A 144179-nucleotide genomic window follows, 5' to 3' on the forward strand; every position below is an offset into this window, starting at 1 on the left:
GATCACAAGGATGCATGTTGAAATCCCCCAACAGTATGATCTCAAAAGTATTTGACGTCAAGCTACATACAGACAAAAAAAATTCTAATGAGACTAAATATTATGTTCATCAATAGAATTATAAAAATTAATAAATAGTGTTTTATAAGCATCAGGTGATGTCATTTCCACTAATAGACAATTATGACAGCCTGAATCAAGTTGAGTCAGTGAGCCCTTAAGCTCCAGGGTAAACAGACTACCCACCTTACTGCGTTTTGCTGTTATACAGAAGTGACTGTAGCCATCCAGGGAAAAATTATTTAGGGGGCCCCAAGTCTCTTGAAGCACTATTATATTGTATGTTTTTAGGAACCTCTCCCAGTTTTCATTGCCCACCTTTGCTCTTATTCCTGCTACGTTCCAACTCATAATTCTGCACTTAGGGACTTGGATCTCACCCGGTGGACCCTGACTTGTCCTCTAGTCAGTCGCCCTCCCCCATTACAGATAGCAGGGAGAAACGATTGGCCAGTGGCAAGCCCATGTCCATTGGGGTTTCAGATGTCCGGGGCGAGATCCAAACTGCTGGAGCTGTCTGTGGGCAAAGCACTGCGTTCTGATCTGGGTCAGGGGATTTACTCTGTCCTATGACTAGATGCCATAACCTTTTAGGCAGCGGGGGATAGAAAAAAACCCAGTGGGACTGGCCTAATGCCAGAGTTTAACGATTCTGAGCCATCCCAAAATCGACGTTCAGCAATGTTTTGTGTGTTAAAATTTACGACAATACAGTCCCCTTCTATAGACTTCTGACATGGGCCAACCCATCCCACTCTTCTAACCATGCTTATACTAGTGGATATGTCTGTGTCCCCGGTAGAGTAATGGCTACACCAACTTCTGGTTTTTCTCATAAGGTCCTGAGTACTTTCATCGACATTTCGCTCCAAAGGGGGGACCCCTGTTAATACTGACACTAGTGGGACCGCTTCAGGTGGGAGGTGTAACTTTGTTTGACAGTAGGCAGGTGTTAACCTGTTTTCTGGCTGGTTTAGTTCAAGTGATTTTTGTTTATTTACTTTTTCTGGAGCTTTTCCCAAGGGAGGGAAGATCCTCATGGATGCGTCTGGGACTACTTTAGCATCAGATGCATCTGTACTGGGTTGGATATTACTAGGACTAACATTAGTCATAGACGCATTTAACCCTACTCTAGTTAAAGACGGTTGCTGTGATGAAGTCGCTGCGCCAAGCAATCCCGGATATTCTTTTACAAAAGCTTCTAAAGCTTCACATCTCTTAAGTAGCCCCACAACGCAAGTGTTTAATGTGGCCACAATGTCCTTGCCGATACTTATCAGGACCGGCTCTAGATGTGAACTTATGATTCCTTCGATTTTTGCGCTAAGTCTGCCTACTATGTCAACCTTCCAGTCAGTCGGTTGGTTGTTCCCATGTTTAGTCTTTCTCTGGCACTTCTTTGTTGGTCTACCTCTATTTGCCTGTTGTGCAGATGTACTAGGCACAACCTTGTGGAGGGGCAACAAAGCCTGATTATCCAAATTTAGCTCAGGTGTCTGTGGGCTCTCAGCCTGTTTGTTTGCTTGTGACGCCATCTTGGGTGTAGATGTGCCGTTCTAGAGGAGCCCGACCGAGCGCTCTAGTTGTGCGGCTGTCCTCCGCCCGCCCTTCTTAAACCTTTCCTCTAGCGCGCAGCAGTGACGCGCAGCGGTCGCGCCTTCACTACGCCTGAGTCGTGCCAGAGTCCTGCCCGTCTGCGCCCGTCAGCGCTTAGGAAGTGCTAGGGCTGGGCTCCATAGTTTTGTCTCATCTGTGTCGTTTTCCTCTCCTGTAAGTATGTACTCTAGAGCCGAGCGGCTTCGTTTACGTCCTATTATGCTTCCCTGTTCCGATATTTCTCTACATCCTCTCTGCGGCCCTTTTCAGTGCCCTGGGTGTGCTTTTCTTCTTACATCCCCGGTTCCTACTCTTGCACATAGTTTAGTCTCTTTAGGAGCTTCCAACAATATTGGCTTTCCTCAGGTGAAGCCTCAAGATTCATATGTCTTTAAGGTATGCCATCTCAATGTGAGATCATTGGTTAAGCATCATCTGGATATCTATAACCTACTAATGGAGGAGACTCCTGACATTCTCTTCATGTCAGAAACATGGTTACACGATGAAGCTTTGGCGGAAGTTAATTTGGCACTCCCTCCTGAGTATTCAATATTCACCCTTAATCGTAACTCCGGAAGTGGTGGCATTGCGGCTGCGGTTAAATCTTGTTATCCATGTGCTTGGAAGGCTATGGACATAGTCGGTTGCGAAAGCGCCCATTTCTCTGTCTCTGTTAGCCACAACTTTACCTTTTCTGGCCTGCTTTTTTACCGGCCCCCGAGTCTGGATGCTGCCTTTAGGGCAGCTCTTCCAGATGCAGTTAATTCACTGGCTCTAAGAGCTGCTAACTTTAGCATTGTCGGTGATTTAAATCTCCACTTTGATTCTCCATGCTCCCCTGCGGCTAGTAGTACTCTTGCCGACCTGGAGGCTCTCCAGTTATTCCAGTTAGTTGATCACCACACCCATGTTGGCGGTCATATTCTGGACCCCATTTTTACTAACCTAACTATGGTTAAGGTGCTGGTCAAGGTCATTTAATTGAATTGCACTTTACGCTTAATGACTCAACGCTTAAAGCCTCTATTCGTATTACTCTCAGACGTCCTTGGAAAAAACTGAAACTGGCCAACTTCCATAAGCTTCTTGGCTCTTACCCCTTTGGCCCTTTTACTGATGTGGAGTCTGGCTATGATCTCTACTGCAATTGGCTGACTAAAGCCTTAGACAGGTTGATTCCAATCGCTGAGAGTAAACAGCGACGTACTGAATCCAGTCCCTGGTACAATGACTCGCTTCGGCTCCTAAAAAAATCTTGCAAACAAGCTGAAAGAGCCTGGCGTAAATCATATCAGCCTGAAAGAAAAACTCAGTACCGTGCTAGTATTAAGAAGTACCATAGAGTGATCTGTAAGGCTCGTGCTGCCTACTTTTCTCTTGAATTTAGTACTAGCACTAACCCGACCAAACTAATATTCAAGGCACTTAAGGATCTTACAACCAGCAGAGCCCCAGTTGCTGAGATCTGCTCCTCCTCCCATTGTGTGGATTTGGCTGCTTTATTTATTGGAAAGGTGGAGGCCATCTACCGCTCCTTTCCCGGCTCTATAGGGTCTCCGGAGAAACAGATACCTGCTTCGAAAACAACTTTATCTTTATCTCACCTCCCAGAGCTTTCAATGGAGGAATTTAACAAACTTGTAGTGAAAGTTAAATCAGGTTCTCCTATGGATCCTTTACGACCTGCTCAATTCAGGGAATCTGCTTCTTTTTGCCTCCCTCCTTTATGTGATCTTATCAATCTGTCTTTATCCTCAGGCTCCGTCCCGGGCACCTGGAAACAGGCCCAGGTGATTCCCATCTTTAAAAAACCTGCCCTGGACCCACTGAAATTGGAGAATTATCGCCCCATCTCCCTTCTCCCCTGGGTAGCTAAATTGACCGAGGCCCATGTTAATACCATCTTATCTAATCATCTCCATTCTGCCAATATATTAGACCCTTCGCAGAACGGGTTTCGGCCCGGCCACAGTACCGAGACTGCGTTACTCTCAATGGCTGAACATCTACGAATGTTGGTAGATTCTGGTTATACTGCGGCACTGGTTCTTCTTGATCTCAGTGCCGCGTTCGACACGGTTTCCCACAATATTTTATTACAGCGATTGGTTGAGGCAGGTGTCGACAACATGGCACTTGAATGGTTTCGATCTTTTCTATCTGGTCGTACCTTCAAGGTTGCCACTCCACCTTTTGAATCTAAAGCTTATTCGATTGCCCAGGGAGTTCCGCAGGGATCGGCTCTTAGCCCTACTTTATTCAACCTCTATGTGCAGCCGATGGCTGCTGTCGCCAAGCGTGGGAGCCTGACTATGGTGTCCTACGCTGACGACACGCAGCTGGCGGTTGCAATAAGTGGGGCTTCCGATCTTGAGGCAGCTAAGTTCCGTGAGGGGCTTATCTCAGTGGCCCGTTGGATGACTGATAATTACCTTCAATTGAACGCCAAGAAAACCGAGGTGCTCATTGTTGGAAAACAGAGTCATCTATGGGGCGACAATTGGTGGCCTTCAGGGCTCGGTCCTATTCCGATCCCTGCTACTGAGGTTAAAAATCTAGGGGTTTGGTTCGATTCTAATCTCAGCTTTACCACCCATACTAAAAAAAGTTGCTGCTATGTGTTTCGGGACCTAGCGCAAGCTCAGATCCATTTTTAAATTCTTTGATGCTCCTACTAGACAGCTTATTGTACAAGCTATGATTCTGTCTAAGTTGGATTACGCCAGTTCTCTTTTGCTTGGAGCTAATCAGGCTGAACTCTCTAGACTTCAACGCGTTCAGAACGCTGCCGCCAGGGCTCTGGTAGGCTTGCCAAGATTCTGCTCAGCCAAAAAAATTATTCACAAGCTCCACTGGCTTCCTGTTGCTCAGAGAATTAAGTTTAAGTCTCTCTGCCTTTCGTTCAAAATCCTGAAACACTCTTCCCCACAGATTCTGGAGCATCTCATCTCTCCATATGTTCCATCACGGTCTTTGAGGTCCTCTGGACTACACCTGGCTATAGTACCGCGTTTCAAGAGGTCAAGGATCGGCGGCCGCTCCTTCAGAGTGCTTGCTGCCAAGCTATGGAACTCCCTTCCAGTTCATATCCGTGCGATCGACAGACTCTTGGCGTTCAGGAAGGCTGTTAAAACCTTCCTTTTCCTTTAGATCCTTAGTGTTGTTGTGTTCTGGTTCCTGCTATTACTTTTGTCCGGTTTTCTGTTCTGTCAGCGCCAGGACGCCCCTTTGCTGGGGCATCTGTGCGCTCTACAAATCCGGCTAACATACTGATTGTAGGGGTGCAAGATCTAAATTATCACTTTCCAAGTTCAGTTCAACCCCCTCAACCCCCGAGGGAGGCATGCCCAGTTCTTTTTCCGCATTTGCTATTTCTTTTCTCATAACCCCCACAGCCGATATCAGGTATGAGATTATGGTTTCAGCCTTTCTCGGGACCTTGGCTTTCTGGCCACCTTGACCCCCATTGCACAGTTGTTTCCTCTTACCCATTGTCGGTTTGTCAGGGGGGTGGCCCAGCCTGGTCTCGTACGTCCCCGAATGGCCACAGACGGCCCGCCCTTTGCCCGGGCTTAGCCCGGCGCCCACCCGCACGCATCTCGCGGGGCGGGAGGTGTTCCACGGTCTTGAAGCGCCTCCAGGCACGGCGGGAGCGTCACGAGCACGCCAGGCCCCCGGGGCTGCTGGCTGATGTAGTTCTCACAGCAGTGTGAGCCCCTGGATCAGCGTCGCGTTCTCCTGCCCCTCTCTGCTGGTGGCGGCGTGGTGATTAAGTGCTTGGGCTGCGTGTCCGTACCTCTCGCGGCTGCCTCGCTGCTCAATGTGAGATGTCTTGTGACCTCCAACATGTGCCGGCCCATGTGCCATTTGAACTATAGGTTGTAAATAAGCATTATTCATCTCTTTATTGCGCCAACAGCCCTCATCATCCAACATTCCTCTTTAGACCATTGCTCAAGTTCTTCCACAGAGGCTGATCTCTGTATATCTAGTACTTCTTGTTTAGCATCATGCCAATGCTTAGCTTGTGACTTCACTACGTACATGGATGTAGTACTTCGTTGCATCACAGTCTCACAAGCTATGCAATCTGCAAAGGTATTTCCTTGTACTGTCTTATCAATCACTTTCTTATGCGCACTGCACTTAACAATAGCTATTTTCTTTGGATATGTCAGGGTAGTCAAAAGATTATGCACTAATTCTCCGTGCACTATCTGCATCACGTGGGATGTAAGAAAGCCTCTTTCCTTCCAAAGTAGGCCAAAATCATGAGCCACTCCAATAGCATAGCGGCTATCTGTATAGATGTTCACACAGAAACCAGTGCTAAGTTCACACGCTCGTGTCAAAGCTATTAGTTCAGCTGCTTGAGCTGACTTCTGTGGTATACGAGCTGTCTCCACTATTGTCTCAAGTGTCGTAATTGCATATGCAGCTTAAATCGTGCTATCTGGTAACTTCAAACAGGACCAATCAATCCACAGTTCCCCATCTATATCTGAAAGGGCATATCTTGCAAATCGACACTACCCTTTGTCTGTTCCTCAGTAAGGAATATACAATTGTGAGACTCCTGTGACTGATTGGAGTCGCTGCATATGGCAACAAGGTAGCTAGGTTTAGGGTTGCACATCTCTTCAGTGTAATGTGAGGGGCCAACAGTGTCAATTTGTATCTTGTCAAGCGAGCACTAGTTAAATGATTCATCTTGGTCTGCTTCAAAAGAGCATCCACCACATGGGGTACTAGTACCAACAGTTTATGTGACAAAACTATTCCTTCACTCTGATGTATGGACACAGCTGTTGCTGCAATTGAACGTAAACACCCAGGCAATGCACGAGCAACAGGATCAAGAACAGATGAAAAATATGCACAGGGACGCTGCTTGTCACCGTGTGTCTGTCCTAAAACTGACAATGCACACCCACCTTTCTCGTGTACATAGAGTGAAAAAGCCTTCGCGTAATCTGGAGTGCCTAACACTGGTACAGAACAAAGACCTTGTCGTAACTGATGAAAAGTATCCTGGAATTCATCTGTCCATAGAGGGGGCATTGGAGTATCTTTAGTCAAAAGCGCTAACAAGGGTATAACAATGTGTGAAAAACCTAATATCCATTTCTGCAAAACGAGGTCAAACCAATGAATAGCCATAGCGGCGACCAGGCTGCTGGGAGCTCACATAGCGCTCAGTCTCTTAGCGCTCTTGTACTTTCATTTATTTTCGTCTCCGTGTGATTTTAAGACACCTGATGATTATGTTCTTTTAAAACTGTATTGCTCTGTGTGATTTAAGACACTTGATTTAGACTTGCCTAAATAACGCTACTTACCTGTTTGCTCCTCCTGCTCCTGACCCCGTTCCGCCGCGGCTGTGTGCCGATCGAGCGGAGGATCTTCTCGTGAGCAACACGCTCACACCACTTCCTGCCTGCCACACTCTCCACGCAGGTTAACGTGCTAGTTGTTCCCTCCCCTCGACCTATATCAGATGGGGGCCTGGCGGAAGCACAGCGGACGAGCGCAGCGGGTGCGCCGTATTCGCGACGAAGTTGCGCCTAAGTTAAGCCCGTCTGCGCCCATCCGCGACCGGTCGCGCCCAGCGGCCATGCATTCTGCCCAGTTGATTACCTATTCCTCTGCGGATCTCTTCGCCCCTTAACACTCCGGGCCCCTTCATCCTCGTGCAATTGGTGCCGCCCAAAACTGTGGTATCCTTATCTCCCAGGGCTCCCCGCAAGACACTCCTAACTTGAGAGCCCTGACACTTCAATGTGATTCTGTCTCTACCCTACCTAGCGCAGGGTCCGTTGGATCACAATCTTTGGCGATAGTTTATCTCAACACTCGCTCGTTGGTGAAACACCAGCTAGAGATATTTCAGTTGCTGGACGATGATAAGGTGGATATCCTTCTTCTCTCTGAGACCTGGCTGACCAAGGATTGTGCCCCAGATATCCTTGCCGCTATCCCCGCTACTATATTTTACAATCCAATAGGGCTGGTGGGAGAGCAGGAGGGGGGGGTTGCAGCTATCTTTCGTTTCCCAGCATAAATTCAGTACCCTTGAAACCCTTACTCCGGCCAAAATTGATTGTCTTACCCTCAAATTCTCCTCTCCTAGGTTTTCTTTTATTTGTGTCCTTGTCTACCGTCCTCCTGACCGCATGCCCCTTTTCTCCCAACAGTTTGGTGAACTTGTATCCCGGCTAGTTATCAACTCCGCCAAAAATCTTATTATCTGCGATTTTAACTATTGGCCGGCTGACCCTCGTGAGAGCAACCTCTCTGAGGATTTCACCGACCTCTTACTTGGTCTAAACTGCAGTCAGTATATTACAGTGGCTACCCATAATAAGGGTCATATTCTTGACCAAGTCTGGATGGCCAACCTTGATATTTCCCCCCTCAGTGTATCCCTGTTCTTGGTCTGATGATTTTTTCATTTCGTTCTCTATCAACCTCTCTCTGCCTGTTCACTCTAGTCCCATCACTAACTTCACTGCTCGTAATTGGAAGCATGCCAATCTTGAGGAATTCCATGCCACCTTAGCCTCCACTGCCCTAGGAAGCTGGCCTCGCAGTCTGATCAGGCCTGCCAACTCGAGCAGTGGCTGGTATCTGCCAGTGATAAAGTGGCCCGCTAAAAACTATAAAATCTAAACGTCCTCATGACGCTCAGCGGTGGTTTACTGATCAATTGAAACTGGATAAACTGTTCCTCCGTCAAGCCGAGCACCGTTGGAGGCGTAACTACGACCCAACATCTAAAGCTGAGTATGTTAACCTACTGAAACAGTATAAAAAATCTATCTTATTGGCTAAAACCTCTTACTTTTCCCAGAAGATCATGGGTTCAGCCTTCAAGTCTAAGGACATCTTCTCTATTGTTGAGGAGCTCACCCAGCCAGACCATGTCACCGTTCAACCTCTACCTACTCAAGCCCTTTGTGATTCTATGAATTCATATTTTACTGAAAAAATTATCACTATCAAGAGCAACATTCCTCCTCCTTCCTCCCCATCACTCCTTCTTTACCTCCCATGAATCCCTGTCGTTTGGATGTTTTCCGCCCATTTACCCGACCGAGTTAATTTCTTTGCTAAACTCAGTGAGCTCTAGTTCCCCTAATGATTGTTGCCCCCCTCAAATCCTCAAAGAAGCTTTTTTGGCCTGTCCTGATCCTCCGTTGTCATTGCTTAACAACTCGCTTGCCACTGGCACCGTCCCAGATTCTTTCAAACAGGCGGTTGTATTTCCCATTCTAAAGAAACCCGGCGCTGATCCCTCGGTTATGAGTAATTTCCGACCTATCTCCCTTCTCCCCTATCTGGGGAAAGTCTTGGAGACTTATGTCACTCATTGTCTCAGTTCATTCATTGAGGGCTCTTCCTTTTTGGATAACCAGCAAGCCGGCTTTCGGCCAGCTCACTCTACCGAAGCTGTCATTGTGGCCGTGATGGATGTGCTGCGACAAGGTGCCGACAAGAACATCGCCCAGGCTCTTGTATTACTGGACCTGTCGGCTGCTTTTGACATGGTCGATCATACCATCTTGGTCGACCGTGTCAATAACACGGGTATCCAAGGCACGGCCGTTGCTTGGATCAGATCCTTTTTGCACCAGCGTTCCCAGGCAGTCCACCTGTCTACTTTCTCCGCCTCTTATTCCCCCCTCTCCTGTGGAGTCCCTCAGGGCTCTGCTCTGTCGCCACTTTTGTTCAACCTTTATATGCATCCCCTCATTGCTTCCCTCCGTCATACCCCAGTTACTATTTTTAATTATGCTGACGACTTACAATTGATTTTCCCTGTTGATCCCCCCCTCTTCCTGCACCAACTTTCAATCCACCATGCTTGCGATCTCTGAGTGGATCCACTATAGTCAGCTGAAGCTTAACCCTAACAAGACGGAGCTGGTGTTGACGGGTGGGCCAGCCAACCCTTGGAACTCTAGTTTCTGGCCTCCCGCTCTCGGGACCTCGACCTGCCCTGTCAATTCGGTAAAGAGCCTAGGCGTCATCATATGTAGTAACCTATCTATGAGGCCTCAAATTAATGCCGTTACATCATCCTGCTTTTTCCATCTGCGCAGGATATGCAAAATCCGTATGTTTCTCACTACTGAGGCGCTCACCCTTGTCATCATGGCTCTTGTCACCTCCCGGATTGACTACGCCAACTCCCTCTATGTTGGAATACCGGCTTACCATCTACATCAGCTGCAGTTGGTGCAAAACCAGGCGGCCGGACTGGTCTTTCATCAGCCCAAACATCAACATGTGTCGCCCCTGCTGAGGAGACTGCATTGGCTTCCCGTGGCCTACCGCTGCATGTTCAAACTTGGCTGTACTGTTTTTAAGGCTCTTGCTGATCAGGCTCCTGCCTTCATCCCATCCAGCCTTCAGCGGTACACCCCCTCGAGAGATCTTCGGTCCATCTCCCACAACCTTTTGATGGTCCCAAGGTACAAACGTAAAAATCATGGCGGCTAGTGCTTTTCCTTTCTGGCCCCCACTTTGTGGAATTCCCTCCCTATTTCTCTCAGACTATGCCCCAGTTATGCCCATTTTCGTAAACTTCTTAAAACCCACTTCTTCCAGCTAGCCTATTGAGTTATTCTGTTGCACTGTTTACCCGCAATTGTCTTGAGTGCCATGAAACCATTTTGGTGACCGTGCGAGGTATAAATGTTTTTAACATAACATAACATAACATAACAATGCACGGACATCTTTCTGAGTAGGAGGCACTGGTGTGTCTAAAATTGCTTGAATGCGATCTGATGTGAGTGCACAACCCTCCTTAGACAGAAGGTGACCTAATTAGGTAACGTAACCTTCGGTCTACAATATTGCAATTTCTTCCGTGACACTTTATGGTGGTGTGTAGCAAGAAAGGAAAGCAAAGACAAAGTAAATTTTTCACACTGTTCAGGCGTATCGGCTGCCAACAAGATTTCATCAACATATTGTATGAGAGTCACTCCTTCATGCAAAGTGAAACAATTTGATTGTCGTTTCAGTGCTTGGCTGTAAATGCTAGAACTCTGTGTACCCTTGAGGAATTCTACAAAATCTGTACGATCGATTATTCAAAGTGAAACCGAATAAATATCGGCTATCAGGATGAATAGGAATCGAAAAGAAAGCATCCTTCAGGTCTAGCAGTGTTGTTATGTCAGAAAAGACAGGGTATTGCGGTACCCCAATCTTGTTGACTTCTCGTAAATCAATATTGAATCTGTAAATCCTAGTGTCAGTTTCTTTTTTCAAAATAGGAAGATTTGGACTGTTGCAAACATTGAAAGGAACTTCTTCCACAACCCCCACTTTAATCAAATCATGGACAATGCGTATAAGTGCTTCTTCGCATACTTGAGAAATCTTATATTGAGGCAATCGTGGCAATAAAGCACCCTCCTTGACATTAATATGTACTAGCGGAAAAACTATGTGCACTATATCGGTGTCTGAAGTAGCCCACAAAGTACTAGGGAGTGAAGCTAATGCAATGTCCTCTTTAACAAGAGGACATTGCATTAGTAATGGGATAGTTATCATTCAAAATAACACGTACTCCTTCCGGAGAACATCGTATCGTAGCCCTGAAGTATTTGAGCATATCAAGACCAACAATATTGTCTGGTATGTTTGGATAAAGCAAAAAATGGACATGGAGCAGTAAACTTGTCAACATGGAATGCAAGTGTTTGTGACAGTGGGCTAAGGGAAGGTGTTCCATCGAAACCTATCAATGTAATGGTTAAGCCAGATAGGGGAGCCCTTGGAACTAAGTGTTTGGATAAGGCGCTATGAGTAGCTCCTGTACCAACCAAAAACTGATCAGTAGATCCCAAAACATGTGCTATAACATAGGGACCCTTCTGATCTACTGGCACTTCAACTGATTCCTTACCCCATCCTAGGCGATCCTATGCATAAGTAGAATCTGTCAAATCAGACGGGACATACTCGGACATTTAATACTGATTTCGTCTGTCAAACCTGTTAAAACCATCCTGAATTCGCATATTAGAATCAAACCTAGCACGATCATCCGTGCTCCCTCTAGGCCCTGGTTATCCTGAGCGATTTCTCATCCACGTGGATACTGCTGAGCACGTAGTTCCGGACAATCAGAAGCCCAATGTCCAAATTTCCTGCAGTATGCACACTGATCAACAGACAAATTCAAACAGGTATAAGAAGGAAAAGCCGAACCATAAGATCCACGTCCACCTCTATCATTACCTATAGAAGGAGGACCATAAGCCTGAGCCAACATAACCTTCGTTTTTAACTCTTTAGTCTTTTTATCCTCATTGCCCTTCGCATCTAACCCCTGTCGTTCATAATGCAGAGCAATAGTCAAAAGAGAAACCGGAGAAGAAGTAGTCCATGAACTCTCACTGGCCTTTAGGCGACTAACTATTCCTGGCAAATGGTTGGCGACATATTTATCGACAAACAGATGCCTGCCTGTGCCATCCTTCAAATGCCACTAAAATAGTGGAATGCCACTAAAATAGTGGAATGCCTCCTCAAAGTGTGTAAAGTCAGAGACCGATGTGTCCGCTTTTTTTTGGCAAGATGCTAATCCAGTCCATTCTATCTTTTTAGGAGGAATAATCATCTTTAACTTTACTATTATAGCTGCGGGAAGATCTAGAATTAGCTGACATGGTTTCTGTGCGGGTTCCCACGTAGGTTTCGCATGAACTATCATAGTCTTATCTGTTCTGGGAGTAGAAGCTCGTGCCATGCTGATCTGAGATGTTTGTGGAGCTGCCTCTGCTGCCTTTTTCTCCTCTTGCAAATGGACTGCTTCAGCACGTAGTTTAACCAAACGGCCTGAGAGAAGACAAAAAGACCATCACGCATTTGCTTACAGTCCTTTGCTACATCATCGGGCTCCAATTCCTCAGAATGTTTCCTAAACCACTCAATAACTTCTGCAGCAAATGTCTCGGTAAAATGTATTTGCTCCCTTTCCTGCCATACTTTCATGTATAATCTAAATGTTCAGAAGCAGGGGCTACACTACGAACGGCTTTACGAGCAGTAGATCTAAGCTCAGACGGACACTCAGCAGACAACATAGAACGAGTCTCCCGTGCTTTCTCCTGCTCTGTGGAAGAGAATTCATCTGACTCATGAGGAGCAGAAGGAAGAGTATACAGCGGTGGAGAATGATCTAACCAAAGAGAATCATCGTGTGGTTTATTAAGAATTGGATAGAGAGGTTGTCGAACAGCATATTGGCAAGTATATTGGCAATTTACCTGTAAATGACGCTCCCTATTTCCTCCCTCATTAATTTCTTTATTTTTCATTTGTAATGCTTTTGCATGAATGCTCTTACGCTGTTCCTTTTCAATCAAGGCTTGCTCACGCTTCATTCGCTCATGCACTTCTTTCTCCCACATTCGTACACAGTCAAACATGTCTTGCCTAGCCTTTTGCTTAACATACGTTCTACATACTGAATCTTTCGCAAATCAAATGACCCATGCATAGGCCAATGCAATTCAGGATCCTTATTAGAATATTTATTCCATAACATGCTGTACATTATAGAAGAAATACCATAATTAATATACATCTCCCTATTTGGCGTCCCCTCCAGGGGAGCCGGTTGTGCTTCATCAAGTCTCAAACTGGTACCACTACAAAAGCAACACATTCTACGAAGTTTGCTTGAAAAAAGCATGCCAAAAATAGTGCAAGATATGCAGTATTATACCCAAAGTAGCACTTAAAGTACGCTTGTACTCTGTGCCGTTCAAATCAATTCAAAACAGAGAAAATTCTTCTCATTACCTGCCTATATAAATTCCAATTCATATATCAACTACTCAAAAATCCCAAATTGGCCAATACAAATTCCAAAAGCCACAGCAAACATTGCAAAACGACCTTACCAATCCCTGGCGTCCAGATTCCAACTGCCAAGTTCTTGAATTGACCAAATGGCCTTTGCGAATGCGAATTTGCTACATGGTATGTATTAAGCAAAATCTGGTGCAAAATAGGGAATCGCAAAATGTGCGATTCCTTTTTTTGCAATTGCATTTAAGGAATCGCAAATTTTGCAATTCCTTAAATGCAATGTATGAAGCAAAAAAAATGTGCAAAATGTCCTTAAGGAATCACAAATTACCACCAACTTCTAGTTAGTGGTAAGTTGCGAATTCCTTGAAAAATGCAAATGTTTGCATTTTTCAAAGTGCCATGTGACGCACATACATGCCCTTGGGGCATGTATGTGCGCCACATTTGCACCCATGCATATTTCAGGGGTGCAACAGGGTGTCATTTGGACACTCCTGCACCCTTGAAATGATTCTCAATTTGCGATTAGCAAATTACGAATCGCAAATTGAGAATAATATCCCATTGATTTCTTTGGGCCTCCTGGCCCATAGAAATGAATGGGAACGTTTTCCTTAATTGCGATTCACAATTTGCTAATCGCAATTATGGAATTTTAAGAAATCGCTAAAAAATGTGATTTTGTACATACATACCCATTTGCGATTCTCAAATAGCGATTTCTTAAAAATTACTGTTTGAGAATCGCAAATGGGTATCTTGATACATATGGCCCTAAGTCCTTAGACCAATAGGAAGAAGTTGGCACAGAAACTGCAATACTAAACAGAACTCTTTAGTAACCTCAAGAGGTGGAACTACACTCACACAACACCCTTCAGTAGTGTATGAAGTAGCAACCTGAACAGAAGGAACATGCTCCTTTTATACCCACACAGGGGCTTAAAAGAAGGCGGTACAAGTACAGAAAGAAGGTTTTATGTACATATGAGGTCATACAGAAAATGCACAGTCAACAAGAGGGAGGAGCTAGCAGTTGCTAATTCTAACAAACATATGCTCACAGTTACAGACTAAGAACAGCTGCATGGATAGCTGCAAGCTCAACTGAGCATCTGCAGAGTAGAAGAGGCTAAATATAACCTGTCTCTTGGCAGAGTACAAGAGCAGACAACAGAAAGGTAGGACAGAGCACATGGTGAGCAAATGGTAGCACATGGCAGACAAAATGGCTGCTGAATCCAAGATGTCTTCAGCTAGATGCTAACCCCGATCACTGCCAAATTACATGCGCTGTGAAATGTTGCTATGGGCACCGATCTTTTAGGGGAAAAGCCAGGTCTTAGGTGTAGCCGGAGGTCATTCCAGAGTTTGGCGGCATTTAGCGAGAAAAGCCTTCCACCACTTCTTGCCTTCTTAATCCTAGGAACCATCGCAAGGTGGATTTCATTAGAGCGGAGTTTCCTATTAGCCCTATAGGGGCAGATCATGGCATTTGTAATTATAGGCTTTCCTTCATTCAGTGCCTTATGGGATATACAGAGAGCCTTAAAGTGTATTCTCTCCTGTACTTGGAGCCAGTGGAGAGCATGTAGTGAATGTCTAGCTGAACATCGGTTAGGGGTCAGTAAGCATCCTCACCGGGGTGTCAGTAAGCACCCTCACTGTACAATTCTGCACTAACTGCAGATTTAAGATCACCTCCTCTTAGGGCAGCTAAATATAGAGCATTTCGGTAATCCAGTCTGGACAAAATCAGAGCCTGAATCACTAATCTTTTTGCAGTCGGAATAAGATGAGGTTACATAAAACAAGAAGGCATGCAGATGACTGACAAAAATACCCACCACAATAGGAAGAAGGGCTAAAACTCATGACACCAAGATGCACCTCTTCTAACGACTGAATGAGACGTGTCCACCTTGCAGTTACCAAAGGTGTAACCCCTTGGACAAGAAACGTGCAGCTACAGTCCCCTGCGCCCGCTCACTTATACCAATCTAGAATATAATCAGGATGATTAGCCAACATTTAATCTCCACATAATCCTGCATCATTAAAATGTCATCCATCAAGCAGTGTATTTGAGTTTACCATCTGACTCACAACCCAAGTGACCTCAGCCTAGCCGACATGAGCATATCAATAATATATGTCATTGGCCACCAGACACCTGATCCACTAGAAACTTAATCCAGCACCCATTGAACACCATGAGGGTAGAACAATCAGAACCTCCCACCTTTGATGAGCACAAGACCATGAGACCCAAAGACAAGGCCTGCATAAATATTATTGCCAAAGCCTTTATTCTCACTGATTAGTACTCTTTAGTAATGATGGCAGGATCTCCAGCCAGACCGAGAACAAAAGAGTAAATTTCAGACTCAGGCAATAATCAGGGTTCCTAATAAACTGGTGAAGCACAAAGAACACTTAACACCTAAAATGAAGCATCTCTCTCAAGTCCCTGGACTGAAATGTATTACTAATGCATGGATGGAAAACATATAAGGATGTTTGAAAGTAGAGCACGACAAGGAAGGAGACATGTGCATTGTGCTCTTAACTTCCAATCATTTCTTTTATCACTGAAGGCAACCTGGACCCAAACTATACCCTGCCACGATGCCCTCAATTGGTAAAAGTAGCATGGAGAAGACTGATGTGAAAGAGGAGAGCTCCTCCTGCATGCCATCTCTAAATGCTCTGCGTACTCCCTTAATAAGCATCTTGCCCGGCCATAGCTTCCAGCACCAGCTCACCAATACTTCTGCCAGAGTCACTCTACAGACAGACAATGCAGGCAAATTACAGACTGCAAGGTCACACAACAATGGGGCTCATTCTGAACTGAGGCATTCCCCCTCCCTACAATCAGACTTTACTGCTGGTTGTCCGGAATGTCCTTGCCTACACACCATCTGTCTGGCATCACAGCTTCTCTCTGAGACTCAATCTATTCAATTACATCTACCTCCGGTAAATCTGCAATGAACAGGGACCCTGTAGGCTGTACACGTACTATCTTTACACTGAAACTTCCATCCCTCCATGGGCTCCAAACAGTAACTTCATGAACCTTCAGTCATAGCACCCCCACAGCAGAAAAGGAAGGGTGGGACACACTGTCCTACACCGTTTGGAGCCCTAGCTAAGCAAATGCTCTATGTAACCCTGGTAAAGATAGCAACAGGAATATACTCTAGCGATTGTCTGGCTCCAGCCCGTTCCTGACCAGATCTCCAATGACCTCCAATCTTCTGTGCCACTGGGGAGAAGTATGCTCTTGCCTCTTCTCTCCACTTTAATCTTCTGCACTTCCTATATGGTGGGAACAGGGAGCCTGTGCGCCTCTTGAATTTCACCATCCTGTAGCACCTCGCCACCCAATTTGGCAGGGGAAGGAAAGGAGCCCTGTACTATCATGGATGTTCAAGACCAGTAAGGGTCTTAGTCGCAGTACAGATGAGACAGGAAGTAGCCCCTGTAGATCACACTGTCCACTGAACCTTAAATACCCACCCTGAAAATTGCCCTGGAGAGTGCCACAAATATTATTTGTCTTTGTAGACGGTTGGCCACCTCCCCTACCCCTCCTTCCTCCTCCTGGACTGCACCAGGTATCCTAGAAAAGACTTCTGCAAGCCCAACTTCTGAGTGCACTTCCATGCAAGGCTTAAATACCTATTTCTTTAAGGTATATTTTAGAGTTGCGTGTGTTATCATGGGTGCCTGATGTAATACTAATGTTATTTTCTTTAGATTCACTAGCTATACGGCTAGACGCCTGTAGGGCTGATGTTCCAGTGTCAAACTGACAAAAGGGAATTAAATATAGTCAACCTTTTATGTACTACAATAATTACTCATGTTAGAAAGAGCTGGATTGTGAGCTAAAGGCAGTCCTGGAATTCTTTTAACACCATACTAGATATAACTGAGTGAGCAGAGCAGGTGTCGACAAGTCCAATTGAATGTGTCTTTAAGTAAAGTGGCTTCCGCGCCTGCTTCATAGCTGCTTTCAAGAATAACTGGGAGGGGCTAATGGTGTAGCACCCTGTCCCAGTTAGCTGAGGATCCCTTCTACGTCCATTCAGATCTGAAAGTGTCTCACTTTCCTGCATCCCAGGGTGGTGTTTCTGTGTGTCCTCCTGACCAGCCGACCCACCGTCATTGCCATGCATTTGTTTCTGTGCACTATCAGAGCCTCCAGATGCATTCTTTGTAATCAGGGACATCTTAAGGATTTTAGGGGCCCTGGACCAAGCCTAATTTGTGGGCCCCTGATCAGACCAGGTTTGAATTTATGATTCAATTTCACCTCTTTCATGCCCTCTTTAACCAGGTCAGTGGCAGTGCACAGTCCAAATTCTAATGTGCTTACATCTCATGTTCAGAGATAGTGATGTGTGTTTTCAATATTGTAACACAGCAGCAGTTCATTAATATTACTGCAAATAAGGCTGTTGCTTGAAAAATAAACAAGGTCATCAGGACAAGACTCTTTTTTGGGGGTGGCCAAATGCACTTCGGTGGCCCCTGTTCAGAACGGCTTTGAATTTAATATCCAATTTCAGCTCTTTAATTCCTTTTGTCAGGTCACTGACAGTGCACAGACAAACTCATCCAAATTCTAAATGTGTTTACATCTAATATTCTGGGATAGTGATGTGTGTTTTCAATATTGTGACACAGCAGCAGCTCACCAATATTACTGCAAATAATCTTGTTGGCCCTTTCCCTTTTCTAACATGTGATGTCCTGTTTCGATCTAAAAGAAACTTTTTTATGGATGTTGCTTGAACAATAATCACAACGTTTCTATGCAAAATGTTTGTAATACTCTCACACATAACCCACATTAAAATAAATGAAAGGAAAACAGTATCCAAAACATCTGTTGTCGAATTATTAAAGGTCTTCAAGGCAAGATTATCAGCCTGATTCATGAAGTGAAATTGCGCCCGCAATCGCTGCGAAAATGCAAATGCGGGCGCAATTTCCGTAATCGGCATTCAACAACAAAATAGCAAATTCGCAAACACATATTTGCGAAATCGCTAATAAATTCGCAGAATCCCGGCAGGTGAGCATTAGCGAATCGGAAATAGCGACACACCACGGATTCTGCGAAAATAATTGCGAGATCGCAATACAATCGCAATCGGTATTCAAGAAAAATCGCTATTAGCGAAAAACCCAAAAATCGCTATTTGCACCGCGCAAAATAAGGACAACTCAAAGCAGGTGGTAACCATGAAAGCCATGGGAAAAAAACTTTCAAAAAACCGTTGTCCTATCACCAACAGGTACTGGCCTGACCAATCACACATAAGGACCATCATCAGCAGCACCATTAGGACTCCCACAATGCCAGGAATGTACATGGTGGTGAGGCGTCGCAGGCTAGAGCGATTAGCACGGAGGAGACGCAGGATCCAGGACAGGATATTCCGCCAGCGGGTCACCTTGCTGGGCCAAACCAGAGAGCAGATATATGCTAAATACAGGCTGAATGGGGAAATGATAATGCAGCTAATACAGGACCTTGACCCCCTGATGCAGCACCCAACAAGCCGTACCAATGCCGTGCCTACACATGTGCAGGTATTGTGTAGCCTGCACCTCCTGGCCTCCGGAAGTTTCCAGGGGATAGTAGCGGCTGCTGGGGGGATATCCCAGCCCACCATGTCACGCTGCCTCCACACTTTTGTTGACGCCATGCTCACCCAGCTACACCGTCACATCAAATTCCCCGTCAGCCAACAGGAATTGGACATGACCAAGCTACAATTCTACAATGTAGCCCATTTTCCACATGTGCTCGGATGTATAGACTGTACCCACGTCGCCATCTGCCCACCAGCTGGCATGGAGTATATGTTCTGCAATAGAAAGTCCTACCACTCCCTCAACATCCAGATGGTCTGCAATGCCAAGACATACATCACTGACATTGTCGCACAGTACCCAGGGAGTACCCATGACTCCTTCATTTTCCGGCACAACGGACTCCACACACGACTGGTCAGGGGAGAGTTTGGGGAAATACACCTACTTGGTAAGTACACTTTGATTGAAATGTCACATTGCAAACATGTAACAGCGCAGCACAGGCAATCACCATCTGCTCCTCTCATTCAGGTGACAGTGGCTACGCCCTCCGTGAATACCTCCTGACCCCATACCTCAACCCTGCTACACCCCAGCAACGGCGCTACAACATTGCACACATACGGACAAGGAATTGTATAGAAAGGACATTTGGCCTGCTCAAGAGCAGGTTCCGCATACTGCACAAGACAGGTGGGGCCATGTATTACAGTCCAGAAAAGTGCTGCCGCATTGTGGCTGTCTGCGCAATACTACATAACATTGCAACCAAGCGCCGGATACCTGTTGACATCTCTGGCAGTGAATCTGAGGGGGACAACCGGCCACCTGCACATGCGCGCCATGCACATGGGGAGAACCCAGCAGAAGGGCACAGACGTCGCAACCACATCACAGTGAACAGTTTCTAGTACAACCACTTCCATCACCCCACAAATCAACAATGCATGCAAAATGTAATGATGACACAACGCTAATGTGTGTACCAAAATAAATGTATTTGTTAAATTCACAAAAATAAATATCAGGTTTCTGTCCAAATAAGTCCAACAAACAGTATTACGCAATACTGCTGTGCATCACTGCATGGCAGGCTTAACCTCAGCCTGTGCCCTTGAATAACTGCAGTTCTCTAGGGGCGCGTAGTGCGCGTTCCGCCATAGCACCTCTGAGGGGCATCCTCCTCCGGGGCTTCAGGCAATGGGGGGGTCCTGGTGCTGCGGGTGGGTGGTGGGCCCTGTGAGGCAGATTGTGAGCTGACGCTGGACGCCTCCTCACTCGCATCATCACCCCCCACAACAGATGGAATAGCTGGAGGGAGAAGAGCGATGACGGCCGTGGTGAGGGTCTCCAGCACCCTTGTCATGTCCTCGCTGCACTGTATGATGGCGTGCTGCTGGGTCAGAGAGCGCCGCGCCAACAGAGATGTCGCATTCGCTGACACGTAACTTGCCCTGCTGTAAGTGGCAAGCCGGGTCAATAGTTGGCGGTGGCGCCGGCGTTGCCCACTGCGCACTCTAAACATGGCACGGGTGTTGGCCTCCACGGCTGCAGCAATGCGGGCCATTCCAACTCCCACACCTGCCAGGTCTGCCCTCATGCCTTCCATGTGGCCTGCAACAGAGGCCACATTGCGCCCGATCATGTGCAGTTGGAGCTGTATAGCTCCCTGCTGCTGAGCCTGGCGCTGGTGAATGCGGAGCATGCGTCTCTCGACGCTGAGCCGCGCCAGTCCATGAGCATTGGCCCGCCTGCTAGCTGCTGTGGAGCGCTGGCGTGACCTGCCACGCCTGCCCTGCTGGCCTGAGTGTGAGGCTGGCCGCTGTGTGGACAGTGGCGCAGCCCCGGATGTAGAGGCGACAGCTGCTGGGGGTATGACCGCCGGTGTTGCAGGTGCGCCAGACGCAGGGGGTGTGCCTGCTGGTGTGGCTGTTGTCGTAGATGCAGGGGGCACAGGAGTGACTGCCCTGGCTGCGGCTCTGGGAGGAGCAGCGGTGGCAGGAGGCACAATGGGGGCTGACATGCCAGCGGATGTGGGTTCTGCACCAGTTGCAGGGGGGACGCTGCAGGTGGTACTTGCTGCTGGTGTAGATGCAGCAGCAGGGGCTGGTGCCTGGGTTGGTGTTGGCACCTCCACCTCCAGGACGCCCTCACGATCTCCAGCCTATCGCTGTCGCTGGTATCGCCACCTGTGGGGGTAAGTGGTGGATCATTAGTTGCATGTATCTGGCAGACGTGCAGTTGCTACATGCATGCTGGGTGACATTCCCTGAATGGCAGTGGCGTTGTGTGCTTTGGGACCTGTCTGGCTGCATTGTGGTACTACAACATTGTGGGCAGACTACATCTCCCACAATGCTTCAGGACATTCCTTGATGTGCAACTATGGCATGCCTATGGGACATTGGGGGAGCCTATTTGGTCATGGACATCCATAGGGGGCAGGGTCACAGTCGCATGCCACTTACCTTGGGTGTCTTGGGTGGTGCGGGATGAGTCCAGTGTCGTAAAACCCACAGAGGCCTCCTTCTCCAAGGTGTTCTCGACCTGGTCCTCCAGGGAGGTGTTGGGTGGTACAGTTGGTCCTCCTCCTCCTGTGCCCGAGGACTCCCCAAGGCGCGCCGCCACCTTCTCCTTGGCACGGCCTCGGAGGTCGTACCACCGCTTTTTTAATTCCTCCAGGGACCTGGCCGCCACTCCCACGGAGTTCACTGCTGAGGCGATCCCCTGCCATATGCGCCGCTTCTCCTGTTCTGGGACCCTCCGTGAATTAGCGCCAAACAGTCGGTCATGGTTGGCCACAACCCCCTCAATTAGGTGTTCCAGCTCCTGCTCAGAGAATTTCAGTTTTCTCTTGCGCCCAGACGAGCTGCTGGTCCCAGGTGCAGGTTCCTCAGCCATGGTATAGGGTTGTGGATCACTGTAATTTCCAAGATTTGCTGCAGCTCTCTAATGTGCTCCCTCTCTCTCTGCCTCAATGTGCAAAATGGTGGTGGGAACCGGCAGCTTCCTGGTTGTGATGTCATCACTGGGCTCAAAATGCGACTTCCCGTTTTCCCGATCTCGCGAGTTTGCGATCTCGCAAATAGCGATATCGCAAATAGCGATATCGCTATTTCCGAGATCGCAGTCCAGGCGCGGGTAGCCGGAAATTGTGATTATTCTGCGATTATCGGTCATCGCTAACGGATTTTGCGATCGCGTGCGAATCGCTTTTTTTATCGCAATTATTCATGAATTCGGATTTGCGATTTCTGAATAGCGATTCGCTTTTTTTCGCTATTTCAGAATCGCAAATGCCGATTTTTATGAATATGGCGGTATTTGCAGAATTTAGCTGGCTCTATCAGGGGGCACCTTGACAGACTAGGAGATAAGGTGGCATATCGTTTTCAACGAGGTATGTTAGCAATTGGAGAGTGATGGCCTCCAATTGTCTTAAACTTAACTCTGAAGAAACGGAGGTCGTCATCTTTGGTTCACTCTCACCAGGCTGGTCCTCAGTCTGGTGGCCTTCATCCTTCGGAGCTCCCCCTAAACCGGTCTCAAAGAAGAGGAACCTGGGAGTGATTTTTGATGAAGGCCTCAATTTTATGGCCCATGCTAATAAAACTGCAGCCATAGCCTGTCATAGACTTAAACTCTAGTAAACTCCCTAGTTCTATTCTCCCTGGATTATTGTAACGGTTTATTGGTAAATGCCCAGATTTGTGTGACTAATAAAATGCAAACCATACAGAACGCAGCTTCTAGACTTCTGTCTAGAACACCTAAATTTAAATCTATCTCAGAAACGATAAGGAACTATCATTGGCTGACTATCCGCAATCGGATTACGTTCAAGACTCTATGTATAGTCTATAAAGCACTCCACAATCTGGGACCGCAGTTCCTTAAGGATCAATTGATTCCCTACATTCCCTCCAGACAACTCCGTTCTGCCACCTTGAATCAATTAGTGGTGCCCCGCACAAAAACAGTTTTGTGGGGCGACCGTCACTTTTTGGCTTCTGCTCCCAAGTTATGGAATACATTGCCACAGTCAATCAGGACAAGTCCTACACTTTTGCTTTTTCGTAAATAGTTAAAGACTTGGCTCTTTAACCAATAAAATCAGAGCGGCATTTACTGAGACTTATGTAGTTGGTTTTTTAGCGCCGAGACGCCTACGGGTATTCGTTTGCGCTTAATAAATATTAATAATAAATAAATAATAAATAAATATTCACTAATGATGATAACCTATACATCACGGGGATCCTCCCCTTAGAATGGAAAGATCACCATGCAGTAAATTTTACCATTCCATCAAACTCACCATCACACATGGAACACAACACCTGCATGGTAAAGACCTTTTGATCATGGAAAAACATTGATTATCAACAACTTCGAGAGCTATTGTCTACTTCAATGACTAACCTTTCTCAAAACCCTAACAACGCAGCCGAAGAATATTCAAAATGGCTCACTTTGGCCTTAAATAAACTAGTTCTCATTAAGACCACCTCAAAAAACCGCAGTACCCCTTCGGCACCTTGGTTTACCGAGGCTCTGAGACAGCAGAGTTCGCTATGCCAAAATAAAGAAAGGCGCTGGAGAAAGACCTATTCTAGAGAAGAGAAAGAAAATTATAAGAGAGAACTGACCCAATATAAGTCTCTAATCCTACATGCTAAAAGCAGCTTCTATTCCGTTCAAATCGAGCAAGCCAAGAATTCTAATAAGGAACTCTATCAAGTGGTTGCCAAACTGTCACACTTGCCCCCTCAATCTATTCCCAAACCAACCCAATCGTTCTGGAAACAACCTGGCTAAATTTCTTTGGGACGAAGTTAATAACATATACACCAATTTCTCAGAAAAAACCTACATAGACTCTCACCTCACTGCAGCCCCGATTGATCACCCCATTTTTCTACAATCCCATAATACCAACTCTACCCTAGTTGCTAAAACCATGAACACCATTAAATCAGGATCAGCCAAAGATCCTTGTCCCGCATCTATTCTCTGCCCTATCTCAGATATCATTGCACCCCAACTTGCCAACATCATTAACAATATGTTTAACACTGGAATATACCCGGCAATTTGGAAGGACACTCTCTTTAAACCCCTGCTGAAAAAACCTCACCTGGATGCAGATGATACCAACAACTATCGACCGATAACTAGCCTGCCATTTCCTGCCAAAATTGCCAAAAAAATGTTGAACCTCCAAATCTCACAATATATTGAAGAACATTCCCTCCTAGACAACAGCCAATTCGGTTTTCGCAAACATCATAGCACCGAGACCGCACTCATCAAATCCACCGATGAGATAAGAGTGGCACTTTTTGTTCATGGCTCATCAGGGCACTTGATACCCTTATACCTGCTAGGTGGGTCAGAGGACGTATGCAAGATACTAATCCTTGGTAAAATGAAACCTTGGCAAGCCTGAAGAAAAAATGTAAAAGACACGAGCGTGTATGGAGGAAGGACTACTCCTCAGAGAGTAAGATCACCTATGTAAAGGAGCTTAAGATATACCATTTAGCCATCCGTAGGGTGCGAGCAGAATTTTATGCATCCGAAATAGAATCTAGCACTAACCCTACGAAAGTTATCTTTAAGATCCTTAAGGAACTTAGCTCTAAAAAATCTGTCAGTACTTTCCCTACCTCAGCTGTCCAATGTGAAGAGTTGGCTTCTTTTTTGTTGATAAAATAAGGAGTATCTGTCAAGCCTTCAACTCAGGACTACAACTTAGCCATATCCCGGTCACTCGACCTTATCCTTCGTCTAAGATGTCGGTTATCCCCGAAATTTCTCGGGAAGAATTTGACAAGCTAATAAAGCAGATCAAATCGGGCTCTCCGGCAGACCCTTTAAAGCCTGCCCAATTTAGAGAGTCTTCTTTACACTGCCTGACCCAGCTACATAGTCTTGTCAATGTCTCATTCTCTACCGCTATTGTCCCAGCCAGATGGAAGCAGGCATGGGTGCCGCCCATACTTAAAAAACCTACTATAGACCCATCAAAGCCAGAAAATGTCAGGCCTATTACCCTGCTGCCCTGGGCAGCTAAAATTGCAGAGTCCCATGTGAACCGAGTGCTTACTGGTATTTTGAATACCAATGACAGTATGGACGAAATCCAGCATGGGTTCTGTGCCGGCCACAGCACTGAGACGGCACTTCTGGCTATGACTGAGCATCTTCGCTCCACACTGGACCATGGTCAAACGGCGGCACTGATCCTTCTGGATCTCAGTGCCGCCTTTGACACTGTCTCCCACCAGATCCTTTTTACATCGAGGCAGGGATCACTGATATGGCTCTCTCTTGGTTTCAATCCTTCCTAACCGACAGAACGTTTCGTGTTTCCACTCCTCCCTCCCTCTCGAATTTGAATTTGAATTTGAATTTAAAATACTTGTAGAGCGCAACGTTCACCAGACGGTTTCTTGGCGCTTTGAAGGCACAGTAAGCAGGAGCGAAGCAATAGATGGATTACTGCGGGAAAGTCTGATTGAACAGAAAAGTTTTCAAGCCCTTACGGAAGAGGGAGTAGTGTTTGGTCGAACGCAGATCGTCGGGGAGGGAGTTCCAGAAGGTGGGTGCCAAAAATGAGAAATTGGCCCCTCCCCACTTTTTTCGCTTGTAGCGGGGTACCTGTAGAAGGGATTGAGAAGATGAGCGAAGCTCTCTGGTGGGGACATATTCCTTTATCAGGGAGATGATAAAGGCAGGGGCTGATCCCTGGCGTGCCTGAAAAACCATGCAGCCAGTTTTAAAGAGGGAACGTTCCCTGACAGGCAACCAGTGGAGCACCTTCAGTAACGGAGTTGAGTGGTGGGAGCGGGGGAGGCCGTACACTAGCAGGGCCGCCTGGTTTTGCACCAGCTGGAGCTTTCGTAAACTGTAGGCTGGAATGCCGTTGTACAGGGCATTGGCGTAATCCAGTCGGGAGATCACTAAGGCAGACATGATCAACTTAAGTGCCAAGGGGGAAAAAAAACGGGAGACAGTGCGAATAGTACGAAGAGGAGGAGACGACAGAGCTAATTTGTGAGTGAAGGGTGAGGTGAATATTCATTTTGATGCCTAAGGTCTTAACTGTAGGAGAGGGAGTGGGAGGGGAACCCAAGGAAGAGGGCCAAAATAAAGAGTTCCAGGGACTGGAAGAGCTGCCAGTGAGAACCGACTCGGTTTCAACTTCAGGTGGTTGTGGCTCATCCAGTCCCTGATGAAAATCATAATAGTCTGAAAGTTAGAGATAGAATGGGAAGAAGGAGAAAGGTTAAAGACGAGCTGGAGGTCATCCGCATAATTGTATACGGTGACCTCCAGCTGCTGGAGTGCGAAAATTAGAGGATAGATGTAAAGATTGAACAAAAGAGGGGAAAGAGAGGAGCCCTGGGGAACACCACAAGTGATCTTGAGTGGAGTTGCCGTGAAATCCCCCAACCGGACAGCCTGGGTGCGATCCCTCAGGAAGGACGATAGCCAGACCAGGGCTGAGCCCCCGATTCCCGCCGCTCTGATACGTGAAAGCAATATGGAGTGGTCCACCGTATCAAAAGCGGCGGAGAGATCGAGGAGCACCAGGGCCTGGTGTTTATTTTGGTCCATGCCCTCCCTGAGGTTGTCCAGGACCGACACCACGACGGACTCAGTAGAGTGCCTAGGCCGGAAGCCCGCTTGACAAGGCGCCAGGCCCCCTGCTGCTTCCACGTGGGCACTGAGTATCGAAGTAACATGGCGCTCGAGCACCTTGCCCAAGTAGGGCAGCAGGGAGATGGGGCGGTAATTGACTGGGGCGGATGGATCTGCACCAGGCTTCTTTAAAATAGGCACTATTGTGGCAGATTTGAGAGCTGGAATCATAACCCCTTGCGCAAGGGAGCTATTAAGAAAAGTGATCGGGGGCTGAGTGCAGACAGAGTAAATCTGTTGAAGGATGCGGGCCGGACAGATATCGGCCGGGGAACCTGACTTTACCTTAGGAAGAGTTTCCAAAAATACTTCTTCAGTGAGAGGGGGGATCGAAGACAGGTGACACTGGACTATGGGAGGGAGGGGATCAACAAAAGTAGAAGAGGGGGGTGGGATGTTAGTCTTGATATTGGTGATTTTATCCAGAAAATAATAATTCAGTAAATCACATAGGGACTGGGTAGGAGGGGGCTTAGGGGTAGTCCTCTCAGAAAAGGCTAAATCATGTACGATGGTAAAGATCTCCCTAGATTTATTCTCTGCCGCCAGGATTTTTGATGAAAAATAGGCAGTTTTGGCTCCTAGAATAGCTTTTTTATAATCATGTAGTAGTGTGAGGTAATGGGTTTTCAGTAGGGGACAGTAGTCCCTTCTCCATTGCCTCTCAGCTCGCCAGAGGGTCAGCTTTTTATCCTTTAAGTCTTCGCTGAACCACCGGTTAGACTCCTTAGGTCTTTTGGTTGAGATCCGATGTAAGGGAGCTACTAAATCGCAGCCTCCAGCGAGCCAGTTATCGATAGCAGTGGCTTGCAATGAGGAAGATAGGCCCACCATGTTGGGTGAGGAGTTCAAGAGAGAAGAGGATAGTGAGTGGAGGTCAACATGGTTCCAGTTCTGTGCCCAGGTGTTTTTTGCAAGCGGAACCTTAGTTACAGGGTTGAGTTGGAGGGAAAAAGAGATAAGAGCATGGTCAGACCATGGGCATGGGGACACAGATATAGATGAAATGGAATAGTTGAGAGACCAAACTTGGTCTAGCACATGTCCGTGTGTGTGTGTCGTAACTTGAATGTGGGGGATAAAATTCAAAGATTGGAGTGATTCTGTGAATTGCTTGGAGGATGTGCATTCATGGGGGTCTGTGGGCCAATAGTTAAAATCGCCTAACATTAGGACTGAGGCATAATTAACCGCCAGCGTGGCCAATAAGTCCTGAAAGGCTGGCATAAACAGAGGAGTAGACTGGGGCGGGCGATACATTAGCAGACAAGTGAGCGGGGGTGAAAAGGTAGATGATTGAACCACAAGATGCTCAGTGGGGACAATAGGGGGGAGGGGAGAAGTTGGAAGTTATACTCAGACCGGGCAATAAGCGCCACGCCACCCCCTATCTTACCCGCTGGGCGGTCAGCACAAAGGGCCACATAAGCATGGGGAAGGGCAGCCAGAAGGGAAGGCAGGGAAGACTCACAAAACCAGGTTTCGGTCAAGAACAGTATGTCGGGCTTGTGGGAATCAAGTAGAACAAACAGTTCTTGATGGTGTTTCACCGCTGACCTGGTGTTGAGCAAAATAATAGACAGGGGAGGGGGAGAGGAGGAAGAGCCGGCGCCAAAGGGAGGCTGCATCAAGGGTGCCTGTAGAGAAGGAGGGGACGGAGGTAATGAGAGTGCAAGCCCAAGAGAGGAAATAATACAGATAGTAGAGTCCGGTAGCGACCAATTACCCTGTATAGATTTGAGGCCCTCAGAGGAGTAGGAGATGGAAGGGGCATAAGGACGTGCCCCTGGCCCCGTCCGGCCGCGGACGGGTGCAGACGGGCTTGACTTAGGCGCGACTTCGGCGCGCATTTGTCGCGCCCGCTGCCCGCACGGGGACACATCGCGCTTTATGGCGTTCACCCCCGAGCAGCTGGTCCGCTAACTGCGGTCTAGGCAGCCTTCAGGCTACACCCAAAATGGCGCCCGCCCTCCACACAATCGGCACGAGCAGCCGTGGTGGACCGGGGCTGGGGAGGCCACACAAGAGGTAGGAAGTGCACAATACAATATTTTTTAAAAAAAAGTTTTACATAAACAAATTGGCAATGATTAAAAGAAAAGTTGGGTGCCTGCATCTAAATCATGCAGGAGCACCGCTTATCGTCCGGTTAAAACTACAGTTGTAGTCAATGCAGCCTCTCGCTATTACAATGCCCCCAATGAGGAACAGGAGCTGCCACCACCTGCTGACCCACAGCGAGCCCTGAGAATCTTGCCGATTTATGGCGTTCACCCCCGAGCAGCTGGACCGCTAACTGCGGTCTAGGCAGCCTTCAGGCTACACCCAAAATGGTGCCCGCCCTCCACACAATCGGAGGGCGCGTTCTATTGAGCAGGGTGTTCCGCAGGGATCAGCTCAGAGCCCCACCCTTTTCAATCTCTACGTTCAACCACTGGCTGTGGTCACTAAGGCATGGGGCCTTCACATCGTCTCGTATGCTGACGATACACAGCTAAGTGGTCGCCCTTATGGAAAGTTCTGCCATGGACCATATTAGATTCAAAGCCGGTCTGGCCGCTGTAGCAAACTGGATGACAGCTAACTGTCTCCAATTAAATGCTGCCATGACGGAAGTACTTCTGATGGGAAGAAACGCAGGTCTATGGGGAGACCACTGGTGGCCATCTACTTTGGGGGCAGCCCCTACACCTAAGACTGAAGTGAAGAATCTGGGAGTCTGGTTAGACTCAGAGCTTAGCTTCTGTGTCCATACGAAAAAGGTTTCCGCCACATGTTTTGGCATCTTACGAAGCCTAAAACCAGTCCTGAACTTTTTCAATCCAGCTACCAGAAAGCTAATTGTTCAGTCCACGGTGTTGTCCAGATTGGATTATGCCAGCTCCTTACTTCTAGGCGCTAATATGGTGGAAATTGCACGTCTCCAACGTATACAAAACTCGGCCGCTAGGGCCTTAATAGGCCGGCCACGTTTCAGTCCCACTTCTGCCTCCATCCGGAAACTTCATTGGCTTCCTGTAGCTCAGAAGATACAGTTTAAAACCTTGTGTATCTCTTTCAAAATCCTCAGACTGTCTACTCCCAAAATGTTAGGATCACTTTTGAACCTGTATGCTCCTTCACGTTCTCTGTGATCGGCAGGGCAGAATTTGGTGGTAGTTCCCCGGTTCAACCGTAGCAGAGCAGGTGGTCGCTCCTTCAGTTTCCTTGCAGAGAAGTTATGGAACTCCCTTCCTGCCCAGAAACGGGAGCTGAAGGACATGCTACAATTCAGGAAAGCTGTCAAAACTCATCTATTTCCTGGAAATTAATTTCCCCTATTCAGCTTTTTCTCCACCTCAGTTCTGTTGTTTCACTTAGAATTAGCGCTGGGACGTCTCTTTGCTGGGGGAGCTGTGCGCTCTATAAACCTTTTAACATAACATTAACATTAACTTGATCAAGGAGGAGCAGCAGTACTCATCCTACTGGATCTCACCGCGGCCTTTGACACGGTCGATCATAACATCCTGATTGGCCGTGTCAATGCCATTGGCATCCAAGCCAAGGCCAAAGATCTCTTGACATCTTTCTTGGCCCACCGCACTCAGACGGTCCAGCTAGGAACTTTTTAATCTGAACAACTGGTTTTACCTTGTGGCGTCCCTCAAGGCTCATCCCTCAGTCCAACCCTATTTAATATCTATGTCACCGATTTGGCAAGGGTCATTAAAGACTGGGGATGAGCCTAACATCCTACGCGGACGACACCCAATTGGGCCTCACTATCAAAGAGAACGGAGACAAAATAGCGGCCACTTTTCAGCAGGGCATGCTGGCCATCAGCAAATGGATGTCAGCAAATTGCCTCAAACTAAACTCCAACAAAACTGAGGTCATGACATTTGGTAAACTCACCCCTACCTGGCCAGATGCATGGTGGCCCACCCACCTAGGTCCTCCCCCTCCCCAGCTACCAAGGTCAAAAACTTTGGAATACTCATTGATGACAAACTCTCTTACACTGCACATGCCAATTCTATTGTTTCATCATCCTTCTTCAAACTCAAAGCCATAAAATAGATTCTCCCTTTCCTTCCACCTAACTCTGGTAAAACCTTGGTCACATCATTTGTCATGTCCTCAGTGGATTATTGCAATGGACTCCTGGTTAATGCCCAAAGCAAAGTCATTAAAAGGTTACAGTCCATACAAAATGCTGCGCCCAGATTGCTTTCAGGTACCCCTCAATTCCAACCAATTGCCCACACCATCAAACACTATCACTGGTTAGCAGTCAAAAATAGAATAAAGTTTAAAGCTCTCTGTATCAAGGCCCGCGATTTCTTCTGAACCCTTTCACATTCCATGTCCCCAAACAACCACTCCGCTCTATGAATACGTCTATCATGACAGTCCCACGCACAAGAACTGTCGCCTGGGGCGACCGCAGCTTCCATGTATCAACGACCAAACTTTGGAACTCTCTTGAACCCGATGTCAGGTCTGCCCCTACTCGAAATGAGGGAGGCGGTTGATGTTAAACAAGCTATTGATAAAGATGTGTACAAAGTAGTAGGGAAATAAGAAAAAAACAAATCTGTTACTACGTAATTAAATTTAATTTTAAGAACAGATCTGCAAAATGCAAATGTTTCAGGTGTGGGAATCCCAAGCCAATAACATCAGGAGCCCTGCCAGAGGAGTAGTATGCAGAAAGTGCAATAAAAGAGAGCATTTTTCCAAAGTTTACAAAGACATAAAAAGCAACGTCACTCACTTGGTTAATTGTGAAGAAAGTCAAAGTGAAGATATAATTATTCACATTGCAGATAATCCAGGGGTCTACAACAATATTTATCCCACTTGCAATATATCCTTAGACGTAGTTCCTTTTACTGTCTTTGCAGATTCATGCTCCCCCTTTACCTTGATAAATTAATAGTATTTTGTGGAGAATTTTAAGAACAAAAGTTATACTTTTCTACCATCTGATGTAAATACTGGGGGTTACAAAAATGACCCCATACCATTTGTGGGAATGCTAGTTGTGCAGATTGTTTTTAAGAATAGAACAACCATTGGAAAGGTGTTTATAAAAAAATGGTTCAAACCTACTAGGGTGGAAACGCCAAAAAGATTAAGGGATCAAGCTAGATCCCAATGCCCCAGAACCAGTCTATCTTGTAGATGAATCCATCACTGGTAATAACATATGCGAGACATTTCCTGACGTTTTTTCCAACAATATAAGCTTACTCAAGGGTCACCTCCATAGGATTAAATTGAAGGATCAGTACAAAACTATTGTACATAAAGCCAGGTCTGTTCCATTGCTAGTGTGTGATCCTTTAATAAAGGAATTGGATAAGTTAGAAATGAATTGAATTATTGAAAAATAGAGAGTTCTGAATGGCTTTCCCCCATTATTATAGTTTCTAAGGAAGGGGGTAATAGTATTAGGTTGTGTGTCGACTTGTGATACCTAAACGCAAACATTTGGGTGGATAGACATCCTCTCTCCAACATCAATGAAATGCTAAGCGTCAGGGAGCTAAATACTTCAGCGTTCTAGAACTTTCGACGGCATACCACCAGGTAGCTCTCCATACCGATTCAAGAGCTATCACGTCCTTTATAACCCCATTCGGTGCATACCAATTTTGCACAATGCCCTTCGGATTAGCATCCGGTGCTGCAGTATTTCAGCACATCATGCAACACATTTTGCAAGCTACTGGTAAAGTTTTATGTTTCCAAGACGACATCCTCATGTACGTCGAGTCCAAAGAAGAACATAATAGAGTTCTTAAAGAAGTTTTGCAGAAATTAACCGAAGCAGGATTTGCCACACAAATTGACAAATGCAAAATTGGGGTGGAATCTGTGGTGTACCTGGGTCATACCATTACCAGGGAAGATATAAGTCCCAAGTCCAGTCTTGTAGATGCAGTTAAATTAGCACCAGCACCCCCAACAAGGAGGAACCTAAATCATTCTTAGGCCTAATATAATACATATCCAAATATGTAAAAAATAAACTTTGTAGATTGTGAACATTCTCTCAGGTCTTTGATGAAGAAGGGCATCCATTTTAAATGGAATATTGATTGTCATAAAGAATTCTCACATATCAAACAAGCCATCACATATGCACGCCTCTTGAGCATGTTTAATCCCAATGCCAAAACTACCTTAACCACAGATGTCAGCATGTAGGGATTAGGTGCGTCTTTCACACAAGTTGTTGATGGGGAAGAGAAAGTGATAGCCTTCGTATTCAGGACACTCAATGTCCCTGAGCCTAACTACTCCACCATGAGAAAGAAGCCCTTGCCTGTTTTTGGGCGGTAAATCATTTTAAATTGTTTCTATGGTATGGGGTATTCAATTCACCATAAGAGCAGATCACGAACCTCTGCTACCTTTATTCTCTACCAAATGCATTAAAGGAGCAAGGTTCTCAGGGACTTCTTTTAGGTTCTTGGGCCACCCTTTACTAATTAGTTCTTTGAGGGGCAATAGTGTGTCATCATCATGTGCACAATTGTCCCATTCCTCCTTACTGATGGCAGGAATGTCAATATAAAGAATAGTATAGTCAGAGGGTATAGTATAAGAACCTTACACATCAATTGAAAATCTTGAGGAACAATCTGCAACCTGGTTCTTTTCACCTGGTACGAATGGCATACTGTAATTAAAACCTTGTAGACCTAACACCCACTTAGAGATGTAGGGGTGGCCTTAGGGAATTTAATGGCCCATTTCCCATTTTGAGAATTATAAGCATGAGCGTAATATGTAATATCGACAAAATCCATCACGAGCTGAGGTGTATATATCTAAATTAGTAACAATATAATACTCATAATATGTATACTATTTATTCAGACGCTGCTGACTGCCTCAATTAAAAAAGAGGAGGGATCTATTCTTGAATCAGTGAAGAATCTAGGACCACGCTTGGCCAGACTAAGATACGGAAGAAACAGAATTAGAAGTCTATAAGAGTACAGCAATTGTCACGGACTGCTTCAGCCCAAACTAGAAGTAAGCGGCAATGTTAAAATGTCCGATCAATGAAAGAGTTAACCCTATTTTTGTTTATTAAACTCTAAAACAATGTCACTTTATATACAGAGTCTCTGACGATAAAGCAGGGAGGAGGAGTCATTAATCTTACCACAACTCCTGGATTGATTCTGGTACTGCAAAATAAAATTGCCTTACACGTAAGATACTGTTAAAATCTTTCTCTCCAACAGCTTAATAGTAAAAACCACCCCATACATTGCAAAACTAACACATGTTATGTCTACTTCTAGAAAGAAGATGTTTTAAAATAGTCCTGAGGAAGGTGTTCCAAACAATGAAGCACCGAAACGCGTCAACAAGTTTTTAATTGTATTATTTTGTTTTTTATTATGTATTATGTTATGATAAATTGAGTGGACACATGTAAAATGATTTTTTGAAAAAGTCTATATGATTTGTTTTTAATAAACTGTGCATACTGTGTATATGAAAGATACTTTGCATTTCTTCATAGAACTATGTATGGTTTTCTTTAATGTTGGAACAATTGTTCCTTAATGCTCTTGAAACTGGGAGTGTTCCAGAGGACATGAACAGTGACTTTACTCCAGGGGGATGATAGCAAGACAAATAAGGATGGTTTTGCACCCCTCTAACTTGGCACAGACTCGGAACTCGGATATATCCACTGGGATGGACTTTTTCTTGAACTGAGACTAAAATCACACATTCAATAAAATTGCAATAACAGCAAAGCAGATTTGCCCCACAGTAATGACAGTTAAAAGTTAAAGTTTGCAAACATTAAAGTTTTATTCACAGGTTAGTAAAGTTACAACCTCCATTGGAACCAATTAGTCATATAAAAGTCACATAGATATAGCATACATGAATATAATCCAAGTATTTAAATTTAGTTAGTTTGGGTATTACATTATTAAAGACAACATAAGCAAATCAAAGTTACAACTTGATTCTATAAAAGAAACTCTCTAATCCTAAACTATGTTTGGGGGCAGTTCAGGGCAATTCAGAAGCAGCATGTGTTGTGGGACACCCCCGCGCCGCACGGCCACCAGCTGCTGCGTGTGTTCCCCTCTGCCTGCCTTCTGCCTCGCCGCCGGCCTCGCTGACGCCGTGGTCGCTCCCCTCTGGTTTCCCAGTTGTTTTGCCCTAAATTTGTGCTTGTCTGTTTCTGCCGTCTGCTCGCGTATTTTGCTGTTTTTCCTTGTTTTGCCCGTAATTTGTGCTTGTCTGTTTCTGCCGTCTGCTCGCGTATTTTGCTGTTTTTCCTTGTTTTGCCCTAAATTTGTGCTTGTCTGTTTCTGCCGTCTGCTCGCGTATTTTGCTGTTTTTCCTTGTTTTGCCCGTAATTTGTGCTTGTCTGTTTCTGCCGTCTGCTCGCGTATTTTGCTGTTTTTCCTTGTTTTGCCCGTAATTTGTGCTTGTCTGTTTCTGCCGTCTGCTCGCGTATTTTGCTGTTTTTCCTTGTTTTGCCCGTAATTTGTGCTTGTCTGTTTCTGCCGTCTGCTCGCGTATTTTGCCGTTTTTATTTGTTTTGCCCTAAATTTGTGCCTGTTAATTTCTTTGTTTCCCCTGTGCCGTGTCCAGTTTCCTTCCTGATTGGCCGCCTACCTCGCCGCCCTCCGCTCTCGCTTCCCGCCACCGACATTGGCCCCGCCCCTTTTTCTCTTCTGTTCCCTCCCCGCTCCCGCCTCCCAGCTGCTCCGCCCACCCGCGCACTTCGCCTTAAATGGCGACCGTGCGGACGCGCAGCGGTCACGCGCAGCGGGCGCGCCGATTGTGCGCCGAAGGCGCGCCAAAGGTAAGCCCGTCTACGCCCGTCCGCGACCAGATCGCGACCAGCGCCTAGAACCCCTGGCCCCCGAAGAGCCCGACCAACCCGCCTGACGTACTCCGCCGCCACCCTCACCGCACTCAACACCGGCCGACTCCCAGAATGCCATCAAGCCTCTCCACGACGTACCCACGGACCCTTCAGCTGCCACGCCTGCAAGTTCACCTGCATCCGGACCTGCCTCGCACCAGCACCCACCAAGCCGAACACCAGCAGTACCCACCTCAAGTGCATCCTGCTCAACACCCGCTCCATCCACAGACATGCCATCGAACTCTGGAACCTCCTCGACACCACAGCTCCAGACGTTGCCTTCCTCACGGAGACCTGGATGAACGCCTCTTCAGCTCCCGACATCGCCATCGCCATCCCAGAGGGCTACAAGATCGTCCGGAGGGACCGAAACGCCAACCAGATGGGAGGAGGCATCGCCATCATCCACAGGAGCACCATCCGTCTCACGACCAGCACCGACAACTCCCTGACCACCGCCGAACACCTGCATTTCCAGATCCACACCAACCCGAACACCACCCTCAGAGGCACCCTGATCTACCGACCCCCTGGACCACGCACACAATTCAGCGAGGACATCGCCGACTTCGTCAGCCCACATGCCCTCCCCTCCGCTGACTACATCCTCCTGGGAGACCTCAACTTCCATCTGGAGAACAACAACGACCGCAACACCAGCACCCTGCTCGACAACCTCGCCAACCTGGGACTCAAGCAACTGGTGTCCACCCCCACCCACCTCGCCGGACACACACTCGACGCTGTCTTCTCATCCAGCAAGGACATCAACTTCAGCCACACCACAGAGCTTCAATGGACGGACCACAGCTGCGTCCACTTCACCTTCAAGAAAACAACGACCCACCACCACCAGCAACAGACCGCCCGCAGAAGCTGGAACAAGATCACAGCAGACCAGCTCGCCACCTCCCTGAGCCAGCACCCTCCTGCCAGCTCAGCGAACCCCAGCCAGGCCGCCTACAACCTCACGAAGTGGATCAGCAACTGCGCGGACGAACTCGCCCCACTGAGGACCCCGCCCAGCAGACCCGGCAGCAAGAAAGCCCCATGGTTCACCGACGAACTCAAGAGCTCCAAGAAGAACTGCCGAGCCCTCGAGAAAGTCTGGAGAAGGGAACCGACACCGGACAACAGGACCTCCTTCAAACTTGCCACCCGGAAACACCACCAGCTGATCCGCGCCGCCAAGAAAACAGCATTCAAGGACCGGTTGGACAACAACGCACACAACTGCAAGGAACTCTTCAACATCGTCAAAGAGCTTTCCAACCCCAGCGCAGGAAACAACGACATCACCCCATCGCAAGACCTCTGCAACTCCCTGGCTTCATACTTCCACAACAAGATCGCGGACATACACAACAGCTTCAACAACCAACCAACGCACACCATGACCGAACAACCACCCCCCACCACCACCCTCCACGCCTGGACCCCGATCAGCACCGAAGACACCATCCGCACGATGAACTCCATCCACTCCGGATCACCGACCGACCCCTGCCCTCACCACGTCTTCAACAAAGCCGACGCTGTCATCGCACCCCACCTGCGAGACATCATCAACACATCCCTCGACACCACCATCTTCCCCGAGAGCTGGAAACACGCCGAACTCAGCGCCCTACTCAAGAAACCAACAGCGGACCCCACCGACCTCAAGAATTACCGCCCCATCTCGCTCCTCCCGTTTCCAGCCAAAGTCATCGAGAAGACCGTCAACAAGCAGATGGCCGCTTTCCTCGAGACGAACGGATCCCTCGACCCCTCACAGTCCGGCTTCCGAGCCAACCACAGCACCGAGACCGCCCTCATCGCCGCCACCGACGACATCCGAGCCCTGATGGACAATGGAGAAACAGCGGCCCTCATCCTCCTAGACCTCTCCGCGGCATTTGACACGGTCTGCCACCGCACCCTAGTACGGCGCCTCAGCAACGTCGGAATCCAGGACAAGGCGCTGGAGTGGATCACCTCCTTCCTCGACGGGAGAACACAGAGAGTCCGCCTACCACCGTACAAGTCAGAGGCCACCGAAGTCATCTGCGGCGTCCCCCAAGGATCATCTCTGAGCCCCACCCTCTTCAACGTCTACATGAGCCCCCTCGCGGCCATCGTACGCAAACACAACCTCAGCATAATCTCCTACGCCGACGACACCCAGCTGATCCTCTCCCTGACCAACGACCCCGCCGCCGCCAGAGCCAACCTGCACGAAGGGATGAAAGAGGTAGCCGAGTGGATGACGACCAGCCGCCTGAAACTGAACTCGGACAAGACGGAGGTCCTCATCCTGGGCTCCTCTCCCTCCGCCTGGGACGACTCCTGGTGGCCTCCCGCCCTGGGCACCGCACCCAAACCGACAGACCATGCACGCAACCTGGGCTTCATCCTGGACTCCTCCCTCTCCATGACCAGGCAAGTCAACAACGTCTCCTCGGCATGCTTCAACATCCTACGCATGCTACGGAAGATCTTCTGGTGGATCCCCACCGAGACCAGGAAGACCGTCACCCAGGCCCTCGTCACCAGCCGACTGGACTACGGCAACGCCCTCTACGCCGGGACCACCGCCAAGCTCCAGAAGAGACTCCAGCGGATCCAGAACGCCTCAGCCAGACTCATCCTCGACATCCCACGAACCAGCCACATCTCCGGACATCTGCGAGACCTTCACTGGCTCCCCGTCAACAAAAGAATCACCTTCCGCCTCCTCACCCACGCACACAAAGCCCTACACGACCAAGGCCCGAGCTACCTCAACAGCCGAGTCAACTTCTACGCTCCCAAACGCCACCTCCGATCAGCCAACCACGCCCTCGCCGCCGTCCCCCGCATCCGAAGAGCGACTACAGGAGGAAGGTCCTTCTCCCACCTGGCCGCCAAGACCTGGAACTCCCTCCCGACCGACCTGCGCCTGACCCAAGACCACCTCTCCTTCAGGAAGAAGCTGAAGACCTGGCTGTTCGAGCAGTAGCGGCTCCCCCCCCCCCCCAGCGCCTTGAGACCCCACGGGTATGTAGCGCGCTTTATAAGTGTCACTGATTGATTGATTGATTGATTGGCAAACATAGCCTCAATAAAAGAACCAAATAAAGGTTTGAATTACAATGATGAGGAATTCACTTGCTCTTGAAAGTAGTAACTCTAAGAGCAGAAGAATAAGAAGACTTGGTCTAAAGAGATGGACGAGGATGTCCACCTGCTAATGTGGACAGTGGAAAGATCAAGCTAACTATCAAGTATGACACAGTTAAAACATGAATTGACACATTTTTCAGGTTCCCACTAACCAGGAATCAATGAAAACCCAGTGTTCTCTCCACACTTGTTGTTGTCCTCCTTCTCAAGAATAATACAATGGTTCTCAAGAATAATACAATGCCATCTTCTTTGCTCATCATGACCTTCAAGATATCTCACAACGAGTATTCACCTCCTCTCCTCCGGTCCTATGGATGCTGGGAATAATCATCCAAACTAACGTATTGCTTCTCTATGGCCTACAAACTGTAAGCTAAAAAGAAATAGCATTTCTAAATGCGAACATGACAACTCTGATGCCTGGAGCAGAAACAATGTTACTCACAGCAAGCAGAAATATGATGTTTTTTCAGAATAGGGTACACCACCTAGGCCTGCTCAGAGTAATTTTAAGATGCACAAATGCTAACTAAAGTGAATCAAAACATGTGGTTCATTCAGTTTAATAAGCATAAATATAAAACACCACATACAATAATGTATGAAATAATATGTGATCATGAGTAAGTCATATGCAAATCTTGTGTAAATTGGTTACTCCACATTTGGACTTTGCCTTACTACCCAAATTTAGCACTGATGGTTTTTTATTTGCCTACTGATAGTTGTCGAGGGAAATAAACACTTCAAGATTGCACTTACAATATAGTCATGCTTTCACAGACTCCAAATTCTAGGTTATGTATTCTATTAAAAGGCCAGAAATAGCTGAATGTACAAACAACGGAGTATCAATGAACATAGATACAGAAAAATTAATACAGAGCCTAATCTACGCATATAAATGATTCCGCATAGAAGACACAGCATAATAAACTCCAAGATTAGTACACAACCCAAGATGGAGGCAGAATCCAAATCCTTTTTCATTAGGAAGGAAAGCATAAAATCTATTTCCCTGCACTACTCTCATAAATGATGGTTCTGGCTGATTCCCCTGTCTCATTTCTCAAAGGTGTCAGTGCGTATAGACTTCCTTAGAACTACTCACGTCAAATGGGTCCAATAGCTTGAAGGTATGGAGCTCGCTCTTAAGATGCTCCTTCTCCGAAAAAAATCTAGAAGTCTGATTTTCTGTCCCTGCGCACGAAACAAAAAGAATAACATCAGCCCCCTCCTAAATGTATCATGTGACAATTATTTAACTTTTTTTCGCACTAGAGTGATTTTCCATGACTTCTTAAATTAAATCTTCCTCGCTTCTTTGTGACTATGGAGTGTAGATAGGCAACGTTCAGAAGATATCTCAGACTGTTCAAAGGCATTCCAGTTATCTCCTTAAACTAAAAATAATGATGGTAAATTCTTTATACCTACAATCGGATGAGAGCATTCGGTTCTGGCACATACAAAGAAAAATTGAATCCTTTCTTCAGTAGCTGAGAAACCGAAACTGTAAACAGTTTCTAACTTTGGGCCTAGACTGCAGGCAACTTTAACACACACGATCACATTAACATGATTATAATGTCTTTCTGCACTTGTATATACAAAAATAATGGTATCTTCTAATATATGAAAATTCTATGTAAAGTGCACATTACATTACTTGTTTAATGTGTAAAATAAATGCCTTAATAAACATAAAACATATACAGGTGTGTGTAACCCGTGAGTACAATGAACCCCTGTTCTTTAGAGTGTGGTATGCGTTCTATCAAAATCATGTGTCAATCATGTGAGCAATCGTTAGCAGGTTACAAATTTGCATATCATTAAGCATGAATAAATGATGGTAACACTATGTCAACTGGGGCATGGTAGCCTCTCAATGATTAAAGGGTGTTTGGAACTGGTAAATGGGTTCGGTTTCACCTCAGTGAAGGGAAGCCTCTGCTTTATTGCTTTGAATCGTGGTCTTAGCCAGTTGATCTGCAGTTATTCTTAAACTTTCTTGAATTACATCATCCCCTTTAGTATCACTTTGTTTGTCGTAAGTTGACAGGGTATGCCCAGACGTGGGTCCCTTGCTCACTTTGCCACTGGATTCAAGCTAGCCTAGCTGATGATGGCTGATTAGCCAGAAACCGGTCCCAGGACGCTTGTTTCCGGTCCAGGGAAGACACAGCTTGGCAGTTTGGGCTGGACTGTTCCCATGAGGCATAGGGTCAGATTGATTTGCATATGGCCATGTCTGAACTGGGGAGGGTGGAGTGAGCTAAAGAATGATGATGGATTAAACCCAGATCAGTTGACTGGAGGAGAGTGTTTGATTTGCTCCAACGCTCCGTCCATCATCCCCTTTGGTTTCGCTTTGTTCGCCCTAAGTTGACAGGGTATGCCCAGACGTGGGTCCCTTGCTCACTTTGCCACTGGATTCAAGCTACCCTGGCTGATGACGGCTGATTAGCCAGAAACCGGTCCCAGGATGCTTGTTTCCGTTCCAGGGAAGACATGGCATGGTAGTTCGAGCTGGACTGTTCCCATGAGGCACAGGGTCAGACTGATTTGCATAGGGCCAAGTCTGAACTGGGGCGGTGGAGTGAGCTGAAGAATGATGATGGATTAAATCCAGATCAGTTGACTGAGGGTGAGGGTTTGATTTGCTCTAAAGCTCCGTGCATCATCCCCTTTGCTATCGCTCAGCCAAATCAATGGGCCCAGCACTAGGCCATGCTGCACCCCAGTCCCCCCTGGATAAAGCTGTCCTTTAGCTCTCTGGTTTTGGATTGTCATGCTGGGACCGGTCAAGCACTTGCCCTTGGAGTAGCATCATTTTGTGTCTTGAGGAACCGGAATCGACCTCCGGTCCCCCGAACTATATAACTGTTTTATTTTGTTTATTAGCGTGATGCATCTAGAATACTAAAGGCACGCAAATACTAACATACACACGAAAACCAGTAATTTAGGAATTAACATACACCACGTTACACATTTTTGCACTTGCTTGACACGACCGATGCCATTTTGTGGCCTCGCTCGATCCCTGCATTAGCAAGCCCTATCCTTGCATTTCACTGAAGCTGTTCTCTTGAGATACAGCCCAACTGTTGCAAACTGCCGTCTCTGCTCGTTAGGCCTGTCAAGGTTATAGGTAGAAGGAGAAGGCCGGATAAGCACATTCCTGTAGGTACAGTGCAGACTCTCCCGGAGTTAGCAGAAGGGAGTCACCCGTGTGACCTTGCTAATATAAGATGAGCTAAGCCAAGAGGGCTTTGTCTCCCATATATGGTCTTTCCCTCTGCACCAACCTGTACCAACTTGTATTTTTCCATCTTGGGTAACGATTTCGAAATGTAACGGTATATATGTGATGTTCTGACAATGTGCCAGCAGTCTTCTTGGCGAACCTCGTGGGGTTCGGTCGCAAGGAGCTCCTCTGGCAGAGTTTGTTTGTTGTAATAAACGATTGGACCTTCTACACTGCTAACCGACTGATTATTGGTAATGGGAATGGGACTAGTTGTAAGTATGACTCCAATTGCGTTGTGATAAATAATTTTCGGTACTTCAGTTGGCGACTCCGCCGGGACTCCGCGTTGGGGTCGTCCCTCTGTAATCAGAGAAGAGATGGAACATTGAAAGGGGAAAATTTTGATCGGGGGGTTGAAGAATAGACCAAAGAATTCGGGGTCTGCTCCGCACTCCAGATCGCGAAAACCCCAGCTGCTAGTGACCCCACGCCGGAGTCCTTCGGGTGAAACCCGGGAACCAGCCACGTTGGCATTAACAGGAGTTGGCAGTGAAGAACGTACAATCAAACCTGCGTGCACCAGGTGAGTGTATTGTCTTGTTTTGTGTTGGATGATTTTCTGAATTCTTGATTTGAGTTTTGGCATGTGGTGACCCTCGGTCACGGAGAAATTTTGTAAAAAGGGGTCCGATGGGGCAGCATTGAACCTGCACAGGTGGACGCCCCTGTTTTTGTTGGTAAAAGTAACTAGAGATAGAGACCAGATGCCTTGGTGTGAACCACGGTTTTCTACCAGGCCGGACTGCTCTCGGGAACGCCGGCAGTTGAGATTGGGTAGCACTCGGACAGATCTGGAGCGGTGCTTGAATAATCGGGTGTAGTAATGAGGCACTACATGTAAATTAGATAATGACGTTTATTCAGTTCATAACAACAAGTGCTCCCAGCTGGACAGCAATTCTGTCACCAACATTCCAACGCTGCCTTCAGGTGACAGCTCGGGTTGAACAATAGTGGGCAGAAAGGAGGGGGGGAAATGGTAGAGTGGGGGAAACCATTGATTAAGTTACAACACATCATCCTACCTAGGGAGACAACGGTGGCGGGGAAGTAGGGGGAAAGGAAAGGGAGGAGGAGAGCAAGGAATAAACAGAACAGGGGGAACAATGCAGACAATGCCCTAGAGTTATGCACCACAAACTCTGTCCTAGAACAGAGTTAAGCACAAGTAGTGGTTTGGTATAGGTTATTTGGTGCCACTAAGAAAATCTCACAATTGATTTGACTTAGAGGTTATATCTGACGGTGCTAAAAGGTAGAAGGAACCACTTTAATCCTTCCCAACACAGCACAAGCCTTACACAAGCTATAACACTCCTTAGCACACGTAAGTTACAATGATGTTATATAAACAAGTGTTTCCACATTCTGATACAATCACGAAGAGTAGTTATTATTGGTACATCAGTTTGTGTTTATTCTTGTTCACTGGAAACTTTCCACACAGCCAGTGTATCAGAATGTGGAAACACTTGTATGTATAACATCACTGTAACTTACGTGTGCTAAGGAGTGTTATAGTCTGTCCTAGAACAGGACCTAGGTAACAGATACGTAGTTCACCTATAAACCCTCGGGTGTGATCACCTGAGCATTACCTCATGCTATAGTGCCTGTGCCAGGACAGGGTGGTTCTTTTCCTGTGACTTTCCCTTCTCTGCCCCTTTTCCTGCCCTCTGTCTCCTGACTTAGCAATCCCCACACCTAACAGATCTCTATTTGTGGAAACAGGGACAACAAGGTCTTGACTCCACATTTTCCCGTCCTGCATGACTACAACATTGCTCTTGACCTCCCTTATTTTCTCTGGGGCGTAGAATCTGTCCTCTTTTTTCCCCATTCTGTCCGGCTTCCTGATGTACACCATCTGTCCTCTTTTGAGGTTCTTTTCTTTTGCACCCCACTTCCTGTTGTACCACTCTTTGTATTTGTTTTGCTTGTTTTCAATTCTCTTTCTCATATCCTCCTGGTCTATCTCTAGATGCCCTTCTTTCCCCATCCACTGCGGGGACAGCTTTGATCCCGCCTTTCTCCCTCTCAGCAGCTCAAACGGTGTGTGTCCAGTGGTGGAGTTGGGGGTGGTATTGTAGGCCCACAGAGTTTCCATTACGGCGTCTTCCATATTTTTCCCCGACTTGCTGGCAAGATTGATACTCTCCTTCAGCAAGCGGTTCGCCCTTTCCACTTTTCCATTAGCCTTGGGACAATACAACGGAGTACAGATATGGGATATCGAACAGTCTTTTAAAAATTCTTTCATTTCCTCCGAGATCAGTTGGACCCCATTGTCCGTTATCAACATTGAGGGAATCCCTTCTCTCGAGAACACTTCTCTAAGAAAACGTATCAATGACTTTGTGTTGATATTCACTACAATTTTGTGAGTTATCCAGTTGGAATAATAGTCTATCAATACCAACAGGTACCAATCTTGTGAGCCTCTTCCATGGCTGGGTCCCGTTATGTCAAAGCCCAGTTTTTTCCATGGTGCCATAGGTACGTCCACTGGAATCAAAGGAGAATGCTTAGTTACCTTGGATTTGTCGCTGATGCTGCATGCGTAACAAACCCGTACCTTCTCCTCCATTTCTCGATCCATCTCCGGAAACCAATAGTCTGCTCTTAATCTTGACTTGAAAAGGCTTCTGCCCAAATGACCTTCATGGGCCAAGGTGATAACTTGCTGCCTCATTCCCTCGGGTGGGACAAGTTTCCCCGACTTCATGACGAAATTCGCTTCCACTGAAAGATCATCTTTTACATTCCAAAACGGTTGAATTTCTCTAACCAGCTCTTTGCACTTCTGGGGCCACCCAGACACAATGTACCTCTTCACCTTCCTCAATGTCTCATCCATTTCCATATGCTTTTCCCTTTCTTCTTTGGCCACAGCTGCTACACTTATTTCCAAAATGGTGTCCTCCACCTTTTCTTCTTCTGAATCACTGCAAACAGGAGACCTTGAAATAAAATCTGCCACTCTGTTCTGTTGGCCCGGTATGCATACAGCTCTAAAATTATATCCTTGCAGGCCCAAGACCCACTTAGCGATACGCGGGGTCATTTCCTCCATGTTCTTCCTGGTGAACAGAGGCACCAACGGCTTGTGGTCCGTATGCACCTCGAATGGTAATCCCCACACGTACAACTTGAAGTGTTTGATGGCCCAATTAACAGCCAGGGCCTCCTTTTCCACCGTAGAATAGTTGGCTTCCGCAGAGGTGAGGGTTCTTGATGCGAAAGCCACCACCTTTACTTGCTTCTCTACTTTTTTTCACAACCAATTTTATTGAGCAAATGAGCATCAAGAACGTGGCATCCCCACACTCGAAGATCACCACGACAATATCAATATAGCAATGACATAGGCAGCAAACGATAGAGCTGACGCAAAATAGGCTCAGTATAAAACTCCCCAGCAACCCACCCCAACCCACAACTCTCCGAACACCCCCCCACCCCCCTTACCACACGTGTATAGAAAGTAAGAGAGAAAAAGTAAGCAGGTGTAGCGCCACCAGGGCGTTGCCGCTTCGGGCCAAAAGTGTCACTGTGATCAAATGTCCTCCTCTTGCTCCGCCGGGGGGTCCAGAGACAGACCACGGTAGTCGGCCCAACGCTTCCAGATTTTGTAGTGTTTGCGCGGGCAGCCCCTCGCTTCAAAGATCGGCCTCTCCAGGCCCATGAAGTAATCCAGCCCAGCCTTCCATGCAGACAGGGGGGGAGCCCTCACTGACTTCCACGCCCGGGCCAGGTCCCGCTTAGCCACGACCAGCCCCAAGAGCAACAGGTGACGTTTATATACATTGCCCCCAATCCCTTCCATAATGTGCAATAGGCCCAGTCGGTGGGTACGAGGAAGGTCCCAGCCCAGGACCTCAGCCAAGCAACTCCACACACCCCTCCAGAACCCAGTTAGCCGGCCACACGACCATACAGTGTGCATCAAGGAGCCAGGCACCGCCCCACAGAGCAAGCATTCCGAGGACGCAATCAAACCAGCCTTCCACAGTCGTTCACGCGTATAATAAGCGCGGTGCAAGTACTTAAATTGGATCAGCCGGAGCCGGACTGCAATGGCGGTTCCACGTGGGGATTCCAGCGCCTCCCTCCAATTGTCCTCATCAAGGGGGTCCACGTCCCATGCCTCCCGAAGAGAGTGCAGGATGGAGGAGCAGTGGATAACAAGTGTTTGATAAATCCTAGAGACCTTCCTGCCCCCAGGTCCCCCATAAACACTTTAGCCTCGACCGGGCTAAACTCCGGCAAGGAGTCGAGGCCGGCGATGCTCGGGGTGAGGGCGTGCCGCAGTTGGAGGTAGCGGAAGAACTGGGACTGAGGCCTTTGGAACTCCGTGCGGAGCTCCCCGAAGGATTTGAGGGTGGTGCCGGACATGACCTGGCCCAGCTGTGTAATCCCAATGGCTTCCCAGCCCTCAGCCCAGCTCCGGGAGCAGACCATTGTGCCAGAGCGGTGTCTCAGCCGTCAGTCTGCCCCACCATCCCATGCGGCGTAGCGACTGTCGCCACACAGCAAAGACCACCCTGGTGACCGACGGCAACCCACGGCGTAGGCGAGCCGAATAGAGGATGGTGTGGAGCGTGCGATCACCCATGAGCGATCGTTCCAGGGCATATGCCGGATCCCCTCTATCGCCATACCACCATTCATTAAGGACGAGCAGCTGGGAAGCTTGGTAGTAGGAGAGGAGGTCTGAGGTGGCCAGGCCACCACAGTACGTGGACAGAAAGCACGTCTTCAAGGCCACCCTGGCTGCACCGCCATCCCACAGGAAGCGGCCCAACACTGAGTTAACCTGACGGAACCACTCCAGGCCAATGGGGTGCGGGAAGTTCTGGATTTGGTATAGAAGCCGCGGAAGCGCCACCATCTTGAAGATGGCCGACCTCCCGAAGATCGTGAGCGGCATTCTGGACCAGGTCTTGACATCAGCCTGGACCCGTTCCCACACCGGCAAGACTCCACGCGCCCAGGCCACAACCCGCGACTCTGAGAGAAAAACGCCCAGATACTTCAGGCCATTCGTCGCCACTCGTAACTCAGCAGCCCAAGGGTCGGCAATCACACCGCCCCCCAGTACCCACAGGGTCGATTTATTCAGGTTAAGATTAAGACCCGAGACCTCGCCAAACGCCCGCATGATCTCTAGAACCCGGGGACCCGAGCGCCGTAGTTCAGTAAGGAAGAGGAGGACGTCATCCGCATACAGTGCAATCCTATCCACCAAGTCCTCGTTCCAGACAAAGCCACGCAACTGGGCATCTGCTCGTACCCGCGACGCCAGGGGCTCCATGGCAAGGGCAAACAGGTACGGGGACAGGGGGCAACCCTGCCGGGTACCGCGACCTATACTGAAGCGCCCAGAGGGAGCACCCGACACACGGACCGAGGCCGTTACGTTAGTGTAGAGGAGACGAACATACGACAGGAAGACCGGCCCTAGATTGAGGCGGGCCAACAGCGTGAACAGGTATGCCCAGCTCACCGAATCAAAGGCTCGGTCCATATCCGCCAGGAGGAGTGCCGCCTGCTCATCTTTAGCACCCATAGCATCTACCGCCGCCTGCGCCCGTCGGATATTATGTCGGGTGGCCCTGCGAGGCATGAATCCAGCCTGGTCGGGGTGGACCAGGTCAGCAATGTGGGGCAGGAGGCGATTCGCTAAGGCCTTAGCCAGAATCTTGGCCTCGATGTTAAGAAGGGAAATTGGCCTGTAAGAGTCATGCCTTTCCGGCGCCCTGCCCGGCTTCAAGAAGACCACGATTTCGGCATGACGCAGGTCCGGGGGCAGCTCCCCTTGAGCCCGCGCCGCTTCCAGGGCGCGTCGATAATGGGGTCCCAGCTGGACGTGAAACTTTTTATAGAATTCGCTTGGGTACCCACTCGGGCCGGGCGCCTTTCCAGCATTTAGTTGGCCAAGGGCTTCCCCGAGTTCCTCAGCCGTAAGCGGGGCTTCCAGAGCCGTTCTGGTCTCATCGGGGATGGCCTGCGGAAACAGGTCGTCGAGATACGTGGATATTTCGCTCGTCTCCAAGTGATCACGAGGAGCGTATTGCGTCTCGTAATAACGGGCGAAGCTGGCCGCTAGCAAATCCGGGTCGGTCATAACTGATCCGTCCTCCGCCGTAAGACCCGGCAACACCAGGGGCTGGAAGGTCGCCTGACATAACCTATGTAGCATAGTACAGGACTTGTCACCCCACTGATACACCCTGCTGCGCGTGGCGAGCCACGCCTGCCGGTCCTCCTCGTAAAGGACGGAGGCGTACGACTGTTGGGCTTGCAGGAGCTGCCGCACAATGCCTTCGTCGCCCCCAAGACGACCGCGTTGCTCCAGGTCCTCCACACGGGCCGCGGCGGCCACAATGGCCTCCCGGTGTTTTCGCCGAGCAGCCACGCACCAAGTTATGTCAATGCCCCGAAGCGTGGGCTTCAGCGCCTCCCACACCACCATTGCATCCACATCTCCTACCAGATTCTCGCGCCAGTAATGATCAATCGCCCCACGTAGGTGATGCACATACTCGGGCCGCTGCAGTTGCCAAGATGACATCCGCCAGCGAAACGGCTGTCTCTTGGAGGGGAGGGTCATGGTAGCTAGGACCGGGGAATGATCAGACAAGCCTCTGGGGAGTATCACAGCATCTCTGACTCGACTCAGACAGGCACCCGGCACAAACAGATAATCCAGTCTCGAAAAGGACCCATGCACCGCCGACACATATGTGATTTCGCGCGCAGCTGGATGAAAGTGACGCCACACATCAACCCAACCCAGGCCACTCACGGTCCACACAGTCTGGTGGGAGCAGCAGCGGGGGGGGGGGGTCCAATACAACAGGCACCCGCCTCAGGCGATCCAAGCCCAGATCCATAACCTCATTCCAATCGCCTCCCACCATGGTCAGCACCTCCGGGATCTCATTCCACAGCGCGAACAGCCGCTCAGACAGGGCCCACTGCAGAGGGGGGGGGCGTATACGCTACCAAATACCACTGGTTCGGTACCCAACAGGCCCTTGATGAAAATATACCTGCCCTGAGGATCAATCCATTGCTTTTCATGCACATACGCAACTCTGCGGTGTACCAAGATAGCCACCCCCGCGAGCCCCTCGTGAAGCCTGCATGCTACACTTGCTGAAATCCGAACCTTTGAAGGCTAAGGGCCTTAGAGCCCAGCATGTGGGTCTCTTGAAGCAGCAGCACATCCACCATCTCTCTCTTCCCCCAACGCAGCACAGCCCCCCGCTTGATTTTGTCCAGAATGCCCCTCACATTCCATGTCACAACACGCAGGGTCTTTTGAGGAGACATAGTCATATTATCAGCCATCATCAACACACTGTCCAGTATCCAGCCCTCCGCCCCACCCTGGCGCACCCCACAAAGTAACAAAATCAAAAGGCATACACACATGTGGTCCCCCCCTCCCGACCCCAAAACTCAGCAACCCCCCCCAGACCCAGCCCCCCCCAAACTTCAGCAACAGAAGAACCTTCCCCTTCACCCCGCTCCCCCCACCCCAATACCTCAGAAAACATTGAAGTATCTGTCGCGGCATGGAGAGACCCGGGCTCAGAACAGAGAACCCAGGGCCCGCCATACCAATGGATCCCAACACCCCAACCAAGACACACTCACCACCCCCCCAACAACACTCACAACCGTGAGGGTCTGAGGCCCACAAAAGGTGCCTCCCGAGCCCCACTGCGTTCCCGTCACAAGTAATAGGAGTCTTTAGATGGGAACCGACTGGCATAAGAAAGTCATAATAGAACAGTCTCACCGGCCAATGTAGAGCAACTCAGTACTCGGCAATCAGGGTCCAGTCCCAGCAATGTTCAGCTGCCGGTGTCAGAGTGCTCCGAGTCCCTTGCACCACCCGTCTGCGATGCACTGGCGGAGGCCGACCTCTTCCTAGAGCGGGACCTCCGGTGGCGACCCTTGTGGTTCGGGCGATCCGCCCGCTCCGGCGACGATCCCTGGGACCTGCCTGGGTCCAGCCCCGGCTGGGCATGCGGCCTGAGTCGCACCGCCTCATCAGTCCAGCGGAATACCTCTTCAGGTGAATCAAAAAAATGTGTCCGGGACTGGTACACCACTCGCAGGCGGGCTGGATACAGGAGAGAGTATTGGAGCTTCAGGCCCCTCAGTTTGGCCTTGGCGGCCACAAAGGATTGTCTCTGCTGCTGCACCATCTTCGTGTAGTCAGGAAAGATCATGATAGTATGATTCTCGAAGGTGAGCGAGCCTTTGTTCCTCGCCTCCCGCAGGATAACATCGCGGTCATGGTAGTTCAGCAGCCGGGCCATGACCGGCCTGGGACGCTCACCCTCCGGTGGCCGCTGGGTCAAGGCCCTGTGCGCCCTCTCGATGACAAAGCACGTGGATAGTGCCCCTTCGGGGAGCCAGCTCTCCAGCCACTGGGACAAGAACCGCTCCATGTCGTCCTTCTCGCACCGCTCAGGAAAGCCAATGAAGCGGAGGTTGTTCCCACGTGCGCGCCCTTCGGCGTCCTCCACTCGGGCCGCCAGCGTCTTCTGGACTCCCTCCACCTCCGCCAACCTCTTCTTCAGGGCGCCAATATCCGTTTCGGTCACCGTGATTCGGGATTCAGCTTCGGTGATCCGCGCCACCGCATTGCGGAGGTCCTGGCGCAGCAATGTAACATCCGCTCCTACCGCCCCAATTTTAGCATCAAGCATGTACCGGGATTGGGTGATGGCCGCCAGGAGCTCTGCATTGTCCGGCCCAGGGCCACCGCCGCCACCAGCCGCCCCCAGAGCCACCACTAGGCCATGTGAATTTATCAATAGGGCCACGCTTAGGCGGGCCGTTTCCTCCAGCTCTGGTCATGGCCGATCGCGGGCTCGCCGGGACCGCACACCGGGTAGGGCGGGCACCACTCCCGACAAGGCTCAGGAACCCCTGGGTGATGCCACTAGTGCTGGAGGCCCCAGGCCCCGGGATGAAACGCTGATACAGGAGTCCCCAAGACGAAGGTGGGCAGGCCGGCACAGGCCCGAGGTCGCGAAACTCGAGGTCCCGGCTTCACCAAGGCGGGACAGGCCTCCACCACGCCCCGTCACCACGAGTGTCCGCCCAGGGCGCAGGAATGAGTGGGGTCGCTGTGATCCGTGGGCAACCGTAGCAGTAGAGCCGAGCCCAGTGCGGCGCAGCGGATGCCACCACCGCCCGCGAGCCCGCAACCGCCACCGGGAGTCTCGAAACTCGAGGACCCCGGTCTCCAGCCGGTCACAAGGCCACACGTCGCCGTCGCCTCTTCTTGATCTTAGGATAGAGAGGTGTCCGCCCCATGCACAGGAATGAGTGGCGTTGCCGTGATCCGTGGGCGTCCGTAGCAGTAGAGCTGAGCCAAGAGCGGCGCGGTGGATGCCACCACCACCCGCGAGCCCGCAACCGCCGCCGGGCGTCTCGAAACTCGAGGGCCCCGGTCTCCAGCCGGTCACCAGGCCGCACGTCGCCGTCACCTCCTCTTGAGCACAGGAGAGAGAAAAACACAGGATCGATACACCGGAGCAGGCAGGGGACTTCACCAAAGCAGTGCCAGTCACTGGGTATCAACAGCGGGCTTGGGGGACAGGATAAATGAACGGATTAAGTCCGGGCCGACGGGAGCTCTACAAGGCTGCGACCGCCATCTTCGCCCGCCAAGCCACGCCCCCCTTGCTTCTCTACTTTTTGCGATAAAGTTGCACCAATTCCCCGGTTACTTGCATCTGTGGTAATAATTATTATTTCTCTTTCTTGGTCAAATTTTCCGATAAAGGGTGCCTGTATGATCGCATTTTTTATGTCTCTGAACGCCATCTCTTGTTTCACTCCCCAGTTGAAAATGCTGTCTTTCTTCACCAATTCTCTCAACGAATACGTTCTGACAGCAAAGTCTTTAATGAATTTTGCCATGTACTCCGCAAGGCCAAGAAATTATACCACTTCCTCTTTGCTTGTTGGTGTTAGAACATCTCTGATGGCGTTGACCAAGTCACATTTAGGTTTGATCCCCTCTTCAGAAATTGTGTGGCCCAAGTAATCCACCGAGCTCACCGCAAATTTGCATTTGCTCAACCTGGTGGTGAACCCTACCTCCTTCAACCTCCTAAGCACACCTTTCAAGTTTTCACTATGTTCCTCTTCATTTGAGCCACAGATCAGGATGTCATCCTGGAAGCACATTGTTTTTCTGCATTCTCTGAGGATGTGCTGCATCACTCGCTGGAAGGCCGCTGCCGCTGACGCCAACCCAAAGGGCATTCGTAGAAATTTGAAGTTGCCAAAAGGAGTTGTGAACGCCGTTAGAGACTGTGACTCCGGATGCAGCTCTATCTGATAGTAGGCCGAGGACAAATCCAACACGCTAAAGAATATGGCCCCTTGTATAGTGCTCAACATCTCTCCAATTCTCGGGAGGGGGTATCGGTCTGTCTGTATGTTGGCGTTCAAGTCTCTCAGGTCTACACACAGCCTTATGTTCTTTCCTCCATCCTTGGTCATGATAACAACCGGAGCCAACCAAGCTGAAGTCTCTATTTCCTCGATTACTCCTTGGCTGACCAATGTGTCTAACTCGTTTTTTAATGGCTCCTTCATTCGTAGAGGTATGGAGCACGTTGTATGTATTACTGGTTCTGCCCCTTCCTTGAGCGTTATTCTGTGCATATAGTTCTTTAATACCCTCAGCTTTTCACTAAATACCTCCTTAAATTCCTGAGTAAGATCTTCGGCAATACTAGGGGGCTCTACTAAAAGCACTTGCTCACTGTTGTTGGGATCTAGCTTAATCCCTAGTTCCTTCTGATGCTTCCACCCCAGGAGATTGGACCCTCTTGTGGTGACATACACTTTTCCCACTGTGTGCCTATCTTTAAAGGTTATTCTCATTTTTGTCATACCCTCTAGTGGTATTCGTTCTTTGAAATAGCCTACAGGATTTATGTCTGCTTTCTCTAGCTCCACCCCACGTCTGGCAAACTTCTCTTCGAATACCTTTTTGTCTATAAGTGTGTAAGGTGAGCACAAATCTGCATAAACATCAATTCTCTCTCCATTCAAAGTAATTTCACATTTGGGATATTCATTACATTTGTTTTCATCATCATCTCCCACCTGGAATATAAAAGTTTTCTCTCCCCCATCCTCAATTTCAACATTTTCCACCATGTGTACTTTAGGAATGAAATTCTTACACGCCTTTGAAAAATGTCCCCTTTTGTTGCATTTCCTACACAATACATATCTTGCAGGACACTTCCAATTGTTTGCTAGGTGATTGGGGCTACCACATTTGTAACATAAAAATCCCTGGGGATTGCTGCGCTGACTGACCTTAACCTTCTCTCCCACTTTACAAACAGTCTTCCCCTCATGTGCCCCTTTGATCTAATTTTTTTCCCTTGTTGCTCCCTCATGTATTTTCATCTCTTTCATGCACAAAGCAGTGTGCTCTAACCCTTTAACAATACTCAGCGCCTCTTCCAAATCAGGATTCCCAGTAAGGAGTTCCTCTTGTATTCTTGGGTCATTTGTGCACCTAACAATCTGGTCTCTTATCATAGAGTTAGTCAAGGCCCCGAATTCACAAGTAGCAGATAGGCCTCGCAGGACCGCAACGTAATTTGTGAGCTTTTCATCTTTCTTCTGTGCCCTTTTGTAAAATTTGTGCCTTTCCAACACTACATTAGGTTTAACTTTCAAATGTTCTTCCAATTTCATTAAAGTATACTCATAAACATTGATCCCTTCTACCTCTTCTTGTTCATCATCCACCTGCCTACCTGTTATGTCTTCAAACACTTTCCTTCCATGTATGCCCAAATTATGCAATAAAATATGTTGCTTCCTCACGTTGTTGTAATTTTCTCCCCCAATTGCTATGAGGTAGGACTTGAATATACCTTCCCATCTTTTCCAGGGAATATCCGGCTCACCCAGCTCATTTAGGAAGGGTGGGGGCCGGCTCATTCTGCCCCTGCCATGGCCATCAACCAGAAAACCCACTATGCTGCTAAGCTGCTATTGTGGCTAAATCCAGGAATCTTAAGAACAATAGGAGGGGTGCTCTACTACTTTAATTCTCCTGAAATATTTCCCCTTCAGCAATAAGTGAAACTTTAGAAATTTAGTCCGCCCCCTCTCAGAAAACGAAAAACAAAGCGGAATGGTTTGTTTATAGGGAAATTTCTATGGATGGAACTACACACTGTGGAAACCTCACAAGTTCTCTTTCTTTATCCTTGATTCCCCACAGTCAATCGCTCTGGGCGGGAACTTCCTGTGGAGAGCGTCAACGCTTCTTCTGTGACTCTGTGAACACCATGCCATACAGTCTGCTGTCGGATGCCTCTTTCGCCGTGCTCCCAAACCGTCTGACAGAAGACTGAAAAAAAACAGACTCCAACCACTGTCCACTCAAACGAAGCGGAGTCTCGATGATTCACTTGCGCACCCCAGGCACTTCCCTCAAGAACTTCCCTTACTTCCTTGTCCACAATAACGCCAGCTCCCTTTCTTCACTCAGCTCGCAGCGCCTACGTTATTTTCAAAAGTGGACGCCTCAGGACTTCCATGCGATTTTTGCCCAGGACCTCTCACCACACTCCGCAGTTCGTCTGTCAAGCGGTTAAGCTCCCTCTCTCTGCACCGGCTCACAGTTCAACAAGCAGCCCTCACCAAAGACGCTGCTTCGCCAGAGGTCACCGCGCCGGCCGCTACCACACCAAATGCTCGCAGGTACCGCAGAGAGTTGACCAGCATGGGTAAGTCGATTTTTGATTATTTCTTCTTCCGTCTCAGCATCAAACTCTCCAGGGGGGATGCACCACGCTGACCCTGGCTTAGCTCCTTGACCCTCGTCGCCAAAAAAGTGTAGTAATGAGGAGCTACACGTAAATGAGATAATGACGTTTATTCAGTTCCTAACAACAAGTGCTCCCAGCTGGACGGCAATTCTGTCACCAACATTCCAACGCTGCCTTCAGGTGACAGCTCGGGTTTTACCATAGTGGGCAGAAAGGAGGGGGGGAAATGGTAGAGTGGGGGAAAACATTGATTAAGTTACAACAGCGGGCTTAGCCAGAATAGTTCTGGAGGTGAACCATGAATGCTGTTGGATAGCCCGTAGATCGGTCTGTGGTTTAGAAACCTGTGTGTCTATCTCTAGGCAGTCTAAGGACAAGACTGTTGTGCGGAGGCATTTAGAGTTTTGAAGGTTTGAAAAAGGTTCTCCATAGGTGAGAGTCGACGGGTCCCACCTTTTGGTTTGCAAAATATCTGTATTTTTATTTTTGTCTTCTATGTCAATGTGAATTGAAGGTTTGTTTTCGCGCTGCGGTTACTTGATTTGTGTAAAAGTGAAGTTGAATGAAGACATGGCCATGTGTATGAGAGTGTAATGATTAAGAATTCTTGATTCCCTTTCAGCTTGATTTAAGTAGACAGGGGCAATGCCGTACTTTAGTAAACTATGCTTTGGCTGCGTTCAACGAGGGTGCACGAGGTTGGATTAAAGCCGCCGGCCCCTCCGGAGGGGACTCCCAGCCATGATATGTATTGTAAGCACGGGCTAGGACCCCTCCTCTTTAATACCTTATGGCACAAGTATACTAAGGACAATGTGGAGCTGCAATGGCCAAAAACAGGATCTCTTGACGAGAAAAGATCCAGTACCTGCAAGAACACCTATTTGCTAAGCGAAGTAGGCAGGCTATGTTTGATACCCTTAATAAATGGCAGAAAGAGGCAAAGTGAAGACGCATGCGGTCTGAAAAACTTCTGAAAATACAGCAAAGGCAGACTGTAACCCAGAAAGCCATTGCCCATGATAAAAATAAGACAGAGAAGAATATTGAATATGCAGATAGACAGTTCAGGTTGCAAGTAGATAAGAGTTATGCGACACGGGACGATGCAGAAGATGAAATAGAAGATTTGTTAGATAAAAGACCTCCCCACCCGTACGCACCGCAACGTATATACCCCGTGATGCCTCTTCAGATGGTGGTACAAAAGGGGGTGGTGATGGACGGAGCATCTGAATCAATCAAACACTCACACCCAGTCAAAAGATATGGAATTCATCCATCACCTTTCTTTAGCCCACTCTGCCACCCCAGTTCAGACATGGCTATATGCAAATCAGCCTGACCCTGTGCCTCATGGGAACAGTCCAGCCCGAACTGCCAAGCCATGTCTTCCCTGGACCGGAAACAAGCTTCAGAGGACCGGTTTATGGCATCCCAGCCGTCTTCAGCCTGGCTTGCTTGAATCCAGTGGCAAAGTGAGCAAGGGACTCACGTCTGAGATACCCTGCCACACTTATGGTGGCCAAAAGCGGTACAAAAGGGGGTGGTGATGGACGGAGCATCTGAATCAATCAAACACTAACACCCAGTCAAAAGATCTGGGTTTAATCCATCACCGTTCTTTAGCCCACTCTGCCACCCCAGTTCAGACATGGCTATATGCAAATCAGTCTGACCCTGTGCCTCATGGGAAAAGTCCAGCCCGAACTGCCAAGCCATGTCTTCCCTGGACCGGAAACAAGCTTCCAAGGACCGGTTTCTGGCATTCCAGCCGTCTTCAGCCCGGCTTGCTTGAATCCAGTGGCAAAGTGAGCAAGGGACTCACGTCTGAGTATACCCTGCCACACTTATGGTGGCCAAAAGCGGTACAAAAGGGGGTGGTGATGGACAGAGCATCTGAATCAATCAAACGCTCACACCCAGTCAAAAGATCTGGGTTTAATCTATCACCGTTCTTTAGCCCACTCTGCCACCCCAGTTCAGACATGGCTATATGCAAATCAGTCTGACCCTGTGCCTCATGGGGACAGTCCAGCCCGAACTGCCAAGCCATGTCTTCCCTGGACCGGAAACAAGCTTCCGAGGACCGGTTTCTGGCCTTCCAGCCGTCTTCAACCCAGCTTGCTTGAATCCAGTGGCAAAGTGAGCAAGGGACTCACGTCTGAGTATACCCTGCCACACTTATGGTGGCCAAAAGTGGTACAAAAGGGGGTGGTGATGGACGGAGCATCTGAATCAATCAAACACTCACACCCAGTCAAAAGATCTGGGTTTAATCCATCACCGTTCTTTAGCCCACTCTGCCACCCCAGTTCAGACATGGCTATATGCGAATCAGTCTGACCCTGTGCCTCATGGGAACAGTCCAGCCTGAACTGCCAAGCCATGTTTTCCCTGGACCGGAAACAAGCTTCCGAGGACCGGTTTCTGGCATTCCAGCCGTCTTCAGCCCGGCTTGCTTGAAACCAGTGGCAAAGTGAGCAAGGGACTCACGTCTGAGTATACCCTGCCACACTTATGGTGGCCAGAAGCGGTACAAAAGGGGGTGGTGATGGACGGAGCATCTGAATCAATCAAACATTCACACCCAGTCAAAAGATCTGGGTTTAATCCATCACCGTTCTTTAGCCCACTCTGCCACCCCAGTACAGACATTGCTATATGCAAATCAGTCTGACCCTGTGCCTCATGGGAACAGTCCAGCCCCAAGTGCCAAGCCATGTCTTCCCTGGACCGGAAACAAGCTTCCAAGGACCGGTTTCTGGCATTCCAGCCGTCTTCAGCCCGGCTTGCTTGAATCCAGTGGCAAAGTGAGCAAGGGACTCACGTCTGAGTATACCCTGCCACACTTATGGTGGCCAAAAGCGGTACAAAAGGGGGTGGTGATGGACGGAGCATCTGAATCAATCTAACACTCACACCCAGTCAAAAGATCTGGGTTTAATCCATCACCGTTCTTTAGCCCACTCTGCCACCCCAGTTCAGACATGGCAATATGCAAATCAGTCTGACCCTGTGCCTCATGGGAACAGTCCAGCCCGAACTGCCAAGCCATGTCTTCTCTGGACCGGAAACAAGCTTCCGAGGACCGGTTTCTGGCATTCCAGCCGTCTTCAGCCCGGCTTGCTTGAATCCAGTGGCAAAGTGAGCAAGGGACTCATGTCTGAGTATACCCTGCCACACTTATGGTGGCCAAAAGCGGTACAAAAGGTGGTGGTGATGGACGGATCATCTGAATCAATCAAACACTCACACCCAGTCAAAAGATCTGGGTTTAATCCATCACCGTTCTTTAGCCCACTCTGCCACCCCAGTTCAGACATGGCTATATGCAAATCAGTCTGACCCTGTGCCTCATGGGAACAGTCCAGCCCGAACTGCCAAGCCATGTCTTCCCTGGACCGGAAACAAGCTTCCGAGGACCGGTTTATGGCATTCCAGCCGTCTTCAGCCCGGCTTGCTTGAATCCAGTGGCAAAGTGAGCAGGGGACTCACGTCTGAGTAAACCCTGCCACACTTATGGTGGCCAAAAGCGTACAAAAGGGGGTGGTGATGGACGGAGCATCTGAATCAATCAAACACTCACACCCAGTCAAAAGATCTGGGTTTAATCCATCACCGTTCTTTAGCCCACTCTGCCACCCCAGTTCAGACATGGCTATATGCAAATCAGTCTGACCCTGTGCCTCATGGGAACAGTCTAGCCCGAACTGCCAAGCCATGTCTTCCCTGGACCGGAAACAAGCTTCCGAGGACCGGTTTCTGGCATTCCAGCCGTCTTCAGCCCGGCTTGCTTGAATCCAGTGGCAAAGTGAGCAAGGGACTCACGTCTGAGTATACCCTGCCACACTTATGGTGGCCAAAAGCGGTACAAAAAGGGGTGGTGATGGACGGAGCATCTGAATCAATCAAACACTCACACCCAGTCAAAAGATCTGGGTTTAATCCATCACCGTTCTTTAGCACACTCTGCCACCCCAGTTCAGACATGGCTATATGCAAATCAGTCTGACCCTGTGCCTCATGGGAATAGTCCAGCCCGAACTGCCAAGCCATGTCTTCTCTGGACCGGAAACAAGGTTCCGAGGACCGGTTTCTGGCATTCCAGCCGTCTTCAGCCCGGCTTGCTTGAATCCAGTGGCAAAGTGAGCAAGGGACTCATGTCTGAGTATACCCTGCCACACTTATGGTGGCCAAAAGCGGTAAAAAAGGTGGTGGTGATGGACGGAGCATCTGAATCAATCAGACACTCACACCCAGTCAAAAGATCTGGGTTTAATCCATCACCGTTCTTTAGCCCACTCTGCCACCCCAGTTCAGACATGGCTATATGCAAATCAGTCTGACCCTGTGCCTCATGGGAACAGTCCAGCCTGAACTGCCAAGCCATGTCTTCCCTGGACCGGAAACAAGCTTCCGAGGACCGGTTTATGGCATTCCAGCCGCCTTCAGCCCGGCTTGCTTGAATCCAGTGGCAAAGTGAGCACGGGACTCACGTCTGAGTAAACCCTGCCACACTTATGGTGGCCAAAAGCGGTACAAAAGGGGGTGGTGATGGACGGAGCATCTGAATCAATCAAACACTCACACCCAGTCAAAAGATCTGGGTTTAATCCATCCCCGTTCTTTAGCCCACTCTGCCACCCAAGTTCAGAAATGGCTATATGCAAATCAGTCTGACCCTGTGCCTCATGGGAACAGTCTAGCCCGAACTGCCAAGCCATGTCTTCCCTGGACCGGAAACAAGCTTCCGAGGACCGGTTTCTGGCATTCCAGCCGTCTTCAGCCCGGCTTGCTTGAATCCAGTCGCAAAGTGAGCAAGGGTCTCACGTCTGAGTATACCCTGCCACACTTATAGTGGCCAAAAGCGGTACAAAAGGGGGTGGTGATGGACGGAGCATCTGAATCAATCAAACACTCACACCCAGTCAAAAGATCTGGGTTTAATCCATCACCGTTCTTTAGCCCACTCTGCCACCCCAGTTCAGACATGGCTATATGCAAATCAGTCTGACCCTGTGCCTCATGGGAACAGTCCAGCCCGAACTGCCAAGCCATGTCTTCCCTGGACCGGAAACAAGCTTCCGAGGACCGGTTTCTGGCATTCCAGCCGTCTTCAGTCCGGCTTGCTTGAATCCAGTGGCACAGTGAGCAAGGGACTCATGTCTGAGTATACCCTGCCACACTTAGGGTGGCCAAAAGCGGTACAAAAGGGGGTGGTGATGGACGGAGCATCTGAATCAATCAAACACTCACACCCAGTCAAAAGATCTGGGTTTAATCCATCACCGTCCTTTAGCCCACTCTGCCACCCCAGTTCAGACATGGCTATATGCAAATCAGTCTGACCCTGTGCCTCATGGGAACAGTCCAGCCCGAACTGCCAAGCCATGTTTTCCCTGGACCGGAAACAAGCTTCCGAGGACCGGTTTCTGGCATTCCAGCCGTCTTCAGCCCGGCTTGCTTGAATCCAGTGGCAAAGTGAGCAAGGGACTCATGTCTGAGTATACCCTGCCACACTTATGGTGGCCAAAAGCGGTAAAAAAGGTGGTGGTGATGGATGGAGCATCTGAATCAATCAGACACTCACACCCAGTCAAAAGATCTGGGTTTAATCCATCACCGTTCTTTAGCCCACTCTGCCACCCCAGTTCAGACATGGCTATATGCAAATCAGTCTGACCCTGTGCCTCATGGGAACAGTCCAGCCTGAACTGCCAAGCCATGTCTTCCCTGGACCGGAAACAAGCTTCCGAGGACCGGTTTATGGCATTCCAGCCGCCTTCAGCCCGGCTTGCTTGAATCCAGTGGCAAAGTGAGCACGGGACTCACGTCTGAGTAAACCCTGCCACACTTATGGTGGCCAAAAGTGGTACAAAAGGGGGTGGTGATGGACGGAGCATCTGAATCAATCAAACACTCACACCCAGTCAAAAGATCTGGGTTTAATCCATCCCCGTTCTTTAGCCCACTCTGCCACCCAAGTTCAGACATGGCTATATGCAAATCAGTCTGACCCTGTGCCTCATGGGAACAGTCTAGCCCGAACTGCCAAGCCATGTCTTCCCTGGACCGGAAACAAGCTTCCGAGGACCGGTTTCTGACATTCCAGCCGTCTTCAGCCCGGCTTGCTTGAATCCAGTGGCAAAGTGAGCAAGGGTCTCACGTCTGAGTATACCCTGCCACACTTATAGTGGCCAAAAGCGGTACAAAAGGGGGTGGTGATGGACGGAGCATCTGAATCAATCAAACACTCACACCCAGTCAAAAGATCTGGGTTTAATCCATCACCGTTCTTTAGCCCACTCTGCCACCCCAGTTCAGACATGGCTATATGCAAATCAGTCTGACCCTGTGCCTCATGGGAAAGGTCCAGCCCGAACTGCCAAGCCATGTCTTCCCTGGACCGGAAACAAGCTTTCGAGGACCGGTTTCTGGCATTCCAGCCGTCTTCAGTCCGGCTTGCTTGAATCCAGTGGCACAGTGAGCAAGGGACTCATGTCTGAGTATACCCTGCCACACTTAGGGTGGCCAAAAGCGGTACAAAAGGGGGTGGTGATGGACGGAGCATCTGAATCAATCAAACACTCACACCCAGTCAAAAGATCTGGGTTTAATCCATCACCGTCCTTTAGCCCACTCTGCCACCCCAGTTCAGACATGGCTATATGCAAATCAGTCTGACCCTGTGCCTCATGGGAACAGTCCAGCCCGAACTGCCAAGCCATGTTTTCCCTGGACCGGAAACAAGCTTCCGAGGACCGGTTTCTGGCATTCCAGCCGTCTTCAGCCCGGCTTGCTTGAATCCAGTGGCAAAGTGAGCAAGGGACTCACGTCTGAGTATACCCTGCCACAATTATGGTGGCCAAAAGCGGTACAAAATGGTGGCTGCACCGCAAGCCTCCGCACCAGAGGAACGAGTGCCTCTCACCTCTCCGGGGACTACCCGTGCCCCTCCTACCTCATTGGGAGACTTGGCTACCCTCATTCCTGATCCCAGACAACCCCTGGGATCACCCCATCTGACATTAGCAAATTCAAGCTCCATATGGACCTCCCAGTCCGCTAGTACAACGCCCGGAGATCCGGGGCAAACACCAAAAGGGGAAGCGAGGGGTCTGGATGGTATGCGACTATTCACCAGAGCGTCTGTAGGGTACGACGAAAAAGAAGCAGTTGCAGATAAGGCCGCCTGATGGATGTGGAATTATATATATACAGTGGCTGATATATGGAGCACTATTAAAGATTTAGAACCAGTGATGCAGCAACATGCCCTATTTCAAGTGTCTTGCTACCTCATCGAGGCTTGGGAATTATATTTCCGGGATGGGAAAGCCCCTCAAATACTGTATACCATCCCAGACTGGACCCATAAGTTTAATATGGACCCCCGGGAGGTATTCAAGAATGTCGACACCTTAGTGAAATACCGAGGCAGAATGTTCATAAAAAGACCCAATTGGACTTCTCAGCATCCTATGTGAGAAGTGCACTCCATTTTTCATCCCGAAATTCCAGAAGCACGTGACAATGCTAACCAGGTGATACGGGCTCGAGTGGATGCCCGGTTCCAGATACAATGGGTGTACACTCCGTGGAAACGAATGAGGTTCTTGCTTTAAAATCGCAACTTCCCGATCCCCGCAAAAACCCTACCGCCTATTACAAAGAACTGACCAAAGCTGCGGCCTCGGCCGTGATGACTCTGGCAGATGTCGAACTATTCTTTGGGTTACTGGTTCCCGTCCATATATGGCGGCAGGTGCATGACGCCGCGGCAGGTGCATGACGCCGAACATGCTGAACTAGGGGGAACTTGGGACGAATTGAGAAGTTGGGACCAAGATCGTAAACCTGGAGATAAGCCCAGAAATGAAATTACCTCCTTGCCAGAAAGGTTGACTGGGATAAACTGACAGCCTGTAGGCAGAAAAAGGATGAAAGTGTGTCTGACTTCTTTACTAGATTTGAAGGGGTCTTTATTGATTTCAGCGGACAGGATTTGGCCACGGAAGGTGGAATTAGGTTGTTTGTGAATAGATTTGTTACCAACTTGGCACTGGAAATTTCTGCACGATTGCAGGCCGCAGAAAGCACCTGGACTACCTCCACTCCCTCCGTGATTCTGAGCATGGCCCAATACTATGAGCATAGGGAAAACGAAAGTAAGCATAAAATAGAGAAAAAGGCCAAGGATCTTAAAACACGGGTGCTGCTTCAGAAAGTTGTCCGAGGACAAGGAGGAGGGAGGGGAGCGAGATGGCCTGCATCCAGGGGGGCGGGAACAGGCAGAGGCACAGGCAGGGCCCCTACCGTAGGGATAAACCAATGCTCCTATTGTAAACAGGAGGGGCATTGGATAGCGCAGTGTCCGTTATTACTTGCTCAGAACGGCGCAGTCCGAGGGCGAGGACGAGGACGTGGTGGCCCAGATCGGAGTTATATGCACAGAGAGGAAGCATCAGGCAAGTCTGAACGGAATCATTTTGATGGTCACCAAGGCGTACAGTATTATCATGAAGATTACGCATTCGAGGACCAGGATGGGTATGTCCACCCATAGGACAGCCAGGGACAGAGTAGGGGCCAAGTGTCGATCCCGGTCAATCAACAAGGACCCTATGTGAAGGGGGAATTGATGGGGACTTCTGAGAAATTCCTAATTGACACAGGGGCAATGAATATTTCAGTTGCTCAATCATTGGTTCCAGGGGCGACTCTGTCCGGGCAAAATAATGTATCCGTGGGATTTTCAGGAGTCCCAGTAGTCAGTCCCATCTCTAAACCACTCCCCTTCACGATAGGTCCTGTTACTATTGAATCACCTTTCCTGCTAACTTCGCATTGTGGGGAGAATCTGTTGGGCTTAGATATGCTAAAGAAATTGAATGCAAAAATATACTGCTCCCCTGATGGGGTTTATTTAATGATACAACCCCACTCTGATTCCATGAAACAATGTTTTGCTAAAAACGAAACTCTTCCCCCTGAATTTAACGGCATTCCCGCTGCCCTGTGGGCAACTGGAGATGCGGACGTGGGTAAGTTAGACATTTCCCCAGTCCATATTACTTTGAAAACTGGCGCAGAATTACCACGTATACCGCAGTATAAGTTATCACCAGCCGGTGAACAGGCTCTACTTTCAATCATTCAAGACCTCATCGACAAAGGGGTGGTGGAAGAAACAGCAGCTAATATTTATAACAGCCCAATTTTCCCGATTTTAAAGAAAAGTTCTGATCCTGCGACACAGGGACACAGTGATGCTTATCGTTTTGTGATTGACCTGAGAGCTGTTAATAAAATTGTTGTGCCACAGTATCCTGTGGTAACGGACATCACCACCATCCTTACAATGATCCCGCCCACTGCACAGTATTTTTCGGTCATTGACCTGAAGAATGCTTTCTTCAGTATTCCTATCCATCCCGATAGCAGACAGATCTTCGGATTCTCGTAATCTGGCCGAAGCTTCAGATTCTGTCGTGCACCTCAAGGCTATACTGAAAGTCCGAGCATCTATAGTCAGGCCCCTAAGGCTCTGCTGGATGACCTAGTCTTACCAGAGGGCAATGTGCTTTTGCAATACGTGGATGACCTGTTGATCGCCTCTGACACAGAGGAAGGATGCAAGGCCACCACTGTTAAATTATTGCACCATTTGGCAGCGAAGGGGAATAAGGTATCCTTGTCTAAGTTCAAATACTGTCAGCAGGAGGTAACCTACCTAGGTCATCTACTGTCGAAGGAGGGTAGGCGAATGACTCCAGAGCGCATTACTCCCATCTCTAACATGTCTGTTCCTTGCACGCAGCGTGAAGGTCGTGCCTTTCTTGGCATCACCTCTTACTGTCGCCAATGGATACCTAATTCTTCTCGTCTTGCTAAACCTTTGTTGCATCTAACCACTAAAGACGTGCATGAACCTCTCCCCTGGACGGATGAATGTTAGCACTCTTTTGACTCTTTAAAAACCGCTCTCTGTTCTGCTCCTGTCTTGGGCACTCCTGACTACCGTAAACCCTTTGTACTATACGTGCGTGAGATCGACGGTTGCTCGCTTTCAGTGTTAACGCAGGGCTTTGGTGGTAAGCAAAGATCTTGCTCTTATTTGTCAGCCACACTGGATAATGTCGCACGGGCACTTCAGCTGCCTGAGGGCCACTGCAGCTGTCGCGGTGGCCATCCGGCATCGGAAGGACTCGTTCTAAATTCCAATAACAGTGATGGTACGGCATGCTATGGACACATTATTAAACAAAACTAAGACACAGCACCTTATGAGTGCACGCCTCACTGGATATGAATGGACACAATTTGCTCCGCATATCACGATTACACGATGTGCTACGCTAAATTCAGCCACACTGTTATCACTCCCTTCGAGTGAGACTACCAATGATATAGATGATTGCATATTTCGAACTGAAGGAGAGACGAAGGGAAGGGTTGACCTTACCGACATTCCTCTATCTGACCCCCAGGGGGAGTTATATGTGGATGGGTCCTGTTTTAAATTAGCAGATGGAACAACTACAGCTGCATATGCAATTACGACTTTGAAGACAGTAGTTGAAACATCACGAGTACCACACCGGTCAGCCCAAGCTGCTGAACTAGTGGCATTATTACGAGCCTGTGAATTAAGTGAAGGACTCAAAGTTAATATCTACACAGACAGCCAATATGCCTTCGGCATGGCCCATAGTTTTGGGCGGCTGTGGAAGGAACGGGGCTTCCGTACTACTCATGGTCAGAAAATACAGAATGGTCTCCTAGTATTACGATTGTTGGATGCTCTAACTCTGCCCATGAAATTAGCCATAATAAAATGCAGTGCACATAAGGCAGGGGTGGATGAAGTAGCTGAAGGGAATGCTTTCGCAGATCAGGTGGCCAAACAGATAGCCCAATCCCCAATGTCGGCTATGTTTGTAATGTCATCCGTGAGATGGGTGGAGGAATCTGAATTGTTTGATAATACTATGGAAAGTGTGAGAGAATTACAGAAGGAGGCCACTCCTGCTGAATTAGAGAGTTGGGAAAAGGAAGTGGGAAGATTGGACGAAAATAATTATTGGGTCGATCTGACTGAAAAACAGAGATGGTTGCTGCCCAATGCATTGTAACTATGGCCCACCGTCCTGGCCATGTAGGAGCTAAAGGTATTTGTGTCCTGTTACACCTACTATGGAATAACCCTAACATACAAAGGATGGCTGTCCGTTTGGTGCAGTACTGCATGGTCTGTTTTCAACACAATCCAGGGAAGGCAGAAAATGTTCTGAGGGGGAACTTTGCACCTCCAACGTTACCCTTTGAAGTGCTCCAGATAGATTATATCCACATGGAACGCGTCAACAATTTGAAATATGTGTTGGTGGTGGTCTGTGCTTTTAGAAAATGGGTTGAGGCCTATCCCACAAAAGAAAACACTGCCCTGGCCACAGCAAAGGCTCTTCTCAAGGAATTTATACCATGCTATGGTTTGCCCCGTTTCATCTGGTCAGACAATGGGGGGCACTTCCATGGGGCCCTTGTTAAGCATATGTGTGATAGATTGCAGATAAAACAGAAATTCCACGCAGCCCGACACCCCCAGTCAGCGGGGCTCATGGAAAAAATACAATGGGATTCTGAAACTTAAAATGGCTAAGATTCAGGAAAGCACGGGGTTGAAATGGCCTGACACCTTGCCCTTAGCCCTCATGAATGAATGAATGAATGAGTGCGGATTTATAGAGCGCATAGTTACCCGGAAGTATCCCAGCACTAAACCAGAACAGAGAGACCAGAGCGAGTACCAGGGAAAGAGGAAAGGGTCAAGGGAAGAGGTGGGTTTTTAGGAGTTTCCCAAATCGCAGATGGCAGGGTTCAACCCTTAGTTTCAGGGGAAGGGAATTCCACAGTTTTGCTGTGTTAACCGAGAATCGCTGTCCTCCTGTACGTGCCTTTTTTACTCTGGGCACAGTGACTAGGCGTTCATGATCTGAACGGAGTGGTCTGTTGGCTTTGTAGGGCCCAATAAGTTCTTTAGGATGGGGGGCCCTTATCCTGCAACAATTTGTGTGCAATACATAGGGATTTGAACTTTACCCTTTCGCGTATTGGAAGCCAGTGCAGCAGCTTAAGTGCTTGTTTAGCTGATATTCTAACTGAGGTGCCCGTGAGAAGCCGTGATGCAGCGTTCTGGATCTGTTGGAGCTTGTTAAAAGTGGTTTCCGGTGCACCAAGGAAGATAGCGTTGCTGTAATCCAATCTGGACAGGATCAGTCCTTGGATAAGCAGCTTCCGAGAGGGCTGTGGAAGGAGTGGCAGAACTTTCCGAGCCGATCGGAGGAGGCCGAAACAGGCTCCCCCCATTTTTTTAGCTTGGGTCTTAAATTAGAGGTCCTGTTCTATCCAGATCCCCAGACTTTTTATCTCATTTTTTGGGGAGGGGGGCTCCCCCAGACAGGTGGGCCAGATGTTCGGAGGGAGGGTGGATCCTTTATGCCCTAGTAGCATAATCTCGGTCTTAGACCCGTTCAGTTTGAGGGAGGATTCACACATCCAGGCAAAAAATTTTGATAGGCAGGAGTGGAGGGTACCCGGGCACTGGGCGAGTTGGGATAAGGAGACGACCAGTTGGGTGTCGTCAGCGTAGCTCACGATTTTGACACCAAACGGGGCGACCACCTCCTCCAGTGGGGCCATGTACACATTAAATAATGTGGGGCTTAAGGATGAGCCTTGTGGTACCTCGCACTGGAGGGGAGTTGCCGCTCATGTCATTACGGGTTACCCCTCATTCTCGCTCTGGCCTTTCTCCTTATGAGATAACCTTTGGGCGGCCTGCTAATATATGGTGGGTACCCAGACCACGATCCTTTTCTGATATAGAATATCCTATGTTGATCGATTATCTGTATGCCTTGACTAAAGATCTCTTTTCTATTCATCAGTAGGTAGCATCCGTTTTCCATCCTCTGCCAGAGGGCTCCGGATATCGACTACAACCCGGCCAGTGGGTGCTGGTCAAGAAATTCGAACGAGACTCCAGCCTGGCTCCAAGGTGGTCCGAGCCGCGCCAAATCTTGCTCGCAACCCGGACGGCTATCAAAGTGGATGGGAGAAAGCATTGGATCCATGTCTCCCATCTGAAGAAGCTCCCGCTTCCACTTCCACATGATCAGCGACGCCCAGGGGGAATTCTGACCCAGTACACCGAGAGAGCTACTGCATTCGTACCCTTTTCTGACGCCTGCGAGACAGAATAAAGGCAAGAGGAGGGATTGACGAGATTGGGTGAACCGGTCTCTGCTGAATCTGCAATTGCTCTGAATCCTGTTTTGAATACCCCGGCAAGCGAAGGTTCTAATGAAAGAGAGATACCTGCTGGGCTGTTTTCTGATCAGGAAGTTACGGGTCATGTGCGATACAACCTGCGGCCGAGAAAGCATCACGGTGCCTCAGACCCCACCGCTAGGAGATAAGGAAAGACTCGATTGAATAGACAGGGTTTGCTAGATTACAGGTCTGAGGTACTGAGCGAGACACTGGACTGAACCTGTTGAGAGCTGGAACTTTGATCACTGTGCTCTGTTCAGAAAGAAAGACTAACTCCTGTGATCGGCCAGGTTGTACAGCAGGACCACTTTGACAACAACGCTTTGGTTTTCTTGAGATGAACGATAGGAGTCTGCCTGTAAGACTCTGACGGACACAGGGAGAAGAACCCTCTGGCAGGACGGACTGCTAGGCCCGAGTTTAGTTTTGGACTTTTAGCTAGGAATGTACCCTTTTGGTCGTATTGTACTGGAAGAAAAACTTTCCATTGCACCCCGATACTTGCCATTCTATGAACCAATGTTTTCCACTTGGACCACGAGGGTCAAGGTAGCCTTTGTGTTGGTTATAACTGTCATATTAGCTATTTTCATGGGCTTATTCATATATCTAGAACACAAATAGCCCTTGCAAACATTTCTACCTTCTACTGTACCGCCACCTGAACACTTTATGTTCACCTTGGCTCCCCACAAAGAACGGCATCGCCGACTTATAATAATAATAATAATACAGAGACTTGTTGAGCGCGAACAGCTACCTCTAGGGAGGTGTCCCGGCGCTAGCGAGTCCTACAACAAGAGTGAGTAGTCAGGAAGGAGAGCAGGATTATTGCATAAAAAGCCAGGTTTTTAGGAGTTTCCTAAAGATAGCTTCTGACGTGGCGGATTGGATGGCGGGGGGCAGGGTATTCCAAAGTTTCGCCGTGCCGACCGAAAAGGACCTGCCTCCAAGTCTAGCTTTCCTCACGCGTGGTACAGTTAGCTTGAGTAGGGAGCCTATGCGAAAAATGTATTTGTAGAAATGCTTCATCAAACACACAGTGCCACTAACATCACCGACTGTTGGGTTTGCGGGCTCCTGCCTTCTGTTATGCATAAACATGACCTGTTCCTCTCATTGCCGTTGTCCTATTTAGGGAGTTGTGAGGCATGGTTTAAACTGTTTTCTGCTATGTACAATCATTATATAGAAAATCCCAAGCAATACACTGAGAAGGACTATAATATGATTCTGGCGTACATTGAGAAACATCAGGGATTTGACCCAGAAGGAAATGGGGGACAGGGATCGTTAGATCCAGAAGCCTGTATAAATATGTATATGGAGGTTGAAAATAGAACTTGGTTAAAGGATGAACTGTATGATTTTTCTAATTTTAATGATTCACAGTATTTCCAGCATTTTGTAGTCAGAAATGTTACCAGTGAATGCACTGTACCCATTCCCATTCTGAATACCTCTTCTGATTTCTGCGTACAGGGAATGGGGCATGTACAGGTTGGTGACAGTGTCTGTAACTACACTTACCGTATGAAGATATTTAGTAGCTTGCCATTATTAACGCCACCCAATGTGTATTTCGTATGTGGGGAAAATTGCTTACACTTGGTTACCCTGAGGTTGGGCTGGACAGTGCTATCTGTCCTTCTTATATCCGCCTGTATATATAGCACCATCAGACTATCATAGAACACACTAGCTACACTCAGCGAGAGCAGCACCCAATAGGCAACGTAGACAGCTCATAGCAACGGAAGTAGATCAGACCGACACCTTCTTACAGCAGTTTACTGATTTTAGCAAAGGATTGATCCCATTCTGGGGACCCATATTCAATAGCAGAGAGATAAGACGGTTGTCTAGAATAGTGGAGAATGTCATTAATATCACTACTGATATCATGACAAATATCACCGTAGAGCTTCAGGCGACAAGGCTCGTTTCGTTCCAAAACCGAATGGTTTTGGACGTTATCTTGGCTGATCGAGGAGGAGCATGCCGAGTGATTGGCAGCTCCTGTTGCATGTATATTCCAGACTCCGCCCCCCACTGTCCGTTTAGCTATCCAAAAGCTACATCGCATAACAGCTGAAATGCATACTGAAAATGGGTCCTGGTCATTGTCTGGGTGGTTCTGGAGGCTTCTGACGACATGGGGTTGGAAAATATTAATGATACTGGCTGGGGCAGCCGGAGTCATTTTCACCTGTTGCATCCTTGTACAATGTGGCCCGGCTTGCTGCTCCTATTGTGCTACCAGGGTTACAGCCCTGTGCGTCCCTGATCCTGTCCCCACCAAAACTCAGATGCTCCAGCAGGTATTCATGAACTAATGGCCATTAATGGGAGGTTTTCCAGGACTAGGATTTCCTTTTTATTAGCTACATCATGCTAAAAGGAGGGTTTGAGGAACCGGAATCGACTTCCGGTCCCCCGAACTATATAACTGTTTTATTTTGTTTATTAGCGTGATGCATCTAGAATACTAAAGGCACACAAATACTAACATACACACGAAAAGCAGTAATTTAGAAATTAACATACACCACCTTACACATTTTTGCACTTGCTTGACACGACCAATGCCATTTTGTGGCCTCGCTCGATCCCTGCATTAGCAAGCCCTATCCTTGCATTTCACTTAAGCCGTTCTCTTGAGATACATCCCAACTTTTGCAAACTGCTGTCTCTGCTCGTTAGGCCTGTCAAGGTTATAGGTAGAAGGAGGTGCAGACTCTCCTGGAGTTACCAGAAGGGAGTCACCCGTGTGACCTTGCTAATATAAGATGAGCTAAACCGAGAGGGCTTTGTCTCCCATATATGGTCTTTCCCTCTCCACCAACCTGTACCAACTTGTATTTTTCCATCTTGGGTAACGATTTCGAAATGTAACGGTATATATGTGATGTTCTGACAATGTGCCAGCAGTCTTCTTGGCGAACCTCGTGTTGTTAGGTCGCAAGGAGCTCCTCTGGCAGAGTTTGTTTGTTGTATTAAACAATTGGACCTTCTACACTGCCAACCAACTGATTATTGATAATAGGAATGGGACTAGTTGTAAGTATGACTCCATGGTGTGTGCTAAAATGCATTGCATTTGCCAGGGATTAGTGAAAGTGAATCATACATGTGCATGCTTACTTTATAAATTTTGACTTGGAAACTGAAGGGCATATTACCAATGGTGGCGATAGGCAATTATCGCCGGTTTAGCGTCCCTTTTTTGGCCTCTTAGCGCCGATAATTCTATCGCTTTATTAGCAAGCTGTCGCTAACTGAAGTTAGCGACAGCTTTTAAGCGATAGCGAGCGGTTTGGGGCCTGTTTTGCATGTCAGCGATATTTATCACTAATGACATGAAAAGTGAGCGCACCCAACCTGTTAGCGACTGAAAGCAGTCGCTAACGTCGCTATCGCCTATTAGCAAGGTAGGCGTAGCGATGGAAATATTCCCGCTATCGCCAAAAACCAACGCCTGCTCAGACCAGTTCATAGCCATGTTATCCAATGGGAGGTGGATAACATGGCTAAGAGCATTTAGTCGCTAATGCGTGAATATCGCTATATTCTCAGTGATATTCACGCATTTCGCAGCTATCGCTGGATATTTTAGCACAATGGAGAAAAACGTTGCTAATAACATGTTTTCTCCGCTAACATATCCTGCGATAGGCAGCGATAAAAAAATCGTTGCTAAGCATATTTAGCAAAAATTTGCGCTAGTTGTTGGTAATATGCCCTAGTTGTTGGTAATATGCCCCTTAAACTGTTGTTAATCCCTTTTCCTCTTAAGCTGCTAAACGGTCTATTGAGCAGAGCTGTATTTGAAGAAACAGCCTGGTAGGCAATACACCAGGTTCTGTGAAAGGAATCAGACACTCTGGAATACTGATAACAATTTTAATGCAAAAATAGCTATCTATCAGTGATATCCTTTTCCTCAGGCTTGCATGAAGATCTTAGGCATCCACGTTCCGACACCACCAGATCTGCTTGCTATAATAGCCAGGTGAGTGCGATGGTGTAGGGGAAATTGAACCTGAAATGAAGGATTTAAATTGGAACACTTCATCTTCAGACAGGGTGTTTTTAAGAAGTCACAAGATTGTTGTTGCTATCCGATGGAGACAAACATTAGTTGTGCTGTGCATCAAATGATACTTACTGATAAGACATAAATCTATAGTAATACTCCTCACATTGAAGAACAATGTTACAAACTACATCAGGGTGTTCGGAATTCCTCACATCTCTTCCCCTCACTTCTCTTACAACAGCAGAGGTTATCCCAAACTATTTATGGGAGACAATATTCCATTGTACTACAACGTGGTACTTTGTACAGGTTTTCTTTTCTTTGCAAGCATTTGTGAATGCAGGGTTGTAGTATTGAATAAATAAATGTCTCCCTGCAAAGATATTGTTATGCCCTGCATAGTGCTTTCATATCTTGCAGTTTACCAGTCCACCTACTGCTCAGCCACTGTGTGTGTTTGGAGTAGAATGTTGGTAATGCTGTGATGCGTGGAATGTTGGTTGTCTGACTGAGTGAGGTATGACAGTTACAGATGGGCTGAGCAGCAGGCAGGCTGCTCCTGGTGGGGTTTGCTGTGGCATAGGACCAAGAGCTGACTACTGGGCTAACCTTCTTCATTACTACCTGTTCTTCTGGTCTACCTGTCTGATGTACCTGCTTATCATCCTTCTGTACAACTGGAATAAAGGTACTTGAGACTTTATATGGCTACCAGCGTCTACTTTCTACCACAGAGTACAACAGATATATACTGCCTATCTTGAATCGATCACAATTGTATGTCTTTTTTTTAAAGTCACTTGTAATGTGGTTACAGTTGGGGTTCAATGTTTGAAGATTGGTTCTTAGTCTTTGTTCTCTTCACTCTCTCACTTTTATGTTAGTAATTGTTCTATAGCTTGTTCAAAGCAAATATTAATTCTTTGACAAAGCTGGCCTCTAGGCCTTTACCTGAAGAGATCTGCCCTGTCTCTTTCCAAGCAGTCAAAGTTGAAGGCAGGTCTTCATGGGAGTCCTGTCTCTGTGCTGATTCTCACTAGGAACCAAGAACCCTGATCAAACTGTGTCCCCAACAGGAAAGGATCCTCTTCTCATGGTTGTCAGCAGAATAGTGTCCATGAGGCTCCTTTTTTATACTCATGCCCTGCCCAATATGGAAGCTGTGCTAGGCCTCTCCGGATTTGTAGTCACATTTTTAAAACAGGTTCACAGCATTTCCAGAGTCAGCATTTCTCAATTACACACAATATGTATTATAGACATGTTTGAGGGCTAGACATTTTGCGCAAACAGGTCAGCCAACATTTACCAACTAGTGGCCCTAAATGGATCTAAATGGATCTTGCCGCATAACCTGCTATTCTTTCCAGACACATTACTATGCAAGAAAGGCTCAGGATGCGGCATATGGCAGAGCCCTGGAGTGCGAGAGATTTAGACAGCCTCACAGTATCAAGCACCAAATATCGTCTATGTGCAATCTGGTATTTCAAGGGAGCAGTGCTCTGCTGTTTGATCTGTTGGAGCATGTAATGTTGTTTTTTTTATATATAGATAGATCGCTCTTTCCTGATGCGGAAGCCATGAAAAGTTAGTTGCCACATTTTTTAACTTTGTTTTTTAATTGGACTGCTTTGCACCAGCCTGCCTACCTCACTACTGCACTTTCACCGCTCGCAGCCGATTAGGCGCTGCCGCGGGGAACATCAAGGGTAAGCAGACGTCTTGGGGGAAGTTTCGGGTTGCCGGTCTAGATGCTTGGCCCCTCCTGCCCTCACCAGTACATAAGCCTTGCCAAGACTCACGCACGCACAGACTATATCGATCGCTCTTTCCTGAGGCGGAAGCCGGGAAAAGTTAGTTGCCGCATTTTTTTACTTTGTTTTTAAATTGGATTGCTTTGCACCAGCCTGCCTACCTCACTACTGCACTTTCACCACTCGCAGCCGACTAGGCGCTGCCGCGGGGAACATCAAGGGTAAGCCGCCATCTTGGGGGAATTTCTGGGTTGCCGGTCCAGTAGCTTGGCCCCTCTCCCCCCTTGCCAGCATATAATGACTACCCCTACCCGCCATGCAGCGGACGCACGCAGCGGGCGCGCCGCCGGTGGAAGGCACACCAAAGGCAAGCCCGTCTGCGCCTGTCCGTGCCAGGCCAGGCCCAGGGGCCATCCCCCCTGCCCATTTCACCTCATATTCCTCAGATACCTTGAGGGATCTTCGCCAGGCAGCCCATCTACCCTGTTCAACCACAGTCGACATTTTGATACATTTAGGTATCCTCCAAACCCCCACCAGCCCATTGGACCCCCTTCCTTCCTACCGCTCCTTGTCTGAACCAGCAGTCCATCACAGCACGTGCTGGAGATCAATAACTTCACATTTTCTACCTCAACACCCGGTACCTAGTCAAGCACCAACTAGATATTTTTCTTCTCCTCTCCTTTCACAAAGCAGAATTTTTTTTTGTTACTGAAACATGGCTCAACACTGATTCCTCCCGGACATCCGGGCAGCCCTCCCAGATAATTACTACATACTGCACGTTGACCGAGCCCCAGGGAAAGTAGGAGGGGGGGTGGCCGCCATCATTGACAAAAATCATGTCTTTACCAGGATGTTGTCTCTCGACCTTCCCGCAGTTAATAATCTTGTCATTAAACTCGAATCGAAAACGGAACCTCTAATATGCATACTGATATATTGACCTCCCCAAAATATGCCCCTCTTCCCTCTCTCATTGTGCGACCAATTGGCCGCTATGCTTACCGATTATACTAAAATCTTATTATTAGGTGACTTCAACTATTGGTTTGGTTAGACTCCTGAGCTTTTCCTTTATTATTAATTGGAATAGTAACATTTGTAATTGTCCCTGTGACAACTAGTGTACACAATCAGATATCCATATTTTATTTTTCTGCAAATTTTACTCTAAACCAAGGAAAAGGTGGATTTTTCCAATATTAAGGTACTTAGAGCTTAGACAATGCCGACCTGCCTTTTTAGCAATATTGAAATTAGATGATATTTTTACTATGGCATCAGTCTCTGCTTTTCTTAAAAGAGTTTTTTATTTTCGGAAATCAATTATTATATGACTTTACCTGTAATTGAACTGTGGCATTTTACTGTGAACATTGTACGTTGTATGAAATATGAATTATGTGATTTAATTGTTGTAATATAAATTGTGATTATGTGTAAACTTTTATGGTTATTATGTAATATAACCGAATAAAGTCTCTTGAACTGAACTGACTCCGGTGGCCCTCAGGCCAGCGAACTAACAGAGCTTCTCATGGGCCTCAATTTCAGCCATCACATTACCTCTGCTACCCACACCAAGGGACACATATTAGACCAGATGTGGAGCACTAACCTCACTATCTCCTTGCCCATCATCTCTCCTTGCATATGGCCTGATCACTTCCTGATAAAATTTAGTATTTCCATCTCTATGCATAGCAAACACATAACTACTAAGGGGGGTCTCATTAGAAAATGGGGCACCCTCGACAAACAAGCCTTTTTGGAAAATCTAGAGAATTGTATGCCAGCCTACAATGCAGACCTCGATCAGTCCGAGGCAGATATCGCTAACTGGCTCTTAGCAGCAAGTAATGCACATACCCCTTTAAAAAAGCTAAAAACCGTTCGCCCGTCGGACGCCCATAAATGGTTTTCTCATGACCTCAGGGCCAAAAAACTAGTTGTCTGCCAAAAGGAACGGATATTGGGGAGAGCCTACGACCCACTTAAAAAAACCTGTTACTTGACTGCTCCCTAGATCACTTCCCACCCCTCGATGCACTCTCCTTACAAGCCCTCCTGACCAGGGTAAAATCTGGCTCTCCTCGAGAATGTTGTCCCCCCCTACATTTAAAAAAATATATTCTCGGCACTTTCGCCTCCGATCTTGAGACTTCTTAATGCATCACTATCTCAAGGCGTGGTCCCCAAAACCTTTAAGGAGGCATTCATTGTACCCCTCTTAAAAAAAACGGGAGCCGACCCCTCCACTCTATCCAATTATAGGCCAATCTCCCTCCTCCCCTACCTGGCCATGGTATTGGAGGCCCATGTCACGTCACACCTTTCAAACTTCCTTGAGCAATCTAACTTTCTGAAACCCTTCCAAGCTGCATTTCGACCTGCTCACTCCACTGAGACAGTTATCGCTGCTGTCTTGGATTCCCTACGTCATAATGTTGATAGAGGAATTCCCCAGGCCCTGGTCCTATTAGACCTCTCGGCAGCATTTGACACGCTCGACCATAACATCCTTCTCGACTGTGTCAAACAAGCCGGCATCTGTGGCTCAGCTGTTAATTGGATCAGGTCCTTCCTTAGCGACCGTACCCAAGCCGTCTGCTTGGCCCCTTTCTCAGCCCCCAAACTCTGCACTTCCTGCGGGGTTCCCCAAGGCTCCTCGCTGTCCCCTATTTTGTTCAACATCTACATATCCCCTCTGATTCAGTCTCTTAAAACATTCAAAGTCATCACCTTCAACTACGCTGACGATCTCCAACTCATCTTCACCATTGACAATTCCTTTGAATCGATTCAGGATTTTCTAAGCACTATGCTCCATATCTGCCACTGGATGGTCTCTAACCAGCTGAAATTAAACCCGGGAAAGACCGAACTGGTTCTTAATGGTAAAAGCCAACTATTCTGGGGCCCACACTATTGGCCACCAGAGCTTGGCTCCCCTCCCACTCCCTCCAGCTCGGTTAAAAGCCTGGGGGTGTTCATTGACAAAGACCTGTCATTAAAAACCCAAGTGAGCTCAGTTGTGTCCACCTGCTTTTTCCAGCTCCGCAGGATCAAGAAGATAAGGCGGATGCTCACCCAGCCAGCCCTGATCCAGGTGGTGATAGCTCTCGTACTATCACACTTGGACTATGCAAACGCTATCTATCTGGGCCTTCCTATCGCCCTTAGCAGGCGCCTCCAGATGGCCCAGAATCAGGCAGCCAGACTGATCCATCGACTGTCACGCTGTCAATCAGCAAGGCCCTTACTAAAACAACTTCATTGGCTTCCCATCTCTCAACATGTTACATTTAAAACGGCCTGCATCACCTTCAAATCCCTCCATGCCTGCAGCCCCCAATTCATCCATGGCCTTTTGCCTAGATACACTTCCTCCCGCAGCCTCCGGTCCGCCAACCAAAATCTCCTGACCATTCCCCCTTATAAACTCCAACAGCAGGTTTGCAACCCTTGCTTCCAAATTATGGAATTCCCTTCCCTCAGAAATCCGCTCCTGTTCCAACCTCCTGATATTCAGGAAACAACTTAAAACCTGGCTGTTCGTCCAGGCTCATGCTTAATCTTCCCCTATTTCTAGAGCATCTGTCAGTCAGCGCCATGAAACCTCTGGGTGTACGAGAGCTATATAACACTTTGTTAACATAACATAACATAACATACATATGCCGCTACGTTAATACCATTTTTCACAATGTAGGAAGTGGAGGACAGAAACATGATCAAACAGAAAGATATTAATGAGTAGGTGCCAGGCCCTTCTCGTGGGAAGAAAGTGAGAAGCCCTTAAAATAAAGATACAGCAAGCTATTGTAAGACTGACTTCACTACATCAGCAGTTCCCGCTTTGTTGTGCCAACTTCAGAACAAGGCTATGCTTACTTGAACATTCAGGCTATATGTGCAATTTACAATATGGGATAGCAATGCGGCAATGCTTATAAAATACATGTAAATGTGCAATAATGCCAAAGTTCTGTGGTGCTTTAAGTAAAATAGGTTAACAAATGTGATTACAAATAGTCTTGTCTACATATAATGGTGTTCTCAATTAAAACACAATTAATGGTCGCCTAAGAGATCATCCTCTTTAATATGTTGAATAAGTTGCATCTCAATACAGCGCTCAAAACCTTTGTGAGAAAAGGCAGGTTGGATTTGGGGTGAAAGCTGCTGAGATTGCACATATCAGCAGATGTTTTTTTGAGAAGTGGAATGACTGTGCCACTTTTGAGGCAGTCCGGAGGTAATCATTGGCTTGAAGAGAGGGTCACTTTATTCATCCAATAGGACATAAGTAGTTGTGTCAGGTCTTTGGGAATATTCCAAGGCAATAGATCCATAAAATGGTTATCTTTGTTATAATTTAAGTTTAAGCATCCTCGGGGATGAAGTCAAGTTCTCTTCAATTGTCATTCATAACAGTCTGCCAGCGGTTCCTCAATGAATTTCACTTTATCGTCAAACAACTGAACAAATACTTCGGATTTACCTTTGGGGTCATCAAACTTGATTTGTTAGCACCTCATGCAAGTTCAAATAATGGTGTTCTTGAATGTGTTGATTAGAGTTCAGAAACAGGTCGCCTTTGCATTAAAGAGTTTGTGAAGAGATCTTGCTACTCTGAGACACTAAAGATAGGAAGTGAGGGTGACTGTCTCCATTTCTTCTCATGCAATCTCAGTGATCTCCTTCCCTCCTATAAATCCACATTGAACCAGAAAGTTGAAGGGTGTGGGCTTTTGTTTTTGCCTTTGAGTGGTGCTAGCTCAACACACATTTCTGATAGTCAAAATCTTTGGATTTCAATGCATTGATTACTGTCTAGGAACTGAAAGTAGAGAGTAGATTCTGTGCTTCTGTTTTACCAAGTATTCACCCTTCCAGGACGACATCCAGTTCAGCAGGAAGATCAGTTGGAGTATATCCTGTGGATGGCGTCATCATCTGATCCCTATGTTCTCTTCCCAATTCTACCTTGTGAAATAAACTCAACACCTGCGAATGTGGAAGGTGTGCTTGAATGGCACAGCAGAGCTCCAAGAAACTTCTTTACTTTACATTCTAAGTTCAAGAGGTATCATTTTAGGAGATTATATAATTATATCCTTAGATTACACAAACCTACAAAGCTCCTTATTCTAGGAACTGAAGAGTTTGACTTGTTTCAAAGTTCATGATAAACAATAGTCAAATGCTTATGGCCAGTGGTTAGTGATCACATAACTGTGTTCACTTCATATGCATCTGAAATTTTGAGGAAAGAAATCCATGTTTTACAAGCTTCTTCCACCAGCCCAGCAAACTGTAGGACGATGTTCATTCACGCACCAAATTTACGCATCGGCATTGAATAGGTGATAAATGTATCATGCACATTCAATTAATAGAGAAGCTGCTCTTATCATTTTTTACATCTTCACATTTTTCTTTGCAATCTTGCTGCTTTACATTTGCATTGTTAAATACCTTGTACCCTTAACTTTACTTTATCCCCATTTATACAGAAGTATGTCAGATATAAAATGAGGATGCTCGAAATATAATTTCTGCTGAGACTTGGGAACATCTTTTTGGGGATTTGCTTAACTGATACAGTATTTTATGCCTGAAAGTCTTTTAAAGTATCCTCTGATAATATTTGGAATGTTTGGAAAGTTGATTGCTAATCTGATCACTTATTTTGCTTCTGTGCCAAGTTATTTATTACTGGAAAATTATATTTTCTATGGTGGGCCCTGCCTCTTTTTTATAACTGGACTAAGATAGGATGATAACAATTTTGGGAGACCAAGAATTTCTAGCTTGCTCTGAAATTTAACTCTGCTAGGATCTGTTTGTAAGATCAATAGGTGGTAAGCCCATGTCCATGCCCCACAGTTGGGCCAGGATGAATCTTTTAATGTTTGCAATAGATTATATCATTGAAGAAATTTGTAAAAATGTGTTTTTTTCGATTCTATTATTACACTGATAACTTGTATGAGAACAGTGCTGATTTTTTTTATTTTCTGGGAATGTTACATACACTACAGAGTTTAACCGATAATTCCAAGAGTTTGAAGAATTTGGTGAGCTAAGATATTTCACATGATCTGATATATTTTCTCACTAACAGCAAATAAATAAAGTTGTTACTCAGTAACTGAACATCAGTTTAGGAGAGTTGGTTAAGAGTTGCAAGAGTGCCATGTTGCAATGCCAAGATCCAAAACCTTACCTGTCGAGGTACCAATTGTGGCTCCACCTTCAAAGCATTGACTGATGGCTTGTATGGCCATCTTTGAGCTATAACCACAGTTGTTACAGTGATTATTTGTTTGTCAGTCACTGATGGAAGAGGTGTCTCTTATAGAGTTACATTACTGTTTAAAATAGTGTTACATTACTGTTCATGTCATGCAATGGTGTGCTTAGAGTCGCATGCCTCCACGCGACCCGTACTGTTTGTTATTGATGCCATGACTAGAAATCCAGAGCGTGATTGTCCAGCCATGAACATTCCTCAGCAATGACACTTTGGAAGCTGGATTCCTTACGCCTGGACGGCTCCGGTTGTGGGTGCATGACTCCTGCCATAAACCACGTTTTCGGCATCCACCTCCCTTGTCGAGTACTTAATAACTTTTTGACGAGCGGGAATCTCCTCCGCACCCACCGCCAAGAGCCAAGCCACTGATCATGAAAGCCATTCAGGAGTTGAGCAGCCGATCGTCTCCGAGCAGACGACGAGACTGCTGCTCTCCATCAGGAAATTTGATTTTCAAGACTTCAGTCCATCAACAGAAGGTCGTATTTACCTAATTTCTCTTTCCTTGATCTGTGTGGCAGTTGGACCCCAGCTGGCTCCTCGCGCTCCACAGTGCATCGCTCGCTCGAAATTTCACGCATGCACAGCCCGCGCTCCTGCCTCACCACGTCACAGTGCCAGCTATGCTCTGTGAAACAAGGCCACTCACCCAGAAAGTTACGCACAAACCTAACCCAGGTTACAGCGTCAGTCGGCCATTTAAAAAAAAAAAAGCAGAGCTTTTCTCTGTTTACAGCGATAGGCACGCTTCATCATAGACATTGCCTATTGCACTTTAACATCTTTACTACAGCGATAGGCATGCTTTTACAACCTCTTAACTCTGCTTTTCAGCCTGATCCTCATCTTATCCTTCCCCACATTTTCAAGCTGCAATTTTTAAGAGCAAAGTTTTTCTTTGTTTACAGCGATTAAAACGCTTCCTCATTTTGTCTACTTGCAACCTTTATACTCAGTGATAGGCATGCTTTCATCACCTCGCTAATTTGCAACTTGTCACTCAGCGATAGGCACGCTTCCATCATTTTGCTCATTTGCAATCTGTTATTTGGCGATAGGCACGCTTATGTAATTTTGTCTATTGCACATCTACTTTACCTTCAGCTATAGGCATGTTTTTTACATTGGACCATTTCATGTTCCACAAGTACATTTTCATTCAAGTTCATTCCTTACTCCTTAAGATAGTAGTTATTTCATCTGGCTCTTATTTTTCTCATTTTTCTTTATGACTTCTTCACAACAATTTCAAACATCAGCTCCATATTTACAAACGCCTGGTAAACTACCACTCAAATGGCGTAATTGGTTAAAAGGTTTTGAAAACTATTTAGGGGTCAATTATGATTGCTGTGATTCCGCACAATCACTGCTGCGGACCTTCAAAACACCCATCGCCAGATTATGATCGCGATGGGGTCAGCGGCCGACGGCAGCTCCGTCCGGCGCTGATCCGCGGGGTGTTGGATGCAATTTGCAGGCGGTGTCTGCAAGACACCGTCAGCCAAATTATGATGGGTTTGTAAACATGCTTTTCCGCGGTGGATTTACCGCCGTGGAAAAGCATGTGGACAATAGCTTCCGGGGGGCCCTTGTGGGACCACAGGGTGTTGGGGGATGGGGGGTACCTATGGTACGCCACTGCATTTACATGCACAAAGCGGCAGGCACAAAGCGGTGCCTGCTGCTTTGTGCATGTAAATGCAAAACATGCATTTTTAACCTTGTGGCGGGTGCTGCTTCAAGCAGCACCCGCTGTAAGGTTATATATATGGGATGTGACCGCCAGGGTTGCGGTCACATCCTAATTGGTATGGAGGGAAAGCCGCTGCCCCTGCGGACGGTCCCTCTACCTCGGGGTGGCGGACGGACCTGCATCTGTCCGCCATCCTAATAGGCCTCTAAGTTGCCATTTATGCTGTCAAATATTCTCCGGGCTGCAAAGTTGCTTTCCTATATGGCTGTCTAGGTGTTTTTGAAAAACTTCCATTATTTCCTTCCCCTCCAGATTCAGGTGATAATTGGGATACATACCAAGAAGCTCTTGCTCGTCTGAATAAGCAATATGAAGATGAAACTAGAATTGTTTTAGAACGTCATAACTTTTTCATTTCAAACGCAAGCAGTATGTAGATGAAAGTGTGGAAGACTGAATTGCCCAAGTCAGAATCCTAGCTTCTACATGTGTATTTGGTCCAAGTACAGAAACTTCCATTAGAGATCAATTAATCTTTTCATGTTTGTCAAAGAAAGTTCAAGAACGCTTGTTAAGTTGTAAAACCCCACCTTAGCAGAAACAGTGGATATCGGTAAAGGCATTGAACGAGCAACAATATCTTCAAACATCTTACAATAAAGTCTCTCTCAACCTAGATTTCACATGATTGATGAAGGTTCTTCTTCTTCCTCTGCCACTTGCTCTGTGAATCTTGTTAATAAGCTTTTCAGACACTCATCCAGGAAACCCACCATTTGCTACAGGTGTGGCTCAAGAGGCCATCTTGGCAATTCCCCTGATTGTCCTGCATCTGGAAAAAAAAATTCTTTGTGCAAACAAATTGGTCAGAGGTGGCAAAAGATTTACTAGAGTGAATAACATTGAATTTAAATGAGAATCTAGAGTTGTGTTCAGCAAGACTTAACGATGTATTATTGTCCATTGAATGTCATTCTGTTGATTTACCCAAAGTGAAGGGTCCCTGGTGTGAATAGTTGGTACAATTTCCTTACAAGTTAAAGCTGACTCAGGTTCACCGATCACTATTTTGTCAGATCTAACATTCCATGCAAATTGAAGTAGCAGTGTGTCTCTTTACAGATATAGACATTTTAGGATACTTTCACTCAAAGATCGAATGCCTTGGTAGACACACTTTCACGAAAGTCTATTTTGCCATCAAGGGCAGAAATATTTTGGGTTGGTTGGATCAAGCCAACATGGGTTTAATTCTCAAATCTGGTTCAGATCAACCCATTGCTTTAGCTGATATTCCACATTATTTTTACACTACTCACAAACATGAAAACATTAACCTGGCTGACTTGTCAGTATCAAATCATAAAGTTGATGATCTACTTAATCAGTTTCCCAATGTTTTCCAAAACAAAGTTGGCACAATTTTTGGCTTCAGGCATGAAATTCACCCTAAACCCAACGCACAACCAGTGGTCCAGAAAGTTCGGTCTCTTCCTTTGAGTGCAAGAGACGAACTAAAGAATGTTTTGAAAAACTTGTGTGATGAGTCGAACACTGCACCTTGTGATTGATCTGAATGGGTCTCCCCCATATTTTTGGTGCACAAAAAGTCAGGTAAAGTTAGATTTTGCGCCAACTTACACTCCCTGAACAACAATATCATCGTGGATTGTCATCGGTTACACAAAATTCACAATCTACTTGCTAATTTGGGTGGAGCTAAGTATTTCTCCCTTTTGGACCTCAAGTCCGCCTATCATCAAATCCTTTTATCTCCAAAGTCTCAAGAATTAACAACTTTTGTTACGCCATTCGGAGCTTACAAATACTTGAGACGTCCCTTTGGTTTAGTCTCAGCTGCAAGCAAATTAAAAAAATGAATGGATAAATGACTGCAAAACATTCCTGGGGTTCAAGCCTACCGGGATAACATTTAAATTGTTGCTAGCAATATCTCTGAACATGATCAGATTCTTGCCAAGATGTTAGGAGTCCTGGAAAAAGCTGGAATGACGGTTAGGCACGATAAATGCAAATTTGATGTCCAAGAATTGGACTTTTTGGGTCATTTTCATTAATAAAAGCTATTAGAGATGCCACATCTCTCATTGATAGAGATTCCCTTTGTTCATTCAGCAGCCTAGCAGAGTACTATGCTAGATTTGTTCATGGCTATGTTCATTGCTATGTGCAAATGTATCTAAAGAACTTTCTTTAGTCAACAACATGATCAAGCGCCACAATTTATTTGTTCCACCTGAGTCCTTGCGAGATCTAATTATTCGCTCAGCTCATCAAGGACACCTGGGTGTTGTCAAAACATGTCAACGCATCAAACAATTCTACTGGTGGCCCTCCATGGATGCCCATGTCAGGAAAATGATTGACAATTGCACAGAATGTCTCCTCTCTGACAAACATTGGAAGATTCTTTCCACTCCGTTGCATCCTGTACCACTCCCTGCAGGTCCATGGGACAAAGTAGGATTGGACTTTTCTGGCCCTTATGATATTTTACCAATTGAAAACAAATATCTGATTGTATTGGTTGACTGCCATACCAAGTGGCTGTGCTATTCTTTTGACAATGCAGTGTCAACTGATAACGCTATCAAATGTTTGCAAACAGTATTTGATGTTGAAGGTTTTCAAAAAACTATTGTTACTGACAACGGGACACACTTTGTCTCACAAAAGATGTGTTCCTTTCTCAGAATCCCTGACATTCCTCACTTTAAGCTTGCGTTGTACTCTCCCTCTTCTAACGGTTTGATCGAGAGAAGCAATCGAATCAAGGAGGGCGTACAGACAGCAATCTCTGCCAGATTAGATCCTTTGTCCTTTGTGCACGACAAAGTTTGGGCATATAACACCACCCCACATGCTACCACTGGCATTGCACCATTTACTTTGCTTAGGAAAAGAAAGGTGCATACACATCTCAATCCCAGTTGGCTACATAAAAATTTTAGGTTTTCACTTAAGTCTGACTCCATCCAAGAGCATGTTAAAGTAAAATGGAATGACATGAAATCATGCTTTGATGCGGGTAAACATTCCTTAGATGAGCCTTTACAAAGAGGTGATTGGGTACTCATTAAAAACCCCAAAACGTGCTGAAAGGATACTCCAAGTTCTCTTCTCCAACTTTGGTTACACATGTCTGTAGAGGCTCTGCTCTTCTAGATAACAAAGTGTGGTGGAATAAGAGGGCTTTTCAGGCTGATGTCATTAGAAAACATACCTCTTCAGAGTCAGAACATTGTGACTGGTTTGATTTGCCTCACGAAAAATCTTCTTCCGGTTGCGTTTTGAACCCACCTGAAATGCAACTCACTCAGCCCATTGCCACCCACAATAGTGCTTTGTCTATAATGTCTCCGGAAACCCAAGATATCCAGACCAGTACCACATGCAATAGTGAATCATTTGAGGTGTCGGCAAAAAGAGCATCACGCCTCAGACAAATTTCTTGCATATTGAGAGACTTTGTCTTGGAATAAGTAACATGCTTTTTGTGGCTTAGCCTTACATGCATTTCCTCTCTATCTTCACCCTTGTACTTACATGTTTGTGTTTTTGCCCTTTAAATCGGGGAAGGTGTTATAGAGTTACATTACTGTTTAAAATAGTGTTACGTTACTGTTCATGTCATGCAATGTTGTGCTGCGAGTCGCATGCCTCCACACGACTCGTACTGTTTGTTATTGATGCCATGACTAGCATTCCAGAGCGTGGTTGTCCAGCTGTGAACGTTCCTCAGCAACAACACTTTGGAAGCTGGATTCTTTTCGGCTGGACAGCTCCGGTCGTGGGTGCATAACTCCTTCAATAAACCACGTTTACGACATCCACCTCCATTGTCGAGTACTTAATAGTGTTATAGTTGACAAGAGGCATTTGACAGTTATCTTGAAATACACTTAATTGGTATCTATCAATAAAGTTAATGTAAACAAAGAAATGCTTCTGAGTACCACAACCATTTAATAAATATACTATAATGTGCTAATATTTCAAAGACTTTTACGTTTGGCACAGATTTCAAACTCACACAGGAGCAATGGCTGTGGGGCCAAGTCACAAAGCAGTCCTGTATCCAAGCCAGCCTACTAATGTATATGCATTGGCCTGTTGGGTTTTACAACTGCTTGTCCGTACGCACAAAAAGTCCAGTCATAAAACCTGGAAACCTCCATCTTCTTTAGATTTATAGGAGTATGCTTGGTAAGCTAGGCGCATTGTTCCTAGGAAGTCTGCTGTTTTTATTCTGTTTTCTACCTTGGGAAATCCTCAATATTTCTACTTTATTAGGAGCTCATTTACTTATGTTTATGTGATGAGAAAATTTCACTTTGTAGATGTTACTAGACCGATGTATGACACAATCATGCCATTTTTCTACCGCTACCCCTCGCCTACTCCTGTAGAAAAGTATGCCTCCATAGCTACTGTTCCTACAGATAGAAGACGTGTGCCCTAAAATCTAGATTTTTTTTATAATGAGAGTTTCTGTTTTCTATGCTGTATTGCTTTTCTTTAAAATGCCTAAAGATGGCACCTGCGGGTGATGAAAAAAGCCCTGTAAATCGGGCCCTAAATATTAGCTTTTTCTGTAGATCTACTCTGTTAACCCGAAATGCGTCTTTTCACTTGTCTCTGCTCACTCTGGGCCTGATTAAAAAAAGATTCCATTTGCAAAGCTTAGGCGCCAATCTGCACTGAATTTTTTCAGATGGAATCTGGTTTTGCAAACTGACCTATGTTCTATTAAGTTGGCTCCAAAATCCACATTTGCAGTTTCAAAGGGTTGCAGAATGACTTGCCTAATTTATATTCATCAGGCAGTCGCATAATATTGGCTGCAAACACAGGTGTGGTGGCCGGCAAGGGACAGCAAAGCACCATCCTTATGTTTGCTATCCCAAACGATTTTGTTTTTTTGTTTTTCAAAGCAGTGTGAATTTCTTAAAAGGAACTAACGCTGCTTTAAATAAAAAATAAAAAAATCCCCGTTTTGGGAAGAGGCGTAGGTAGTGTCACCCTGAGGCTGGAAGCCTAATTTCCAAAGGGAAAGGGAACCCAGGAGACACCTTCCCCTTTGGAAAACAGTTACCACCTCCTTTGAGGAGTCGGTAACAGGTTAATGGTTGCCACCAGAATTATCGTGGCAAACCATTGATTTATATAGGTATTTGAGTAACGTCCCTTTCACACCCCTTCCGAAATTCTAATTTACCATGGCTCGCACGTCCCACTTGTCACACTTTTAACAAATAAGAGTTTTACGATTGCTAAGCAAGTGGTTGTGCGAATGGCAGGGTTTTCGATCTCAAAATCCTACAGTACATCAGGCCCTAAGCTCCAAGTCACAAGCAGGATGAGGAAGATTCCTGATGCACCATATTGCAGCTTTACATTTTATTCCATGGTTTTATGTGATGCCTGACATTGAATTGTGAGCCTTGTTTGGCTCCATTCTGAAGTGATGTCGTTTGGTCCTCTTATGATGTCATAATGTCGGTTGTTCCAATGATGTGATGCTCTCTAGTAGAGATGATCTGTAGACAAAGGCTGTTTTCTGGCAGCCGGACCTGCATGTGTTGGTGTATTCACCACTGCAGTGCCAGATAGTCTATTTTTAGCGAAAAGCTGATAACTTCCCTTATCTCTTATATTTTCCGAATATTGACTTGACCCAAAATCCAGCCCTGTAAGCACTGAGAGCGGTTGCTCGTCAGAACCCTTTGGTCCCGCGTTAAAACATCGAACAGCCTAAGTGGCCAGGGGGCGTTTACAACTGGTAGCCTATATGGGTTAGAGGTTGCCATCCGTGGCGGTATAGCCTACATTCTTGACATCAGCGGTAGAAGCTGTGCCTACCTGCTACCCTGTAGTGTCAATTAGTGCTGCACGACGTGAAGACTCTTTGCTGATCTCTTAACCAGCACCCCGCCTCCCCCCTCCCCCTCCCATCCCCCTCCTCCCCTCCCCCAATTAGTCCCCCCACGTCCCACGTGTGACAGCCAGCAAGAAAGAACCGGATGCGCAGACCACAGCTGTTAGCCAGGTGAGTTCATGTCGATCCCACTGCCATGTTGGGTTTGTTCTGAGGGGAAAGAGCACATCTCTACTCCTTCTCTGTAAGATGCAGGTAACAGCTCCACATTTGATTAAAAAGGAAAGGGTGCAAGGTAAAAAGAAGCATTCGCCATGTGTACTAACGTCATTTTGCATGTTTAAATACCTCGCTGCACAATACAATTGCCTATGCGAATGCACAATTATATTTTGCAATGTACGATAGTGCATTGAGAAAGACGAAGACACTTCCAAAAGTTTAGTTTCAGTGATGTATCCTGCTCAAAATTCCGATTAAGTATCATGGAGAAGATTATTAGCCTCAACGAAGGTGGATAGCTGAAGATTTACCAGCTACTGCGGAATCTTAGCAAGGTCCGACAACAGTGAGATGGGCCTTTCACTGCTTGCTTTTATGGAACCTTTAGGGAACTACTTTTTTTATTTTCGTTTAAGCATTCCGTGAGAGTGTGCATGCTTTTCAGCTCTCTAGTGTCTGATTCTCCCATTCTTCCTCATGTTCGTGTTACTTCCCCTGTGCTGCTTTCTCTCTGTTTCGCTTGTGTTCTTCTCCCATGCCTCCCCACACTCGGTTTTTCTTCACTTCGTGTGCTTTTTCTCTTATCCCTCATGTTGCTCTTCTCTTCATGTACTTCTCTTGCACCCTCCATGTTGCTCTCACTCTCTGCCCACCCGCTCCTCCTATGCCTTACTTTCTACTTTTTTATATAAATACTTCGTATTTTTGGGATAGGCTGGTCAACAAGTTGCTGCTGGCCTGTCTGCCTTAAAAAAATATCTTTTTTGCAACTTCAATTTCATTTTTTGTTAATTTACTGATTGTAAGCGCTCACATATGTCATCACACATGCACATGCCTACACAATGAGGTCATCATAGTGCTTTTCTTTCTTTTGGCCATGCTGCACAGCTTCATCAGAAAAAGGCCTATTGGCTCTGCCAGTGCTTGTTAGTATTGCATTACATGGGTTTCAGTAGCGGTACACACCAAACATGAATACATGGATGAAATTCTGCTGATTGTTCCAGGCATTTATGCATTTTTAGCCATTCATCAGGCTTTACAGAAAGAACTCTCCCTCATGAATAGTTTTGAAAAGGTGGTCTACAAATCCTTACCCACAGTCGCTTTGCACTTTTACTGAGTACGTAAATACCGCAAGGAATTAGGCATCTCGCAGCACAAAAACATTGATGTGACACATCATTTCTTTTAATGTGTACCCAGTCCCCTGCTTTTCAATTCATGCACTTTAAACCCTTTGTTTTGTCATATCCTGTGTTAGAACTGGGGTCTCTAGTTAGCAGAGGTATGCACCAGGGGCGGCTGGTGAAATTTTCAAGTGGTGTGGCGCAAACTGATTTGCGAGTGCGGGCCCCAGGCCACTCAGGCCGGCGGCGACCCCCCCCCATACACAACACTCAAAGAAATATATTCACACACGCACACACACAAACACATCCATTCGCAACACTCTCCACCAAACATTCATGCATACACGCACGCTTGCATCAAACACTTTAAGATAAAAGAAAAACACACACTCTTACCTTGCTGCCGGTCCCGGTCCGCGCCACCTCTGGGCTCTGCTCCCCACACGTCACAGGCTCACAGCGCCCATGGCCAATCCTGGCGCCAGGGGAACAGGTACCTTCTCGCCCGCAGCACGCCCATTAGGGCTCCTAATGGGCATGCGCAGCGTCGCAAAAACACAAGTGCGCATGCGTGGGCACGGGTACAAATTTACCCTCCGTCCCCACGCATGTGCACTTGTGTTGCCGCCTGTACAATCATGTCAATCAATCAACATGATACCATACCGCCCACCCCTTCAGACTCTGAAGGGGCAGGGTGGTCTGACGTCATGTTGATTCATTGACATGATTGACGCCGAGGGAGCTGCGGGCGGCTTCTGGCAGGGGGGCTACGCCCCCAAGCCCCAATGGACGAACCGCGCCTGGTATGCACCCTGTCAAAGTAGAGACCACTACTCAAGTCAGGGTAAGCAAGATAAACACTAAAATACAACCTGTGTTCACCCGCTATGTAGCTTGGCACAGAACAGTCAGGCGTATCTTAAGAGGCAATGTATAAAATATTTGGGCAACACATACACACACACAGTAACACAACAAAAGCACCCCAGAAATATTCCACACAGGGTTAGCACAGTGGATTATATTTCTATGAGTAAAACAAGACCATAACAACACAAATACAATAAGTAGAACCGGAGCTATGAATTACTAAAGATTAAGGGCCTTATTTATGAAGGCCTTGCACCACCGGTGCGTCACTTTTTCCCATGTTAAAAGTGACGCACCGGCGGCGCAAGGCCTTCATAAATAAGGCCCTAAATTCCTATGTAGTGCTTAGAAGCAAATACCGATTATGGGTTACTTCAGATCGCACTGGACTGGGGTAGAGCCAAAGTTCAGGCCGAACACGATGGAAGACAGGTTGAATACAAGACCCACGCAGATCCTGCTGAAAAAGTATCTTGGATGGAGGAAGGGCAGGCGTCGAATATGTTGTATATTGATTCTTCGTGTAATATGGCTGACAGTAGTCATTAGCCCTTCCTTATTGTTTTCACCTTCTCAGCTTCCCAGAATACATGTGACCTGTCATCTATCATCATCTATTTACAACATTTTAGCGACGTTTTCTGCTGACCAGACCAGAGAAGAAACCATCAAACACAGCCTGAGCTACACCTCGCAAAAGAACCCACAACAGTTCATCTATCTGCTGCTAGTAATATCATCGAAGGAAGATTGAAAACGGATGAATGATGGAAAAGTCTAAGGATATTAAAGCAAGTAAAGAACCGTGAGTCCATTTTTCATCCCTGGCACTAATGCGCAACAAGAAGTAAAGACTCATTATCACCCAACTGTGGTTAGAAGTAACGGGTGGAGAAACTAAGCTATCAAGTAACCAGAAATCTTTGAAGCGCCGGGAAAAATGAAGAAACCAGCCGCAAGTATTTTAAGCGCCTTGAAAAGTTAAGAAACCAGTCTCAAGTGGCAGAAAAAGTCAAACAAAACTACATCTCAACCAGCTGCATATAAAACCCAGAAGAAAAAGACTTGCCAATGCTGTGAAACCCTTCTTAAGAATGAAAAGAAACCAGTAACTTTAAGAAATTGGTCCAAAGAATTTCTTCTCTGCTCCCAGTAATGTTACAATTGGAGTGTTAGAACCAAGAAACGGCACATATTACAGCCAAGTACTTTTAACATTCAAGCCACAGCTGCTGCCATAAACGAGAGAATCTCATGAAAAGCGGACACACATACTGCCAAAAATGAAAGAGCTGCATGGAAAAGCGGACGCATATGCTGCTAAAAACGAGGGAATCACAAGGAAAAAACTGACATATGCTGTGAGAAGTTGGCCTGGTATATAATGCTCACTAATTCTTAGTGATCACTTTGTACCATGCCAAGCAACCCTTATGATGATGGTTGTAATTCAACCTTGTAGACCAGTTATCCTAGTGGTAACGTGGACAAAGCAGTCTTAGGCTAAACTCTGAAAGGCATGTGAAGCCAGCTGTTATACCATACACAACCCCCTTGAATACCAAATGAAAGGGACACCACACAGATATATATCGAAAATATATATTGATTTATTAACTATTAAATTCCCCTGGACTCTTTATGAGCACAGAAGCACAAGCGTTAAATCACAAGACAGTTTAAAATACACAAAAGTTGCACAATATGGATGAGCCCTAGGGGCCACCTAAACCATATACTAAGAAAGTGGTATAAGAGATACCAATAGGAAAGTGAAGAGGCCTAGGTCCTTGGGAATCGCTGGAGCTATTCGAGACTAGCAGTGACTAAGTCGGGAGAGGCCCACGGGACTCGGGTGCAGTGTTCAAAGTGCACGCACTTCCCAATGCAAAGTCTATGGTGCGTAAAAAGTACAAAGTTAGAAAGTTAGGAACCTTCTGAGTGACCTACGGAGTTAAAACTTAAGACACAGGCCCTTGAGATGTGTACCAGTGCAGGAGCACCGGCGGAGCTGAGTTACCTCACCCACAGGAAGCGGGTGCACAGGGTCGGGTTTCGCCACGCTGGTCGATGGTGCTTGGAGCTGAAGAGGCTGCAGGCGGCTCGATGTGAAGAGTTCCGGTGGATCCAAGGGTGGATCTGAAGATGTGAAGACCTGAAAGCAGAGGGGCAGTGTTCAAAGTCACTAGCCAGTGACTACCGTGGAACCAGATTGGAACCAGGCGATGTTGGGTGCAAACAGGCGTTGTCGGGTAGCTTCTTTCTGCAGCCACGTGGATACCCGGGGTCGAGGACGTCCAGGAGTCGGTCACGAGCTGTCCCACGTAGGCTTCTCGCTGTTGGCGGTGTCGGCGACCTGATCGGAGCAAACAGGCCTTAGCAAATGCAAGCCACGCAGAAGTGGAAAGATGCTTAACACTCGGACCAGCAAGGTCAGAGCGGGTGCTCCTTTTTACAGGAGCTTGGGTAGGTCTGGAGCAACCAGACCTGCTGTGTAAATCGTCGGTTTCGTTGCCAAGATGGCCGCTGACCACGTGGCTAGTGGCCGGGATGGCGCGTCGAGTGGCACAATGCAAAACGGCCCCACGCAGATCGTAGAGATGCTGGAGGGCTGATCTTTGGTGCAAGGGCTGCTCGGTGGTGGGGGTTCTCAGTCCCCAAAGCACAACGTCGAGGATGCCTCAGAAGCTGCGCAGTCAGCTTTTCGAGTGTCTTCGAAGAGGTCCGGTCCCACGTCACTCGGTGCCTCCACGGGTCCCTTCTTTGCAGGGACTGTGGATCGGGCTCTGAGAGGTCTGGGAGTCTGGTTCTTGTCGGGCTCTGGGCTCGGGCTCCGGCGGGAGGCGGCGGCAAAGCAGACATCGAGTTGCTGGTCGGTACCTGTGTTCACAGGGTGGCCACTCCTAGGCCACAAGGGAGATTCTCTTCAGTCTTCTGTGCAGCAGAATGTTGAAGTCCAGTCTTCTTCTTCGTGTAAAGTTGATTCAGGATGATCTGCTGTGCAATGGCACTGCTCCCACTCTTATTCCCAATCTGAGGGGTGGATCACCTACTAGGTCCCTCCTCTGGGAGGAACCAGGAAGGGGGGCGGTTACACCCCCTTTCCTTTGTCCAGTTCCGCGCCAAGCCTGGGTCTGGAAAGTCCCAGGACCGGTTTGGACTGGCCTATGCACGGGGACACCTTGTGTGCCCCGGGCATGTCTGATTCTATTCAGCCCTGTCCTACCCAATACACAAAACCCTGTCTGGGGTGGTGCTCGCACCTCCCAATGCAGGAAACCCTTTGTCCAGGCCACCATATGCCGAGTTTCGGTCAGCAGCAGGAGGCCAGACTCGTGTCTGTGGTGGCAGCATCCATTTTGTGATGCTGAGGCTCTGTTTAACTTTAACCGGGGTTAAGGCTACACACGTGTCGTGTCCCTCTAGAAGGGTGGAATGCTATCCCCGTCGCCAGAATTGGCGAGGGGATAGTATTCTAATTCGTATGACACCTTACTCGACATGTTTTGATAAAGCCAAACCAAAGATAGCAAATAACCGCGAGGATTATAATGCACTTAAGAGTATATGGTATGGCAATATCCCGGAACAGCTTAGGGAGTGGTTCCCGACAGCTGCAGACAGGCTCAGCTCATGCTAGAGCACCATCTCACATATTTCCAAGCACTCTGCCTCCAGGATTGATGAGGCCTTCCATAGGAGTGGCTGATAGGAACATATATGTCCAGTTTAGGGTTAGGCACAGACATACTGTACCTAAGTAAGAGGTGATTACACCAACTTACCCCAGCTGAGTGATCAGCCAGTTGTGTCAAATATGGAGGCCAGGCCATGGGTGGCACAATACATGCTGCAGCCCCTGGTAGGCCTTGGATACACCTATGCCCTGGGCACCTATGGTGCACTACTACAGGGGCTCATAAGGTGAACCAGTTCCAATTCGTAATGCACCTACAGTGCATTGGCAGTAATTTAGAGAGAGAACAGCAGGCTGTGGGTCTGATTAGCAGGTCCACAGCCACATTAAGTCAGAAACCAGTGAAGCAAAAAGCAAAAATCTGGGGTGACCATAGGATAGCAGACCCTACTCTCCTACATAACCCCCCCCCCAAACGCAGGGACATTAGACTAACCTTGACCAGTTGTGTCTTCATGTTCTAAGTGGAAGTACCTGGAGAGACCATCTGCGTTGCCATGGTCAGTCCCTGGGCGGTGCTCCACTGTAAAGTCCATCCCCTGTAGGGAAATGGACCACCTGAGTAGTTTGGGGTTTTCACCCTTCATCTGATTAAGCCATAAGAGGGGCTTATGGTCGGTCTGAATCTTGAAGTGAGTACCAAACAAGTATGGCCTCAACTTCTTCAGGGCCCACACCACAGCAAAGGCCTCCCTCTCTATAGCTGACCAACGTTTCTCTCTGGGGGTCAGCGTTCTGCTAATGAAAGCAATGGGCTGGTCCTGGCCATCTACATTAAGCTGTGAAAGCACTGCTCCCACTCCCAACTCAGAAGCATCTGTATGGACAATGAACTCTCTTGAGTAGTCAGGACTCTTCAGGATAGGTGCAGAGCACATGGCCTTCTTCAGGTCGTCAAAAGCCTTTTGACAGATTTCTGTCCACTGAACCTTTTTGGGCATCTTCTTAGATGTCAGATCATTAAGAGGGGTCACAATGGACCCATAGTTCTTAACAAACTTCCTGTAGTACCCAGTCAGGCCCAAGAAAGCTCTGACCTGAGTCTGGGTGGTTGGAGGGGACCAGTCCTTGATGGTCTGGATCTTACTCTCCAGTGGTTGAACTTGGCCTCCACCTACAAGGTGGCCCATTTATACAACCTTACTCTACCCTATCTGGCACTTTGTTGCCTTGATAGTGAGGCCTGCCTTCTGCAGAGCCTCAAGCACTTCCTTCAGGTGGACCAGGTGATCCTCCCAGGTGGAGCTAAAGACAGCAATATCATCCAGATAAGCTGCACAAAAGTCATCCAACCCAGTAAGGACTTGATTCACCAACCTTTGGAAGGTGGCAGGTGCATTCTTCAAACCAAAGGGCATCACCACAAACTGATAATGCCCACTAGGGGTAGAAAATGCTGTTTTGGCTTTAGACTCCTCAGCTAACCTGATTTGCCAGTAGCCAGCTGTCAAGTCAAATGTGCTCAAATATTTGGCAGAAGCCAACTTGTCAATGAGCTCATCTGCCCTTGGAATAGGGTGTGCATCTGTCCTGGTGACAGCATTGAGTCCTCTGTAATCCACACAGAACCTCATCTCTCTCTTGCCATCTTTGGTGTGAGGTTTGGGGACCAGAACCACTGGGCTAGCCCAGGGGCTCTCTGAAGGCTCAATGACACCTAATCCCAGCATCTTTTGCACCTCAGTCTTTATACAGTCCCTGACGTGGTCAGGTTGCCTGTAAATCTTGCTCTTTACAGGAAGACTGTCACCAGTGTCCACCACATGGGTACACCAGTTAGTCTGACTGGGTGTCAATGAGAACATATGCCTGTATGCCTGTAGAACTTGTCTGCAGTCATGTTGCTGATGTTCAGTGAGGCTGCCACCTAAGGCCACACCATCAACTGAGAGATCCTCAGGGTTCTGAGTGAGCAGGTCTGGGAGAGGGTCACTCTCTTCCTCCTGTCCCTCATCTGTAGCCATGAGCAAGCCCATGTCTGCCCTGCTGACATATGCCTTCAATCTGTTCACATGGAGCACCCTGTGGGGGCTCCTGGGAGTTCCTAGGTCCACCAAGTAGGTAACCTCTCCCTTCTTCTCCAGAATTGTATGGGGTCCAGACCATTTGTCTTGGAGTGCTGCTGGGGCCACTGGCTCCAACACCCATACCTTCTGTCCATGCTGAAATTCAACAAGGACAGCCTTTTGGTCATGCCAAGCTTTTTGTAATTCTTGGCTAGCCTCAAGGTTTTTGGATGCCTTTTCCATGTACTCTGCCATCCTGGAGCGGAGACCAAGTACATAGTCCACTATGTCTTGTTTAGGCTTTTTGAGAGGTAACTCCCATCCTTCCTTCACTAGACACAGGGGTCCTCTTACAGGGTGCCCAAACAACAATTCAAAGGGGCTGAAGCCAACCCCCTTTTGAGGGACCTCTCTGTAAGCAAACAAAAGGCAGGGCAGTAGGATGTCCCATCTTCGCCTGAGCTTTTCAGGTAATCCTTTAATCATGCCCTTTAGGGTCTTGTTAAATCTCTCAACAAGCCCATTGCATTGTGGGTGATAAGGAGTGGTGAACTTGTAGTTGACACCACATTCCTTCCACATAGCTGTCAAATATCCTGACATGAAGTTGGCACCTCTATCAGATATCACCTCCTTAGGAAACCCCACTCTGGAGAAAACTCCAAGTAAGGCCCTGGCCACAACAGGAGCTGTTGTGGTCCTAAGTGGAATTGCCTCTGGGTACCTGGTGGCATGATCCACTACCACCAGTATGAATCTGTGCCCAGATGCTGTAGGGGGATCCATTGGACCAACAATATCAATCCCCACTCTCTCAAAGGGAACCCCCACCACAGGTAGTGGTATCAGGGGGGCCTTTGTTGTTCCACCTGCTTTACCACTGGCTTGGCAGGTTTCACAGGAGCGACAAAACTCCTTGGTGTCTTCAGACATGTGAGGCCAGTGAAAGTGAGGGACAAGCCTGTCCCAGGTCTTGTTCTGGCCTAAGTGTCCTACTAAAGGAATATCATGTGCCAAGGTGAGTAGGAAGCCCCTAAATTGCAGAGGTATAACCAACCTCCTGGTAGCACCAGGCTTGGGGTCTCTAGCCTCTGAATAAAGGAGTCCATCGTCCTAATATACTTTATGGGCACCTTGAGCATTCCCAGCAGCCTCAGAAGCAGCCTGCTGTCTTAGGGGTTCAAGAGAAGGACAGGTTAACTGAGCCTGCCCCAAGTCTGCCCTAGAAGGTCCCCCTGTCCCCAGAAACTCAACCTGATCAGGTTCAAGTTCTTCAGAGACAGTTCCTTCAGGGGTCTCAAGATCAGTTTCCTGTGAAGCCTGATCCTCACTTGCAGGCAGTTGGGAAGGCGCAGCCTTAACCCTCCTGTTCTTCCTCTTGGAAGGTACTTGGTCCATTGTTCCAGGATCCAAGACCTGAGGTTCAGAGAGGCACTTTTTGGCCTGTGACCTGGTCACAGCAAGGACATGTGATGATATCCCTAACACCTCTGCATGAGTCCTGTACTCAACTTCTGACCATAGAGAGTTCTCCAGGTCATTGCCCAACAAACATTCTACTGGGAGATCAGCACTAACCACAACTTTCTTTAGGCCAGTTACCCCTCCCCAGGAAAAGTTAACAAGTGCCACATTATGTGTAGTAGTGACATTGCTGGCATTGGTCACCAGGTAATCATCGCCTGGCATGTATTGTCCAGGGTCCACAAAGTTAGGTGTCACCATAGTGACACTGGCACATGTGTCCCTGTAAGCTTGAGCCACTTTATTGTTGATCAAAGGTGTCTGTCTGTATTTGCCCAGGTTACTGGGACTTATGTCAGGGGTCAAATCTATGTCCCCTTCACAAACCAGAACAGCCTGTGTAAGGGTTCTGACTAGGTCAGAATCTCCTTCAGTTCCCAAAGTGATACCCACTAATCCCTTGGCTTGAGGACCAGCACTGCTAACTGTACTAGTGGGTGCAGGTGCCTTAGGGGCTGCAGTGCTGGGGGCTCCACCCTTTTTACACTCACTTGTCCAGTGAGAGGTGTTCTTACAAGTTTTACACCAGGGTTTCTTCTGACCTTCTTTCTTCTTCTTCTTGGAAGTTTGGGACCCACCCTCTGTCTCAGTTTGGGGCCCTGTTGAAGACTTCTGGTCTATAGCTTTCTGCTCCCCACCCTTCTGGTCTGTTTTCTTCTGGTCACCACCCTGGTTCTGGTTCTGGTTCTTTTGCTTAACTCTGGTTCTTACCCATTTATCTGCCCTCTTTCCCAATTCTTGGGGAGAGGTCAAATCTGAGTCAACCAAATGTTGATGCAACTGCTGGTTCTGACAATTATTTAAATTTTGTTCTCTCATCAGCAAATTATACAATCCTTCATAGTCTGTAACCTTGCTTCCCAGCAACCATCCCTCCAGAGCCTTAGTGGCACACTCAACAAATTCAGACCAGTCCTGAGTCTGTGTCTTCTGGGTATCTCTGAACATTAACCTGTACTGTTCAGTGGTTAAGCCTAACCCATCAATCAGAGCACTCTTCAGGACCAGGTAGTTTCTAGAATCCCCATCACTAACTGTGAGGATCTGTCTCGGCCTCTACCTTCAAAGGAGAGCCACAAGATTGCTGCCCACTGCTCCTGAGGGATCTGCTGTACTCTGCAGGCTCTCTCCATTGCAGTAATCCATTTATGGATATAATCCCCAGCTTTGTAGGGGGGCACAATCTTACTCAGGTTTCTGTTATCAAAAGACCTGTCTTTATCCTTGTGGATATTGCTGCCACCAGTGGGTTCTATTACCCCACTCTCTCTAGGCTGTCTTGCTCTAGCAAGTTTCTCTTTGGCCAGGGCAACCTCTAACTCTTGCCTCTGGATCCTAAGCTCAGCCTCTCTCATCTTGGCCTCATGTTCCCTTCTCTGAGGGCTAGTCATCTCCTTTCTGGAGTGACCAATAGAACCTCTAGAAGCATGGGAGTTGTCAGAGTCACCTGAGTGAGTCCTTCTCCTCCTAGGCTTCTGGTTAAGTCCACCTGGGGGTCTGAATGGGTTTTTACCTGATTCATTCCCAAGTAAGCTTAAGTTAGCCTGGTTCAGTCTACTGACCAGCACCTGACTATTTCTGTCATCATCTGACTCACTGCTTTCCACCTCCTCCTCTTCCTCTTCCTCTTCCTCTTCATCTACCTGAGGAGCACCAGTGGTGGAGGCTTCCTCATCTACCAGGATGATAGGGGCAGGGGTGTCTACAGTGTCATCCTCTGAAGGATGGCCTCCTTCAGCATCCCCTGTGGGGTTTGCCTTAGAGGGCTTTAGAGTCTCAGACTGGTCTAAGAGCTCTCTTAGGTGGTCTGTAGTAGGGGAAGGCCCTGTCTTCAGACCCCTTAAGACACAAAGCTGTTTTAATTCCTTAAAGGAAAAAATAGCAAATTTGGATGGTGCCCTTGGAGGGTCACTCTCAACAGGAGTAAGTCCACTGGACCCCTCTGCTCCAGACATTGCTTTAGTGTGGGTGGATGTGTTGCAATCTACCTACACTGGTGTTTACCTACGAAACCTATCTAGTAGTTGTAGCTAGGGTGTACTACTCCCTTTGCTCTACAACAACTAAGTTCAGTAGAACTTAAGTATACTAGTCTTGTTTTATATGTACCTAGCAGGTACCTGTATGATCTTTCAAATGATAATCTCAAAGATTGTAATGGTAAAACAACAGCAAGCTCAGATCCCAATCCGCTGCTCACCAATGTGAGAAGTTGGCCTGGTATATAATGCTCACTAATTCTTAGTGATCACTTTGTACCATGCCAAGCAACCCTTATGATGATGGTTGTAATTCAACCTTGTAGACCAGTTATCCTAGTGGTAACGTGGACAAAGCAGTCTTAGGCTAAACTCTGAAAGGCATGTGAAGCCAGCTGTTATACCATACACAACCCCCTTGAATACCAAATGAAAGGGACACCACACAGATATATATTGAAAATATATATTGATTTATTAACTATTAAAATCCCCTGGACTCTTTATGAGCACAGAAGCACAAGCGTTAAATCACAAGACAGTTTAAAATACACAAAAGTTGCACAATATGGAGGAGCCCTAGGGGCCACCTAAACCATATACTAAGAAAGTGGTATAAGAGATACCAATAGGAAAGTGAAGAGGCCTAGGGCCTTGGGAATCGCTGGAGCTATTCGAGACTAGCAGTGACTAAGTCGGGAGAGGCCCACGGGACTCGGGTGCAGTGTTCAAAGTGCACGCACTTCCCAATGCAAAGTCTATGGTGCGTAAAAAGTACAAAGTTAGAAAGTTAGGAACCTTCTGAGTGACCTACGGAGTTAAAACTTAAGACACAGGCCCTTGAGATGTGTACCAGTGCAGGAGCACCGGCGGAGCTGAGTTACCTCACCCACAGGAAGCGGGTGCACAGGGTCGAAGTAGTGTCGGGTTTCGCCACGCTGGTCGATGGTGCTTGGAGCTGAAGAGGCTGCAGGCGGCTCGATGTGAAGAGTTCCGGTGGATCCAAGGGTGGATCTGAAGATGTGAAGACCTGAAAGCAGAGGGGACAGTGTTCAAAGTCACTAGCCTGTGACTACTGTGGAACCAGATTGGAACCAGGCAATGTCGGGTGCAAACAGGCGTTGTCAGGTAGCTTCTTTCTGCAGCCACGTGGATACCCGGGGTTGAGGACGTACAGGAGTCGGTCACCAGCTGTCCCACGTAGGCTTCTCGCTGTTGGCGGTGTCGGCGACCTGATCGGAGCAAACAGGCCTTGGCAAATGCAAGCCACGCAGAAGTGGAAAGATGCTTAACACTCGGACCAGCAAGGTCAGAGCGGGTGCTCCTTTTTACAGGAGCTTGGGTAGGTCTGGAGCAACCAGACCTGCTGTGTAAATCGTCGGTTTTGTCGCCAAGATGGCCGCTGACCACGTGGCTAGTGGCCGGGATGGCGCGTCGAGTGGCACAATGCAAAAGGGCCCCACGCAGATCGTGGAGATGCTGGAGGGCTGATCTTCGGTGCAAGGGCTGCTCGGTGGTGGGGGTTCTCAGTCCCCAAAGCACAACGTCGAGGATGCCTCAGAAGCTGCGCAGTCAGCTTTTTGAGTGTCTTCCAAGAGGTCCGGTCCCACGTCACTCGGTGCCTCCACGGGTCCCTTCTTTGCAGGGACTGTGGATCGGGCTCTGAGAGGTCTGGGAGTCTGGTTCTTGTTGGGCTCTGGGCTCGGGCTCCGGCGGGAGGCGGCGGCAAAGCAGACATCGAGTTGCTGGTCGGTACCTGTGTTCACAGGGTGGCCACTCCTAGGCCACAAGGGAGATTCTCTTCAGTCTTCTGTGCAGCAGAATGTCGAAGTCCAGTCTTCTTCTTCGTGTAAAGTTGATTCAGGATGATCTGCTGTGCAATGGCACTGCTCCCACTCTTATTCCCAATCTGAGGGGTGGATCACCTACTAGGTCCCTCCTCTGGGAGGAACCAGGAAGGGGGGCGGTTACACCCCCTTTCCTTTGTCCAGTTCGGCGCCAAGCCTGGGTCTGGAAAGTCCCAGGACCGGTTTGGACTGGCCTATGCACGGGGACACCTTGTGTGCCCCGGGCATGTCTGATTCTATTCAGCCCTGTCCTACCCAATAATCAAAACCCTGTCTGGGGTGGTGCTCGCACCTCCCAAGGCAGGAAACCCTTTGTCCAGGCCACCATCTGCCGAGTTTCGGTCAGCAGCAGGAGGCCAGACTCGTGTCTGTGGTGGCAGCATCCATTTTGTGATGCTGAGGCTCTGTTTAACTTTAACCGGGGTTAAGGCTACACACGTGTCGTGTCCCTCTAGAAGGGTGGAATGCTATCCCCGTCGCCAGAATTGGCGAGGGGATAGTATTCCAATTCGTATGACACCTTACTTGACATGTTTTGATAAAGCCAAACCAAAGATAGCAAATAACCGCGAGGATTATAATGCACTTAAGAGTATATGGTATGGCAATATCCCGGAACAGCTTAGGGAGTGGTTCCCGACAGCTGCAGACAGGCTCAGCTCATGCTAGAGCACCATCTCACATATTTCCAAGCACTCTGCCTCCAGGATTGATGAGGCCTTCCATAGGAGTGGCTGATAGGAACATATGTGTCCAGTTTAGGGTTAGGCACAGACATACTGTACCTAAGTAAGAGGTGATTACACCAACTTACCCCAGCTGAGTGATCAGCCAGTTGTGTCAAATATGGAGGCCAGGCCAGGGGTGGCACAATACATGCTGCAGCCCCTGGTAGGCCTTGGATACACCTATGCCCTGGGCACCTATGGTGCACTACTACACGGGCTCATAAGGTGAACCAGTTCCAATTCGTAATGCACCTACAGTGCATTGGCAGTAATTTAGAGAGAGAACAGCAGGCTGTGGGTCTGATTAGCAGGCCCACAGCCACATTAAGTCAGAAACCAGTGAAGCAAAAAGCAAAAATTTGGGGTGACCATAGGATAGCAGACCCTACTCTCCTACATATGCTCCCAAAAATGAGCGAATTACAGACATATACGGGGAAAGGAAAAGAAGAAACAATATTCATATTCTTCTACCGTGAGTCAGTTGTGTGGTGAAATTTCCATTTGCCTGTTAAGGTCATATGATTACCTCCGTGCTGACCTGCTCTTCATCAAGACATATTTCATAATGATGACGTAGTTTATTTCTGTTGGCCTCAGCGGAGTAGCAGAGTCATTGTTGACGTTGAGTGTCCAGCCTCACTTAAGAGTGGAGAGGTAACCATTCCTTGCCGCCTGTCTGAGTGAGTCATCCCGCAATGTTGCGTAACGTGAAACGTCACTGCGTGAGGTTAAGCATCCATTTTATATTCTCCGTGTACTTTTGATCCCATGGCAACAGAGTTACGGGAGCTCAATGAAATGTAATAGACTCATATGTGTGTGGCGCTGTGAGAGAGAGCGAAGATCAAGTGTTTCTCTTCACGCTCAATCTCATTTTCTTGTCAATTTCGTGGGACAGCACACGTTGCTAGATGACATTCATTGCTGCGCTCCAAAGTTCTTACTGAAAGTATAGGTGAGCAAAGACATTGTCATTTTTGTTTTCTAACCTTGGCATTGTTCATCACATTTTATTTGTTGGAATGTTTTCTCACCCAACAACGTTCAACACGAAAGTCTGCACTCGTTTTTGTGTATTCGAAGACGATTGACCCTGCATCCAGGCTAGGTCGCCCCCACGCGCTGCTGCCTTCCAGCCAGCCACCTCTGACAGCTGTTTGCCACCGCTGCTGCCTGCCTTGGACGACCCAGCTGCAGCTGAGCCGCTCACCTCCAGATTTCCTCCTTTCCCGCCGCTGCCTCCCTGCGGCCCGCCCCCTCCAGCCCATTCACTGCCCGCTCTCGCCACCCAGCTGCTCCTCCCTCCTGGTTCCATACTTATAAGACTACGAAGCGACCGCGCAGCAGACGCGCGCCGCTGGAGTGGGGTGGCTCACTGGTGAGAGGCGGCAGACCCGGAAGCAGAGGACGGCCCGGGACCAGGGTTAAATTCCCGACGCGGCAGGGTCGTGGACCAGGGTCAGCGGACTCAATAATTCTCGCCTCGGTGCCTACTCTAACCAGGGATCACACTCAGCAACTCTGGGCATTAGCTTGCCTCATCTCCACAATGGCCCCCCACATACGCCGGGGATGCCTTGTTTCACCTTGGAGATACACAGTAGGGACCATCTCACAGGGAAAGCCAGGACGGGTTACCCAGCGGCCTAGAGCGCGGAGATACCCCATGTGGGGTGATTCAGGCGCTTTACAAGACATCATTACATTACATTACATTACAAGGCGCGCCTAAGGTAGCCCGTCTGTGCCCGTCCGCGCCTGGACCTCGCCCAGCGCCAGGACCCTGGCCCCCAATGAGGCCAGCCCACATGATGAACCTACGACGCCGCCACCCTCAACGCACTCAACGATGGCCTACCTGCTACCCTGTAGTGTCAATTAGTGCTGCACGATGTGAAGACTCTTTGCTGACCTGTTAACCAGCCCCCCTCCTCCCCTCCCCAAATTAGTCCCCCCACCTCCCACATGTGTGACAGCCAGGAAGAAAGAACCGGATGCGCAAGACCACAGCTGTTAGCCAGGTGAGTTCATGTCGATCCCACTGCAATGTTGGGTTTGATCTGAGGGGAAAGAGTACCTCTCTACTCCTTCTCTGTAAGATGCACGTAACAGCTGCACATTTGATTAAAAAGGAAAGGGTGCAAGGTTCTACCTTGCCCGCCTGCTACCGGGCTAACCTGAAACGCACCCACGGACCCTTCACCTGCCAGGCCTGCAAATTCTCCTGCCTCTGAAACAGCACCGCACCCGCCAAGCCAGAGACCAACAGCACCCACCTCAAGTGCATCCTGCTCAACACCCGCTCCGTCCACAGACATGCCGTCTAACTCTGGAACCTCCTCAACACAACCTCACCAGACGTTGCCTACCTCACAGAAACCTGGATGAATGCCTCCTCAGCCTCCGACATCGCAATAGCCATCCCAGAGGACTACAAGATCACCCGGAGGGACCGCGTAAACCAAACCGGAGGAGGCATCGCCATCGTTCACAAAAACACCATCCGAATCACGACCAACTCCGACGACACCCTTACCGCTGCCGAGCACCTCCATTTTCAGATACACACCGACCCCAAGACCACACTCAGAGGCAACCTCATCTACAGACCCCCGGGACCACGCTCACAATTCAGCGAAGCCATCGCAGACTTCATCAGCCAGCAAGCCCTTACCTTCTCAGACTACATCCTCCTAGGAGACCTCAACTTCCACCTGGAGAACAACAATGACAGCAACACCGCCGCCCTCCTAGACAACCTCGCCCACCTCGGACTCAAGCAACTGGTGAACACCCCCACCCACTACGCCGGTCACACGCTAGACCCCATCTTCTCCTCCAGCAAGTACATCTCCTTCAGCCACTCCACCGGACTACTCTGGGCAGATCACAGCTGCGTCCACTTCAACTTCAGGAGAACCACGACCCACCACCACCCGTAACAGGTTCCCCGCAGAAGCTGGAGCAAGATCACTGCCAACCAACACACCAGCTCCCTCAGCCAGAACCCTCCCACCAACACGAGGGACCCCAACAAAGCAGCCCGCAACCTCACACAGTGGCTCACCAACTGCACCGATAACCTCGCGCCACTAAAGAACCCTCCCAACGGACCCGGCAGCAAGAAAGCTTCGTTGTTCACCAACGACCTCAAAAACTCCAAGAAAACCTGCCGCACCCTCGAGAAAGCCTGGCGCCACGACCAGACATCGGAGAACATGACAGCCCTCAAGAACGCCACCCGCAAACACCACCAGCTGATCAGCACCTCCAAAAGGACTACATTCAAAGAACGTCTGGACAAGAACACCCACAACAGCAAGGAACTCTCCAACATCGTTAAAGAGCTCTCCAACCCCAGCGCCTGCAACAACGACATCACACCCTCGCAAGACCTCTGCGACTCACTCGTCTCGTTCTTTCATCGCAAGATCGCCGACATACACGCCAGCTTCTGTGTACAGACCACACACCCAACCACCGAACCAGCACCCCCCACCACCACCCTCTGCAGCTGGACCCCGATCAGCACCGAATAACACCACCCGCACAATGAACACCATCCACTCCGGCTCCCCCACCGACCCCTGTCCACACCACATCTTCAACAAAGCCGACACCATGGAGGCAAGATGGCGGCCGTGGCATGGGCTGTGTAGGCAGCTCTAACCTCTCTCTCCTGGCTTTCCGAGAAGGGAAGGGAATTGCCATTATGGCCCTAGCTGTTTTTTTCGGCTTGTGAAGAAGATTGCCTCAAAAGAAAATGCTTTAATTTTTCAATATCCGCGGCGTTCTTCTGGCAGACGCCCTGGCAACAAAGTGTTGAGATCTATCAACTCCCGTTCAAACATTGAGAAGCTGAGCGGAGCTGAGCCGCGACGGAGCACTGGAGTGCGGCTTCATATCATTTGAACACACCTGCGCAAGCTCTGTATCTTGGAACTCGGAGACCGCGGACAGGAGGCGGTAGCCGGAAGAGCGAGCTCTTTCTCGAGTGTGAGACGGGCAGATGCTGGGCGGTTTGTTTCTCAGTCACCGCCGAGCTTTTCTTTGGCTGTTTCCAGCGCTGTTGCTGGGGTTACAATTCCGTGTTGCTCCCGGCCGAGGAGGCGCTGTGGCGCATAAGAAAATGCCGCCTAAAACACTTACGAAGATCTCTACATGCAGCGGCAATGCCGGGAATCAACCTGCTGTGGCGGAGGCGCTGGAGAACGCCGGTGGGGGTGAAAGTAATGAAGTCAGTGTAGGTGAGTGTAACCAATCCACCTCCCTTACCAGTGTACAGAAAGGTGTTGCCTCGTCAGTTAAAAGTGTTGCAGCCCTGCGTTTGCCACAGCAAGGCACACAAATTTGTTGACAATGTTTGAGCGCCAGAACTCAAGAAATATGGGAGCCCAACCAGCTTTATTAGACGTTGTAACATCAAATACATCAACTACATCAGTTATAGCAGCTTCGTACAATATCGTGCAGGATGGTAATGGTGTCCCGGTAGCTGTACCCAGCGAACTTGTTGTTCCTAGTTCAATAGGCACCCCCACAACTATAGACTCTCAGGCTAGGTCTGACCAGGATAATGATATGTCCTTAGAAGCAATAGAAACTCAGTCTAGCCTGAATTCAAGCTTGAGGCTTGATGAGAACTGCATTATGGGGGATGGAGTTTGTCACGGAACTGCTGGTATAACTAAACAGAGTTTGATTGGCAGTAAGAACAATTTTACAAATGATACGGAGTCTGATCTGGCCGTTTTTTCCGAAGGTATGCAGGGTACAAGGTCAACACACGAGACTGGTGAAAAATGTTACCCTATGTCGGACCCATCCTCTGATGAGAGTGCAATTGTTAGTCGAGACTGGGTGGAGGATAGCGAGGATAGTACCTCAACAGAGAATTTAAGATTAAGTGTAGCTTCACCAAGTCCTAGCATTGCAACGGTCAAGAAACGTAAGAAGAGAGCGCTGCAGTTACAGGGTATCAGAGCTGATGGGGCAACAGAATCGGATAAGGATGGGGTCACACCCGGTACGGATATAGTGGCTTTGGACAAGGAAAAATCTACCCCCCAGGAGATCACCTTGGCCACTATCTATGACACAATGATGAGTCATAGAGCAGAGAGTAAAGCAGAGAATTTACGCACCCAAGCTATCTGCTGTAAAGTCAAGAATGCTCTTCCACGGGCAATTAAAACATGTGCGGAAACAGCCGATAGAGTCACGGAAACTGAGGCCAGAATTTCGGTACTGGAAGATGAGGCTGTTGCTCGGAAGTCTGAGTTAGAGCTCGTCAAAGGCCATCGGGATGATCTTAGTCATAAATTATCGGAGTTGGAAAATCATAGTCGAATAAATAATTTAAGTTTTCTGGGGGTACCTGAACACAAGGAGGGTTCTGATATACGGAAGTTTGTAGCTGAACTATTGCAGGAAACTTTTCCTGAGCTGACAACATGGGCTTGGTCAAGGGAAATCCAAAGGGCGCACAGTTTCCCTTTTAAAAAGAAACAGCCAAGTTTAGGAGAAGAGGACCTTCCAAGGGCAATTCTAGTTTGCTTTAATAATTTCCTAGCTCGGGAAGACATTTTTTTGCGAGCACGACCTGATAAGAAAGCACTCGCTAAGGACTGCAGCTTTTTTGTTAGACCAGACTTTTGTCAGGCCACTGTCTCTAAACGATGGCATCTGCGCCAATTGATAGCCAAATTTCAACAAAAAAGGGCAGTGGTGTGTAAAGAGACGGAGGCCTGTGGAAGCTTTCTCTCTCTCTCTCTCTCTCTCTCTCTCTCTCTCTCTCTCTCTCTCTCTCTCTCTCTCTCTCTCTCTCTCTCTCTCTCTATCTCTCTCTCTATCTCTCTCTATCTCTCTCTCCACATATCTCTCCACATCTCCTTCTGACCACAGGCAACCTCCAGCAAACTGTTTGTTGTGAAATGTTTGTTTTGCAACAAGGGGGGAGATGTCATGCCCAGGACAGGGGCACTAGGACCCTGGGGCACAAGGCGGAGGCCAGGGGACACCGGACACCAGTTCCCGTCAGGGGAGGGGACACAAGGGGACGAGGACATTGGGAAGCAGGACCTCGAGGCAAGAGGTCGGGGAATACATGTGCTGTAATAAGAAAACAATAAACAAATACCTGCTTGCATCAATCGCTTCCTGTGTGTTCCTCGGGGGCTACAGAACACGACATCTGGTGACGAAGGTCTGAAGAAATCCATGTGTGCCCATCGACGATTTGACGGCGATTGAAACCAGGAGCCCACCCAGGATTGCGTTGTGTCGAGAAAAGAAGACCGGAAAGTGCCCAGGAAGAAGCGACGCGGGAGCCCACCCCGGACGCTGCGAAAAAGACGACTGACTGCTCGGTAAGCGCCGTGTGATAAGCGCAAAGTTAAGAAATTGCGAGAGTCTCGGCGGCAATATTGATGTCAGGAGCGAGAGCCAATCAGAGCAGGGGAAAGTCCAGCGGCCATTTTTAAGTCAGGCGGCGCCCGCGATTGGATAAGAAGTCTCGCGAGATGACCGGTGGCCATTTTAAGGTCAGGCAAATTGACGAATCAGAGCGGAGGAAAGCCCGGCGGTCATTTTGAAAGCAGGCAAAGCCGAAAAAGCAAGAAAAGTGCTGATTTAAGGAGAAAAAGTGCCGATTTAAGGACTAAAAGGGAAAATTAAGCACAAACAAGGAAATAAAAGGGATAATAAAGCACAGGAAAGAATAAAAAGGGCAAAGAAAGAAGAAGTATAGATTACAAAGAGGAATAATAACAATGATTTTGTAATAACAGAGTGCAAAGACAAGTGAGAGAAAGAAATAAAGAAAAAGCACAAGTAGAAGAAAGAGAACAACGAAGAATGCCAAATACAAAACAAAGTGCACAATATAGAAGTCTGCTACCATTTAATCTATCTGAGCCACTGTTAGACCTGTCAGCCTTAGGGTGGTCCCCCCTACATTTTTGCCCTTTTTGCCTCCCTTTTTTACCTTACATTTCGTTGGACTTAGGACTCTGGGCGCCTCACCACTGCTAAACAGTGCTGAGGTGCGGGTCCTGGCCTCACATTCTTGTTACACTGCTGGGCCTGGAAGAATCCTTGCTGGAGTGAGGACTGCTGCACAAGAGGATTGCCACTGGGAAGGAGGCTGACTGCTCCAAGGAACTGCTGCCCCACAACCTGCTGAGCTGCCCTACTGTCTGCTGATCCTGCCCTGCATGGGAGACTGCAACATCACCACCAGAGTGTCTCCACAACATCCCAAAGGAACTACTTTTCTTTGAACCACATTTTAAAGAGTCTTCAACCTTTTAAAGATTGCCTTTGTGGGACTGCACCCTTTTTAGCTAAAGGAAACTACCTGTCCTTGGACCACAGCGTTTTAAAGACTGCCCTTTGGAACAGCAACAACACTCTCAAGATTTGCCCTGTAACGCTGTGCCTGCCCTCAACACTGCTTGCCCCATGATCCTCCCGAGGGCTCTGTGATTGCCTCTGCTTCTGGCGCAAGCCGACTGAAACTGGCCCTGAGGTCACCACCACTGGGACCCGAGTGCGCTGTGTAGCGCTGAGAAGCGAAGAGCTGTGTGGCAGGAAACTCCGTCGTTACCCCAGACTTGGAGGCACTGTTAAGCGCTGGGCTAAAGGAGTGCTGTGTGGCCGTAACCCCCACCCGTGCAGCGCCTGCTGAGCCCGAGGCCCCAGGGGGAGAGGAGCCTCATACCTGCGCCCGCAACCACCACCCCAGGTAACGCCTCAGTGCAACGAGGCTGCTGCGAGGGGGTGGGGTGCGGGTTGGCCGGGGACCTGGAGTGTGAGCTTTGTGCTTGGCTGGGAACCGTCCTTCATTGAACAGCCTACGGGGGCATAATTACTTGGTAATTGACACTGTGGCATTTTTTAGCATTACAAGAAGCGCCTGGGCAGTCGCACTTCCTATGCTGGGAGCATCATTAGTATGAGAGGCACACTTATTACGCTACAAAGGAACTTTGGCCTAAGAACCTTTCCCCAGTGAATTTTGACCATAAGAACCTACCTCAAGTGAACATTTGCCATCGAAGGACACTGTGAGAAAGACATTACCAGCAGGAGCCCTTGGCACACCTGAGCTTTTGGTGATTTCATCAGGCCTGGGAACTGGATTCATTCTTGTTGATTATTGATCTTGCTTGGAAACTGGAATCCTTTTTATTAATGATCTTGCCTGGAGCTGGATTTACCTGCTTTTGGTTCTTGCATATCTTTTAGATAAAGAAATTGTTATACAAAACTGGTGTGGTGTTCCTTTTGTGAGTGTTTTTACTGTGTCATCGCCATTGTGTGTTGCACAAATAGTTTACACATTGCCTCTGAAGTTAAGCCTTCACTGCTCTGCGCCAAGCTACCAGGTCGGAAGTGGTGGTCCCTAATTGGACTAGGGTGCATACCCCTGTCAACTAGAGACCCCGGTTCTAACAGCCACAAACAGGAATTAGATGGGAAAAATGGATCAGACGCTTTGAGAGATACGTGGAGGCCACAGATGTGACAGATGCCAAACGGTTAGGTCTATTCGTGAACTTGGTAGGTGATGAAGTTGAAGACCTATTAGTGACACTGCCAAAAGAAGAGACCACCGACTATGAAAAACTAATAAAATGCCTAACAAACAAATTTGATCCCCAAAGGAATGTGGATTTTGAACGATACACCTCCATGATTGCATTTCAACAACTAGATGAGACACTAGATGACTTTGCAACAAGACTGCAAAAGCTTGTAACACACTGTGAGTTCAACAAGTTCGACAATGAACAAGCAATCAGGCTGCGTATCATTGAGGGTTGCCATGACACTGAGTTCCGCACAAGGATCCTAAAGGAGCCAACATCACTAGAAAACATCCTGTCGTTGGCAAGAGCATAAGCAAGAGCGACAACACACAAAAAGGAAATGGAGCGAGGAAAGGAACGACGAGTGGAGCAAGCGCACCGCCTAACAAATAATAACCGCTCGGGTGGTTGGAAAAAGGACAGAAATGAACAAACAGCAAAGAAGTAACCGGAGGTAACGTGTTACAGGTGCGGGTTTGAATTTCCACATAGAGGCCCATGCAGGCATTTGGCCAGACATGCAGGAAGTGCAATGGGAGAAATCACTGTGCCAGTGTGTGCCAGGGAATGCATTTCAGAAATGACAGAGAAAGACCAGGAAGACCACGAATGTCAACAATCAGGCACGTCAGGCATGTCGAGACAAAGACCAGGAGCTCCTTAGTAGAGTCAGAGGATGAAGAAGAAGAAGAAAAAAACGGAACAGCTGTATCTCATGATGGGTCACTTGGAGTTCTGGACTTTTTGGTTCCGTCCAGAGGTGTCAGGGATAACACCCGAAGACCCCGGAGTTCTACCTGTCTCGGTGCACAAATAAACAGAAACACGGGCTTCTCGATGGTGGCGTCAAAGACCAAAGGTTTATTACTGCAGGGACACAGAAGTCACAGAAACTACACACGGGCAGATTCTAGGAGCCTGTTCGATTTGTACAAAAAGGGTTGCTCCTTATACACTGAATATTGGGCTTCGGGCAAATTCTTTACATGTTAGTACATTCCAAAACCTTTGTGCCCTAAACAATAAATATTTGGCGTTACACAGGAATCGTCAACAATATCTGATGTCAAAACATTACGAACGAGGGGTTCCCACTGTTCCATCATAATCCCATGTCAACTTTTCATTCAAGACCCGGACCGCCTCATCGTAAATTTCGTTACCTCCCCCTAATAAAGGCCCAGAAGGAAAGGAGCAGAGCCAGGTGCAGAAGATAGAAAAGCAGGATAAGAGATGTTTGTGGGTCGTAAATGGGCAAGGCTACCAGCTTCGGCCGCCTAATCATGATCAGGCCAACGAACACGAGAACCAGTATAGCAGGACTGGCCTCGGGCAGAGGAGGCAGTTTCTGTCGAGTCATGCAGCCATGGCGTGTTCTGTTCTAAGGTGCACGTGTCACTAGCAAGGTGAATCTCCGGCTAAAGCTTACGTGTCCTTAAATGAAAGAGGTCACTGCGTGTCCATTGTCTATGTGAGGGCAAGAAACACAAAATGGCTTCCGTGATCTAAGATGGATGCCATGGGTAGATCAGAAATGTGCTCGTAATAGGAGTGCTCTTGCTCGTAGCATAGCGAAAACACCAGGATATGCTAAATGGATCATTTGCGGTTCACTGATACCAAAATTATGTATTTACGACAATGTTGAAAACACGGGTTCAAATCGTCACGGAACCTCAGACCCTCCTTTTGCCCTTACATAGGCAATTACTCTATGTCCGAGTCTATCTCTATGCTCATCAGGTCAGTGACATGTTGTTGCATCATCATTCTTTCTCGCGCCTTTTCTCCAAACGCAGGTGGTTTTCTGAAACATGTTGCAGCACAGAGACTACACAAAGCGGGACCACACTGGATAATCAGGCAGCATGAGAATAGAAATACTAGTATGACACCAATGACCATCAGAACCTTCCATCCCCACGCTGATATCAGAGTCCAAAACCACTCCATGAAGGACCAGTTTCCCTTGTCTACGTGTATAGAGTCGGAAATCTTGTGTAGCTTAGAGATTGCCTCATAGACAGTCGGAGCATTATTGGGAATAAAAACACAGCAGCTCGATTGGATCATTCTGCATACCCCACCTCGATCTGCAAGTATTACGTCTAGAACCATCCGGTTCTGCAACGTCATGAGTCGATCCGCCTGAAGCTCAGCTGTTAAGTTACTAAGGGCACCAGCAGTTTCTGTAATAGTAGATTCAACTACCCGTGTTAGCCGACGTAGATTTCTACTATTGGCCATAGGCCCCCAAAACGGAAGGAAACCTTTGAAGAAGTCTCCAGCTTCCTGACCAGCGGTATCTTCCTTGCTGAAAACACCTCTTGCTACTCTGGTCTTGTGATAATCTGAAGAAGCAGTGTATGTCGGAGGCAACAATCGAGCAATATAACATGAACCTGAGAAGTCAGCAGGCAGCCATGTATACGCTCTGTCTTGACAGATGAAGTAGGTACCCCTAGCAGTAAGGAAGGCAGGGGAAGAGTTAGACGGAAACACGTAAGTCTCAACGCACTGACTCCTCCCTAGCTGAGCTCTCGGATTTCTCCCATTTCCTTGCAAACAGACCTGACCTCGGTGAGGCACGACCCAGACTGGAGTTGAGCTTTTACGCTTGCTTTCTCCCAAACTAAGGCGATACTCTGTAGAGTTCCAACTCAAATATACCCGTAATTCATCTCTAGGGTAAGATGGAGTATTATTGACGTCTTTAATCATGTCAATAATTCCCTGGACTAAAGCTTTGTTGGCTGAGTTGTATTTAGTGGAACGTGGTGGACGCGGAGGATAGGTCTCAAGGGCATAGGCAAAAATGGTCTGAAAGGCCTGAAATGATCCATTATAGCTAAAAGGCAAGACTAGATAGGGAATGCCTTTATCCATAGTGTGGGGTATCAAGCCACACACCCAGCAGTCTGTAGTGTTAACTACCAGTTGGTGTTGATGTAAGAGCTGTACAAAAGTGTTATTTATGAATTCTGAGCGTTGAGCTTGCTCGTGTTCAGGAAACGAGTGAAAAGAATGCATAGAAGAAACAGTAGAAGTAGCAGGATCAAGGGGAGGTACTGTAGTTACCGGCATAAAAATCAAATGCACACCAAAGATGATTCCACCCACCAACGTTATTAAAACAATCAGAAACGTAACGGCACATTGCATTAGAAAGCATTTGCTGTGAAGAATTCTGTACAGTCTGTTTCTGCGAACATAAATTACATTCTCTCGTTGCAGCTCAGGAAGCTTCATCTTCTACAATCTGCTCGCGACCACTGATGATGTGTACGTAGATGAAAATGCCTCTATCAGCCCTGGGAGTTCCCAGAACTAACAGAAAGATCAACCTTGTGTCTGACCCCCGCAGATTCAACTAGGCACATAGCCACGACCCTACGGCTACCCAGACGGCAAGGCAATTTTAAAACAACAAAACAATAGCAAACTTCCTGGCTGGAGGCAATGTATCAAAATTCAAATGTATAAAATAGGCAGTTTCCTGCTTTATTTGTCCATATTTCGAGATCGTAAATTGTATCTCAGTTTAGCAGGAGCTGTTTGATCTGGAAACAGTGTATTTTCAGCAGACGTTGCAATGTTCAGGTTCGCAGATGGCAAATGTTCTTTTGTTGCAGAGGGCAAATGTTCAGAGTTCAAAAGAGCAGTTTCAGGAGGAGAGTCAGAGTTCGATGTATCAGTGATTAGTTCTGCATCGCTGAAAGGGATATACCTGGGTATTTGTTCTGTCTCAGAGGCACCAATTCCCTTCTTCACCCAGTTATCGTAAGGAAGTGGCAGGGGCACACGTTTGACGTGTGTCGTGTGTATCCAGTTCTTTCGTCCAGCCACACGAATAGCAGTTCTCGTTGCTAGCAGCACCTGGTATGGGCCGACGAATCTGGGTTGAAGATTTTTCGTCCTAGCAAAATTACGAATGACGACTTGGTCTCCAGGTTTCAGCTGATGACCTGGACTCTCCGGTGGCTTTGGCAATGCATCGAAAACCTGTTGGTGAATAAGACTCAATTTAGCAGTCAAGTCGAAAAGGTAATCAATCAACATTGGATATTCCAGGGAACAGAATTCTTTTGGCCTTAGCACTCCCCAAACATTGGCGGGACGACCAAAAACTATTTCGTATGGACTAAGCCCAACTCTAGAATGTACAGTCGCTCTCGTTGATAACAAAGCCAAGGGTAGTGCATCTGGCCAGGACAAACCTGTGGATGCTTGTATTTTAGCAAGTTTCAGCTTGAGGGTGCCATTGTAACCCTCAACTAAACCAGCAGACTGGGGATGGTTCGCACTGTGGAACTTTTGTTTAATCCCTAAACCGGCACACACACTCTGCATAACTTTCCCTACGAACTCACTTCCGTTATCTGACCATACAATCCGTGGCATGCCATATCTAGGGAAGCATTCTTTGAGAAGGATTTTGGCAGTGGACAAGGCAGTATTGTCCTTCAGTGGATATGCTTCGATCCATCTGGAGAAAGCACAAACCACCACTAGGACGTACTTTAGATTGTTGCAACGATCCATGTGAATGAAGTCTAACTGAATTACTTCAAAGGGACAGGAAGGAGGAGCGAAATGACCAGCGGGTGTGGGGATTCCCTTGCCAGGATTATGCATCAGGCATACCATGCAATTTCTCACCACTCTCTCTGCACATTTACTAATCCCATCATTCTTCCAGACTGGAGCCAACATCTTACAAATCCCTTTAGAACTGATATGCGCTGCTCCATGTGCCATCGTTACTACTGCAAGCACATACGCATCAGGCAACATCCAACGCTGTTGTTCCGACAAATCAATCCAACACCCACTCGAGTCCAATTTACCCGTACTCTCTTTCCATGCACGCTTTTCCTCCTCACTCGACTCCTTCTGAATTTCTGTCATACTTTCCACTGTGTCCTCACACATTCCAGACTCAGAAATCCATCTTGCAGACGTAGCAACATACATTCTACTCATCATATTTCTAGCTGTCTGTTTAGCGGTCTCATCAGCAAAAGCATTCCCACGACCAACATCATCCGTGATTGCTTTTTGAGCGCTGCACTTCACAATCGCAACTTCAGTCGGCAAGGTTAGAGATTCCAACAAGTCATTAACTAGCTGACCATGTTGAATCTTAGTCCCATGGGACGTAATGAAACCTCTCTCTTTCCACAAACGGCCAAAACGATGGGCCACGCCGAACGCGTACTGACTATCTGTGAACACATTCACTCTCTTTCCCTTAGCTAAAACACACGCTCTCGTTAGTGCAATTAATTCCGCAGCTTGGGCAGAATTCTGACTCACTCTTGCAGTCTCCACAATCGTACTCAAAGTCGTTACCGCATAGGCAGCAGTCACATCACCATTCTCCAATTTAAAGCAGGACCCATCAACATATAACGTGCCATCTGGATTTGACAACGGGGTGTCTTTAAGATCAATTCGTCCTTTTGTCTCTTCCTCGGTTCTGAAGCAACAGTCATGAGGTTCGGAATCGCTCGACTCTTGACTAGTCGGCAACAATGTTGCTGGATTTAATACATTGCATCTTTTGATCTGAATATGACTCGCTAGCAGTGTCAGCTCGTAGCCTGATAATCTAGCACTGGTAAGATGTTGCGTCTTGGTTCGGTTCATGAGTGTGTCCACAGCATGAGGAACCATGACCACTAGCATGTTATTCATCACCAAACCAGCAGATTGTCGGATGGAAGCCGCAGCTGCCACTGTAGCTCTCAAACAACTAGGCAACGCTCTAGCTACCTGATCTAATGTTGATGAAAAATACGCACAAGGGCGTTGTTTATTACCAAATCTCTGTGTCAGAACACTCAACGCACAACCTTCTCTCTCGTGAACATAGAGCGTGAATGGCTTACTGTAGTCAGGTGTACCCAATACAGGAGCTGAACACAGTGCATTTCGTAACTCAGAAAAACTCTGCTGACATTCGGCAGACCATGGCACTGGACTCGGAACATTTTTCCCAGTCAAGGCTACCAACGGTTTTGCCAAAAGAGAAAAATTTGGGATCCACTGCCTACAGTATGAGGTAATACCTAAAAAGGCATGTACTTCTCTCTGTGTGCTAGGAACATTCATCTGCGTAATTGCTTTTATTCTCTCTGGGGTCAACTTTCTTCCCTCCTTTGACAAGAGATGACCTAGGTAGGTCACTTCTTGGCAACAGTATTGCATTTTCGAAGGTGACACCTTGTGATTCAAACTAGACAAATGATGCAATAAGGAAATTGTAGCCGCTTTGCAAGTTTCCTTGTCATCGGCAGCCACTAGAAGATCATCTACATACTGCACTAAAGCAGAACCAGGAGGAAGTACAAAGGAATCTAACTGACTTTTTAATGCCTGACTGTAAATGGACGGACTTTCACAATACCCTTGTGGAGCATGTTTAAACCTGAAGCTTCGACCTCCTAAAGTGAAGCTGAAAATATCTCTGCTTTCTTCGGCTATCGGAATGCTGAAAAAGGCATTCTTCAAGTCGATAACTGAAAACCATGTGGCTGTAGCTGGAATCAACGTTAACAATGCAGTTATGTCTGGAACCACAGGAAACTGTGGAATCACAATCTTGTTAACCTCCCTAAGATCTATTACAAACCTATAGACTGGAGGTTTGAAGGATCTGTACGTTTCAGAATTGGCAAGACAGGACTGTTACAGACATTTCCTCTAGTTTCTTCTACTACACCTTTCTCGATCAAATCTTGCATGATTAATAAAAGTGCGCGTTCACCTTCACTAGAGATTCTGTATTGTGGAATTCGTGGAAATTTTACATTTGCTTTCAAAGTGACTACATATGGTGGAATTTCTAAAAGACCTACATCGTTAGGACCAGTCGCCCAAAGAGTATCAGGGAGAGAACGCAGCTCTGGTGGGAGCGCATCCATCGACAAGTGCATCGGAGAGGTGATCCTTTTACCTAACGTAAGCTGTACTCCTTCCGGAGAACAGTACAATGTCGCATATAGGCGTTTTAACAAGTCTAAACCAAGCAGATTTTCATTACAACCTGTCGTCAAAATCAAGGGTGCTTTCAATTGACGTGGTCCAACAGAAATAGACAAAGGACCAGATACGGGGTTGTAAACAGGGGCGCCTGAAAAACCTACAGAAACATTTGTTAAGCCAGACAAAGGTGCGCCAGGGAGTTTCTCATGTATAATAGAACTTTTTGCTGTACCAGTATCCAACAGAAACGGTTCGACTACACCTGATGTTGCTACTGCGACATAAGGCCCACTCTGATCTACTGGAACTGATACTACTCCCTCTCTTTGTCCATGGCTGTCCTAGTACTCACTTTGCTGAAATCCTTCGCCAGTTTCACAATAGTCTTCAACATGATACTGCTGAGATCTATTTTGTTGAGCAGACTGTCCATTTCGCTGATCAAAATGATTAGAAGGGTGATCGTTCGTTTGTGGAGGCATAGCACCTCGTCCTCGACCCCTAGAATTTTGCATATAACCACCACGACCTCTCTGAGCTGCTGCAGCGTTATTCTGCGCTAAAACTGGACATTCATTTTTATAATGACCTTCTTTCTTACAATATGCACACTGATTCCACTGGTATTGCGGTCTCTGAGAATTATAATCTGTCCTTTGATATGACCCTTGCTGTGTATTAGTCTGATTCGTGCGAGGCAGATACGCTTGCTGTAAAAGAACTTTAGTTTTTAAATCTTTTGTCTTCTTCTCTGATTTTTCCTTCTCCTCTTTATCCCTATTTTCATAGTACTGGGCAGTCGCAAGTATTTGCGCAGTCGTAGAGGCAGCCCACGCACTCTCGGAATCTTTCAATTTATTACTAAGCTCTGGCAACAAATTGTGTACAAATTTATCAACGAATAGTCTCTGTCCTCCTTCCGTACTCATATCCTGACCACTATGATCCACAAAAGTCTCTTCGAACCTTGTGAAAAAGTCGGAAACACTTTCGTCCTTCTTTTGCCTGCATGCGGACAACTTGTCCCAGTTAACGCGCAATGCTGGCATCAGAGTCTTCATTAAGTCAATTATTCTACCGGGTAAATTAGCAATTAGAGGTTCGGGTTTGGAACCACCTATTTGCTGACCATCCGCTGCAATTATAGCTGCCCAATCACCACCTAGGGCAACTGGATGATTCTCTTTACGAATTTTAGCCCAGATTGGTTGCGGAACTACATTCCCAAATAACATGTCAATGTCCGCTAAATTCATCACACAAGCTTCAACTGTCTGCGCTAACTCCTTGTAATATCCGGCTGGATTCTTACGCGGATCAGGCAAGGCTTGTTTCACCGCTAACACTTCGGCTCGCTTCCACGGAATGTGCATCCACACTCTCTGGAATTGCGCCGGAGCGGCAGCAATACCACGGACCGCATCAGCTTGCACAGCTTCGCGCCAAATTGGAGGAACCTCCCTCATTGGATATTGGCGATTCTGCTCCGTACTACGTTTCTCTAACTCCCTCGGTGAACGAAGTGATGGATCATTCCTATAACTTAAAATCAGTTCCATCGCTTCTTTTATATTTTGACCAACTATCATACCTGCAGCAAATTCTTTCTGAACATTAATTAATTCTTCTAAATTTGATTCAGAGTCATCCTCTTCCAATTCCTCACGCAAAAGGGAGCACATTTCGTCGAACACATATCTTTGTGTCGGTTCCTTCCACTGCATAAATGTATCTAATGCATCTCTAGTACTATATCTTCCACTTTTCGAAATCCATCTAAGAGCTGTGGAATCTAATAATCCCCGTTCTTCAGTACTGGGAAGCTGACTACGTCTCTGCACAGAGTCAGAGGTAGGAGTCTTAATTAGAGTTTTATAGAAGGGAGATAGAATATTAGAGACAGAATCAGTGATTCTCCGACGAACAGAAAGTGGAGTCATAACACTAGCAGAAGCAGAGAATAAAGTAGCAGTTGGGACAGATAGAACAGGAACAGTAGGAGTAGCAGGCAGAGTAGCCTGTGAACTAGCAGGTGTAAGTGATACAGGTATAGGTAAAGAAGCCGGCAACCCTGGAAGAGGGGGTGCCGAAGGAACATTAACATTGACCACAGGAGGTACAGGAGCTTGATTCAGAGGAGCAGGAGCAGGAATACCAGGCTGTCCAGCAACCGGTAAAGGTGAAGCCGTAGCACCATGTGCATACGGTGGGGGTGACCGTAACAAGTAAGACAATAGAGGATCATTTTCGGGGTCCTCTACTATCTTAGCTGAACTCGATGGCAAGGCAGGATAGCACTTGTCTATCGCTAAATTACGCTCTCTATTGGCCACCTCCATTGCTTTCTCAGACTCGTTGAGTTGCAGCTGCTTAGCAGACTGTTCTAAAGTCAACTCTTGCTCTTTCTGTTCTTTCTTCAACTTTTTAATTTCTCTCTGTTTAGATTCTTTTCGCCAATAACGAAGAGAATCAAACATTGCCGGCCGGGCTTTCTTCTTGAACAATTTCGTTTCTAAATTATCAATAACTTGGGGTTCAAAACTACCATGCAGTGGCCAACTAAGGACACCGTCTTTCTCCGTATATCGGACCCATACCTCATTATAAGATATAGGACCCACTCCAAACTTACAATATAGATCATAGAGAGGAGTTCCAATCGGAGGAACCAGACATGAGTCCTCCAACTGGGAATCACTGTTGCAACTAAAACACGACAACATACAATTTTTCCGACTTACCATTTTATAATCCGGAACACAGAACAAACAAAAAAACACAAACAAAGGTGCGCACTCGAACCAAGAATTTAGGCCTACCAAAGCGAACAAATGTATCGATACCCAAAACTAAACCAAATGATTATCGTAACTAGAACAACCAGTGATAATCTTACGAAACCAAACCAAACAAGAACTAAAAGGATTTTATCCTAACAGGAACAACCCTTACGAGATAACCAACTAGCAACCACTTAATACTTAACTGAGGCACTGAAGACGTCACCAAGGAGAAACCCGTCTTGTCTCGCCGTACTAAGGACTGCACCTCGGGTCCAAGACAGGGCGACGGTCAAGGCAACGGACCACTGCAGCCGTCCGAACGGGAACCCTCGTGGAAGAGATCGTCGGGCCACTTTTGCGATATGCCGGGATCGATGAAGTGGGGCGCCTCCCTCAGGAATCTTCACACGAAGCTTCTCGAACTCTTCAGGCTTTTGGACCGGTACCGAATGACGTCGCCCTACGTTGGGGGCCAATTGGAGTCCTGGACTTTTCGGTTCCGTCCAGAGGTGTCAGGGATAACACCCGAAGACCCCGGAGTTCTACCTGTCTCGGTGCACAAATAAACAGAAACACGGGCTTCTCGATGGTGGCGTCAAAGACCAAAGGTTTATTACTGCAGGGACACAGAAGTCACAGAAACTACACACGGGCAGATTCTAGGAGCCTGTTCGATTTGTACAAAAAGGGTTGCTCCTTATATACTGAATATTGTGCTTCGGGCAAATTCTTTACATGTTAGTACATTCCAAAACCTTTGTGTCCTAAACAATAAATATTTGGCGTTACACAGGAATCGTCAACAATATCTGATGTCAAAACATTACGAACGAGGGGTTCCCACTGTTCCATCATAATCCCATGTCAACTTTTCATTCAAGACCCGGACCGCCTCATCGTAAATTTCGTTACCTCCCCCTAATAAAGGCCCAGAAGGAAAGGAGCAGAGCCAGGTGCAGAAGATAGAAAAGCAGGATAAGAGATGTTTGTGGGTCATAAATGGGCAAGGCTACCAGCTTCGGCCGCCTAATCATGATCAGGCCAACGAACATGAGAACCAGTATAGCAGGACTGGCCTCGGGCAGAGGAGGCAGTTTCTGTCGAGTCATGCAGCCATGGCGTGTTCTGTTCTAAGGTGCACGTGTCACTAGCAAGGTGAATCTCCGGCTAAAGCTTACGTGTCCTTAAATGAAAGAGGTCACTGCGTGTCCATTGTCTATGTGAGGGCAAGAAACACAAAATGGCTTCCGTGATCTAAGATGGATGCCATGGGTAGATCAGAAATGTGCTCGTAATAGGAGTGCTCTTGCTCGTAGCATAGCGAAAACACCAGGATATGCTAAATGGATCATTTGCGGTTCACTGATACCAAAATTATGTATTTACGACAATGTTGAAAACACGGGTTCAAATCGTAACGGGACCTCACACTACTGAATCAAGTGATGAAGGTGAAGGCAGAGAAAGAATATGCCTTGTGGACAAAAGCAAAATGAAAAAGACAGAATATGTGACCATAGGAGTAGGTCCACACAAAGCAAAGTTTGTCCTGGACAGTGGTGCCACATGTAATATCATGTGCGTCTCTGAATACAAAAAAATGAAAATAAAACCAGCATTGAAGCCATCCTGAGTTGAAGTGTTCACCTGGGGGTCCAGGAGACAAGTAACAAACATGGGAAAATTCATGGAAGAACTGACCTACAAAGACCTAAAGACAAAAGAGGAAATACACGTGTTGAAGGGTGACATCCCAGCACCATGCTTATTGAGCAACATCACGGCTCAGTGGATGGGTCTCCTGGAAGTGACTTACAATATGTCAGAAAAGGGAAGCATTCTGAAGGAATACCCCAAGTTACTGCAAGGACTAGGAAAATTGAAAGGGTGGCAAATCACGCTTCACATCGATGAAACAGTACGGCCAATAGCGCAACATCATAGACGAGTGCCAATACACCTGCAGCCACAGGTAGAGGAGGAGCTTGAAGCACTCCTCAAGCAGGACATAATAGAGCCAGCAGAGGGGCCAACACCCTTGGTGTCACCAATCATGGCCGTCCCAAAGAAAGACACATCAAAAATAAGGATATACGTCGACATGAGGATACCAAACAAAGCAATTGAACGTGAGAGACAACCCGGACCACATCTAGATAATATGATCAGTTGCCTCACAGGCACAAGGCGTTTCTCCAAATTTGATTTGTGTAAGGGATACCATCAACTAGAACTAGATCCCCAGTCTCGATATATCGCAACGTTCTCCTCCCACCTAGGTCTCTTCAGATACAAACGTCTGAGTTTTGGGATCTCATCTGCTGCGGAAATATTTCAGGAGACAATACGACAAGTAATAAGGCCAGTAAAGAACAGTCTAAATTACAGCGATGACATTCTGGTGTTTGGAAAATCAGACGAGGTGCACGACAAAGCCCGGAGAGAAGTATGCTCTCACCTAGAGCAGGCAGGTCTGACATTGAACGAAGACAAATGTGAGCTAGTGTGAGAAGAACGGGTATTCTTTGGCCACATCTTTTCCAAAAAAGGAATGCGCGTGGATTGAAGCAAAGTAAAGACACTGGAAAGAGTGAAGCAACCAAATGATGTGGCAGAAGTGAGATCATTCCTGGGTCTTGCTAGCTGCTGTGCAAGATATATTCAAGACTTTGCGACTGTAAGTGCACCTTTAAGAGAATTGACAAAACAAGGCCACACTTTGAAGTGGACGGAAGAATGCAGCAAAGCGTTCAAAGAAATAAGACATGCTGTGACGGCCGTAGATCACTTAGCATATTTTGATCCAAGATATTGCACCGAACTAACGGTAGATGCGAGTCCAGTAGGACTAGGGGCAGTATTGGCACAATATCAACCAGGAAAATATTCCCCAAGAGAAGTAGTAGCATATGGAAGCAAGAGCCTGTCAGAGGTGGAAAAAGGATATTCCCAGACGGAAAAAGAGAGCTTGGCAGTAGTGTGGGCATGTGAACACTATCACATGTTCATCTACGGAAAACCATTTACAATCATAACAGATCACCAAGCTCTGATAACAATATACGGAAACCCAAATGCAAAAATACCACCCCGAATAGAGAGGTGGGGAATAAGGCTCATGGACTACAACTTCAAAATAATTCACAAACCAGGGAAGGAGCACAACCCAGCTGACTACGTATCAAGGCACCCACTGCCACAAGCATCACAAGCCACAACGATGGCAGAAGAATATTTGAACTTTGCACTGAAACATAACACGCCGGCAACCATAACAATGGAAGAGCTAGAACAGGAAACAAAGCAAGACCCGACCATGCAAGCCACAATGAAAATAACAAAACAGCAAAGGTGGAGGCACGTGAACAGCAACAGCAGCTGGGAAAATGGGGTAGAAAGAGAAGAGTTGCTGGCGTTCAAAAAGATAAGTGAAGAGCTCTCCAAAAGTGCAAATGGAATAGTGATGAGAGGCACTCGAATAATAATGCCCCAGACACTGAGAAGAAGAACAGTGGAACTAGCGCATGAGTCGCATCGAGGGATCGTAGCAACAAAAAAAATGCTGCTAGAAAAAGTGTGGTTTCCGGGACTAGACAACATGGTCGAAGAAATTGTGATGCACTGCCACATCTGCCAAATAACAGGGCCTTCATCAAAGCCGGAGCCACTGCAAATGTCACAACTCCCAAAAGCTGTGTGGACATAGCTGGCGGCCGACTTCTATGGCCTCCTAGAGACAGGAAATTATCTGCTGGTAGGAATAGATGAATTCTCCAGGTTCCCAATTGTGAGACAAGTGGCATCGGCATCGGCATCGGCAAACGCAACACTGCAAGTCCTAGATGATATATTCGCAGCATGGGGCTCGCCACAGACATTAAAGACAGACAATGGTCAGCCATTCTCTGGAGAGGAATTCAAAAGATTCATGGAATACCTTGGGATCAATCATCGAAGGATAACACCTCTTTGGCCACAAGGAAACGGAATGGCTGAGCGGTTCATGGGAACCATGAAAAAGGCGATACAGAGAGCAAAACTAACACAGATCTCAATTGGACAAGCACTGTGTCAGGTGTCGAGAGACTATCGGAACACCCCTCACAGCTCCACAGGAAGGTGCCTGACTGAACTAGTATTGGGGCGCTCAAGCAGAACGCGACTACTACAGATGAAAGAGGTGGAAAGAGTGGAGCAAAAGCTCATTGCTGCAAGAGATCAAGCAGCAAAAGCAAAAATGAAGGCCTATGCTGATCAGAGAAGACACGCGACAAACACCAAAATAAAAGAAGGAGACACCGTGATAGTGAAACAAAGACAAGAAAGGAAATCAGATAGTGTTTTCTCAAGAGACCCATTGACAGTGACAGAAGTGAAGGGGCCAATGATCACGGCATCATCAGGCCAATATCACATCACGAGAAACATCTCGCACTTCAGAGAACTGAAAACCAACAAAGAGGGGGCGTCAAAGCAAGAGCAGAAGGAAGACACATGAGAGGAAGAAGCACCAGCTGACATCAGAGACCAGCGACCAAGAAGAGAATGCAAGAAGACAAAAAGACTAATAGAGGAGATGTAAAGAGACGGAGGCCTCTGGAAGCTTCCCTCTCTCTCTCTCTCTCTCTCTCTCTCTCTCTCTCTCTCTCTCTCTCTCTCTCACTCTCTCTCTCCACATATCTCTCCACATCTCCTTCTGACCACAGGCAACCTCCAGCAAACTGTTTGTTGTGAAATTTTTGTTTTGCAACAAGGGGGGAGATGTCATGGCCAGGACAGGGGCACTAGGACCCTGGGGCACAAGGCAGAGGCCAGGGGACACCAGACACCAGTTCCGGTCAGGGGAGGGGATACGAGAGGATAAGGACATTGGGAAGCAGGACCTTGAGGCAAGAGGTCGGGGAATACATGTGCTGTGATAAGGAAACAATAAACGAATACCTGCTTGCACCGATCGTTTCCTGTGTGTTCCTTGGGGGCTACAGAACATGACATGGTGTATTTGCAGAACCCGGCTAAACTCAAAGTCATGTTTAAGGGGCAAACAAAATTCTTTCTGCCTGAAGTTAAGGCCAAAGAATATCTTGAGGGTATAAAATAGAGCAAGGGGTGGGGAAATGGTTGAAATAGTTTATTGCCGGGTCTGATTTTCTCTTTCTGTTGGTTCTTTTTCCGCCCTTTATGGTGTTTAAACTTATCTTCATATTTCTCTTTTTGGTGAGACCCGGAGGGGGGGACACGGCATTCCATATTCTACAGGGACTGATGGACCCTGGGCCTCATGTGTTGGGTAGGGTGCTGGGGGAAGGGTGGTTGCAAAGGGTTGGTGGTGGGGGGGAAGGGCTTGGGCTCGGTGGGTAGGTGGTGGGTGGGTGAAAAGTCAGCAGCAGAACAAAAGCATGTGGTTGTAAATGATGCAAGGAAGAGTAATGTACGCCCTGAGAGTTCCGCAGTTTTATCGGCGGAGGTAGCTGTATGTGAGTTGGTTAAGTTGTATTTTGATGATAATGGATAGGAAAATAAAAATTTGTACGCTGAAGATATGTGGCCTCAACTATTTTAAAAAATGGCAGGTATTGGCGAAAATTGTGCAAATATTACATATCGACAAATTATGTTTACAAGAGACCCATGTTGCCTGGGCTAATAGGGGATATTTGAAGAATTTGGGTATGGGGTTGGCAGTATGTTCTAAACAAACGGGGTTGAAAAGAGGGGTAGCTATATTGATAAAATGAGGAGTAGGCAGCTGTATTAAGTCAGAAGCTGACAGATGGGGTCACTGGGCTATTGGAAAGTTTAAGATTGGGCAACAGACATTTACCCTATGTAATATCTATGGTCCTAATCTGGATGATGCCGAATTACTGGATTTTATTAATGTTGAAATAGCCCAATGGCCACAACCTATGGTAATGTGCAGTGATTTCAATATAAATATTGCTGCTGGTTTCAATGTCCGATCAACCCGTGTCTATACAGGCAGAAAGAAGTTAATGTATTCTGCATTACTGGGTTTAATGATAGAACACGGCCTGCATGATGTCTGGAACGTATTGCTCCCTGAGAACCCTGGTTTTACCTTTGTTTCTGCTCCACATTCCAAATTTGTTTGATTAGACTATTTCTTTATTGCTGCAGCTCTATTATCTAAAGTTAATATTTCGATTCAGCCCAAATTGGTCTCTGACCATAATCCGGTGGTTCTAGAGCAGGCTCTGGACTCAGGGTTTCAATTACGCCCACAACCCTGGACTTTTGATAGGAAAGTATTCAGGAATTCTTTATTACCAATAAAGGTACGGCCTCACAGGAGATTGTCTGGGACACGTTCAAATCAGTTGTTAGAGGAGAAACCCTTAGCTTCTCCAAATTTAAACGTAGGAAGGTCTTGAGTAATCATCAACACGATTTTGTACGGGTCACTATTGCTGAATGCAATTTATCTGATTCAATACGCCTTGGTATGGAGTCAGTTCTAGCTCAAAAGGCTCAACAGGATCTTACTATCGCTAGACGTCTGCATATGCCAATATTGCTGATCAGATTGCCGAAAAATTTACAAAGCACAAAGAAGAGGTGTATGAATTTAGTGAAAACACTGGTAGATTATTGGTGAAGAGGCTAAGGGAGAGGGCATTTCATAATGACATCCCAAAAATTATGGATTTACAAGGGACTATGCAGGAAACTAAGGCAGGTGTTCCTGATGCGTTTCAAGGATTTTACCAAATATTATATAGTAATCCGGGGTTTGGAACGGGGCTTGGAATGGGCGCTGGGGATGAGAAGGAGTATCTCTGTGAGTTGACTTCTGAGAAACTGCCAGATCGCTGTAAAACAACATTATCTATCCCTCTGAATTGCCCTGAGGTGGAATCAGCACTTTTAGGTTTGGCACAGGGTAAGGCTATGGGCCCCGATAGCATCCCTTTAGAATTTTATCGCATGTTTTGGAACGTATTAAAGATTGAATTGGAGGAAGTATGTCAACAGGCTTTTCTAGGCAAGGCACCAGATTCATGGTTTAAAGCAACAATTGTAGTTTTCAAAAAGAAAGGGAAAAAAGAAACAGAATTGGGCTCATATAGGCCAATTTCGTTACTGAATACAGATAGTAAGATTTATTCTAAAATTCTTGCAAACAGGATGAGTGACCTGATTGCTGGGCTAGTCTCAGTAAGGCAGCATGGGTTTATTCAGCGCAGAGACACCACTGACCATATTAAAAGGATAGTCTCCATACTGGACTGGTCACAGAGTAGTAAATCCCCCATGGCGTGGCCCTGTTGGATGCCGAAAAGGCATTCGACAGGGTCTTGTGGCGGTTCCTGTGGGCAGTCTTGGCCTGGAAGGGATTCCCGTCAGAGTTTATTACAGCTAAACAAACTCTGTATTCTCATCCATCAGCTGTAATTCGTGTAAGTGGGGATGTTTCTGGTGAGGTTGCGATTGCAAGGGGGACGAGACAAGGTTGTCCCAGTTCCCCCTTGCTGTTCGCTTTATATATTGACCCCTTTATAGCTACTTTAGAGAGAGATAGAATAATATAACCCGTACAGATAAACACAGGATCCTTCAAAGTATTTGCGTACGTAGATGATATCGCTGTGGTAATGTCAAATATTGCTGATGCTTTACCCCGTATAATTGAGGATGGGGGAGTCTTCGGGAAGTTTTCTGGTTACAAACTAAATGTTACTAAAACTCAAATGATCCACTCACAGACAGGCTGCCCTGAAAATATGACCTTTGAGACCGAGGCAACTTATCTCGGTATTAAGATCACATCGAAGGTCGAGGATATTATTTCTATAAATCTTGATCCCATTATTGTCTCATCCAATAAAACATTAGAAAGGATTAACAACCCACATATTTCACTTTTCCGTCGCAGCAACGTCCTAAAAATGCTTATTTTCCCTACATTTTTGTACGTATTCCGTGCCATCCCATTTTTAATACCTGCATTTTTTTTTCTCGAATTGAGAGAATGTGCTCAAGGTTTCTTTGGGGCTATCACTGTGCCAGACAAGCTTTGAAAAGGTGTATTTTACCTAGAGAGAGAGGAGGCTGGGCGGTCCCTGATTTTCAACTATACCATTGGATTTCTATATTACAACATATGGGGTGCTAATTTTGCCGGAAGATCCAACACCAGATTTTGCTTCCCCCTCAATTTATGAGATGCTTTTGGGATCAGAAGCAAAGCAGTGCTTAAATCGTATAATTGAGCCAAGCTATTATAAAAAAACTAAATTTAAGGCTGTTACTGCTGCGTATGTAATATGGAGGAAAACAAAAAAGAAACTAGAATTTGAGTGTCTATACCCCCCTTCAAAATTGTTCTTTGCTACCTGAGATTTTTGGTGATCATGTAATAGCAAGATGGCATAATCTGGGTATTTGTCACCTTGGGGATTTATTTCAGGGGACTCATTTTGTTTCATTTGGATTTCTACAGAAGAATCATAATTTATTTCAAAGGGATTTTTTTAAATATCTTCAGGTCCGCAGTTTTTGCAAACAGAAATTAAATAAGAAGGTGATTACATTAAATAAAATTGGGATTATGGAAGCACTTAGACAAAGGGCTAAAATGGGTTTCCTTTATCAATTATTTATGGCTAAAATGGAGTATGACCTAGAAGCTTGTGAGCGAAAATGGATTAATAAAGGGATGGAGGGGGTTAACTTGAGCTTGCAACTAATGTTCTTTTTAACGGACCCTTAAAGTCTCTGCATTTTATGTCAATTTGTGGATTATATTACACACCTGGAAAATTGGCCAAATGGAATTCTGGTAGGGGGACTAGTTGTAATCGGTGTGGTCTGTATGAGGCTGACGCCCCCACATGTTTTTCTCCTGTCTTAAGCTCGCTAAATTTATTAAAGAAGTTGAGGTTTTTATTACAGTTAATCTGGGCATACCAATACAAATATCACCAACGTTGGTGTTGTTCGGGTGTCAAGAAAATGTATTGAATTTTTGGTCGCCCCCTGAGCAGGGATTTGTACTTATCTGTATGGCCATCTACCGTTTATGTATCACCTCTCAATGGCTGGACGGTGCATCGCCAACCTTTATTTTCTGGCAAACTAGACTGCTTTCCACATATCATCTTGAGATGGCGTTATACAGAACCAAGGGTATTAGAAGGAAAGTGCAGGGGAGTAAATTGTGGCATCCCATTGCAATGTGGATAGGCTCGTAATTTGAAGTAAACTATGGATATAAATTAATGTACTCTATTATCTTCCCTCCTGTAGGAACAAAATGCTATGTATTAATGTAATATCGATGTATGCTTTTAAGCTGCATTTAATTTGTACAATTTTTTTGTAACCTAACTATACTTTAAAGATCTTTTCTGTTTTTATGATTGATTCATCATGTGTCTGTCTGCTGACTTAAATTTCAATAAAAAAGTATATTTTTTAAAAAGCCGACGCCATCATCGCACCCCAACTAGGGGACATCATTAACAGCTCCTTCGCATCTGCCACCTTCCCGGAGAGCTGGAAACATGCCGAGCTCAGCGCCCTCTTGAAGAAACCCACCGCGGACCCAACGGACCTCAAGAACGTCTGCCCCATCTCACTCCTCCCTTTTCCTGTCAAAGTCATCAAGAAGACCGTCAACAAACAACTCTCCGCCTTCCTCGAGACAAACGGATCCCTCGACCCCTCGCAGTCCAGCTTCCGAGCAAACCACAGCACCAAGACCGCCCTCATCGCAGCTACCGACGACATCAGGTCCCTGCTCGACAATGGGGAAACAGCTGCACTCATCCTCCTGGACCTCTCAGCAGCCTTCGACACCGTATGTCACCGCACCCTGATACAACGCCTCAGCAACACCGGTATCCAAGGAACGGCCTGGGAGTGGATCGTCTCGTTCCTCCCCCGTTTCGATCAGCGGCCACCGAAGTCATCTGCGGCGTTCCGCAAGGATCCTCGCTCAGTCCCACCCTCGTCAACGTCTACATGATCCCCCTTGCAGCCATCGCACGCCAACACAACCTAAACATCATCTCCTACGCCGACGACACCCAGCTGATCCTCTCCCTCACCAACGACCCTGCAACTGCCAGAGCCAGCCTCCAGGAAGGAATGAAGGACATCGCAGAGTGGATGAAGCTCAGCTGTCTGAAACTGAACTCAGAAAAGATGGAAGTCCTCATCCTGGGACCATCTCCCTCGGCCTGGGATGACTCCTGGTGGCCCCCTGCCCTGGGCACCACCCCCATGCCGACGGACCATGCTCGCAACCTGGGCTTCATCCTTGACTCCTCCCTCACGATGTCCAAGCAAGTCAATGCCATCACGTCATCCTGCTTTAACACCCTGCGCATGCTCCAAAAGATCTTCCGGTGGATCCCCATCGAAACCAAGAAGACGGTCACCCAGGCCCTTGTCACCAGCCGACTGGACTACGGGAACACCCTCTACGCTGGAACCAAAGCCAAACTCCAGAAAAGACTCCAGCGCATACAGAACGCTTCAGCACGACTCATCCTGGACATCCCTCGTCACAGCCACATCTCTGCCCATTTGAAGGACCTGCACTGGCTCCCCGTCAACAAGAGGATCACGTTCAGACTCCTTACCCACGCACATAAGGCTCTCCACGACATGCGGCCCAAATACCTCAACAGCCGCCTCGCATTCTACACACCCACTTGCCAGAACCGATCCGTCAGCCTCGCCCTCGCCACAGTCCCAAGAATTCGCAGATCCACCGCCGGAGGAAGATCCTTCTCCTACCTGGCGGCCAAGACATGTTTGTTTATGTTTGCGGATTTCTAGAGCGCATGGCTGCCCGCAAGCGTCCCAGCGCTAGTGATAGAGCAATTGAGACGGATGAGACGGAATTAGGGGAACAGCCAGGTCTTCAAGATTCGGCGAAATGAGAGCAGGTTAGGCTGAGCACGGATATCCATTGGAAGTATGTTCCATAGTTTGGAGGCATTGTATGAGAAGAGGCGGCCTCCTGATCGCATCCTTTTGATCCTAGGTACAAAGGCCAGGTGGAGATGTGTAGAGCGAAGGGTTCCATTGGTATTATATGGAACAATGTGATCTTTTAGGATGGGGGGCCTTGCTCTGCATGATTTTATGGGCCAAGCAGAGAGCTTTGAAATGTACTCTTTCACATATGGGAAGCCAATGAAGTGACCTAAGGGCTGGCTTAGCGGAACTGCGTTGGTGACGCCCGTGAGAAGCCGGGCAGCAGTATTTTGCACAACATGCAGTTTAGCCGTCACTTTCTTTGGAGCACCTAGATAAAGGGCGTTCCCATAATCCAGTCTGGATAATATGAGGCCCTGGATCAGCATCTTCCTCAACTGGGCAGAGAGCAGGGGAAGAATTTTGCGGGAGGTACGGAGAAGACCGTAGCACGTTCCGGCAGTTTTTCTTGCTTGGGTGTTGAGCGTAAGCCCTTGGTCTAGCCAGATCCCTAGGCTTTTAATATCAGACTTTGGGATTGGGGCCTGACCCATGCAAGGGGGCCATAGAGTCTCAGGTCGGAAGTGTGCCTGATTGCCCATGACTAAGATCTCCGTCTTACCGCTGTTGAGCTTAAGATGGAACCTGTCCATCCGGCTCGTTATATCCTCCAGAAAGGAGTAGAGATCGATGGAAGGGTGATCCTGTTGACTTAGTGATACAACAAGCTGGGTGTCATTGGCATAGATCAGAAGTTTGATACCATATGGCGCGACAATTTTTTCAAGTGGGGACATGTACACATTAAAAAGCGTAGGGCTCAGAGATGAGCCCTGAGGGACGCCACGGTGTACTGGGGTTATGTTAGAGGTGAAATTGCCCTCTGCCACCTGAAATGTGTGGTTGTGTATGAAAGACTTCAACCAGGACAGGGCCAATCCAGAGATACCGAGATCCCTGAGCCGATGGCCAGCGTGAGATGGTTCACGGTGTCGAAAGCCGCACTCAAATCCAGGAGGATCACTGCCACTGATTCCCCTGAGTCTATGATTTTTCTGGACTCTCCGACTACCGCGATCATGGCGGTCTCCGTACCCTGGCCCGCACTTGATTCCAGATAAACAGATAGCTGGTGATTGATGAATTTTTCTGCCACCTTACTGATGCTAGGCAAGAGGGAAATAGGCCGGAGGTTATTCAAATCCAGTGGATCAAGGTTGTTTTTTTTTAGTAAAGCTTTAACTACGGCCTGCTTCCAGCTCGGTGGTACGATGCCCTATGAAAGGGAGGTATTGATTAAATTCACTATAGGTGCCAGGATGGTAGGTGCCTCTAATTTTAAAATCTTCAAAGGAGCAGGGTCTAGTGGAGAACTGCTTTTAATTGACTGGAAAATGGGAGGGAGAGTGTCATATGTAATGGGGGTAAATGTATCCAATCTGGGTTCAGCTTGCTGTGATGCTGGTAATAGCGGCTCGAACGGCTCCTCAGAGTTATGCAGGGGAAGATGCTTCAGAATATTTTTAATCTTCTGATCGAAGAACTCAGCTAGTTCATTACAACGGTTGACCGAGGGGGCCACGGGGCTCGGGGGCTCAGGGGTTTTTAAGAGCTTTTTCACAATTTGAAAGGTTTCTTTTGATGAGTTAGAAGAGGATCTAATCTTTTCTTCAAAGAAAGCTGCTTGCGCCGATTTGAGGGTCTTTTTATAATTTTGGATCGTAAGTTTGTATTCATGCTTTTTAAGAGGATCAAAGTTTTTTCTCCATACCCTTTCGGACTTTTTACACCGTTTTTTTTGGAGACGGGCCTCCTTAGTGAACCAAGGCGAGGTGATTTTGCCCCGTGGTTTGAGGGTCAATTTCTTCGGGAGAACTATGTCCAGGGAGTTTCCAACCCACTTAGAGAACATAGCATCCGCTAATACTTGATCTGCCTCACAATTTGGAGAGGAAAGCCCCAATATGTGCTGCCATTTTTCCGGGTCCAGTTTTGACCGAGGCCTTGCAGGCCTACTGGGGGCTGGTTTCGGCTGGAGAGTGACCAGAGTCCGCCAGCTAAAGGGTATAAGAAAGTGGTCTGACCACGGTACCAGGGCAGGTGACAGACCTTTAAGATCGGGGATATTCGAAAAGATGGGATCCAAAAGATGCCCCTGAATATGTGTGAGTTGATGGTTTCCCAGATGTAACTGGTACGCTGCTAGATCCAATGACAGTTCGGTGCCTACACTGTCTCCCCCATTATCAAAATGGATATTTAAGTCCCCCAAAATCATAAGGTTAGAAAGTGTGCTGGCCAAGGCCAGTGACGTTTCCAAAAGAGTGCTGCAGAATTGTCCAATTGCGCCTGGGGGCGGTAAATAAGAATACCAGATAGAGATTTACACGCAGAGACCTGAATAGCGAAATGGACATTTTCACAATCAGGTATGGGGCTCCCGTGGAGCCGGTAGGAGAGATGATCTTTATAAATAATGGCAATTCCCCCTCCCTTTCCCTTCGATCGGTCGAGATGTTGTATAAGGAAGCCTACAGGCAAGGCCTGGACGATGTCCGGGTCGGAATCTGGGGTTAGCCATGTTTCTGTTAAGAACAGAATCTCCAGCTGATGGTCCTCAAGCAGTAGATTAATTTCCTGCGTGCGTTTAGGCAGAGATCTGCAATTTAGCAGCGCCATATTGAGGACCGTATGAGGGCTGGGGCAGGGCTTGTCAATGAATGTCATATATGAGCAGTTGGGGCAGTAATTGCTTGAACCATTGATTGTGATTGAATGAGCGCAAGGGGGCAAGGGCGGCTGTGTCAATGAGTGCAAAGAATCCCTGGAGTATTGTAGGGAGCTAAGAGCATGAGAGGGCAGGGTACTGGGCCCTGGGCCCGTTCTGGCGCGACGAGCGCAGACGGGCTTACCTCAGGCACACCTCTGGCGCGCCAACGGCGTTCCCGCTGCGCTCGTCCGCTGCGCGAACGAATTGTGAGGGGCATTATGTAGCAAAGGGCCAAATCGCCCTGAGCACTAGCCAGCCGACCTCGAGTACTCCCAAGATGGTGCCTGAGAAAGTGGTCTTGAGTGCCTAGTCCCGTGTCCCAAGTGCCCAAATCGGCCGCTTGAAATCGCGTGGGCCCCCAGGAAGAACAAGTGTGGAGGTAGGGGAAAGAACAATATTTAAAATGGTTGCGCAAAGACACAGCGTTCTGTAATTTTTAAAAAGTGACACACGAGTTACAGCTTCTAAAAAAAAAAGTAAATAAACGAAATAAAGTCCCTGACTCCCGGCTTCCGCCTCAGGAGTTTCAAGCACTATCACTGAGTGGTGAGTCATTCGGCTTTATTTGTAGTGATGGGCCAAATCGCCCTGAGCACTAGCCAGCCGACCTCGAGTACACTCAAGATGGCGCCTGAGAAAGTGGTCTTGAGTACCTAGTCCCGCGTCCCAAGTGCCCAAAACGGCCGCTTGAAATCGCGTGGGCCCCCAGGAAGAACAAGTGTGGAGGTAGGGGAAAGAACAATATTTAAAATGGTTGTGCAAAGACACAGCCTTCTGTAATTTTAAAAAAGTGACACACGAGTTACAGCTTCTAAAAAATAAAGTAAATAAACTAAATATAGTCCCTGACTCCCGGCCTCCGCCTCAGGAGTTTCAAGCACTATCACTGAGTGGCGAGTCGTTCTGCTTTATTTGTAGTGATGGGCCAAATCGCCCTGAGCACTAGCCAGCCGACCTCGAGTGCACCCAAGATGGCGCCTGAGAAAGTGGTCTTGAGTGCCTAGTCCCGCGTTCCAAGTGCCCAAATCGGTCGCTTGAAATCGCGCGGGCCCCCAGGAAGAACAAGTGTGGAGGTAGGGGAAAGAACAATATTTAAAATGGTTGCCCAAAGACACAGCGTTCTGTAATTTTTAAAAAGTGACACATGAGTTACAGCTTCTAAAAAAAAAGTAAGTAAACAAAACTCTCTCCCCACCCACCTACGGCTGACCCAGGATCATCTCTCCTTCAGGAAACAACTCAAGACCTGGCTGTTCGAGCAGTAGCAACTCCCCCTCCCCCCAGCACCTTGAGACCCTAGCGGGTGAGTAGTGCGCTCTACAAATTTGCTGATTGATTGATTGATTTATGTGTGGAATCCTTTGCAGCAGCGCCATCTTGTGGCCCTTTTAAGTAATCTCATTTGCATTTCAGGGCAAACTATCCTTTTGTTTCAGCAAACCATATCCATTGTGGTTTTGTGAGGACATTTCAGCCCAGAATTGTGCACGAGGAACTAGTATACTGACAGAGAACCTATGGACAAATGTTTATTAACTAGAGGTGTATAGGACCTGCAAGAAATAAATGTTTTCGCTTCTGTAAGTTTAAGAGCAGGGCAAAGCTAGGCCATAAGTGTGCCGTCGGACTCTAACTTTAACTGGAAGCTAGTACTTAACCACTACAAAGAAGCAGAAAGGAGACTTTGGTCTCAGGAGCAGTAGGAGGGCAAAGGCCTTGGACATTATTCCACAATCTAGAAGGGACACATGTCCTAGAACCCTGAGGGGACAAAGGTCCCAGATCAAAAAGCGAACAAAGGTTCTAGAAACAGGTTGGACAGTGGTCCCAGGACCAAGAGTGGACAAATGCCATTTAAAAAAAATAATAATAATAAAACAAAGTATGGACAATGGTTGTGCAAGAGGGGACAAGGTTGTCCCGGACAAGAAATCTCCCAGTACCAAGATGAAGATCCTGGACAGTAAGTTCACAGCGAGGACAAAGGTCCCAGGCCAGAGTCTGGACAGAAAGTCCACAACTGGGACAAAGGTTCCAGGACAGAGTCTGGACAGTGAGTCCACAATGGAGGCAAAGGTCGGAAAGCCTGAATTTGGGACAAAGGTTCCAGGATTAACACTGAGGATGGACAGTGGTCCAGATTGCGTCTAAGCTAGTCACATCTAGGACTATGTATCCATCTTTTGAAGTGAAAGAATCTCTTTGCATCGCTTGTGATACTTCATTTAGTAATCTTGAAGAGTACCTATGTTTGGAATCTTCAAATTGTATCTAAGACTGTGGTATTTGTAAAGAACGTAGGAGTATGTTGAACTGTTTATCTTCAACTCAGGGTGTAAAGTGTTGATGGACGGAAACAGATTTGAGGGAGTTGACTGTCTCTTCCTGTTTTGCTGGTCAAAGACGGATCGGAGAGAGTGGACTATCTTATCTTGTTTTGTCAGTCTAAAGGGAGTAGGTAGTGGTGATGCCTATTAGTTGTTTCGAGTGTTGTGTCTCACCTCACACTTCACTTTTACACCCTTTGCCCCAAAATGCTCTTTTGCCTTCATGAACTAAATTTAGTTCAAGTCGTCTTAGACCTCCTATCTGTCTTTTTTTTAATAAACTTTATTTTGAGGTTTTGTTCAACGCAATAAGATAGAAAGTACAGAGCGCAGTGCTAACACTTATATCATCTAGAGCAATCATTGCATGACAGTACAGCATTGTCGCGTATAAGAAAATAGATCAGTAGTTAATCATGAGTCATGGCATAAGGGAAGGGTGTCTGAAGGCAGCGACATGTCATGAGAACATTACATATTAACTCGTTTGAAGGCATACAACAAGCACTAACAGGCACGCCGGGAAACAGTGATATAGGTGATATCAGTAATCAATGGGCTTCCGTGTATACACTCACATATGTAGGCAGGTACATAGTATATGAGCAATGCACAGTAGGTGTCGAGGAGAGCAATTTAGGCATCAGCATTTCCATCATTAGCAGGTCTTATCTCACTCATAGTTTGGGCATCTTTCCCACCCCCTTGGGTTAGTAGATATGTGGTCAAGGGGCCCCAAATGTCCTTAGGTTTACTGGGCACTGGCATTGTCTCAGCAAAAATTGCAGACTGCTCCTGGCAATGAATCACATCTGTGAGCCATTCCTTGAACTTTGGAGCCCTACCACGGCCCCATCGACACCCCTCTCGGCGCTTTGCGAGGAGCAGAGCAACATCTAAAAGTTTCCTACCGCTTCTAGGAAAGTGTGGTGTGTGCCCTAGAAGCATCAATAGAGGGTCAAATCTTATCGGTACGCCTGCCATGGATTCAAGACCCCCGTGTACTTGTAGCCAGAAATCATGGACCAATGGTCATTCCCAAGACAAGTGTAGGAATCCTGCCTGTTCACCACGACAATGTTCACATCTGTCATCATCAGACAAGTGGAATTAGAATTTTTTAACTGGCGTATAATACAATCTTTGGAGGAATTTATAGTGGATCATCTTGAGCCTACAACTGGCCGATATCCTGGCCATGAGGGCGCAGCAATAAAGCCACTGTTCGTCAGTGAGCTCAGAAGCCAGGTCAGCAGACCAGTGTGATCAAGCCAAGCCTTCCAGTCCCGGCCTAGACGCTCTAACTTGCCGATATATGCCCGGCACCAAATGCGAGCCATTCTGTGAGCTTAGCATGAAATGGAAAGGGGGAAGGGCCTCAGGTTCTCTGGGAAAATTAGGCAGAATCTCCTTCATCCCCTGCCGCAATCTCATGTAGTAGAATGTATCGAGCAGGGTGGGGTTAGGAGATTTAAAAAACAAGGCCGAAGTATTGAATTCGCCATCAGTGAAGAGGTCGCCCAGAGCATCTGAAATCCCCGCTCCTGTAAGAATGCCAGTTTGGGGTGATATGCGAGAGGCATCCGAGTAGAGTAGGGCAGAGAGCAGTCTAGCATCTTACTTATACGACACCAGCCATCTATTGTACACGTGACGGTGGTAGGTGGTGTTTCTATGGCTGTCACAGGACAATGTATAAGCCCGTTCAGAGGTGGGGGATTCGCAATCCAGTCTTCTACTGCCAATTGGGGCATAAACGGTGTGGGGATCATCCAGTGGTAGGCGTAATGCGCCTGCGTGCATATATAGTAAGCCTCAAAGTCTGGGACATCAAAACCCCCCTTGTCATAAGGCTGAGTCAATATCGACCACCGGAGTCTTGGGTGCTTGCCTCCCCAGAATAAACGACACACTTCAGCTTTCAATGTTTTGAAAAAGAACGCCCCCGGGTAATAAGGAATGTTTAGAAATAGATACAGAAAACGGGGAAGCACGACCATCTTGAGAAGCGATGCTCTGCCTGCCATAGAGAGGGGAAGGGTCAGCCAGCGGTCAACCGAGGCAGAGAGTTTTGTAATCGCAGTACCATAATTAAGTCTTAGGGTCTCGTCCTTATCACGAGAGAGCTGGATGCCAAGGCAACGTAAAGCCGAACTACACCACTCCAATGGATAATCAAGTGGGAAGTCAGAAACTGCATCTGTGAAGGGAAAAAATTGCGATTTAGCCCAATTTATGTGTACTCCAGAAAGTTTGCCGAAGACTTCGAATTCCTGCAGTATCGGGTTCAGATTCTGTATCGGGTGTGTGACAAAAAGTGTCATGTCGTCAGCATACAGCGACACATCGATCTGACGTTGAAAGCAACGAAAGGCACTTTCCCGGTGCAGCTGGCACACCCGACAAGCTAGTGGCTCAACTGCAATCGCAAAAAGGAGGGGGGACAGCGGACATCCCTGTTGGGTGCCTCTTGTTATGGCAATTGAGGGAGAAAGGCGTCCATTAATAGGCACTTTTGAGGTCGGTTGTGTATATAGTAACTGGACTCAGGAGATGAACAATTTAGGGAATCCCATATGGGTCAAGACAGTGAATAAAGATGGCCATTCGACCGAGTCGAAGGCTTTGGTGGCATCCAGAAAAACCGCCGCAACTGGGAGCTCCGGATGCACCGTGCGAAGCAGGGAGAATAAAGTGCGCAGATTGTGAGAGGTGGAGCGGTTAGGGACAAACTCAGACTGGTCAGGTAGTATAATTTTGGTCATCAGGAGAGACAGCCTGGTAGCTAGCACCTTGGCCAGTATCTTCACATCACAATTCAACAGCGATAGTGGGCGGTAAGAGTTACAGGCAGCAGGGTTCTTCCCAGGCTTAAGTAAGGACGTGATTACAACTTCTCGCATTGAGCGAGGGAGGATTCCATCAGCAAGAGATTCTTCAAATATCTCCCGGAGTACAGGTGCCATAATGTCTATATAGGCCTTATAAAATTCAAAAGGCAGGCCATCCAAGCCTGTGACTTCGCCATTTTGAAGGGACATTATGGCATCCCTAATCTCGTCCTGTTCGAAGGGGGCAGCAAGGAACGCCCTATGTACGTCGCTGAGCCAGCAAAGGGCTACTTCACCTAGGAAGTCATCATAGTGGACGTCACTGGTCGTGGTCGTTCTGTATAAAGCCTGGTAATGTGACGTGAAAACAGACAATATGCTGTCGGTGTCCCTGACCACTAATCCTCCGTCATCCGTGATTTCGAGAATTGTGTTATGGCAGCCTCTTCCTCATATTGTGTCAGTTTATCTCTAAATTTAGCGTGCGCCTCAGTACTGTTTCCCGTTACCATCGGAGTTTCCAGGCCCTTAAGCTCCCTGTCCAGTGTATGCAACGTGCGTTGTATGTCACGTAGCACTCCACAGCTTTTCGATATGCAATACCCTCGAACCGTAACTTTAAATGCCTCCCAGATAACTTCCACCGAGTCTACAGAACCCTTATTGCGAGGGAAGAATGCAGAAATCTCCTCACCCAGTTCCGTGTGGAACATCGTATCCAACAGGGCTGCTGGTTGTAACCGCCAATGCGGACGGGGGTTATCCCACCCAGGCACCCGCAGATGTATCAGAACCGGACTATGGTCAGAGTAGGTCCTGGGTAAATGCATTGCTGCATTCAACCCAGCACTCAACTCCCTATATAAGAATAAGTAATCCAATCTAGCCCATGTGCCTGTCAGAGACGTGAAGTGAGTGCCTTCTTTCTGGAATGGGTGCAGATGTCCCCAACTATCTGTCAGGTCACCCTCTTCGACTATTCCGATCAGGGCCTCCCAAGATCTAGGTTTGTAATGTGTCACCCCGTCTGCCCTGTCCCGTGCTGGCACCAACGCCACATTAAATTCTCCTCCCCAGATGATATGTTGGGAGCCCACATCCAGCACCTGACCCCACAATGTAGTGAAAAAGGTCAGCGTATCTATAATGGGGGCATAACAATTTACTAATGTAACAGTGTTACGACCTAGACGACCCCAAAGCATAGCAAAGCGACCCTCAGCATCAGTTGATTCACCAAGCATTTGAAATGGCGTAGTGCATTTAATCAATATGACCACCCCCCTTGCATACAAGGAGTAAGAAGAGAAGTTAGGAACAGCAGCCCATTTGCTGGCGAAGGTGGTGCGGGTCTGAGGCGATATGTGTGTCTCCTGCAGCATGGCAATCTGGACTTGGTGACCGTCAAGATATGCAATAACATTACGACATTTCCGTGCATAGTTAAGACCCCTAATATTCCATGGCAAACTTCTCAACAATGGATCCGGCCCTACCCCCGCCATAACTCGAAAAACATTGAAGAAGTGCAACTCGCCATGACTCTATCAGTATTACCTTTTCCGCGCAAGTGAAGCACGGCCCAGCACAATCCATACCACAATCCCTCCCCCCCTGGAAAATGAAACTCCCATGTAACATTAGTCTCGTTCCCTCCCACTACCGCATCCCAATCATGCCAGCAGCTCTGAAGCCCCTCCCCTCCCCATCCCTCCCTCCCACCCTCTGCAGCAGCCCCAACTTGCCAAAGAGGTATTCACCGCTCCCACCCACCTCCCTACACTCACAATACAACACTCTCCCACAATCTGGACCCATGTATGGGGTACACCCGTAGGGGGAACAGCAGAAAAAGGACGCACAACCACGACTCCCTCCCCAAGCCTCTCGTCCTGTACCGCCCTAAGGTGAAGCTGAGGAGGGAATGTGGACCCTGGAGTACATTACCACTGGGGGTAAGTCACAACTCCAAGTTCGTATGATGTCCCCGGAACGTAATGCATAGGAAATACAGTCTCAGCACCTCCAGGCTGCCACACTTTTTCGGTAGATGCTGTAGTGGAATCACATTAGGCCTCTTCATCAGTGTCCGGCGGGTTGTCACCTTGCTCAGCGCCACGGTCCTGCGCTCCCCTCTACGCCTTCTTGACTGCCTTTAAATAGTCCTCCACCTTTTGCGGATTCGTAAAGAAGCGTTGTTTCCCTTGGTATGTGACCCAAAGCTTCGCAGGATACAGTAAGGCATAGTCTATTTGTGCAGCTCGTAATTTTTTCTTAACATCAATGAACTTGAGCCTTTCCTCCTGGACCATCAGGGTGAAATAAGGGTAGATAAAAAAGTTCACTCCATTATAGGATAGGGATTGCTTCGTGCGCGCCGCTCTCAATGCAGTGTCTCGATCGCGATAATTCAGTAATCGAGCTATGATGGGCCTCAGCGGTGTCCCCAGTTTGGGCACCGGACCCAGGGACCTATGCGCTTACTCTACGATGAACAGTGCTGAGAATGCTTCCTCCCCGATGGCAGTCTGGAGCAGGTTCTCCGCGTAGAGTTCCATCCTAATCGTGTCTGTGGATTCCGGAATGCCTGTGACGCGGATGTTGTTGCGTCTGCCACGGGCCTCCAAATCCTCATTCTTCGCCGCGATGACCCGCAGCAGATTGTCCATCCGAGCAAGCTGGTTGGAATGAGAGGCCGCGGTGTCAGCATTATCAGAGATGCTTTGTTCAGTGACTGTTATGCATTCCTCGTGTTGGTCCCCCTTGTGCACCAATGCGTCCATCCTAGATGATATTCTGTCCACCCTGTCCACCACTGTCGCAAACCCCTGCCTCATCTCCTGGAGGATTTGTTGCAGTTCATGCCCACCGGTCGAAGACTTGCTGCCGGTCGCACTCGCCCCATCCTTGCTGGGCTTCTCCCCGGCTGTTTTCTGTCCCTTCTTCGCAGCCTCAAACGAGAGTTTCAGTTGGCGACCATCCTGCCTCACCATCGTGCCCTTGCGTGGTAAACCGGATCATCCGTCGGTAGTCGCGTATATTCTGGCCCTGCCGGTGTTGCACACGGAAGGGGCAGGCCCCTGTTACATAAGGTGTTCAGACAATAAACTCCAACACTAAGGGTTCGACTGATTAAAATGTGCCGCTTACAGACCACTGGTAGGTAATAATTACGCTGGACAGGGGGATCATGCGTGATAAAAGACCCGGCGATCACGCGACTCCACAGCTATGCTTTCTGGCGCAGTGTATTGCCTCCAATGAGGAGATGCCCTCCGGTGTAGTGAAGAACCAGCAGAGAGGAACCCGCACCACCTCTCTGCGCGTCCCAGTGAAAGCAGTAGATCTCAACACCGAGTCTTCTTAGGACGTCACGCTATGTAGTGTCTCACAGTCCTCTGAGCGCAGCGCAGATGTAGAGCCTTCGGCGCACCCGGCAGCTTTAGTCTAGGCGGCCGAGCCAGGATATGACGGCACGAAGGTCCACAACAGCGCCTGCAAAGGGAACTCACTCCGCCACAGCTGGCCCCCACAGTCCGGTGCAATGCCGTGCCCCCACACCAACGGGACCGGACAATCCGCATAGACAGCGGGCTCCACCGCAAGTTCCACCCACCTTAGTCTCCGTTGGGTCCCGCGGGACTTACCGGCAATATGTACCGAGAGCCCTGGGTTGCAAAATCAAAGTCCGTGTGCCGGTGCGAATTCCGGGGCCTCAGTGCTTTCAGAGGAGAGTCGGGGACAGCAATTCCAACGCCACCGCCGCCGCAGTTATCGGAAGACCATGGGGGAAGTCTCGTCAGGCAAAGGGGGCCTGCACAGCCCTCTCATGATCCAGTATGTAAGGCTGATAGCGTTTCAAACTGGCACCAGCTCCCGAGGATAAACAGCCTCATGTCAGACCTTGGCCTTTCCCGACCTCTGCTGACCTTTCCTCGACGTGTCATGATACAGTGGCAGCTTCGGTCGCTGCAACCAGGGCTCCGGGCACAGGCACCTCTGTGCGGATTTTCTCCAAACTTGGACCGGAGTTGGAGGATCAGCTCTGATGCAGGAAAATGTGGTTTTGGAGCCGCAAGTACCCCATCAAAGAAGGATTATAAGAGGATAGTAGCTCCAGGGTACAGAAGCCTCACCATCAGGTGGCCATTCTGTGTGCGCGCCCTTTAGCGCCCTGACCTCCTATCTGTCTTTAATATTATTGTTGCTGTCTCACATATCTTAAGCTTTATTTTTTATGTTTGTTTAATTTATTTTCTGTAAAGGAGGAAGATGTGTTGTATATTGATTCTTCTTGTAATATGGCTGACACTAGTCATTAGCCCTTCCTTAGTGTTTTCACCTTCTCAGCTTCCCAGAATACCTGTGAGTGTTCTAACTTGTTCCAGAAGGTTCTACCTGGCTCAGTTGATGGTCTGGTCAGCTGGCGAGGTTTGTACTCAGCTGTGTCTTGGAATAAATCTACATGTAATTAACTAGAAGTATCCTGTCATCGATCATCATCTATTTACAACAGAATACTAAGTCAGTCAGATTCGATCTGCGCAGGCAATAAAAGCTTTGTCGATGAACACCTTTCTGATGCAGGCGATGGAGCGTTGTCGAGCTGTGCTTTCCTATGTCATTGAGCCATACAGTCCATTGAAGCGGTCATCGATCCGCTCCTGCATCAGCATCGAACGGCAAAGTGTCAGTTACAATCGTGCAAGGTCATCTCTGCATTGACTTTTATGGTTCTGCAGAGCAGAAGCTCATTTTCAAGGGCCCAGGACTGGATTGGCACCACTTAGTAGGGCGGGACTCAGAATCCAGGTGCTGTTGTAGTGTTG

The sequence above is a fragment of the Lissotriton vulgaris genome, chromosome 1_1 (assembly GCF_964263255.1).
Source record: "Lissotriton vulgaris chromosome 1_1, aLisVul1.2, whole genome shotgun sequence".
Classification (NCBI taxonomy): domain Eukaryota; kingdom Metazoa; phylum Chordata; class Amphibia; order Caudata; family Salamandridae; genus Lissotriton; species Lissotriton vulgaris.